At 37.8% G+C, this 144,179-nt stretch overlaps 2 protein-coding genes and 1 pseudogene across 4 annotated transcripts; all 3 read left to right on the forward strand.

Annotated features, from left to right (window-relative positions):
• The first annotated feature begins 52,262 nt into the window (after positions 1–52,262).
• Positions 52,263–95,038, forward strand: HIF1A (hypoxia inducible factor 1 subunit alpha). Of its 2 annotated transcripts, XM_081228352.1 has the most exons (16): positions 52,263–52,610; positions 69,699–69,777; positions 72,239–72,429; positions 72,943–73,088; positions 73,174–73,258; positions 77,628–77,740; positions 79,135–79,337; positions 83,725–83,831; positions 84,981–85,128; positions 86,908–87,128; positions 87,706–87,992; positions 89,459–89,581; positions 89,694–90,118; positions 92,438–92,546; positions 93,104–93,230; positions 93,715–95,038. In XM_081228352.1, the coding sequence occupies exons 3-16, from the start codon at positions 72,381–72,383 to the stop codon at positions 93,864–93,866; spliced, it is 2,295 nt and encodes a 764-aa protein (XP_081084478.1). In that variant the 5' UTR covers positions 52,263–52,610; positions 69,699–69,777; positions 72,239–72,380; the 3' UTR covers positions 93,867–95,038. The 2 variants fall into 2 exon arrangements, with proteins under 2 accessions (XP_081084478.1, XP_081084477.1); XM_081228351.1 differs by lacking the exon at positions 69,699–69,777.
• A 14,136-nt stretch (positions 95,039–109,174) lies between these two features.
• Positions 109,175–133,386, forward strand: SNAPC1 (small nuclear RNA activating complex polypeptide 1). The gene is made up of 10 exons (XM_081227828.1): positions 109,175–109,368; positions 111,778–111,937; positions 112,101–112,241; positions 112,663–112,767; positions 117,354–117,512; positions 119,051–119,119; positions 119,826–119,888; positions 122,532–122,682; positions 130,150–130,248; positions 133,081–133,386. The coding sequence occupies exons 1-10, from the start codon at positions 109,241–109,243 to the stop codon at positions 133,131–133,133; spliced, it is 1,128 nt and encodes a 375-aa protein (XP_081083954.1). The 5' UTR covers positions 109,175–109,240; the 3' UTR covers positions 133,134–133,386.
• A 4,222-nt stretch (positions 133,387–137,608) lies between these two features.
• LOC308614094 (von Hippel-Lindau disease tumor suppressor-like) lies at positions 137,609–139,340 on the forward strand (annotated as a pseudogene). The gene is made up of 3 exons: positions 137,609–137,680; positions 138,551–138,842; positions 138,966–139,340. The product of its transcript is annotated as a von Hippel-Lindau disease tumor suppressor-like (transcript).
• The last annotated feature ends 4,839 nt before the right edge of the window (positions 139,341–144,179 follow it).

Raw genomic sequence — 144,179 nt, forward strand, 5'->3', positions numbered from 1 at the left:
TGACTCTCGTTTCTGAGAAATACGGGTACATAGTAGACATACATCACCATTTATGATTCTATAGAAATAGGTATGTGCATACCTCAACCAACCCAACTTTCCATCATTTGCAAACATTCATTTTGCACTCTACTTCTTCCAAAAAGTATTTGAGTTTGCTTTCATCTCCTCACTGATAACTACAATATTGTTAGTTATTTATTAATTTTCTTTATGATCCAATAATTTCTACTTAATTACTAAGGGCAACTGCCAGGTCGGAGGTGAAGAATAAAGTCAGTATCTTGGCAAGACAAATTCACACACAAGATGAAGTTTTGGGATGGGATATGAAGGAAGAATCAAGAAAAAACAGAGAAGGATGCTCTATAGAGAAAATGGAACAGATGACAGAGACAAGAAACTACAAAAGTCAAGAAATAGAGTCTTTCTAGTTCTCAAAGGGGATGATTTGACTTTGTCTTACATCCTTTGTTTTTCAGTTCTCCTGTATCCTTTCAATCAGGCCTCTTTACATTTAAAGTCTGAGTGAGTCTCTGCTCCTCGAAACCAAATAATTCCTCGAGACCACAAAAATCCCCGTTCATTAGACCTTTTAGTCTAACTCCAGTCTAGGTGAGTGTATCAGTAAGAGTCCCAACAGCAAACAGATGGCACACTCAACTTGAAGATTTACAAAGGTGCAGGGGATTAGTAGAGCCACAGGGGATAGTGCGGAAACCCAAGGTTAGTAACTGCACAGCATTTACCATGCCTGCGCCTGAAAGCACAAAGGAAGGCAACAGTTACTGGAACTCGGAGAGAGTCCTATGCAGAGAAACACCTTGAGAGGAACAGTGACTTGGTCAAGGAGCATAGCTAGCCTGAGGCAACCTCTCAGAAAGAGAATCAGGGCAAATGGATGCTGACCTCACTTTTCTGCCTCCAGATCCTGCTGGGGCTCCCTGTTGGCCAAGCTCCAGCTGAAGCCAGAGTGCAAGGAAACCTATCCCTGTTGTCCGCATAGCTCACCATCCCAGGGTAGAGATGTCTGCTTCAGCTACATTTATCTGGATGAACTTCTGACTGCAACTTCCTAGGAAAGTAGTTAAACTTCCTGCTCTTACAGCTTTGGGGGAGAAAGCACAGTCTATCTGGAAGGTGAGATTCAGGTCCTACCTAGCCAAAACACAAATACACCAGACCTCCCAGAGCATCCTTCTTGTCCCAGCAAGACAGGGGCAGCGCCCCACCCATCTGCAGTCCGCCTCCCGTGTGCGTGTGTCTGCCTGGGAGGAGAAGCCTTCCCAAGAAAGGGAGCTGTGGGCAATAATGAGAAGTGGCAGCCGAGTGTGAAATCCTGCCACTGGCCAGCGGCAACTGGAAACAAGGCTGAAAATAGCTCAGGCAGGATCCTGGCTTCAGGACAGGGGTAGAAACAGTGCTTTTACCAAGAGATGTCCTTTTAAGCCATTTAGAGAACTCGTGGAAATGGTATTGTTGTGTTATTTTTATTCCAAACATCCATTCCCAAAGGAACCCTGAGCCACAATGCCCTTCTGTGTCTCTGGGGAAAACAGGACTGTACTGGTAGGGTGGAGAAAGGTCCGTGGAGGGACACAGCAGATGACAGTTTACAAAGACCAGGGTCCAGGGCAAATCTGCCTGTGAAACACAAGAAACATAAGAGAAAATGCTGTCTCACTCTCAGAACTCCTTCTGTTTCCTTTTGTGGAGTATAAAACTATCTCAATTTTATCACCAGGTCTTCGTAAAGTAGATCATCATGTTTTCAGTTCTCAAATTCATTCTGTGAAATCCAGTGTGGCTGCCTAAGGAATAAATGCATTTTCCTCACTATCTTTACCAACCTCTCACAACTGCTCCCTGAAAATAATGAAAAATTCCATTAAATATTGATATTTGTTCTATTTTCGTCACGAAAGAAATATCACAAGCCTCAAACATGATCACCAATTCCGGAGTGTAAATTCTGAACCAAAATAATTCAGTAGACTGGTTTTGAGCTTCTTCTGTGCATTAGACGCTCAGAATACTAACGTGAGTTTTAAATGGCTTGACCTTCAAGGAAATGGACACATAAATGATTATAGTATAGTATAATAAGTAAACTAAGACTTTGTATTTTATAAAAAGTGAGATCATTGCATAAGAGAGGGAATGATCAAAACTTATATGGACAAAGAGCCTTCATGGATTAAATGTATGAATCTGGTTTCAAAAGATGAATAGGTGTTAGGAGGTAGCTAAGTATGGAAGGGCATTCCAAGTAAAGGGAAGAGGTTTTGCGAAGGCTAAGAGGTCTGAACGAGCAAGGTGTGTCTTCAGAACTAGAAGCAAGTTGGCACTGTTGAACCTAAACTGCTCAGGGGAGAAGCTGAGGAGGATGGCAGACAGACACCAGGCAGTCGTCAAAGTATGATCAGCGGGGTGCGTGTCAAGTAATCTAACGGCATGAGGCAGTTTGCAAATGGTTTCTTTTCTGTTTTTATTATGTTTAATAATTAAATCAGGGTGTCTATCCCTATAAAAGTTTCATCTCAGTTCCATTCTGATCTGAATTCTTGAGGGGATGGAAAGTGGCACTAATTTCATCATGTTGTGAGTTGACCATCACCTGTGTGCCCCCAGGGGACTGTGTCACTCAGGAGAACACTGTCTTTCCTAGACTCATGACAAGGAAAGGAAGTGCTGCTACCAGGCTGCACAGAGACAGCAAAGGTTTATGTAAAGCTGGGATGTGAGATGGTCACATTTGCATTTAGCAAGATCCCCCTGACAGTATTGTGGAGAATTGGTTGTTTTGGCTGCTGGGAGGCACAAAGTATTAGATTCCTAAGGCTGCTGTAACAAATACCACAAATAGTAAATTATTTTCTCAAAGTTCTGGAGGCTGGAAGTCTGAAATCAAGTTGTCAGCAGGGCTGCACTCCCTCTGGAGGCTGTCTGGGAGAATCCTTCTTGGCCTCTTCCAGCCTCCTGTGGCTGTTGGTAACCCTTGGCTTCCTTGGCTTGTGGCTATATGACTTCAATCTCTGCTTCCATCTTCACATCACCTTCTCCCCTCTCTGTCTTTTCCTCTTCTGTCTCTTCTAAGGACACTTGTCATTGCATTTAGGCCCCACCTGGGGAATTCAGGCTGATCTCATCTGAAGATCCTTAACTCAGTTATGTCTGCAAAGACACTTTTTTCCAAATAAGATAACATTCACAGGTTCCAGGGATTTGGACATAGACATATCTTTGGGGGAGCCACCATTCAACCCACTACATAGAAGAATTCTATTTCTCAAACTATGATCAGCAGACAAGCTGCGTTAGGATGTCCAGGAATGCTGCCCTCTGTCTTTTGCACACTGCTGGACTGGAGAAGTGGGCCCAGTTAGGAGATGTCAGAAACCATAAGGATGACCTTGTGGTATGGGTGTGGGAACTAGAATTAGCATGGTCAAGAGTGGACGGGAGGGGCTTCCCTGGTGGCACAGTGGTTGAGAGTCTGCCTGCCGATGCAGGGGACACGGGTTTATGCCCCAGTCTGGGAAGATCCCACATGCCGTGGAGTGGCTGAGCCCGTGAGCCATGGCCGCTGGGCCTGTGCGTCCGGAGCCTGTGCTCTGCAACGGGAGAGGCCACAACAGTGAGAGGCCTGCGTACCACAAAAAAAAAAAAAAAAGTGGAGTGGAGGAAGATGAAGGTGAACATAATGACTCCCAGGTGTCATCACGGGGTCCCTAAAATATGGGAATACAGACAGAAAATGTAGAATCCCAGCAATCTCCAGGTTTCTAAGGACTAGTAAGATCATTTGTCCAGCCCTTACATGTTATTCAGAATTTCCCTTTTTGTTTCCTTTAACAAACAATCATGCAGCTTCTGTGTGAGCAATTTAATTTGCAATGTCTGATTTCATTGTTGAGTGTTTCCTTCACTAGCTCATAAACTGAATGTGTGAAGAGGCCATGACTGTTGAGCTCACTGTTGTTTCCCCAGCACCTAATCGAGTGTCTGGCATATTGAAGATGCTCAGTACATGTTTTTGAAGGAACAGATGAATGAATGAACAACTCCAGTGACAGGAAGATGTGGGGACTAACTAAGAATTAGCATGGGCAAGACTAATGAAGGGTTATTACAGTGGCTACTCTTCAATTTGGGGCAGCTGTACTTGTAAATTCCTCTGTATATAGTCACTTATTTTGTTCCCCAAATTGAGCCTAAGACTTCTTCTACGTGAAGATTTCTTTCAAATACTTCGAAGAGAACTTTTGTGTCCCCTGAGACTCTCATCGGCTAAATGTGTTCATCTTCTTTGGCCACATGGCCTGTTTAGGCCTGTTTTAGAACTCTACCACATTCTGGTTGTTCTCCTTTCATTTACGTGACTATTTATGAGTGTCCACCGCGTGCTCTGTACCAGGAATGTATAGTCAGTGCGGAACCCAGCAGTCATGCACTCACATTCCAGTTCATAAGTGTCTCTCTGAAGTTGTTAAAGATAGCAATCCCCAGAGCTAAGAGGAATAGATACTGCTTCCTTTGCACTGGATATGTGCTTTTTACTACTTTATCTAAATAAGAGGTTGTTATTTTCTTTCATTTACTTTTTTTGCAGCACTAGACATGATGTTCCCTATTGTCTGTACAACCGTGGGCCATGAATTAAGTGATTTTTCTTTTTGGTATGAGGATGTCTTAGTCTGCAGGGGCTACTATAACAAAATACCATAGACTGAGTCACTTAAACAGCAATGTAGTTCTGTTAGTTTTGGATGCTGTGAAGTTTGTGAACAGCATGTCAGCATGGTTGGTTTCTGGTAGGTTCCACTTCCTGATCTACCTTCTTGCCCTTCCTTGCGTGGCAGAGACAGAGATCATTCTCCTCATGTCTATTCTTATCATGGCACTAATCCCACTCACAAGGGCTCTAACCTCATGACTTAATTACCTCCTCAAGGCCCCACCTCCAAATATCATCATATTTGAGATTAAGAGTTCAACATATGAATTTTGGGGAGATCCAAACATTCATTCATACATAGAATTTGAAGTACACTAAACATTCAACACTAGAGCCTTCATCTCTTACATACAGAATATATGACTACACTCTGTGTTATGGTAGTGCAATGAATGGAAATGAACTCCAGCAATCCAGAGGGGCTGGGTATCTTTTCAGTCATTTGTGAGAAACAGATGCTGTGTCAAGCCAGGGAGAAGAACCAGCTTCTTGGGAGCTCAGGTTACATCTTGTGCTCAGTGAAGCACATCAGAGTCATTTACACAGTGGAGCCAAAGTTGATTTTTTTTCTTATTCTTCTATAGTCTTATGTGTTTTTTCTATTTTTATAATAATGAAATAAACCTGCAGTAAAACAAAAAGAATTCAACCAAACTAATGGGACATTTGTAATGAAAGAAAGTTCCCATTACTTTGGTTGAATTCTTTTTATTTTATTGCAGGTTTATTTCTAATTTGTTCACTAATGAAGCTCCCAAGCTTCAGAAAGAATATTCTCCTTTAAGGGAACACAGATGTTTGACTTAAAACTCCCTATTTGTGACATTCCAATATTGGTATCCTCATTTTTTACTAATGAAATTGTAAGAAAACAAAACCTGCCTGTCCTACAGCAATTTGGCTGCAGTTCAAAAACTTCTTCATTAAAATGAAATAATATGTTCTGCAAATCTAATTGCAGGGGAATTAAGCACACTTACCAAATTGTCATCTGTGATCCAAAATGAAGGAATAAACTATGGGAAAACAGTGCCAGCAAATGGACAGTAGAAAGAGGTTCTAAGGAATGATCACCCACCTCTGTTGTGGTCATTTCTGGGTCCATTTTGATGTTTTTAAGTAAAAATTTAAAACCTTATACCTCATTTTTTTGGTATGAAATGACACCTATATTTGACTCTCATTGTACTTTGAGTAGTTGAAATGAATAAATGAAGATTATTTACATTTATAAGCCATTAAATTTGTCAGTGATAGCCAATATATCTGTTGGAGTTATAGCCAATAGGCCATGATTAGAAAGCATGCAAGGATACCAAAAAAGATTTAGTGAAAGGTTGGTGTGGGCATATTAGGTGTGCACGGTAAAACTAGTCAAAACTTTCTGGTTGTTTTAATTTGCCTGAGTCTTCAACTGTGAATTAAAACATTTAGTCAGTCAAAGCACTTGGCTCTATAACGGTTTCAATTCCCCAAACACCATTGGATTGTCTGTTTGCCAGTGTCAAGTCCAATGCCAGGTACATAGTGAATGCTGAAGATTTGTAGAATGAATAAACTAAGTGAAGTAATGAACAAAAAATTCTACACTTCCTGCTTTTCCCAATAGGAGTATACAGGTCAGTAAACACTTCTAAGTTCGGACACCAATATTCCAGGGACAAACATTTGGCCCACCCGACAGAAAGCTATCCTTCACATTATAATTATAAACAGAACACTGGATGATATGATCATTATTCTCCCTTGCTAATGACACTATGATGTAATTAACATTTAGTTGAAATATTTATATCATTTTAAAAATACCTGCATATTTAAATTTTTTTTGTTGTGTGTAGAATGTGATTTTATTTATAAATGGTTTCCAAACTAGACTGTGACACTGGTCAACTGGATAATTAAAGCATTTTTAACTGATATCAATCATTGCAAGTGATTTGGAAATTTGATGATACTCTTTGATAATTCTAGTCACGTCCCACACATACACCTAGTCCAAGCCAAACAGATTGCAGCAAAGGTATGTTTGTGCATGTGTGTGTGTGTGTGTGAAAGCACTTGTAGATTTTTTTGTGTTTGCTTATTTTGCTAACACAGTATTAATCTCTGCCTGTCAGTCCTAGAGGAATTTTGTACATTCATTGTTTATATAAGCAAACAAATAATCATAGAAAGTCAACCTGGCCATATAGAAGAGACCCTGGTGTATCTTGAAATAGCATTCTTCTTCAAATTTTCTTGGTAACTCCCATCATGCTCAGGGATTGCCAGGGTATGATTAACCTTCTTAGCTCAGTTCTCACCATTGTGCAATGCATTTTAAAATACAAGAGCAAATAAATGATGTCACAGAGACAAAAACTCTGCAGGTAAAAACTAGCATAAAGCAGATAAGCATTCTCTGGCTGGGATACAGAGCTCTAAAACCTCTTGTAATAATTAAACCTTACTCTTAAAACACTATGTATCATATGTGAACTGCCCAAACTTGTTTCTGAACAGATCTGTTTTATGTTCATAGAGGGTTGCTTTTTAAGACTTTCTTTTTTTGGTTTGTTCATAGCGTTTTAATGCACTAATTCATGTTCATACAGTTAAATTCATGGATCATTAAACTACTTCAGTGCTTAGTACATTCATTGATCTGAGAGCTTATACCTTAAAATGTTCTTTTTCTTTCATTTAAAGATGAGAAAAGACTATTTCTGCTGATGGCTATTGGGTCATCCCATTTAACTAAAAACAGATCCCTTGCCTACCATGCATATACACAAAATTTACCAAGGGCTTTCCTAAATTGACTAGGTTAGATCAATGGCTTTGGTGTCAATGAGGTCCACATATTGGCTAGGTAGCAGGAGAATGAAGTTGGGGGTGTTAACTCATCTCTAGTGGAAGAAGCATGGAAATAGGAATCAACAGATTTGCATCTAATCTTGGCTGAGCCTTCAGATAGCAGCATAACTTGGTCAAAGAAGGCCACTACTCTAAGCACTCATTAAATTCTCACAGCATGTTGAGGTAGGTTTAGATAAGCACTACTAGTATCCCCTATTACGGGTGAAAGGATTTAGACTTTCCCAGAGTCAGGTTGTAGGTTAGGGGCAGAGTCAGAATTCTCCCTTGAACAGGTTGGCTGCTATACTGATACTGTAATCATGTACATAAAAAGACTGTGAAAAATATAAAAAATGATTATTCTGACATAGGAGGGAAGCCCAGTAACCATATTCATGTGCTGAAAATTGGAATGGGTATAGAAGGAGTAGATAGCTGATGGTGACGGCTATGGATGATTTTAGGGGTAGTCACCACTTGATTTTGAGGGGTGGCACATGTTAGTTAAATACGGCAGCTAAGCTAAACATAAACTTACCATATAATTCAACAATTGCACTCCTAGGTATTCGCTCAACTGATCTGAGAATTTATGTCCAAGGAAAAACATGTGCAAGAATATTTATAGTGACTTTATTTATAATTACTAAAAATTGGAAGCAAAACAATGCCTTGCAATAGGTGAATGGATAAACAAACTGTGGTATGTCCATGCAATGCAATATTATTCAGAGATAACATGAAATGAGCTATCAAGTCACCAATGCACGGATAAATTTTAAATGTATAGTGCTAAGTGAAAAGAGCCAGTCTGAAGAGGCTATACCCTATGTGATTCCAATTTTCTGACATTCTGGAAAAGGCAAAACTATAGAGATAGAAAAAAAAGATCAGTGATTTCCAAAGACTCAGGGAGAGGGGAGGAAGAGTTAAGTAGATTAAGCACAGGAGATTTCTTGAGGTGGTGAAACTATTCTGTATGATACTGAATTATATATACGTGACACTATGCATATGTCAAAATCCAAAGATCTTCACAACACAAAGGCTGAACCTTAATGTATGCAAACTTAAAAACTGATTTAGGAAGCTGAGGGATCCTGGGAAGGCATTCAGGAAGTGACAGAAAAATCTAACTAGATTAAAAATATATGAAACACAAATGAAGCAACTGACAAAGTATTAATCTCCAAAATTTACAAGCAGCTCATGCAGCTCAATATCAAAAAAAACAAACAACCCAATTAAAAAATGGGCAGAAGACCTAAATAGACATTTCTCCAAAAAAGATATACAGATAGCCAACAAACACATGAAAGAATGCTCAACATCACTAATCATTAGAGAAATGCAAATCAAAACTACAATGATGTATCACCTCACACCAGTGAGAATGGCCATCATCAAAAAATCTACAAACAATAAATGCTGGAGAGGGTGTGGAGAAAAGGGAACCCTCTTGTACTGTTGGTGAGAATGTAAATTGATACAGCCACTATGGAGAACAGTATGTTTTAAGGAACAGAAGTTCCTTAAAAAACTAAGAATAGAACTAACATATGACCCAGCAATCCCCTGAGAAAACCATAATTCAAAAAGAGTAATGTACCACAATGTTCATTGTAGCTCTATTTACAATAGCCAGGACATGGAAGCAACCTAAGTGTCCATCAACAGATGAATGGATAAAGAAGATGTGGCACATATATACAATGGAATATTACTCAGCCATAAAAAGAAATGAAATTGAGTTATTTGTAGTGAGGTGGATGGACCTAGAATCTGTCATACAGAGTGAAGTAAGTCAGAAAGAGAAAAACAAATACCATATGCTAACACATATATATGGAATCTAAAAGAAAAATGGTTATAAGAGTCTAGGGGCAGGAAAGGAATAAAGATGCACATGTAGAGAACGGACTTGAGAACACGACGGGGGGAAGGGTAAGTTGGGACGAAGTGAGAGAGTGGCATGGACTTATATATACTACCAAGTGTAAAATAGATAGCTAGTGGGAAGCAGCCGCATAGCACAGGGAGATCAGCTACGTGCTTTGTGACCACCTAGAGGGGTGGGATGGGGGGGGAGGGAGGGAGATGCAAGAGGGAGGAGATATGGGGATATATGTATATGTATATCTGATTCACTTTGTTATAAAGCAGAAACTAACACACCATTGTAAAGCAATTATACTCCAATAAAGATGTTTTTAAAAAATATATGAAACAACTTCACTGAAGGAGATAGGGAGATAAGTGCTCACTTAAGTATTTTTGGAAATGGGTGGAGTCTGCAGACTAAAGGCAAAAGAAAATGTATATCAAACTGTACTCTAGTTGGATAAAGTTGTTTCCCATGGCATTTCAGGTTAATAATCCTGATACTGTTATACATGTACACTGGAAATGAACAGTTAAGTAGATGGATGGTGGATAACGGGAAAGCCAGATTTCTCACTGTTAGAGTGGGAATTCACAGATAAACAATGAGTAGGCTAGAATGGTCAATGTGGTAATGGATTAGATTTGGCGCTATCAGAATGAACTCATGTTTACTTTAACATAGATCCATATGATTACATGCAGAAATATTTATAAGTACTTGTATATACAGGGGTTAGTATACACAAATATATCTCCTTGTTTTCAGCTGAGAGAGCCTAGAAGTAATGACATCTCCAGCAAGGAGCACTCCTAGTGCCCAGATCTTGGTTTCTAATACCATGCACCAAGAAAAGGAACCAGAGCTCTTTGGAGAAATGGCTGACTCTAGGACTAGGTCAAGAAATACACAAGATGGTCCTGGAGCAACTTGTAGTTCCAGAAAGTTAGGAAGTATTAACATACACACCAACACACACACACACACACACACACAATGATAGGGAGATGTCAAAGGGATACAAGAGCCAACTGAAAGAGCTCCCAATGGCCAAACCTGGAACGATTTGAGCAACAAAATGAAAACATAGTCTTGGACTATAACCCAAAGTATAAACACCTATGAGTCCATACTAATATAAATAAATAATTGAATAAATAAATAAATGAGGGCAAAGAGACAAATCTTCCATGCATAAGAATTGCAAATAATTTACGTAGATACCACACCCTCAAGGAGGTGGAACCTATCTCCCCACCCCTTTAGCGTTGGCTGTACATAATGACTTCCTTACAAAGAGTACAGTATGGAAGGGGCTTACAAACTAGTCAAACAAATCAGGTGATCAAGGTCGAGATCAACAGTAATAGGTCATGTTAATAGAATGGACCCTTGCTACAATGTGATGAAAATGATTCATTATCTTTGCGGTCTTCCTCAAAAATCAATAACCCAGTCTAATCATTAGGAAAACATCAAATGAATCCAAATTAAGGTACATTCTACAAAATACTTGACCAGTACTTTTCAAGAAAAAATTAACTCTGAGAAATTGTCACAACCAAAAGAAATCTGAGAAGACCCAACAAGTAAATGTAATGTGGTATCCTGGATGAGAATAGAATAAAGACGTTATTCTATAGAAAATAGAATAGAAAAAAGACATTAGGTAAATACCAAGGAAATCTGAGTAAATTAGGGACTTTAGTTAATAATAATATATCTATATTGATCCATTAATTATAACAAATGTACCATACTAAATAAGATGATAATAATATGAGAAACTGGGTATGGAGTATATGAGAACTCTCTGTACTATCTTTGTGTTTTTTATGTAAATATAAAACTGCTCTAAAATATTCAGTATTTTTTTTAAAAGGGCAGACTTTGGTTTTACCTAGAAGACCACATTACTGAAAAATATTGATTCTCACCAACTCCATAAATAATATTCCAATGTGAGGATAAAAGGAGTAATCAGACACAATCTAGTAAAAAAAATCAATTTATCTCCTTGGATGTAATGATATTAGTCACAACTACTTCTTACAGACGGATATAGATAATGGCAAGGGATTTTTTAAATGCAGAAGTATATTTAATTTATTAGCTAAATAAACAATAATCATTTTCAGATAGCTGCAAAGGGCAAGGTACTACATCTAGTTGTGTAACTGGCCATCCTCAGAATTGCTACCATTAGAAGTTCAGTGCCTGACTGGAGTATCCTTTTCCTAGAGATGGTTTATTAGATGATTTATTTTACAATGAAACCTAACACAGCCAGGGCATTACTGTTCCTCGGCCCCTCCAAAAACCTGGTGAAATGCCTAGTCTGATGGAAGGATGCAGCAGAAGTTATGGAACAGAGTGTTTGAGCTTCTGTATTGTTCTTGGCCCTACAATATGATCAGTGAAGAATCCTGAGTCTTCACCCTTTCCCAGCCCAGTAAAGGAAGATCAGATGGATAAGTGTGAGTTGGAGAGAAGGTATATGCAGTTATCACTGTTTTACCCTACCTTTGCCTGGAGGTAGGTCTGAGAGGAGGACAAGATAAGAGCAACAACTAACACATATTGGGTATACATCCTGTGCGAGGCACGGTGCCAGGCACTTCACCGTTGATCAGTTCTCCCAACAACACTGTGGGCAGTAGAGTCTTATCTTTAAGGTTCTGAGGGGGCCCAATAAATACCACCCCTCTTTACTACCTTAATTCTCAACAAATTGAGATATAAGACAAAGGAAGAGATGGAGATAAAATCACTCCTATGACCAATAAAGTTTCTCTTACAGTGATGGTGAGAGTGTAAATTGGTACAACCATTATGGAAAATTAAAGCTGAACATATGTATACTTTATACCCTAGCAATTCCACTCATAGAAATATAACCAATAAAATATTTACACACGTGTTCACCAAACGACATATGCTAGAATGTACATAACGGCACCATTTGTAAAACTGGAAAATATCCAATTGCCCAGCAGTAGTAGAATAGATCACACAATGAATAATTATACAGTAATAAGAATGATTAAGCCATAACTACAGCCAAATACAAAAGAGTATGATTGGTGTTGTTCCATTTATGGGCAGTAAAAAAGCAGGCAAAACAAGTCTGTGGTTCCAAGAAGTCAGGATAGTTGTTATTCTTGAGTGGGGTGGGGACAGTGACTGGGAGGGAAAGGCATGAGGCTTCCAGGGGACTGGCAAATGGTAATGGACTGCTCAGTGTGTTTGGCTGTGATAATGATAGAGCTATACACTCAGGCAATATGTATTTTATCATGTACAATATGCTTTAATAAAACGGTTTTTTTTTCTAATCCTCTCTTGATTCCACCTCCCTATCCAGCTACCACTTCATTCCTCTCCTCTTTAAAGCAAAGCAAATGTTTTTTGTTCGATTGTTTGTTTGGTTAACATCTTTATTGGAGGATAATTGCTTTACAATGGTATGTTAGTTTCTGCTTTATAACAAAGTGAATCAGCTATACATATACATATGTTCCCATATCTCTTCCCTCTTGCGTCTCCCTCCCTCCCACCCTCCCTATCCCACACCTCCTGGTGGTCACAGAGCACCGAGCTGATCTCCCTGTGCTATGCGGCTGCTTCCCACTAGCTATCTACCTTACGTTTGGTAGTGTATATATGTCCATACCACTCTCTCACTTTGTCCCATCTTACCTTTCCCCCTCCCCATATCCTCAAGTCCATGCTGTAGTAGGTCTGTGTCTTTATTCCCATCTTACCCCTAGGTACTTCATGACCCTTTTTTTTTTCCTTAGATTCTGTATATATGTGTTAGCATACGGTATTTGTTTTTCTCTTTCTGATTTACTTCACTCTGTATGACAGACTCTAGCTCCATCCACCTCGCTACAAATAACTCAATTTCGTTTCTTTTTATGGCTGAGTAATATTCCATTGTATATATGTGCCACATCTTCTTTATCCATTCATCTGTTGATGGACACTTAGGTTGCTTCCATGTCCTGGCTATCATTGCAGCTCTATTTACAAAAGCAAATGTTTTTGAAAGACTTGTCTTTCTTCAATGTCTCCATCCTCTCTTGGACCCGCTGCAACGAGGGTTTTGCCCTAGACTCTCTAGAGCTCCTCTTATGAAGATTAACGTTGACTTGTAAATGGCTAAATCCATTGCCGACTTGCCTCATGTTACTAATCAGCAGCATTCCATACAAAGATTACTCTCCATATTCACCTGGCTCTATACTCACTCTCACTCTCTAGGTAAACTCATCAAGGCACGTAGCTTTAAATACTATGTACATCTTTATGACTCCCAAATTTATATCTCTTTCGCCCAAATCTCTCCTTGGCACACCCCACTCGTATATCCCACTGCTTACTCAACATCTCCGTTTGGATGTCCACTAGGTGTCTTGAACTGAACTCCTGATGTCCCCCACATCGGCTCTGCCCACATTCTTCTCCTTTTCAATAAGCTTCTCTGCTCTACTCCATCCTTCCGAGGACACAGCCCCCAAATCCTGGAATGATCCTAGACTCTTCCCATTTTCTTATACAATACACCTAATCCTTAAATCAGAACTGTTAGTTTTACCTTAAAAATACAGCCAGAATTTGCCCACTTCTTATCACTTCCGCTGCTGCCATCCTGGTTCATATCATCATTATGTCTTACTTCATTCTCTCTCAATAACCCCCTAAGTTCTTCCCTTTTGCCCCACCCCTTGCCTCTGCACTTACTGCCCTACAGTTGATGTCCTACACAAAGGATCCTGATAAATAATAATTCAAATCATGTCCTTTGTCAGCTCCAAACCCTCCTAATGATTTCCACCTCACCCAGAATAAAAGACAAATTCCAAAGTATGATCTACACAACTCTGTATAATCTGACCGCACATCCTTTCTCTCACACACCCCTCCCCTGGTATACTCTGCTTCAGCCACCCTGGATTTTTTGTAGTTCTTTAGTCAGTCAGCTATTCCCCTGACTCTGGGCATTTGCACTAGCTGTTTCCTCTCTCTAGAATGCTCTTGCCCCAATGCACACGATATGCATTTTTATTTTCTTCAGTTCTTTACTCCAGTGTCATCTGTTTTAAAAGAGGACTTCTGTGCCATCCTGTCTAAAACTCCATACACGTCTCTTCTTTTTTTTTTTTTTTTTTGCGGTACACGGGCCTCTCACTGTTGTGGCCTCTCCCGTTGCGGAGCACAGGCTCTGGATGTGCAGGCTCAGGGGCCATGGCTCACGGGCCCAGCCGCTCCGTGGCATGTGGGATCTTCCCAGACCGGGGTACTAACCTGTGTCCCCTGCATCGGCAGGCGGACTCTCAACCACTGCGCCACCAGGGAAGCCCTACACATCTCTTCTTATCCCTCTTCTCTGCATGATTTTTCTTCCTCCCTGGCCCTTATCACCCTCATATTGTATGTTTGTTTGTCCATTTGTTTATGGATTGACTGATTGTCCTTCTCCCCCACTAAATTACAAGCTCTGTGAAGTCAGGCATTTTTATCTGTTTTGTCCCTTTGTGCTCCAAGGCCCAAGGCACAATTAGAATGCATCCTTTCAATGCCCAACTGCCTATGACACTGCAACTCTTACCATAAACTAAATCACTCTTCTGGTATAGCATTCCCTGAGAGACTGTTTTCTCCCACAGGAGAGATTTGTTTATTTTTATGATTCAACCAAATTTACCACTAGTTTCTCTAGGACTATTGGTACCTCTTTGAGGATCTTGAGGAATTTGCTTCTGAGTCACGAACATGGGAAGCTGAGCCAGAGCGCAGTTCTTAACCTGATCCCATGGTCATGCATGTCTGTTTGCTCACGGGATCTTCCTGCTTGTCCACGGGGAGGCTCTAGGAGCTTCTTCAGCATGTCCTAGGATTGCAGCCTGACATGGCAAAGCCATGCGACTGCCATCTGTTCAGGTTACGTAACTTGAGATCCGGAACAATTTTCAATGTAGGATTTGCTGCATTTCAGCAAATAGAATCATTTTCAGAAAGAAGATTAAGGTTTCTTTGCTGCGAAAAGGAGAAATTACCAGAAAAGCAATTATTTCACTGAGTATAAATAAACCTTGCTCCAAAATACAATAAATGAGGAAGACAAATTTGCTTCACTAATATTTTCTTGCTTTAAAAATAAACACAAGGCTATAGTTCAATTTAGTAAGTGAAAAATAAATTCTTAATGGGAAAATGGAATTATTAATTTAACAGATCTTAATTTTGTTTGGAGCGTTAGCCTGCCCTATAATGCTCTAAGCAGAATTGGTGGGTGGGGAAAGCGTTAATTCCTGAGGGCTTGATAAGTTTATTGGCATTACAGAATACGCTCTTTCTTCCTGGGAGAGAAAGGTATCTCATCCACCATTAGTGGGACAGAAGCCCTGACTTGTTTTTCTAACATCACCCATGTGACCCACAGTCACTTTATATGACCAAAGGAAACCATTTATGAAATGACTTCCTGGAGTTAAGGATTAAAACTGTAGCTCTGTAGACTAGAATTTCTCTCACTAAATTTACTCACCTAAACAAGGCTTGATTCGGCACCCTCACTGTTATGGCTCCCTACTTTTACGTGCTGAGGGTTCATGTTAAACACCACTCATTTTTCCACATGGAACTAGCACTATTGTTCTGTGTGATTACAAAAACAGAGTTTTGTAATCACTGACTGGATTTACTGGAAATAAAATCAGTCAGCAAATTAAAGTATAACAAAGGAAGTGAAAATCACCATGACTTCCATAACCTGCATGTTAAGTGGTTAATATGTTCTGCAGATTCTGTATTTTTTGCATATGCACATCTCTTTTTATACAAAAATCAATCCAACCGTGCACACCAAACATTATTTAGCTAATAACATGAGAATAAATTACATTTTCGGGGTTGGTTGTATATCAAAGAGAACCCAGCCATTCAGAGAGGAATAGAGTCAGATAAGAAAGGAAGCAAGATAGACTGCAGTGGACATTAACTCAGACCAACTGAATGACTGATTGACGGAATGAATGGATGAATGGATGGATGGATGGATGGATGGATGGATGGATGAATGGAAGGGGAGCTACAAGCATGCCTCGGAGATATTGCAGGTTCACTTCCAGACCACTGCAATAAAGTGAATATCTTAATTAAGCAACTCACAAGAATTTTTTGGTTTCCCAGTGTATATAAAAGTTATGTTTATACTGTACTGTAGTCTATTAAGTTTGCAATAACATTATATCTAAAATAATGTATATGCCTTAACTAAAAAATACTTTGTTGCTAAAAAAAATGCTAACCATCATCTGAGCCTTCTGCAAGTCCTAATCTTTCTGCTGGTGGAGGATCTTACCTCCATGTTGACGGCTGCTGACTGATCAGGGTGGTGGTTGCTGAAGGCTGGAGTGGCCGTGACAACTTCTTAAAATAAGACAGCAATGAGTTTGCCCCATCAATTGACTCTTCCCTTCATAAATGATTGCTCTGTAGTGTGCAGTACTATTTGAGAGCATTTTACCAACAGTAGAACTTCTATTAAAATTGGAGTCAATCCTCTCAAACCCTGCCTCTGCTTTATCAACCAAGTTCATGTAATATTCTAAATCCTTTGTTGTCATTTCAACAATTAAGTTCACCATCTTGTATGGGCACAGTTTATGGTGCCCCAAAACAATTACAATAGTGACATCAAAGATTATTGGTCACAGATCACCATAACAAATATAATAATAACGAAAAAGTTTGGAATATTTTGAGAATTAACAAAATGTGACACAGAGACACTAAGTGAGCAAATCCTGTTAGAAAAATGGTGCCAAGAGACTTCTTGATGCAGGGGTGCCACAACCTTCAGTTTGTAAGAAAATAAAAAAGGCAAGGGACTTTCCCTCGTGGCGCAGTGGTTAAGAATCCACCTGCCAGTGCAGGGGACATGGGTTTGAGCCTTGGTCCGGGAGGATCCCACAGGCCATGGAGCAACTAAGCCCGTGCGCCACAACTACTGAGCCTGCACTCTAGAGCCCATGAGCCACAACTACTGAGCTCACGTGCTGCAACTACTGAAGCCCGCACACCTAGAGCCCGTACTCCGCAGCAAGAGAAGCCACCACAATGGGAAGCCCACGCACCGCAACGAAGAGTAGCTCCCGTTCACTGCAACCAGAGAAAGCCCGCACGCAGCAACGAAGACCCAACTCAGCAAAAAATCAAAATAATTAATTAATTAACTTTTAGAAAAGAAAATAAAAAAGGCAATATCTGTGATGCCCAATAAAGCAAAGTGCAATAAAATGAGATATGCCTGTATTTTACTGACTGGAGTCAGTCAAGAGAGACCTCTCAGATAAAGCAGATTTGAGTAGAAGCCAGTGAGAGAGAGAGAGAGAGAGAGAGAGAGAGAGAGAGAGAGAGAGCTCTGTAAGGTTCTGGGGGGAAATCCACCCAGCAGAAGGAACTAGCAAGTGTGAAGGTGCTGAGGCAGGTGTGGACTCTGTGCATTGGCAGAACAGCTCAGGGGCCCCCAGAATCACGGTGTGGGTTAATCTTGGGGGAGATGATGTTGCAGAAGCAGGTTTTTCCCTTTCCCAAGTTTCTTTCAATCTTTCTGATTACTGCAAGGAAAAGGTCTCAGTTTGATGCAAGGTCGTACTCTACACTCCTCTCATGCAAAATTTGTTACTCTAACTTTTAACAAAAAGATGACAGATTAAGGGATCACAGCCTTCTGCTGGGACAATATTTAACTAAAATATAATAATAGTGTTTGTATTTTATTTACTTTTACATTTATTATCTATTATGGCAAGTGCCCTGGTTTCCCATTTATGAGTGATAAAATTGTCTTTTTAAATAAACATATTTAAGTTTTCAATTAACTCAACTTCAAGAAAATATATGACATAAGATATGGATAAGGGGTATGTAGTCAGAAAGGGCAAAAATCGTAAATATGATTGGCAAATGACTAAAGTCTGGGAAACACGGTTCTAGTCCATCCCACCTGCACCTGAACTCCCTAAAGATGTATCCAAATCCACTGAACTCTGCTTCTGCTAAGACGATTACGATGTAGTGAATCTAGGTATAAATTAATCCAGATGCTCTAGTCAGTGATATTCCCACCCCTGAGTTAAAATAACGCTTTTTGAGAACTTTAATTCAAATATTCTCTTTGGAAGAAATATCAAGGTATCATGACTAGTGCAAAAATTGGGCAGAGAGTTCTGAAAGTGATTTCCCATTTATATTACCTAGATGATTTTATTGACTGTTCTCCCTAGTTGTTTCTGGATTTATGTGCTAGTTTATTTTTAGATTGATACTAATTTTTTAAATTTTATTTATTTATTTATTATTTATTTATTTTTGGCTGTGTTGGGTCTTTGTTGCTGCACACGGGCTTTCTCTAGTTGCGGCGAACGGGGGCTACTGTTCGTTGTGGTGGGCGGGCTTTAGGCATGCAGGCTCAGTAGTTGTGGCTCGCAGGCTCCAGAGTGCAGGCTCAGTAATTGTGGCGCAAGGGCTTAGTTTTTCCGCAGCATGTGGGATCTTCCCGGACCAGGGCTCGAACTCATGTCCCCTGCATTGGCAGGCGGATTCTTAACCACTGTGTCATCAGGGAAGTCCCGATACTAATTTAGATGGAAGTTTTTCTTAAATGAAGTACTTTCACAAACAAAAAGATACTTCGGGGGAACTATGGTTTAGAAGGCTGTGTTCTACCTACTTAATGATGCAGTTTGAATGCCTCAGTACTGTATATTTGAATGTTTTTTTCTGAAATTCTTTCCAGTGAGATTTAAGCAAGAAGATAGGTGGGAGTTGCTTTGTATTCTTGGCACTCTCTGGAAGGAGAAAATAAAACGTGAACTGAGCTGTTCCACGTAGAGGTCCAGGTTGATCACCAGTGAGTTAAATGGTACAACACCATATCCATCTAAATGTAAATATTTTGCTCCATTTTTTAGTGACTCTGGAAGACAAGAGTTGGGAAATTATGTATCCACTTTCACAGAGAAGAAAGCCCCACTTGCACCACATTTTAAATCATTAAAGAACTATTGATATAATCTAAATAATCAGAGGAGAAACTAGTCACTCATTTAAATTATCTGTAGGATTTTTGAAATCCCTATGACAAAACACATATAGTGATAAAAAAGACTCCTCCCCCACCCTGAAAAAAACCCTGGGCTAGAAACCAGAAGGCTCTAGGTGCTAGTCTCAGCTCAGTCAACTATCCCAGTGTCTATTGACCTTGAAGAGCTCACTTGGTTTCTCTGGGCTCAGTTTTTTAACCCTGAAATGAGAGAAATAGATTAGATATATTCCCCTTAGGGTAAAAATGCAGTGCTTTTTATGATAACAACAACAAATATTACCAGAGTGAATAAATTGTATATCCTAAATAAGATATCTGGCTAAAAGAGTTTCTGAATGAGCAAGCAATGAAATTACAGAAAATAACAAGTGCAAAAGATATGTTTTTTACAAAAGTATAATTGTTGGGAAGTACTAAATTACATTTGGACGTTGAAAAGCCATGAAAGAACTCAAGCAGACAAAAAAAAAACTATATAAGATAAGAAGCACACACAGTTGTGTTGTAGCCATAATACTGCCCAACTCATTGGACCAGAGAAGGAACAAATTTTTGCTATATATTTCCATTTCTAAAACACACACACCAGCTGGGTCATTGTGACATGGATCGAAGGTCAGTTTACTTCTCAACTGGAATCAATGCATAGCTGTCAGAAGGGAGTTGTAAAAGCTCCATTCTGAGCAGGTGGAAAGGGAGCAACAGCCAGGCTGGAACCATTAGAAAGTATTTTTAGGGCCACACATATCATTTCATAATAATGTGCATGTCAACGTCTACTTGTATACTGTGTGGTCTGAGAACAATTTCCAAATTAAAATATAGTGATTGCTCCCATTAAGTTTTTCCTGGCAAATTTTTCTCTTTTCTACTCCTTTAGATGGGACCAGACATTGACTCAATACTCTGAAGCAGGTATATTCAACTGAGAGAGAAAAAAAGCCACATATAAAGCAAAACTGTTAAGGGCCACAAGGAGCCTTGGCCACCTTTGTGGAAGACTAAGATAATGCTAGCTAGTCTGTCCAGATGTCTGGGAATTGATTAGATTACATTCTGGGGCTCCTTTTAGGATCAAGATGCCATACAAAATTTCAGTAATTGACACATTTAGAGGGTGAAAAGACTGTGTTTACTTATTTTTAAATACTATATACCTTTGTACTTTGGTAAATATTTGTGAGTATATTTTACATTGGTTTCCTTATAACTATTTTCAGAGACACAATTTACTTAGAAATCAACTGGGTAGTATAGCAAACTGCCATGGGTGGAGATACAATGTCATAACTTACAGGAAGTAATTTATCTGCCTGGTGGGTTATCAGGATATGGTGATGATTAGACTTGTTACTCAAATTATTTCCTAACAACTTCAAAGGAAATGGTGTTGACTTTGAAACCATCTAGCATTTGAAAGCCTGTGTGAGTTTCAACTCTGCTTCTCAAGGACCACATTTTCCAAGGGGTCAGAAATAGAGTTTCAGATATTATCTACCATAGTGGCTATACTCTGAGGCCTAAACATGTCACAGGATGAGCTGCTAGTAGAAAGAAGCAAATCTCTCTGCTACATGGTAGTGTGAGTTTTTGCAGAGGATGTTCCAAAACATCCATCAAGTTAACTGAAAAAAAAAAAAGGGCAGAAATATAAATGTAGAGTCTGATGGATACCTAAAGTCCAAGGGAGCAGATATTTGTCATCTGTGAGCAGAATTCAAAAATTCCAAGAAGCAAAAGCAAAAAAAAAATTTACCAAGCGGCATCCTTCCTAAATCCAAAACTAGACGCTGCGTGAGTTGATACCATGCTGAGTTTGAAGCTCTTACACAAAACCAGCAAACAAAATTATACACCAGAATTGCTGGATCAGTTGCAGATATGTTTGTTTTTTTTAATTGGAGTCCCTAACATCTCTGAAACACACAGCTGAGCCACAAAAAGTACAGTTGACCACATATGTTAGTTTTCTTCACTTTTAGAACTAGCCAATTTTAAAACTCCAGAATGAAGAAACTGCATCGACATTAAAAATGTCTTTCTAACTTGTACTGTAGCAGTTAAACAATACACCATATTTTTTAAAAAACATATAAAAATAAAACCAAAAAGTAAACAGAATTGTGGACTTGCCTGACATTGTGTTCAAGTATTTCAGCAGCAGCCTCTGTGTTAGACTGGAACACCAGAACTCCTTAAATGTGCACTGTATTTACCTTTTTTTCCAGGAGAATAAAGAAGTAGATTTTTTGCAGTAACTAAGTTGGCATTGCATTAATCAAACAAAAAAGCAAACAGGATGTCTGAACCACATGCATTAAAGATTTCAGAATGACACGGCAAGCAAATTATACATGCAGTGCTTACGCTTCCAGAAAACGAGGATGCTCAGAAAGAACTAAACTACATGTGGGTACTATGAAAAAATGATGAGGTGGACTGTAGCTGGTTGAGGGTGAGATTCGGAGCTTTTTTTCCCTTAAAATACTTTGGGCTCATTCATGTGTGCAATGCCTCAACCCCAATGGAACAAAGAAAAGCCACAAATATGAACAGAACAAAAGTTCTCTCCAAATGGAAGCTACACATCAGGATCTTTGAGGAGGTTTGCCTCCACCCCCTCTGTAGAGATGGTTGGCACACACTTAGCTGGACACAAAGTAACTTGATAGAGAAATGTTGTGCTGAGGATCCACAGTGGTCTGTGCTGCCCTTGCTCTGCCCTACTCCGTGGTCACTCAGTAACAGGACGGACTTGAGTGAGCAGTTCTGCTAAATCAGTCTGGTTTGGTGCCCCCTGCGCTCCAAGGTCATATGACTAGACATGTTCCGATACTCCAGAGGTGGGATGGTGTGACTAACCTTGCTGAGTCAGGCTATACTTGTGGGGCAAGTAGCATCAGTGTTTTAATTAAAGTACCCTTACAAGCATTGGGAAACAATGACCACCCTTTCCCTTTGCTTGGGGTGTGTCAGTGACACAGGACACAGTTCCACACACGATGTAATTCATATGAGCCAGTCACGGGTAGATTTTTTTTTCCAGTTAAAAAAAATGTAAACCTGACCACTCCTTACAGATGTGACAAAGGAAAAGTCATTTTCTTAATTTTTCTGTCCATGCAGATGATCATACTGGGGGAAAATGCAGAGCAAGGCTATTTGTGGATCTATTCCCTCATTCCAACCCCTGCGTGTGGGAAAGAAGCAGAAATTTCTGTCTTTGAGAAGATTCTGCAGATAGCAGAATATAATAAAGCTCCAATAATTTAGAATATTTTGTACTTGTACAGACCTTTGGAGTTTGCCAAACACTTTCACGTAAATAATTTCATTTGTGTCTCACAGCTTCCCATGAGATGTCAGGATTGTTCTCTTTATATAAGTTGATTTTTTAAAAACTTTGAATGCACTGTAATATGTATACAAGTGATGTTCATTATACAGGTGCTTTTTCAACTTTCTCTACAAGCATATGTGGAAAGTTTCACAATAGAGGCCATCCTCCAGCCTCCACAAATACACACCCCACCCTACCCTAAAACATACTGTAGAATGATTTTCAAGAGAAAGTGTTCACATCTTATTTTATTTTTTCTAAAACAGGAAGTAGGCACCACAGTAGGAGAAAAGGGAAGCTAACCTTCCTCTTTCACTCTTTCTGGGGCTGTGAGGCAAAGCAGTGATGCAAAATATTTTAACCCCAGTTAATCACCATAAGAGAAAACATAATTAAAAGTATCAGAGTTGAAATAAGCAAGAGTCAAAGAAAGTTTTTTTTTTAATGACAATCTTCAACTTGTCATGTACATGTGGGTTAGTGAATTAAGTGAAATAGAATGAGAATTTTTAATTATTATTTATCTTTGTTTCAGAGTTTAAAATTTTTTTATTGAAGTATAGTTGATTTACAAGGTTGTGTTAATTTCTGTTGCACAGGAAAGTGATTCAGTTATACATATATATACATTCTTTTTTGTATTCTTTTCCATTATGGTTTATCACAAGATATTGAAAATAGTTTCTTGTGCTATACAGTAGTACCTTGTTGGTTATCCATTCTATATATAATAGTTTGCACCTCCTACTATTTTTAGTTTTTAAAAGGTTACTGTGTATCTACTCTGATAACCAAATAAAGTTCTCCACAATTTTTTAGCAATTTGGTCCCCTTTTCATTCATTCAATAATACATGATTTTAGAGAAATGCAAATCAAAACTACAATGAGGTGTCACCTCACACCGGTCAGAATGACCATCATCAAAAAATCTACAAACAATAAATGCTGGAGAGGGTGTGGAGAAAAGGGAACCCTCTTGCACTGTTGGTGGGAATGTAAATTGATACAGCCACTATGGAGAACAGTATGTTTTAAGGAACAGAAGTTCCTTAAAAAACTAAGAATAGAACTACCATATGACCCAGCAATCCCCTGAGAAAACCATAATTCAAAAAGAGTAATGTACCACAATGTTCATTGTAGCTCTATTTACAATAGCCAGGACATGGAAGCAACCTAAGTGTCCATCGACAGATGAATGGATAAAGAAGATGTGGCACATATATACAATGGAATATTACTCAGCCATAAAAAGGAACGAAATTCAGTTATTTGTAGTGAGGTGGATGGACCTAGAACCTGTCATACAGAGTGAAGTAAGTCAGAAAGAGAAAAACAAATACTGTATGCTAACACATATATATGGAATCTAAAAAAAAATGGTTCTGAAGAACCTAGGGGCTGGACAGAAATAAAGATGCAGACGTAGAGAATGGACCTGAGGACATGGGACGGGGGGGAAGGGTAAGCTGGGACGAAGTGAGAGAGTGGCATGGACATATATACACTACCAAATGTAAAATAGATAGCTAGTGGGCAGCAGCCGCATAGCACAGGGAGATCAGCTCAGTGCTTTGTGACCACTGAGAGGGGTGGGATAGGGAGGGTGGGAGGGAGACGCAAGAGGGAGGAGATATGGGTATATATGTATATGTATATCTCGTTCACTTTGTTATAAAGCAGAAACTAACACACCATTGTAGAGCAATTATACTCCAATAAAGATGTTAAAAAATAATAATAATACATGATTACCTGAATGGTGTAAATGCCACTGTCCTTTTTGCAATCATCACAAAACTTTTTTGCAGACTTGATAATTATTTCATCCTTTCTACTTGTTCTAGTAGCATTTTTTCTTTCCCTTTGTCCATCTATCTATCTCTCAATCTGTTTTCTGACTCTGTGTTTCTCTCTCTCTCTCTCTCTGCATACCTGTCGTTTCACTCTCTTTTACTTTCTCCCCCACACACACTATCCTCCTCTACCCCACTCCTGTTAACTGATGTCTCTTACATATCAAGAACAACATCAATTCATAAACACCTCCCTGCCCCCTCCCATGAGCCCCTTTTTCTTCCTACTCCACTTTCTCGCAATCTACCCCAAAATATCTTATTACAGGTGCTTGAAGATTCACCTTAAAAATCTGTTGCTGATGGCTCATCTTAGGTATGCAATAGTGAAAAGTTGGAGGTTAGCCAACTATCTCTCAGGGGGCTATTGGTTAAATAAATTATGATGAATTTATGAAATGGAATATCATACAACCATCAAAAGTGAAACCAGATACTGGCATGGAAGACTGTTCACATATTTTTGCGTGGAAAAAGTGGACTGCAGAGCAGTATGTATAATACGAAGACACTTTTAAATATACATAATCATGTCTTACTCTGTTCAGGCTGCTATAACAAAATACCACAGACTGGGTGGCTTATAAACAACATTTATTTCTCACAAATCTGAAAGCTGGGAAATCCAAGATCAAGGTGCCAGCAGATTCGGTGTCTGGTGAGAGGTGGCCTCTTGGTTCATAGATGGCTGTCTTCCTGCTGTGCCCTTACAAGGGAGAAAGAGCAAGGGAGCAATCTGGAGTCTCTTTTATAACAGCATAACTATCCTTAAGGACTCCACCTTCATGACCCAAAGGCCCCACTTCCAAATACCATCACACTGGGGATTAGGTTTCAACAAATGAATTCTGAAGGAAACAGTCTGTAGCAATTTGCATGGCAATGGATTTAGAAGAATTTATTCTGAATTGTAAGGAAAGATAGCCCCTATGTAGTGAATTAGGCATGACTTAATTTCTTTTTTTTTCTTATTTTTATTTTTTATTTTTGTGATAAACCCATGTTGTTGTTTTTCTACAAAATTAAAATGATTCTAAAATACAAGTTTCATACTCAAAGTATGAGATCAAGGACTCACTTTCTCTAGCTTCTCACTGCTGCTTCTGTTTTTGATGTAGAAAGCAGGAGGAAATATTTCTGATGGGTTCTCTACCACCAGAAGACAGGGGACAAACTGAAGCTGTCACTGGCCTCATTCCTTTCGTCCCAACCACAGATCGCGCAGCATGCAAAGCCCCTGGAGCCCAGCGTGGTCCCTCCCACTGGTGACAGAAGCAAAGCCCACGAACCATAGCTCTCAAAGACAGACTTGACTCTCCTCTGAATAAGAGAATCCTTGCTCTTAAAAGAAATTATCAGGGCTTCCCTGGTGGCGCAGTGGTTTGAGAGTCCGCCTGCTGTTGCAGGGGACATGGGTTCGTGCCCCGGTCCGGGAATATCCCATGTGCCGCAGAGCGGCTGGGCCCGTGAGCCATGGCCGCTGAGCCTGCGCGTCCGGAGCCTGTGCTCCGCAACGGGAGAGGCCACAACAGTGAGAGACACACATACCGCAAAAAAAAAAAAAAAAAAAAGAAATTATCATATATAGGCATCAATAACTTTAAATGGGAACATTCCTACTATGAAAACAATCTGTCTTTTTGAATTATGTACTGCTGCCAAAATTCCCTTTCTTTACTTGAAAATTTTACTAAGCTCTGAGCATTAGTGTTCCTTGATTTGACTTGTCTTGCCATTCAAGTGGCTGCTCTGATACCCTTATTCGCATGTTCTAAAATAATGAAATAAAAACTCTCAAAGGCCTCAAACAACTGATTTCCCATGTGTGTGTGTGTGTGTGTGTGTGTGTGTGTGTTTGTGTGTGTGTGTAAGAAGATATAGTCGTAGAACCGGTAAATTGAACAATATGTGATTTAAATCAATGTAACTGGCTCTTATTTTACTGAATTATGAAATGTCCTATCTTAATAGCATTTATTTGCTCTTACTGTCAAAACCACTAATGCCATATCAACATTTACACTTTGTAATGCCCTGTTTGTAACTTCCGATATATTCAGCCATGGCTCAGGTTGGTAATACGAACCCTGGCTGAGGTTACCTCTGCAGATCATTTTCTGGGAAACCAATTGTGTATCCAAGGTTTGAGGATTCAGAGAAATGTTTAATGCATTTAAACAAACCTGCTATCTTCAGTTTATTTAGCAATACGCTTTATACACACAGTTGTATGCACAACTGCAGTGATTTTTAACTATTCTTATCTACTCAATAAATGACTTTAACAACTGGGGCAACTTATTGCCGTTCATTCATTTGTATCATGACAATCCTGAGGGCAATAAAACTGCCTATGATAACAATACTCAATGATTCAGATTTCTTATTAATTCAGATTGGGGCACTCTTCCAGTTGACTTGTTCAGTTTTACTGTAAAAATGGATCCACCAATTAATCACTCAACAATAGTGTGTAGGCGTTATGCATTCATTTCTTCATTCAATAAACCTACATTACTGAGTGCCTATTCTTTACCAGGCATTGAGTTGGCCCTGGGAATATGGAGAAAAAAAGCTGGGCTTTCTACACTTAAGGGTCTCTCAGGCTGGTGGAGGACACAGGCAGGTAAGGAGACAATGGCCCTCCAAGGAAGTAAGTGCTATGATAAAAACTCCAGTTTTCTGTGTGTTGGTGACTCTGGGCCCATATCTTTCTTCTACGTCCTCAGCTGTTTTTTGCATATCTCCACTTGGATCTTCCTCAGAAAAATAGAACCCATTCTGAGTACTTAAAACAGAGAGTTGAATGCTACATGGAAGTGAAGAGCTGAGAGGCCAAACAGGAGACTCTGAGGGAACCCTGAGTGTGGCAGCAACGGGAAGCCACTGCCACCCTAGATTGGAGGGACAAAGGAGGCAATGTGTCACTAGAACACAAGGTGTGGGGTTATTGGAGGAAAGTAGAACAAGACTGTCTGGAGAGAGCTGGGGCCACAGAGCAGACGCAGCCATGGCTAGAGACACGCCGGAGGTTGGAAGGGAAGAGAAACAATATCTATCCTGGTTTTTCCCCTCCTCTTGTTCTCTAATCCCTTGCCAGTGCCTCCCATGCCCAAACCAAACCAGAAACCAGCTAACATGAGAGCCCAGGGATCGTAGCCAGCAAGTCAGCTCCTGGTGACACACCACAGAGCAGGGAAAGAGCAAGGAAAATGATCTGTGGGCAAACACGCCCAGGACCAACGCATGCCTCCAACTCCCTCAAACCTTCAAAATGAAAGTTTTCATTTCCCTCACAGCCCAACACTCTCCCCAGAACCTCTTCATCCTCCTCTGTTTTCCTGCCTTCATGGCTGCCAATTATTGCCCAAACCAACAATTTGGATATCATCCTTGATTGCTTTCTCATCCTCATTCTGACAATCAATCGCCAAGTCCGTTGATCTCTTGTCTGCTCCATCTCTCAAAAGAGTCATTCTTCTCCATCCCCACTGCACATCCTTCTTTCAGGTCACCACCATCTAACATCAATGACCACACCAGCCTCCTAACGGACCTCCTGCTGCTAGACTTTCCTTTTGCTCTCCTTCCATCTCATTTCACCCAAACTAATCTTTACAGTATAAATCTGATTATGTCAACCTCTTGCCTAAACCCTTTCTTCTGTGGAGTCCCAATGGGGTGTCCTCAGAATAAAATCTAAATTCCTTTTCATATGAGGTCCTTCTAATCTGGTTCCTTCTGTTTTCAGCACCATGTGTTCATTCATTCATTCATTCACACCTGCATGCATTCACTCAAGCAATAAATGTTCATTGAGTTGCCTATTCTCTGTCAGGCACTGGGCTAAGTCCTGGGGACACTCCCTACAGTGAATGATCCAGGATCTCACTAACCAGCACCCTGAAATCACGTTCCCTCTCTCCTTCCTCTTCTTCAGGCACTCCCTCCTTCACCCATTCCCTTTCCCTCATTCATATTCCTCCTTCATATCTTAGATGAATCTTCCTCTAAGCAGCCACCCCTCATTCTCCAAGTCCAACCTGTGTCCCTTCTAAGTAACCGCAGAGTGCCTTGTGCCTACTTCTTTCATTACCTAATCACACTTTATCGTGATTGTCCCTTTACTGATCTAAATTCTCAAATTGTGTTAAATTCTTTGTGCACAGGAGCTCTATTTTATTCACTGTTTTACTCCTATTGCCTAACACGGTGAACACTACATTGTAGGCCTTCGAATCTTTATTGAAAGAATCATCTAATTAACTAATAAGCACAAGGTGCTCTGGGAAGGTGCCCTGTAAGGGGGTGCCCCATAAGGGGGTGATAGAATGGTAGGAAGGGAAGGATGGGGAAGTTTTCCTAAAGAAGGTATTATCTAAACTGAATTTTGAAGGACAACTTGGAAGATTGTTGGAAGTTGGAAGGAAAACAAGTAGGTGAGAAAGAAAGGGAAAGTGTGAGAAAAGTTAACATGATATGAACACAGAGGCACACTCCAGAACTTCAGGGAGCTTTATATAGCCCAGTTCATAAAGTTTGAGAGGAAAGATAGTGAAAGATGAGGCTAACGAGGATAAGGAGAGACTTGCTAAAGCGTTAAGAGCTTAAACTGAAACTTCTGCAAGATGTTAAACAAGAAATGAGATGATCACACTTGCATTTCGAATGTACTGGCAGCTATGTGGGGAGTGAATTGGAGACAGCAAGGCTGGCTGCAGGAAGAGCAGTTGAGACAAGAAATGGCTAGAGCTGGAACTTGGACAGAGTAAAGAGATTTTAAGGAAATAAAATTAACAGGACTTGGCTTGATTGATAAGGAAAAAGAAAAAATAAAGGGTGAATCTAGAATGACGAGTTGAATTTCACCATGTTGGGGTTGAGATGCCTCTGGGCCATTGAGGTAGAAATGTCTATTTGGACCAGACAGGTCTGAACTCAGAAATGGTCTAAAGTGGACATATGAGACAGGAATGGCTGTGAGTGTGAGAAGGTAAGTGAGAAAGGGATAGGTATATGGGTGTTCCCTGAACAATTCTTCCAACTTTTTCCAATTTGAAATTTTTCATTCAAAAGCATTGAGAGGGGCTTCCCTGGTGGCACAGTGGTTGAGAGTCTGCCTGCCGATGCAGGGGACACGGGTTAGTGCCCCGATCCGGGAAGATCCCACATGCCGTGGAGCGGCTGGGCCCATGAGCCATGGCCACTGAGCCTGCGTGTCCGGAGCCTGTGCTCCGTAACGGGAGAGGCCCCAACAGTGAGAGGCCCGCGTACCGCAAAAAAAAAAAAAAAAAAGAAAAAAAAAAGCATTGAGAGAAAATGAGAAGAGGCTGAAGGAAACAAAGAAAACTAGAATAGAACAGAATAAAAATGAAATAAATTAATTAAAGAAGCTGCAACTCAAGAAGCAGATGGCAAACCAGCAAAGGGTGGTATTCTAGAAATCAAGGGAAGTGTTTCAAGGAGGAAGTAACTAACAGTCAAATTCTGCAGATCAGTAAAGTGAGATAAGAATTCTAAATCATTTATTGAACTAAGCAATTTGAAACCTAGGGAAAGGCAGTTTCTTAGAGTGATGGGAGTAGAAGTCAATGGGAATAAGCAGTGATCAGGAAGTAAAAAGGGGAGACAATGACTGTAAACTACTTTCTTTAGAAAATTTGGCTGTGAAGGGAAAGCAGTGTCAGGTGCCAGGTAGAGGGGGCAATGGCAAGAGTCGTTTTTTGAGATGGGAGGCATTTGACCTTGTTTGTACCATGAGGGGAAAGAGTCAGTACTCTGAGGAGAAAGAATCAGGGTGGAGGGTGAAGATATTGGGTCGGCCAAGAAGTTCATTCGGGTTTTTCTGTAACATCCTATGGAAAAACCTGAACGAAGTTTTTGGCCAACCCAATACAAGTGAGAGAGGAGATAAAGGGGGTTCCAGATCCCTGAAGAAAGGACAAGTGATGAAATCCAAACGCAAGAACAGAAATTAGCTGCTCACAGCAGGAGAGGTATCTCTTCCCAAAGACAAAGAGATAAGGATGGGAATAGATGCAGGTAATTTTGTCAAGGGGATGCAGGAAGTTGCGTGAGTTCTTGTTCAACCACCTCTAGCTTCTCTGAACCCAACAATTTTGACCACCTGGTTGCAGTTGGGTATAACTGCTACGGTTAATATGTTGGGAAACTTTCGGTTGCATGCCCAGATGGTTGTATGAGATTGGGTTTCCTGGAAATGTACTTTGAAACCAAAAGTTGCATTCAGGAGGCTTACTGGGGAAACCTCTTAAGGAAATATACTTACAAAGAAGAGAGGAAAATAGAACTGGGGAGAGGAAGAAGCCAGTCCACAATGCATGTGCAACTGAGACTTTAGTTAATCCAATAGTGAGCCCTGGAGCTGAGATGGCCTTCCAGAGTTGTCTCAGACTAAGGCAGTTGGGATGTGCCTTTGTGCCCATACATCAACCAAGCTTTGGCTACAGACCACTCCATAGGAAGTGATACAGCACATGACAAGGCTGTTCTCTGTGGCTGAGGGCAATGCCCTGGGAGAGACACAGCTGCAAGCTGTCAGTTGATATTCACAGCAGTGTGGGTTGGATGAGTCAGCCCTGAAGAGGGGATCTGGGTGGAGACCATGGAATCCATTAGAGCCCACCATCACACAGAGCAATCCATTTGTTTCTTACAAGTTTGTTCCATCTCGGAGTAGCTTCTTCAGGAGTTTGGTTGGAAAACCTCATGTTTTCTGAGCAACTTAGAGAGGTTAGTGGGAAGAAGTACAGCTCCCGAAGCTGCATTTGATCTTAGGGCCATAACTGATACTCATTATCCTCCTCCACTATCCACCCTCATTTAGCACCTCTGTGATCCAGGTAGCCTGAGAAATCTGAGCCTGTAGTTACTATTGCTCTCCTCAGGTGGTGGCTGCTGATGGTATCCATTTACTCTTAACAAGAGGGCATGAGAAAACCAAGAGAGGCTCCAGTGGATCACCTGCATGCCAAACATCGTCTTTCCTGCCCCTACTGTGGAGCATTAACCCTGCCTCCTCCTGATGATTAGGGACTATTACTCTTGCCAGGATGGTGATTCCTTTTCTTGCCTGGATAGTGATTCCTTTTCTTGCCTGCTAGTCTTTTGGCACATGGAGCCCAAAGTGACCAAGTGAATGCTGAAGCTTAAAATGCAATGGGACTCATTATGTCCTCTAATAACTGGGCCTCCAGGCCCATGGTGCCCAAAGCAGGGATGAGACGTACAGATTTCTCAAATGGGTCTCTGAGATGATGATATAAAGGGACAGTTCCATTCCATTCCTTGGTTTCCAAACTTGCAGCTTACCTATTAGGAATACAGGAGTACCATATAATCTTTGTTATTTAGGATGTACACAACATCCTGGGAGATGGTGGCAACCTCACAGGGTAACATCTCCAAGATGGAGCCTCAGATGCATCTTTAAGAGGCTGTTTTACTGCTCTAGCTGGCTGATGGCCTCTGTGGGATACAGCAAGAAAGGACCAATGGACCCCATGGCCATGTTCCACTGCTACACTCCTTTGCTATAAAGTGGGTCCCTAGGTAAGTCATAATGGGCAGCACTAGCTGAATGGCTACTTGATGTCTCATGGTCATAAGCTGTGTCTCTTTTGTGACCCAATAGCCCACCAAGTAGTTTTTGAATGGTTTATAGTTCTTTGTAGCAGAAGGCATGGCCTCGTGCCAGAACACCAGAGGCATACATTATGATTTTCCTTTTGAGACTTCCCATGAACTACAAATGATCTCATTTCCCACCACAAATACCTCTAGTACATGCAGTTTGAACAAGGGTAAAAATTGATTATTGGATGGAAAAAAATTCTTAGACAATTGCAATGGTTGGTAGTTCTCCAAAGCTCAACTCTACCTGACCAAAATCATTATTCTTTAATGTTTCATTTCTTATTGAATTTTCGTGAGCATCACATGAACAGCATTGACATTGACTTCATGGAAATATACAAAAGGTATATAAGGTAAGTGCTACAAAACTATGGTGAACAATGGCTGTGATTGGCAGGTTTTCTCTTGATGGATTCTCTATCTTAAAGTCATATAGCGAGACTGGACTGCATGTTCCTTGGGTTGCATTGACTACCTTGTGGATGTTGTCTATGTTTGATCCTCAGTGTTTATGTGTGTGACTTGGACTTTGAGAATTAAGTAAAAATAGTTTACATTTTATTATCTAATTCTACAAAAGTCCTTCAACCCATCATTAATTATGTCAAGTGCTAAAAAGAAAAGATGGTCAGCAATATCTTACTGAATACCGGCCTATGGTTCTATTGAAAACCAATTCAACTCAAGACAGTCTCTATGTCATATATTGTGATAGTTCTTTTGCAACTGAGGCTATGAAACCAATAAGACTCTTGGATCACTTGAAAAGAAAACATCTTAATAAAGCAGGTAAGAGTTTAGAATATTTCAGAATTTTGAAAGAGAATTTTGAGTTATATAACAGATAATTTCTAGTTAAGAAGAACACACATTTGGTAATGATCACTTTGTAATGAGCACAGACATGGCATCATAATGTATAACTGAAACTTATATAATGTTATATACCAATTCCACCTCAATAAAAAAATTAATATGTGAACTTCTGTTGAACACGGTACATTGAAAATATAAGTTTTTCTGTTACCTCTCAAAACTCAATTTTAAAATGTAAAGAAAAAAAGAACACACAAATAACGATGGAATCATTGGGTCTTATAAAGTTGCAGAAATCACTGAAAAATCTGGTAGTTCTCATACACTTGTTGAGAGTATATGGATGTAGAGTCTGCAATTTCAATTGTGATGCAGCAAAATACAGTATTTAAAAAGAACTGTCATTGACTAATGATTCAATTCAAAGATGTATCTATGAATTGTCTGTTAACATTGAAAAGCAATTAATTGGTACATTAAAAACAATAAAAATTTTTATTTAGGTTGATGAAACACAGTTACTGAAAATAGGACCCTTCTATTTGTTGCATCTATGATTATTTTAAATTGTAAGAAGTGATGTTTGTAAATTTTTTAGAAACTGACTATACTAGGGTATGTATTTTTGCTGCTCTAAAATTTTGGTTTGATGAAATACCTATACCATAGGAGAATTAGGTGCCCTGTGCTTCTGATGGAGCAAATTGCAGGGTTGGAAGACACAAAGGTTTAGAGCCCACCTAGAGGAAATACGTCCTGAAGTTCTCGCAATAAACTGCATTGTGCATTGACATCAACTAGTTGGAACAAATGTTGGTGCAGTTCTTTTTCTCACTATTATAATTCGAACCACCCATAATATCATAGCAAATATGATTACCTTTTCAGAAAATGTAATGTTGATAAGGAACAGTATGTGAGCCTTCTAGATGGCTTTGTGAAATATACTAACAAGATTTGTACACCTTTTCTTACATAATTCATTTTTCAGAAAGCAAAGGAGACAAATTTAGCAAAGAAGATCAGCAAACACAAAAAACAGCTTATGTACTATGGTTTGAATTTTTCAGTAACTTTATGAAGCCTCATTTCAACTTCAAGTGAAATTGTGATAAATATGTAAATTTAGCAACCTTTACTAAAAAACTGGAAATATTTTATTTTATTTTTATTTTTAAAAATTTTTGGCTGCACCATGTGGCTTGCGTGATCTTAGTCCTCCGACCAGGGATGGAACCTGTGCCCCCCTGCAGTGGAAGCACAGAGCCCTAACCACTGGACCTCCAGGGAATTCCCAAAACTGGAAGTACTTTTAGTTGGTTGAATGAGGAAATGATTCCAAGGTAGGCAGGAGTTGATTGAAATAGATGGATTACTCACTGAGAATAAGCTTAGTGTTTTTCAGATAATTTAAGAAGTCAAACTTCTTACCAGAAAGCAACCTAGAGCAGCACGACTCAAGGGCCAAAATCCAGAAAAAAAAATCCATTGTTTTGGGCTTCCCTGGTGGCGCAGTGGTTGAGAGTCCACCTGCCGATGCAGGGGGCACGGGCTCATGCCCCGGTCCGGGAGGATCCCACATGCCGCAGAGCAGCTGGGTCCGTGAGCCATGGCTGCTGAGCCTGTGCGTCCGGAGCCTGTGCTCCGCAATGGGAGAGGCCACAACAGTGAGAGGCCCGCGTGCCGCAGAAGAAAAGAAAAAAAAATCCATTGTTTTATAATCCCACATGACATTTTGTTAGTAAAATTCTCCACTTGTTTAGGTAGGAACTCCAATTCTCCAAAGTATTTCTGAGAATCCCAGAGGAATATCTCACATGCATTAACTAATTAGTTCAGGTCGTTCACTTTCCATACTATGGCTATCCTCAGCCATGCTGGAGCTCTGCTGTGGTTAAGTGCCAGCTGGAGATCTGCTTAAATGCTGTTGCTTAAATCTGCTACGTTGATGTTCTTTACCAGATCCATGCCAACACTCCAGCTATACCAGTGCCCTCAACCCTTGCTGAGTGTGATAGTACAGCAGCAGTGAGCAGCAAAGTGAGAAGGAAAACAATTTTCTCTCTGTATTATGCTGTTTGAGGGTCTCAAAGAAACATTCTTAAACTCTAATGTGTTTTCTAAAAATCTAGAAAAGCTCTCTTCAATCCCTTAGCTTATATTGCTAAATCCAACCCACACCAGACCTTTCTCCCTATAGGGTAAATTGTATTTGAGATTCAGGTGTCCCTTTATTGTAATTTGCTCCCATTGCTTCATAATCTATAGGTGCGTATATATGCCTGAAATCCAATATTAACACTCATCCAAAATTTTTTTCCAAAAGGTTTATTAGCATCTGTTTAAATCAAATCAAACAAAATAGACACAAATAGATGCAGGTGGAAAGGAAGTTGCCTATCTCTGCCCATAGCTATATTCGAATTTCAGTTTTGGCCCAGCTAGGATGCCCTATTACCTTCTCAAAGGAAATGTAAAAGATTTTTCTGGACAACGTTTTACATATATATGTGGAAAAAACTAAAACTAGGATTCAGGATATCTGGATTATAATCTTATCTCTGTCACTAATTTTCTTTGTGATCTCATGCCGTGAACCTATTTCTTAGTGAATTAAATTAGTTTCGTAAGGTGGCTTTGATTATCAAATAGGATGATGGATGTGAAAGTGCTTTGAAAATATTAAATGTACTAGTGAAAGATGAAGGATTCTTATTCTTATTAATTAAAATTTTGGTCTCCGACTTTAATTGTCCACCTACTAAGTTATGACATTCACTCTGTGTTTCTCAGTTTTATTCCTTTGAAGATGCGAGATAAATTATTTTAGATGAGCTTTGTCATAATATGTTAGTGCTGGAAGGAGGGACTTTGGAGATTCTATAGCTCAAATCCCTCATTTTCCAGATGAGGAAATTGAGTCCAAAGAAGGGCAGATTATCTAGATAGCAGACGGGGTAAAATGTCAGGCACCCAAGATACTGATGCATGTAGTACTGATTTCATCACATCAAAGAGTGCTCTCCAGACATTATGTCTTCCTTTTCAGAAATTATTCAATGAACAGTTGTCCACCGTGTTTATTGCCCAGGCCTCCAAGTAAGATATATGATATTTATTCACACCAATCCTTATTCCCAGAGTTTTTACAGACTAGTGCTCATGGAGCCCAGTTTTTAGGAGGCCAACAAATTGGTATTTATTGACTTCCTTTTCTATTCTGGGCACTAGTCAAGACACTGAAGATTTAGCATTTAACAAGACAGTAAACACTTCCAGAGATTATATTCCACTGAAATACTAGGCATAAAAACGATACATGTGTTAAAAGTAACCTGTTCTCTCAAGCTTGTGGGAGACACAGTTAATACTCTTTTTGGCAGTGTATTCCTTTAGTTGGAAGACTCTGTTGAAGCACTGCTTCTCCATATTGGATTAATACTCAAGTTTCAATCTTCCTAGAGTTAGTTTCCAAGTCCTTAAGACTGTTAAGAATATGTCTATGCCCATTTATGATAAAAACCCTCCAGAAAGTAGGCATAGAGGGAAATTACCTCAACATAATAAAGGCCATATATGACAAACCCACAGCCAACATTGTTCTCAATGGTGAAAAACTGAAACCATTTCCTCTAAGATCAGGAAAAAGACAATGTTGTCTACTCTCACCATTATTATTTGGCATAGTTTTGGAAGTTTTAATCATGGCAATCAGAGAAGAAAAGGAAATAAAAGGAATCCAAATCAGAAAAGAAGAAGTAAAACTGTCACTGTTTGCAGATGACATGATACTATACACAGAGAATCCTAAAAATGCTACCAGAAAACTACTAGAGCTAATCAATGAATTTGGTAAAGTAGCAGGATACAAAATTAATGCACAGAAATCTCTTGCATTCCTATACACTAACAATGAAAGATCAGAAAGAGAAATTAACGAAACAATCCCATTCACCATTGCAACAAAAAGAATAAAATACCTAGGAATAAACCTACTTAAGGAGACAAAAGACCTGTATGCAGAAAACTATAAGACACTGATGAAAGACATTAAACATGATACAAACAGATGAAGAGATATACCATGGTCTTGGATGGGAAGAATCAACATTGTGAAAATGACTATACTACCCAAAGCAAGCTGCAGATTTAATGCAATCCCTATCAACCAATGGCATTTTTCACAGAACTAGAACAAAAGTCTTAAAATTTGTATGGAAACACAAAAGACCCCGAATAGACAAAGCAATCTTGAGAAAGAAAAATGGAGCTGGAGGAACCAGGCTCCTGGACTTCAGACTATACTACAAAGCTACAGTAATCAAGACAGTATGATACTGATACAAAAACAGAAATATAAATCAATGGAACAGGATAGAAAGCCCAGAGATAAACCCATGCACATACGGTCACCTTATTGTTGATAAAGGAGGCAAGAATATACAACGGAGAAAAGACAACCTCTTCAATAAGTGGTGCTGGGAAAACTGGACAGCTACATGTAAAAGAATGAAATTAGAACACTCCCTAACACCATACACAAAAATAAACTCAAAATGGATTAAAGACCTAAATGTAAGGCCAGACAGTATAAAACTCTTAGAGCAAAACATAGGCAGGACACTCTATGACATAAATCACAGCAAAATCCTTTTTGACCCACCTTCTAGAGAAATGGAAATAAAAACAAAAATAAACAAATGGGACCTAATGAAACTTCAAAGCTTTTGCACAGCAAAGGAAACCATAAACAAGACGAAAAGACAACCCTCAGAATGGGAGAAAATATTTGCAAATGAAGCAACTGACAAAGGATTCATCTCCAAAATATACAAACAGCTCATGGAGCTCAATATCAAAAACACAAACAACCCAATTAAAACATGGGCCGAAGACCTAAATAGACATTTCACCAAGGAAGACATACAGATGGCCAAGAGGCACATGAAAAGATGCTCAACATCACTAATTACTAGAGAAATGCAAATCAAAACTACAATGAGGTATCACCTCTTGCCAGTCAGAATGGCCATTATCAAAAAAGCTAGAAATAATAAATGCTGGAAAGGGTGTGGAGAAAAGGGAACCCTCCTACACTGTTGATGGGAATGTAAATTGATACAACCACTATGGAGGTTCCTTAAAAAACTAAAAATAGAACTACCATATTACCCAGCAATCCCACTACTGGGCATATACCCCGAGAAAACCGTAATTCAAAAATAGACGTGTAGGGGCTTCCCTGGTGGCTCAGTGGTTGAGAGTCCGCCTGCCGATGCAGGGGACACGGGTTCATGTCCTGGTCCAGGAAGATCCCACATGCCGCGGAGCGGCTAACCCATGAGCCATGGCCACTGAGCCTGCACGTCCGGAGCCTGTGCTCCGCAACAGGAGAGGCCACAACAGTGAGAGGCCCGCATACTGCAAAAAAAAAAAAAAAGAGAGAGAGACATGTACCACAATGCTCATTGCAGCACTATTTACAATACCCAGGACATGGAACCAACCTAAATGTTCATCAACAGGTGAATGGATAAAGAAGATGTGGCACATATATACAATGGAATGTTACTCAGCCATAAAAGAGAAGCGAAATTGAGTTATTTGTTGTAGTGAGGTGGATGGACTTAGAGTCTGTCATACAGAGTGAAGTAAGTCAGAAAGAGATAAACAAATACCATATGCTAACGCATATATGTGGAATCTAAAAAAAAAATGGTACTGATGAACCTAGTGGCAGGACAGGAATAAAGACATAGACATAGAGAATGGACTTGAGGACGCGAGGGTGGGGGGGAAGCTGGGGCAAAGTGAGAGTAGCATAGACATATCCACTACCAAATGTAAAATAGATAGCTAGTGGGAAGCAGCAGCATAGCACAGGGACATCAGCTCGGTGCTTTTCGATGACCTAGAGGGGTGCGATAGTGAGGGTGGTAGGGAGGCTCAAGAGGGAGGGGATATGGGGATATATGTATACATATAGCTGATTTACTTTGTTATACAGCAGAAACTAACACAACACTGTAAAGCAATTATACTCCAATAAAGATGTTAAAAAAGAAGAATACGTCTATGGAAGCCCACATGCAATATGAGAACCACCTTTATGTTTCACATCTACCTTGTATTGAATGAAACACATATTTTGCTTATACCCTTGGTGGCATTCATCTCCTAAACATGCAGCAGCACTTGGTTGAGTAGAAGGAGAAAAGAGCCAGCTTTTAACATCTGTGTCTGGCCACTTTATTTTCCCTCCACATTTTGGAGCAGACGGAATTCATTCAGCTATTTTATCCTCTGTATTCTTCTCCTTTGCGCCAGCTGACCATTTGCTGCTATATATATTCTTTTGGTTGGAATAGTGAAAGCAGGGTGTGTAAAGCTCTGAGAAATGGAGCTGGGACCCAGGAGCCAATGGGCCATAGACAGAGCTGAGATGAACAACCAAAGGCTAGGGTGTAGACAACATTCTGGTGATCAACTAATTGATAGGTGAAATATAGTCTGGTGAGAATGATACCAAGTAAAGGGTCAGAAGTTAGAAGAGTGGATCAGTGGACGGGTGGTGAGCCTCATTATGACAGTATAAATTTTAATCAACTTTACTGAGATATAATTTACAAACAGTAATATAAATCCATTTTATGTGAGTTTGATGTGTTTTGAAATATGGATCTAGTTGTGTATCCACCATGACACCAATATAATAGTTTTCAGTATGGACTCCTGTTTTCCCACCACATAATCTTCTCAGTTATGTCCTCCTGCGGGTCGTAGGATAGCCAAGCTCTGGGATTGTCTTTGCTCCAACAGAAAGTATCAAGGAAGTACCAGGTCAACAAGACCTTGAGATAAACTCTTGTCCCTGAAGCTAGTTGCCACAGATATTGCTAACAGGATTGGGAAAGGGCTTGGAGAACATCCATGAAGCAAATATCATAGATGTTCTGCTGCTTGGTCACATGGGGAGTGTGGAGGGAACAGTCAGGTCATAGATCCAGATGCTTATCTGTCCAAATACAAACAATTTTAACAACTAATTGGATTGTTTTCCTGTTGTCCCTCACAATCCTAGAAGAGTGGACAGGAAACGAGAATGGAAGTGAAGGTCAGGACTAGAAGGTGTTGGTTGAAATAATGAGAGACAATGTCTGTAATTCTCAAGATCCACCCCAAACCTTGGCACATAGTAAATGTTCAGTATCCTGAACCCTGATAATAAGACAACGCTGTGAAGCTTTGTCTTCCTTGGTATTGCCTTGTAATTCAAACTCATACAGGAGAGTAGATAACCTGTCTTTGCAAGTCCATGCATTATATAAAAACCAATTTCTTGTGACTGCCTCTGCTTCTTCATAGGCAAGTTCTGACACACTTAACCAAAGAACCTTTATAAGTTTTCCAATATGAGAGCCAAACAGCTAATGTTTCTGCATTACCCACAAAAAATCAAAGGGAAAACATCATCCACCCAGAGTTTGGAAAATATGAGTTGCCAGTGTCTTAGCGCACATGGAAAGAAAATCAAGCTAGAATAAATATTAGTCAATGTAAGATCCTTCTTTTCTTTCTGCTTTAATTTTTCTGTCACAGTTTTTCAATTAAAAATGCCTATTCTATCTTAAAAAAAAAAAAGGTTCTGAAGAACCTAGGGGCAGGACAGGAATAAAGACGCAGACGTAGAGAATGGACTCGAGGACACGGGGAGGGGGAAGGGTAAGCTGGGATGAAGTGAGAGAGTGGCATGGACATATATACACTACCAAATGTAAAATAGATAGCTAGCGGGAAGCAGCCTCATGGCTCAGGGACATCAGCTCGGTGCTTTGTGACCACCTACAGGGGTGGGATAGGGAGGGTGGGAGGGAGATGCAAGAGGGAGGAGATATGGAGATATATGTATACGTATAGCTGATCCACTTTGTTATAAAGCAGAAGCTAACGCACCACTGTAAAGCAATTATACTCCAATAAAGATGTTAAAAAATGCCTATTCTAAAATACATAAATTAATAAATTAAAATGCCTATTTTTAAAAATCCCTGTATAAAAAAAGATACAACTTGTAGTGGAAAATATGATCTAGAAGGAAAATACCTTTTAAATGGCGTGTTCACTGGCATCTTTAATGTTCTGGTAGTGTTTTCCTCCTGACAGAAACCACAGTTGTTTTGGAGAGGATGACTATATTGCACAGTTTATAAAAGTAAGCACTTCTGTCATAAGACTTATTTTGGGATTCTCTCACCTACCTTCAGTCATCTGACTGCCTGAATTACTATATAAAAAAAAAAAGTTTTCCTTGTAGCATTGAAACAGAGTTGGATGGAGTTGCACAGAAATTCTGGAACGTTACAGTCTAGCAGGAGCTATCGTTTAGCAGGGTTTTGGCAGAACTTCAGCAGACTGTATATAGAACTTGAAGATTTTCTTCTCTAGAGATGTGTGAGCAAATCTGAATTTTGGCCCCAAATAAGGAATAATTATATAATATTAATTCATATCACAACTATAAATGCTCAAAATCTAGTAATCGAATTCTTAAAACTCCTACTTTAGAATGCTTAGATTCATAGAGTACTTTTCACTCTTCATTTTCATAAAAATCAGATGGAGCTAAGCTGGTTTGAACCAGATTTTGAAATTGTTAGTTATTTACAATGAAGAGGTTTCATATCCTTGCAGCTGAAAAATAGAATGTATGATATGCAAAATCAGAGTAGTTGCTGTAGAGATAGTAAGGACAAAGGAAAGAAAAAATACTTTTTTAACTGGTTAGAATAGTGAGTATAGGTAGAAAGCAATTTTCTCTATTTGTAACTCATTTAAGGTTGATAGCTTTCACAAACAGAAATTGACATGGTAGCGTTTTCCCAAAGCAAACTATAATATAAAAGTTTGTCTTTCTAGCTGTTGAATGTCTCTGCTAACCTAGAGAAACCCAATTTTATTTGTAATCAAATGTAAAAGATCTTTTTCATAGATATTAACGTTACATTAGTTTTACTTTAAAATTCTTGTGATTTTGCATTCTGCTTTGTTGTACATCTGTTTATTATAAATATTGAAATTATTAGATCTATACAAACAGATAAAAAATAACCTACAAACAATTTTGTCACATGGAGTAAATTAGATGGGTGGACAAAGTCTATACTAGTCTATCATTTGTACAAAAAGGAAAGGACACAAGACAGAATATTTGGTATATTAATTGAATATCTCTGGGTAGAAACAAATAATTGGTAACAGCAGTTCCCTCTATAGAGAAAGGAGAGGGAAGAGAAGTCAGGAGAACTTTTTTATATTTGCTCATTTGCTGTATTTGTTTTTTTTCTAGCCAAATGCATAACATATCCACAAACACACACGTTGTTATATTATTCCACTTTTCCTCATTCTAAAATTGACACTATGTTTTTGTCCTCCCCACCACTGACTTCTACAGCTTTGAGTATTCTTTGCCACATGGGTATCACAGTTTGAATAGCATAAAGGAGTGGCATGGTTCCACTGATTCTTAGCTTTGTGACTTTGTATTTTTAGCTCTTTGACAGTAAGCTTACTGAGCCATAATAGGACCACCACAATTTCTATCTCATAGGGCTGTCCTAGTGCTTAAATGAAAGAGCACACCTAAAAATCCTAAGCACAGTGCTTAGAATACGGCCGCTGTTCAAGAGATGATTGTTCTTGTGTACTGGTTAACATCCTACATTCTGGGGCTGCCAAGATGAAAGTTCCTGTCCATCAAAACCTCTCTACACTCTATAATGGCACACAAACCTGAATATTAAGCAAAAAGTATATGTCTGGCCCATAATAGAATGGCTACAATGTATATTGAATCAATGAATGAAACAATGATATATTTTAACTATGCTAACATATTGGTGTGGTCTGGGATGGGGGCTAGGAAGTGGGCAAGACAGGTTCTTAATAAACATCTTTCTTCAGTTTATTAAGGTACCAATTTATATACAGATGAAAAAAAGTTGAAATCCTGTAAGTAGTTATTTGGATCAGGAAGTAGTAGTACCATTAATTTTCAAAGAGAAGACTGTTCTTTTTTCTCTTATGTCTTTCCTTTCTAGAAATGAAAAACCTTATGAAGCTGTGGCTTTTCAGAATCTTTCAACTAACTTTGATGTTGGAAAAATATCCAAATATCACTTTCCTTTCTATTCAGAGGGATGCTTCATCAAGGTTCATTGCTACAAATTAAAGCCTTTTGCTTTGTTCAGGAATATATGAAAACTTGACTTTGGAAGAGTATTCCCTTTTTCTCTTATAATTAATAGGCTATTTCTTATAGTGGTTTTAGGTTTACAGAAAAATTAAACAGAAAGTTCCCATATACTCCCTCTTCCTCCACCTACAAACCCAGCTTCCTCCATTATTGACATCTTGTATTGGTGTGGTACATACCATGAAACTATGTGGTACATAGTTTCACTGCCCTAAAAATCCTCTGTGCTGCACCTATGCATCCCTCCTCTCCTCCCTCTAATCACTGGAAACCACTGATATTTTTTCTATCTCCATAGTTTTGCCTTTTCCAGAATGTCATATATCAATACCTAGAATCATACAGAATGAAGCTGTTCCAGACTGGCTTCTTTCACTTAGCAATATGCATTTAAGGTCTTCCTTAAACATGCATTTAATGTCTTTCGGTGGCTTGATAGCTCATTTCTTTTTAGCACTGAATAATATTCCATTGTCTGGATGTGGCCTAGTTTGTTTATCCATTCACTTATTGGCAAGTTTTAGTTGCTTCCAATTCTTGGCAATTTTGAATAAAGTTGCTATAAATATTCATGTGCAGGTTTTAGTGTGAACATAAGTTTTCAACTCATTTGGGTAAATATCTAGGAGCATGATTGCTGGATTGTATGGTAAGACTATGTGTGCTTTGTAATAAACAAACAAACTGTATTCCAGCATGGCTCTACCATTGTGCATTCCTAGCTGCAATGAATGAGAGTTCCTAGTGCTCCATGCGCTCAACAGCATTTGGTGTTGTCAGTATTCTGGATCTTGGCCATTTTAAGTGTGTAGTGGTATGTCATTGCTATTTAATGTGAAATTCCCTAATGATATATGATGTTGAGCACCTTTTTATTGGCTTGTTTGCCATTTGTCTATATTCTTTGGTGAAGTATCTGTTCAGAACTTTTTTTGCAGTTTTTAATTGAGTTATATATTTTCTTATTGTTGATTTTTAAGAGTTCTTTGTATATCTTGGATAGAAGTCCTCTATGAGATAGATGTTTTGCAAATATTTTCTCCTGGTATGTGGCTTGACTTTTCATTCTCCTAGCAGTGTCTTTTGCAGAGTAGAAGTTTTTAACTTAATCGAGTCCAATTTAGCTATTTTTCTTTCAAGGATCACACTATTGGTACTGAAGCAAAAGTCACCTAGATTTTCTCCTATGTTATCATCAAGAAATTTTATGGTTTTCATATTACATCCAGGTCTAGGATCCATCTTTTAAAAAAATATTTATTTATTTATTTGGCTGCGGTAGGTCTTAGTTGCAGCACGTGGGATCTTCATGGAGGCACGCGGGCTCTTTTGTTGAGGCGTGCCAGCTTCTCTCTAGTTGTGGCGTGAGGGCTTTTCTCTCTCTAGTAGTGTCACACAGGCTCCAGAGCATGTGGGCTCTGTAGTTTGCAGCAGTCTGGCTTTCTCATTGAGGCACATGAGCTCAGTAGCTGTGGCGCGTGGGTGTAGTTGCCCTGCAGTATGTGGGATCTTAGTTCCCTGACCAGGGATCAAACCTGCGTCCCCTGCATTGTAAGGCGGATTCTTTACCACTGGACCACCAGGGAAGTCTCTCTAGGATCCATCTTGAGTTAATTTTTATGAAAGGTGTAATAAGGTTGGAGTCTAGATTCATTTTTTTGAAAGTGGATATCCAGTTATTCCAGCACCATTTGTTGAAATGGCTATTCTTTCTCCATTGGATCGCCTTTGCTCCTTTGTGAAAGATCATTTGGTTATTTTTGTGTGGGTTTATTTCTGAGGTCTCTATTCTATTTCATTATTCTATTTGTCTACTCTTTTGACAATACCACTCTGTCTTGATTACTGTAGCTCTATAGTAAATCTTGAATTTTGGTAGTGTCAGTCCTCCTACTTTTTTCTTCTTCAATATTGTGTTTGCTGTTCTGATCTTTTGCTTTCCTGTATAAACTTTAGAATCAGCCCATTGATGTTGCAAAGTAACTTGCTGGGGATTTGGATTGCATTGGGTTTATAGATCAATTACGGGAAGAACTGACATCTTAACAGTATTGAGTTTTCCTATCCATGAACGTGAAACGTCTATTTATTTAGACCTTTGATCTCTTTCGTTAGAGTTTTATAGTTTTCCTCACATAGGTCTTGTACATATTAAGTTAGATTTGTACCTAAGTATTTCTTTTTTTTTCTTTTTCTTTCTTTTTTTTTTTGGAGCTAATGTAAACAGTCTTGTGTCCCCCCAGCCCCCCTGCCCCATTTTATTGAGATATAATTGACTTACAATATTATGTAAGTTTAAGGTGTACAATGTAATGATTTGATACATGTATATACTGCAAAATTCTTACAACAGTAAGGTTGGTTAACACATCCTTTACCTCCCATAATTACAATTTTGTTGTTGTTGTTATTCTTATGGTGAGAACATTAAAGCTCTACTCTCATAGCAACATTCAAGTATACAATACAGTATTATTAACTATAGTTCATAGTGTTGTGTGTTTTTTTTCTTTTTTTTTTCTTTTTTATTTTTATTTTTTTTATTTTTTATTTTTTTCTTTTTTTTCTTTTTTTTTTTTACTTGTGTTGTGTGTTTTTAATTCAAATTCCAATTGCTCATTTCTTTATTTAGGAAAGCAATTGACTTTTATATATTAACCTTATATCCCACAATCTTGCTATCATTACTTATTCATTCTAGGAGTTTTCCTGTTTGTGTTGTTGTTGATTCTGTGGAATTCTATTTATTGCCCTTGTTTTTTGTTTCTTTTTTGTCTTCCACTCTCTTTCTGCCTTCTTTGGTTTTAAAAAGAGGCTTTCCATATGATTCATTCTATATGATTACATTTTCTCTCCTCTCTTGGCATATCAATTATACTTTAAAAAATTTTAGTCGTTGCTCTAGAGTTTGCAATATACTTTTATGACTAATCCAAGTCCACTTTCAAGTAACATTATACTGCTTCACCAGTAGTGCAAATGTCTTTTAATAGGGTTTTCCCAATTCTTCCCCCCATCCATTTTAATAGTGCTGTCATTCATCTCACTTATCTATAAAGTATAATCATCAACTATACTTTTACTTTTATCTTTCTGAACGAACTGTTATTTGTTATCTGCTAACAAACTGTTATTTGTTATCTGTTAAACCAAAAATAAGAAAAATTTTTAAAAAATTTATTTTACTTTCATTTATTTGTTCCATAACACTCTTCTGGTTTTTATGCAAATTTGAGTCTCTAACCTATATTACTTTCCTTCTCTCTGAAAAACTTCTTTTAACATTTCTCGTAAGGCAGATCTACTGGCAACAAATTTTCTCAATTTTATTTCTCTTTCATTTTTGAAGGATAATTTCACTGGCTACAGAATTCTAGATTGGTGGTTTTTTTCTTTTGACAGTTTAAATATTTCACCCATCTTTTCTTGCTTGCATGGTCTCTGAAGAGAAATCCAATGTAATTCTTTTTTTTTTTTTTTTTTTTTTTTTTTTTAAACCTAGGCATGAAGTCCCATAGCACCACCCAGGTTCCTACTGGTCAAAGGCAGCCCAGAATCAAGGGTTGGGGGAATTAAACTTCACCTTTTTTTTTTTTTTTTTTTTTTTGGTACGCGGGCCTCTCACTGCTGCGGCCTCTCCCGTTGCGGAGCACAGGCTCCGGACGCGCAGGCTCAGCGGCCATGGCTCACAGGCCCAGCCGCTCCGCGGCACGTGGGATCCTCCCGGACCGGGGCACGAACCCATGTCCCCTGCATCGGCAGGCGGACTCTCAACCACTGCGCCACCAGGGAAGCCCCCCAATGTAATTCTTATCCTTCCTCCTCTATAGGTAAGGTATTTCCACTACAGCCCTCTGCCCCATGACTTCTTTCAAGATTTTCTCTTTGATTTTCTGCAGTTTGAACAGACTTTTTGATATTTTTCCTACTTGGTATTCTCTAAGCTTCCTGGATCTGTGGTTTCGTGTCTGTCATTAATTTTGGGTAACTTTCAGCCATTATTTCTTCAAATATTTCTTTGTGCCTCTCTCTCTCTTCCCTCTCCAGTATTCCCATTACAGTTAGATTACATGTTTTGTAATTGTCCCACAGATCTTATTCTGTTCCATCTTTTTCATTAATTTGTTTTCTTTGCATTTCAGTTTTAGAAATTTGTATTGACATATCTTCAAGCTCATTCATTCTTTCCTCAGCTATGTCCAGTCTATTGATGAGCCCATCAAAAGCATTCTTTATTTCTGTTACATTGTTTTCAGTTTCTAGTATTTTCTTTTGATTCTTCCTTAGAGTTTCCATACCTCTGTTTACTTTACTCATCTGTTCTTTCATGCTGTTCTTTTTCCATTAGCACCCATAGCATATTAATCACGGTTATTTTAAACTCCTGGTCTGATAATTACAAAATCTCTGCTATATCTGAGTCTGCTTCTAATGTTTGGTTTATCTCTTCAGATTATGTTTTTTGTCTCTTAGCATGTCTTATACTTTTGTTGTTGAAAAACAGACATGGTATATTAGGTAAAAGGAACTTAGGTAGATAGGCTTTTACAATGAAGTTTTATGTTTGTCTGGCAAGGAGATAGGCTATGTTACTTTTTGCTGTAGTTGTGGTGTCTGAAGCTAAAAATTTCTCTAGTGTCCTTGTTTTTGTTTCTCTTACTGTTTTTGGATATCCCTAGTGATTCTTTAAATAGGGTCTGAGGCTTGCAGTTCTTTTAGCTCTAATCCCCTGTTATTACCCAGGAGCCCTACTGATGTGGTGGTATGGTATGGTAAGGTGTGGATGGAGGGAAAGCATTCTATAATCCTATGATTAGGGCTCAGCCTTTTGGTGAGCCTGAGTTGAGGATTTCCCTTCTCTCATGTTGAAGGCTAGAAGGGGCTGGAGTTGAGTGTTCCCCACCCCTAAGGTAGGTTAGGCTCTGGTAAAATAGCTTCCCTTGAGGACAGATCTTGTTAAGAACAGAGTGCTCTGAAAGTGTTTCAAAAAGGTAATTTCTTCTCTAGCTGTGCAAAAAGCAAGAGATTTTCCTCAGATCTTCACAGTGATTATCTGTTAGGCTCCTGGAGTTGAAACTCAAGAAAGTTGTGGGGCCCCTCTAAGGCTGAACCCCCTATGTAGTTTTTAATTCTCAAGCTGGTCCACACAGAGCCTCCAGCAGTTCCTCACTTGCAGTTTAAAGTGTTCCTACTGATATTGGCTCCAACTGTGATGTTGACTTCAGCTTCTGGCTTCCGCCCCTGGTAAACTGTAATCCTCTGGTAAGCTATGATTCTCTATATCTGTCTATCTGTCCCTCCAGGTTTCAGGGCAGCAGTTTGCCCTGTGACCTCATTTCCCTGGTGGATCTAAGAAGAGTTGTTGGTTTTCAGTTTGTTAAGTTGTTTTTTCTTATTGCAAGGATGGATTCTTCCAAGCTCTTTAAATGTTGGACCAGAAACTGAAAATCCTTTGGCATTCCTTTGTAAATTTATGTTTAAAATGTCTATCATAACTGAAAAGTGCTAGTGTCAAAATTTCAGTCTATTCTTTTTCGCCAGAAAGTCAGACAAATATACATATTTATTTTCTGTTTTGATCCTTGAAAGAAAAAAAAAGACTTTTAATGTCTATTATCTGCTAAGCACTTCCTTCCAAATGATATGCTTTTTCGTTGTTCTTATAATAGAATAGATCAAGGTGGAGGAGAGGAGGAGCACTAAGGACAGTAATGAGTCAAGAATCACTTATTGACCAGTAGGTCTTCTTATATAGTTTGATACATTCTAACTTACCTGAATCTGATGTGTTTCACTCTTTAAAAGGCTCAAAGCTGTATGTTATTTAGTACTAATCTAGATTTCAAGTTTTACCCTGCCTCTTCCTGAGTCACTGCCTAACTTACTACTATAGATATGGGTTAAGGGTCAATTGAGTCATTTGCAAGTAATCTTTCAGCCTACTTAGAAAGTTCTGCAAAGTGGCTTGGAATGAAATTTGGACACTTACAAAGATTAGAAAATAATTAAGATTGTTTGTTAAGGTTTATTCACATTATAATAACTTAAATGCATTTATTAATGGGTGTTTATAAAGAAGATAATTTAAAATTTTACCCCATAGAAAGTTTTGCTTTTTAGAATTCTGTTATTTAACAGGATTGATTGAATTAGGGAACACTATTTAGCTACTTTGTAATTATGTGAAAACAAGTTGAATATTACTGCTTTCCATGTTCATATGTGTGAGTATACACATATATATGTCTACATACACACATAAAATACCATATTTTATACATTTTTCTGAAAGGAAAATTGAACTTTGAGGCAAATGTAATGACTATTCAAAAATATCTTTTGCTGATCGGATTATCATTCTGTTTTAAACTTTTAAAAATGACTTAGATTTGGTATTACAAAAGGCTCACTTTTTGTTGTTGTTGTAATAAACACTATACATGTTAGCTATAATCACTGGCCAGAGAGAATTTCTCACCAGCATAATGAGAGAGGAAATGATTGAAGATCTCTGCAATCATGCTCATATACAAGGGTGGGAACACTATGGGCAGTTCCACAGTTGAAAACAGAGGATATATGTGAATTTATATTAACATAATTGGCATTCTTAGGAAGTTAAAACTGGCTGAACTGCGGTAGAAGCCCAAGTAATTATCACTAGCAGAGGCACAAATTTGGGGGTAATAATAATGATAAGAATAATGAAAACAAGACCACCAACAATACTAATGGCTAACATTTATTGATAGTTTACTACGTGTCAGGTATTATTCTAAGTACTTTACATGTATTATCTCATTTAATCATGCCCGGATTCTATGGCATAGACATAAATTAGTAAACTGAGGCACAGAGAGGTTAAATGACTTGTTAGAAAGTGTCAGAGCCTGTACTCAAGCTCACTCTTTTACGCGGGCCTCTCACTGCGTGGCATCTCCCGTTGCGGAGCACAGGCTCCGGACGCACAGGCTCCGGACGCGCAGACTCAGTGGCCATGGCCCACGGGCCCAACCGCTCTGCGGCATGTGGTATCCTCCCGGACCGGGGCACGAGCCCATGTCTCCTGCATCGGCAGGCGGACTCTCAACCACTGCGCCACCAGGGAAGCCCTCAAGCTCACTTTTGACTCTGGCATCAGTGTTCTTAACACTGAGTTTTCAGAATTTTAAATTAAAAGGTTTTTAATTTACAGAATTATTCTTTCCACAATTAAAAAAAGAAAAACATGAATAATTACTTTTGGTCCTTTCCTCTTTTCAGGCATTTTCCATGTTACTTTTCAAGAAGACTTATCATTCAGTGTTGTAGATTTGGGAAAAAAAAAGTAGCATTAAGATCAATCTTTAACCATATTTCTGGATCTGCTGACCAGTTAAGAAGAGGTGCTATGTGAATTGATTTTTGTCTTACCAGAGTTTAATGCTTATGCTACGTGGACCATTGTTTTTACATGACAATATAATTGAAATCTACTACAGATATCCACATTAATTTATAACCCAAAGCTAGATTGTAACAATATAACTAATAAGGCAAAGGTGAGAAGTAAAATAATCTAGTGCCAGCTGGACATATGCGTGCAGTGCTTCTTTGTTTGGCTCAAAACACATTTCTTTTTCATTTAAAAGACTGACAGTCTTGAAATGTACGCTTCAAAAGCCAAAAAGTGATTAAGTCTTATCCAGGAGCTTGGCAAACAGGCAATAGTGGCTGCCACCATTGAGGTCCCCTGCTAAGGTCTCGGTGCGGGTTTTGGAGTCTCCTTCCTCTTTCCTGTCTACACAGTGAACTCAGTTCAGGTGGTAAGTCTCGAACTAAGGGTCGTCTTCCTCTTTTTCTAAATCCATCTAAGATTATTTTCCACTCTTTGAAAAGTAACAAGAAAATAAATGTCAACCTAAAACCATTTTTCCTACTTTTTTCTGAAATTCGGGTTTATGCTTTTTTATTAAAGTCACGTATCTATTTGTAATGCTTATAAAAATTTCAGATTTTAAGAGTTCCTGCTACCTTAACTACTTCCTTTGAGAGGTTTACAGCAAGAGGAGTTTATTTTATATTTTTATTCGTATTTACTCAGTAATCAAACTTCATCACTGAGAAACTTAGGGGACAAAAAGAGTACCCTAGTGTTCTATGGCAAAGGCTGCGGTCGGTGACATGGCCCATGGTTGGGTAACCTGGCAAGAAAGACCCCACCGTAACACAGCTGAGCAAAGGGACCAAGGGTTTGCTGCCACGAAGCGAAAAGTCTGCTTTTTTAAACTGAGACTTGGCAGAGCGCGCGGCAACCCTGCACAGCACAGCTGCCGGAGAAAAAGACAGCGGAAGACTTGCTGCTCCGAGAGCAGGAAGTGTGATGCAGGCTTGGGACCCAAAAACCGAAATCCCTTCTCAGCAGCGCCTCCCAAAGCCAGCCAGTGCTTTCCCTAGGAGAAGGCGCAGAGTCCCCAGACCCAGGCTGGCCGCACCCCATCTCCTTTCTCTTTCCTCCGCAGCGGCACACAGACGAGCACGTGAGCTCGGCAGCGCGTCCCAGCTGTGCCTCAGCTGACCGCCTCCTGATTGGCTGAGACAGACGTGGGCTGGGGTGGGGACTGGCCGCCTGCGTCGCTCGCCATTGGCTCTCAGGGAACCCACCTCCCCCTCAGGTGAGGCGGGCTTGCGTGTGCGCGCCCTGTGCTCAGCGGGCGGGCGCGCCCCCGACACTCCCCCCCACCCCCCGCGCGCCTCCGCCTTTGCCCGCCCCCTGCCGCTGCCTCAGCTCCTCAGTGCACAGAGCCGCCTCGTCTGAGGGGACGCGAGGATTGCCCTCGCTGCCGCTTTCGCCAGTGCGTTGGGCCGGGCCCTGACAAACTGCCCCAGGGGAGGCTCTTCGGAGCCGGACCTGGACCCCTGCGATAGCCATCTGATCTCCCGCCTCTGGTCTCACGAGGGGTTTCCCGCCTCGCACCCCCCACCTCTGGACGTGCCTTTCCTCCCCTCCCCGCGTGTGGAGGGAGCCAGCGCTTAGGCCGGAGCGAGCCTGGGGGCCGCGGGCAGTGAAGGCATCGCGGGGACCGATTCGCCATGGAGGGCGCCGGCGGCGCGAACGACAAGAAAAAGTAAGCCCACTCCCCCAGCCGGCCGCGTTCTCCGCCAGACCTCCCGCCTACCCGCCCGCCGCCGGGGGCTCGCGGGCCGGCCTCCGCGTTCCGGGGGGCCGCCTTTTTGTTTCTGCCTCTCTCCCCTCCCCTCTCTCTCCCCCCAGCCTCGCCGGCCGGGCTCCCCCACTGTCCACGTCGCCATCTTGTCGTGGGGGGTGGGAGACGCGTCGAAAGTGCTTTCAGGGGCCGGGGGCCGGGGGCTGGGTCCTGCTCGCCTCCCCTCCCGGCCGCCCGGGCCTCGCACCGCCCTCCTTACCCGCCTCAAACCCCCAGCCTGCCCCGTGCCCCACTCCGTGTGGACTTCCCCGAGCCTGAAAACCCCGGGAAGAGAAATGAGCCGCAGCTCGGTCGCCGCCGCTTGCACCCGAGCTTCCGCTCCTTCCCGCCCCCATCCTCTCAGGTTCCATTGAAAACTCGGCCCCGGGGCGGCCCCTGCACGCAGGTCCTGGCTTCCCTGTGGGCTCTGGGCCCTGGGTTTCCGACCCAGGGACTCGCGGGGTTGGATGCGATCTTGCCCCGCGGTTGTCCGGCCAGGCGTGTGTCTTTGCCTTTGTGCATTAGGGATTTGCCGCGATGGCCTGGGATGCTAACTTTTTAGTTTGCACGTGCAGGTTTGGTTTGGTTTGGTTTTAATCGCCTTGAAAAACTTGCCTAGAGCGAGAGTCGGAGTAACGGGAATTTAGGGGAATGGCAACATTTTAATGAGAACATAAGAATTGGATACTTTCTATCATCTGTCAAGAGAGCCCAGACTTTATAAGTGAATTATATGCTTCATTCATTCTTGGAAATATTTTAGTGAAAACGTAGCGGCTGGCTAAATTCAGGCAAACAGTTTTAATGAGATTGAAAGAAAAGTATATGATCAGAGCAAATGAAATGCAGCAGTAAAATGTTGCAAAGTTTTTGGACAGACCTGCCTCATTTTCCTGAAATTGAAGTATATTAAAATATACCCGAAGTAAATAATCATCCTGTTAGAACTTAATGCAAGTTTTAAAAACACCTTGAATTTTGAGTCTTAAGTGGTACATTATAGGATTTAGGATTAAGAATTGTGAGTCCAACCAGTGGAATTAAGTGACCCACCTCCACTCCCACCTTTTGGTCCACTCTGGTATTTTAACCTTTGAGGAAATTATTTTAAGGAATTGAAGATTTATGGTAAGAGTTCTGGTTAGTAGGCTGGCTTTACTGTTAAGTCCTCCCCCTCGTCTGGGAGAGATTAACTGCCCTAATCAGTATCAGCAGAAGATAAACTTGTTTATGTTCTTGCTATTTTGTGGATTCCTTTTTGGTCTTTATCTAATGGAATGATAAGTTTGCAGTTTGTATACACCAGAGAAAGCACGTATAAAATTCAAAAAGTGAGTAAACAGGTCTAGATTTCCATTCCAAGGGTTGCCAGGAATTAATTGCAATTAATTTTGCAGAAGTGATTACAAGGTTTTTGATGAAATGATGAGGCTGCTATATTGTAAACCTAAGGCACACCATCTCTATGTATTGCCAATATTCTGTCCTTATATGCTGAATCATATTTAATATTGTGCATGAAGTTATGCACCGGTCACTCCCTTTTTGTATGCAGTGTTCTACTTATTTCTCCTTTGTAGTTCATCAGTTGAGAGGAGCATAAGCAGCTTTAATATAAATGAGTTAATTAGCTACTGTGCTTCACTCCCAAGTCTAAACTAGTTATTAGATTTTCCTCAGTCACATTTGTTATTTTCAAAATATTCTCATTTGAAAATTTAGCAAACTTGGATCAGATTTAATGTTTCTTAATACAGAGGTTCTTAAAACTGAAAAATTAAGTTAAACAATAAATGGTAGCTACACAACTTTTAGATGTTGTTTGTTAAAGATGTCTGTTTTTTTATCCTTTTCTAACTAATAATTTTAAAACTTTTTGAAAAGGTAACTGAAAGATTGAGGGGCAGAGATTTTTCTCCTTAGAATTTTTCCATTTTAAGTGAGCCTGTAGAGTGCAGGTGGGGAGACAAATTTGTCATTTTTAAAGGAGGGTTAGGAAATTCAAAACCTGAAGGATTGGAAAAAATCAGAACAGAGGTTGGGTATAGTTATAATAGATTTAACATAGGGAATTTCGTGTTGATTCCTTAATAGTGGGGATGGACTTAATAGCACATTAATGTTGATTTTTAGATTTCAGTGGAATGTCAAGAGGTTCATTGTTCGCTTTCAGGTTTCAGGCCAGACTCCTTCAGTGTTTTCCAAAACATAGTTATTGGATCATTAAAGTAAAATCTCAGAGAATGGACTTTTCTTAACTTCCTTCTTTAACTTTGGTCATTAAAAATCAAGAAGCTCTCATTTACTAGTAAACTTTTTTCTTGTTACAATTTTACTTTGATTTCCTCTTGAAACTCTTGAAGAGGTTGCCTGGTGGTTAAGAGCGTAAGATTTGAACCTGACACTTCTGAGTCTAGCCTTTTCACTTGTTAGCTTTGTGAGCTTGGGCAAGTTACTGAATGCTTGTGAGCCGATTTCCTCCTTTTGAAATGATGATAATAATAGCAACCATCTTAGTGGTTATTATGAAGATTAAATGTGATAATGCCTAGTGCTTGGTTTAAGGAGTCTTGGTAACATTATACACTTGAAAATAGGTGTTACCTGTTAAAGTTTTAGTTTAAACTTCCACAACACTTTAAAATTCTTTTTTGCAAGTCCTTCCAAATATTTCTTTGTGTTAGTTCCCCTTCTCCCCACTTTCTTTTCTATATCTCCTAAAAATGAAAAGACTGTCATTGGATCCACAACTTTAAAGGGGATTCTCTTCAGTTAAAACAGTACATCCCTGGATTATGTTGGCATCTAGCATCAATTATTCTTGAGCATCTGATCTACTGTCTACCTTAGGCCCCCTTTTTCACATTTCCTTACCCCCTTGTTTCCTCCCCAAACAGGCTACTAAAAATTTACTCTGGACTTTAGAGACTAGAGTCATAAACACATATACTAGTCAGACAGTTCATTTTAGCAGGGTATGTGCAAGGCACTGCAGTCTTAGGAATGGCAGTAACTTAAAACATTTTTTTTTGTCTTGATGCCACAGTTTGGAGTAGACAATTTTATAAATATTAATCTTTGCTAAATATGATGACTTGATAAAATACTTGTGGTAAAACATATGAGCCTACATAGTAGAAAAACTGTCCTTTACTTATGAATTTCTCCAGAGGTAAGATCTTAGGCTTTTATCTCAAGGCAAGGCTTCAAGCCTGTACTGTTTGTCTGATTTTTGTAGCTCGATTTGTATAAAATTTATATTAGTGCACTCTTCCATGTGTATGTGTTTACTGAATTGTCATGTTATTTTAGATTATGTGTGGTAGTTCATTCCTGCGGTCCACTGCAAAGCATTTTGTGCAGTTTAGATAACATCCAGTCTTTCTACCTATTGACTTCTATTGTCTTTGCAGCTCTAATGGTGTTTGGGCTCAAGGTAAAGATTTTGTGGTTACATTCTATTGTTTTATGTTAAGAATGGTGTATAGGAGGCTGAGGGGGATTAGTCTCGACTGATTTTTTTCAGAAGAACTCATAATAGTTTATTGTGTTTGGTGGTGAAATAAAAAACTTACCACACATGGATGTTAAAGATTTGGGTTAGATTACTGTGCTTATTTATAGACATGTCCTCTTAAAATATAATTTTTTTAAATTTACATATTTAAAATACTATATTCTTTTCTTGTCTGAGATTGTTAACATAGGTCTGTTTTTCAAGTAGGAGAAAATAATCTGCCTTAAATGTGTTGTTGGATTAGTTTTCTATTAGGATATTGACTTTAATTCATAAGAAGAATGCTCTCTTTTTTTCTTGTTTCTTTCTCTCTTTTTTTTTTTAAACACTGGGACTAATTATCCAGTTGGTGGATTTTACCCAGCCTTCTGCTATTTGTGATGTATGTATGTATGTATGATATATGTGTTGTGTATGTTTTCTGCTTAACTAGAGGGTTAGAAAAAGAATTTGAAACTAGAATTTGAAACTAAGATAAGCCAATCTTTTTGTTGCTCAGTATTTTCGGTGAAAGTATAGTGATAATTTTTAAATCTACTATAGGCCTTGGAATTTTAAAGATAATTGTATCTGTGTCTCTTGGCGCATCAAAAATTAACTATTTTGTATGTGCATTGAGTTTTATGTTAAAACTTGTATTTTCTGCAGTAAAAAGTAATAAACCCATATCTGTTTGCCAGACATGACCCTTTTAGGAAAATATAATGTATAAAATCTAAATCTATAAAAACAAACTTTAATGATTACCTCATGACTTTTTTTTCCTCCATAGCTCTTGAAGTGATTGTGGGGTTTTTTTAAATTGTGGTTTTAAAAAACAACATAAAATTACCCACCTTAACTATTAATAACTGTACGGTTCAGTAGTGTTACGTATATCCACATTGTTGTGTAACCAATCTCCAGAGCTTTTTCACCTTGTAAATTTGAAACTCTGTAACTATGAAACAACTACCTCCAATTTACCCTTCTCCCTACCCCCTGGCAACCATCATTCTACTTTGTTTCTATGCGTTTGACTACTAAATACCTCATATAAATAGAATGATACAATTTTTGTCTTTCTGTGACTGGTTTATGTCACTTAGTATAATATCCTCAAGATTCACCCATGTTGTAGCATATGTGAAAATTTTCATCGTTTTTAAGGCTCAATAATGTATATTAGATTTTATTTATCCATTCATCTTTCGATGGACACTTAGATTGTGTTGACAAAAATAATCAATAGACGATCTATAATAGAAATAGGAAAGGGTTTTCTTTAAACCGAACTGAGGACTATAGCCCAGAAGACAGCCTCCCAGATTACTCTGAGAAACTGCTCTGGAGAAGCATGGTTTTAGCATAGTTTTATGTCTTGTCAGAACAAAAAAACATCAAAAACAAGTCAGAGATACATTCCTTCCAGGTTTCAAAAAAAAAAAAGCAGATCAGCAAGCACACAGCTAGTATGGCCTTGGCACCTGGGATGGGAGTCTTATCATTGAAGGAGTACCAGCTTTGGCGTCCCAGAAAGGGAGGCATTTAATCTTTATTTTTAACATGGACATTCTTTACTTCTGGTCAGTGTGCCCTTTTCTGTAATAATTAAAGCAGATGTACAGTGTGTATTTGATAGGCCACAGTCTGTTCTAGTTAGCATAAAATTCAAGTTAACTTATGTATAAGCCAGAATGATTTCCCCACACCTCAACATGTGAACATTTCTTTTGTCAGTCGCTTCCACTTGTTGACTATTGTGAATAGTGATTCTGTGAACATGGGTATGCAAATATCTCATTGAGATCTTGCTTTCAGTTATTTTGGATGTATACCCAGAAGTAGATTGCTGAATAATATGATAACTTAATTTTTTAAGGAACTGCCCGTACTGTTTTCTATAGTGGCTGCACCATTTTACGTTTCACCAACGGTGCACACGGGTTCCTATTTCACCACATCCTTCCCAACACTTGTTATTTTCTGTTTTTATGGTAGTAGGCATCATAATAGATTTGTTGAAGTGGTTGTGTTTTTAAGGGTTAGTTTGTGAATAATTAACCAACTTAAAACTAACAGCAGAGAACAGTTGCCACTGGAAGCTTTATCAGAAGCGAGGTTAAGCAACTCTAAAATGAGAATTAAGTTTTTCTAGTGACTTAGAAAGATTTGATGTGCCAGTACTTCTTCAGAAAAATACTTACTGTTTAAAATGGTCTCTACCTGTTCTATTGTTGATAAAGTCCCATTTCATTAGTAACTTGGTTTTAAAGAACTTAAAACTATAATTGAAATGACTTATTTTTATAAAATAACCGTTCCCAAGATGTTATCTTTTAGTCGTTCTGGTGATCTCACCTGTTATTTATGCGTGTCTTCATTTAAAAATTTCACTTGGTTATAATATTCAACATAAAGATTATTTCCAAGTATGATTTTCAAAATTTATTGTTTTGTAAATGGGACAAAAATTAGTGATGGAACATAACTTACTGTAGTTTTTGTAGTTCCACCAGTTGTTTTGAAAGTCACAATATATTTAAAGTGTCTACTAGCTAATATTGCAGTTTTCACTCATTAGCGACAGTTCTCTGTGCTTCTCCACTTTTCCTAATAGTTTGTGAGAATTTCTTTTTCCAACTGAATAATAGTATGGTAAAAAATAAACAGAAGGTTTAAAGGCAGAACGTTTAAGTCTTTGAGTTGGAATATATTTCTGTTCTTATATATAGATCTTTTCTCGTGAATTCAGATGCTAAGCAAATTTATTTGAAGTGACCCCTTCCCCTTTTTTCAGTTATAAAATTGAAACATGTTTCAATGAGCAAGATCACAAATAGACTGAATTTGAAACTTGTGATGTAAAAGAGATTACTGGCATACAGTGACCTCTTAAGTATTTAAATGAATAAATGAACAAAATGAAAGGATAACTGAATGAACAAAGAAAGCAGAGGAAGATTTTAAGATTTTTTAAAGGATTTTTTGGAAGTCATTATTGCTCTTCTATGTTGCACTTTTGATAGGAATTTTTCTTATGCTGGGGCATCTCTTGTGCTACTTTAGAACTTTCTTGAATCTTGAATTTTAATTTTTCATCACTTAAAAACATTTATAGTATCTATTAAAACCAGGTCAGAAAACACTTTTGTTAATAAATATAGCTAGGTAACATGTACTGGCCTTGAAAAGATCTCAGTACCCTATTTTAAGGTATGTTAAGGGTTAGTGCCTGCCAATTCTATGTATTTAGAACACCGAGTAAAAAGTTTACTAAGAGGCATGTATGGCTGGGAAAAATAAGCTAGGCAAATGTGGAAAATATCTTAACCCTTGTTTCATCTTTAGCAAACATTTCTTAAATCTACTCTAAACTTCCAGAAAGTTTAGACCAGTTTATATTCTCTAGCAGTATTTGAGAGTGCCCTTTTCTTGTACTTCATCATCATTAAAGTTTGTTTTTAATATGAAACACTGGGTTTGTAAGTGTATTAGGATTCTTTTTATTGCAAGTGATGAAACACAGCTCAAACTAGTTTGGGGGGTGCGGGCTGGGAGGCTGTTACTAGCTCACACAATCTAGCTTTGGTTTAAGGGACAGTTAGACCCAGAGTCTTAAGTGATGTCCTTAAAGTGTAATCTCAGGCTTTCTCTTGAACATTACTTGGTTTATATTTTGGTTGATTTGCATGTTGGCCTCATTCTGCCATTGACAAGCTATTAATATGGTATGAATTATGGCCACTAAGCATTCCCATGTCTGCATCCATAGAGTTTGTGATGATAAAAAAAAAAAAGAAAACTCCCTCTGTCTTCTAGTATCCACATATCAGTCTCTTGGATGAATGCCAGTTTCCCTGCTTGGACTATTCATTTCTAAATGTCAGTGGGGTTCCCTTATTACACGAGTCAAATGTCTTTTTGTAGATTATTTGATTGTCTTGATGTAGATTATTATTTATCTCCTTATACAGGACTCTTGATCAATACTGGGCTATAGGTTTTTGTTGCAAATCACCAGAATTCATATTCTGCAGAGTTCTCTATCAAGCCTAGTTGGTCTACAACTGTTCTTGCTGTGCCTTTGGGAAAGCTTAAAATCTCTTCTCTGGACTAAGGCTTTCATTTCTTTAAGAAAGTTGTAGTAATGAATGATTAATGGCTAAGAGGTTTGGCTGTAGAGGCTGGCTGCTTACTTTTTCACTTAAGCTGTGTAATCTTGCACAAGTTGCTTTACCTCTCTAGGTCTCACTTCGTTTATCCGTAAATTAGGGTAAGAGTAATTGCCTTATAGTATTGTTGTGAGGATAAAAGAGATATTAACCCATGTGGAACACTCATAACAGTTCTTGGCACAAAGTAAGGGCTTAATAAACTAGAAACCAATTGTATCCGTATTATTATTATATTTATTAAGTTGTTTTCAGAAGAGTTTCACTCCCTTGAAGTCTCATGGTATTATTTAGAATCCTTCAAACCTTCTTTAGGACAGTCTGACAAAGGCTGATGTCCTTTTGAGCCAAACCATCAGTGAACTTATAATAGTAGTAGAATAGTTGGTGGTGCTTTTCCTCTACATTGTTATTTTTCCATGAATGTCTGGCCTTTGAAAATTAAGTGAAGATACTTGTTTTTTTGTGTAGACAGGTTATTCTAAAATAATCATTTTCTACAGTGATAAGAGTAAAGGAAGAAGAATATTCTCAAGGATATTTGTTTGGCTGTTACAGGATGGGAAATTAAGAAAGCCTACTTTTCCATGCTCTTTTGATGTCAGAACTTCATTAAATGTCTATTTAGTCTGTTTGCAGAGGAGAGTTGGAAATTGCCTACCTTTGCAGGTAACATAGCTAAAATGTTTAAATGAGTTATGTGTCAAATCAGTAGAACCTTCATTGTGAGTGGAGGAAGGGATATTTTCTTGGATAATATGAAGAAGTTGATTTATCTCAATGATTCAAAAAATTTTTTCAACCCTAGACCACTACTCTAGCACCTAACCACCATGGCCTGTAACATATTATTGCACATTCATTTATTCAGCAGATATTTGTGCATCTAATTTGTCAAGCAGAGCAGTGAATTGTTGATGGCTCAGGCCATAGTTGAACATTCAGTTTTTGGTGTTAATTGATTCATCCATTATGTGTTCCATCTTCTATTTTTTAGTACAGTGGGATTTTAAGTTTGAGGTTCTTGCAAAATAATTGACTTTAGGATTGAAGTTTTTTTATTTATTTGTTTTATTATTTATTTTAATATCAACCATCACAGGAGTATCTTCTATAATTGTGTTTACAAATTTGCCAGTCTGCTGTGAGAATTTTCTTAGACACACACAAAAAGCACTCTCACAAAACAGTCTATTCATTTTTGCAGCTTTAAATGTTAGAAAGTTCTTTATCCCAGTATTTCTCAACCCTGACTGATGTTTAGATCTCTTCTGGAGCAAAGTAATCCTTGTGAACCTTTGAGATGTGCCCAGTGACCTCAATCTGTGTGTACCACGTTTAAAAATGTAACCCTGTTCCTTTTAGTGATCATTTGGTACCAATTTGATCATAAACAAATGCAACTTCAAACACAGAACGTTTCTAACAATGATAGAGATCTACATAGAGATCTTCTAGATGATCCATAACATGCTTTTTTCCTTTTCTTTTTCTTACATTGCCACCAAAATGAGAATAAGATTTAAAAATTCTTATAGCTTACGTTCAGCACTGCTTAACTCTATTGAGTAAACCCTGCCATGTTGTAACTCCCACTTATTACTCTCTGGAATTGCGTAAATTATGAAATCTGCCTTCTGTGTGACATCCTTTTCAAATATCTGAAGGTAGTTATCATGTCTCTTCCTTCTATTCCCAAGTAAAAACATCCTTAAATTTCTTTAATCTTTTAATTTAAATTTAAAAATTATATGTTAAGCATCTGATGTGTGGAAAGGCATCGGCCGTATTAAATACAGAGGCATCATTCCTAGGTGGAATCTGAGAGCTGCCACTTAATAATAGTATTACTTATCCTCTTTTTATAGACAAAGAAATGGGATCAGAGGGTTACTTGAGATTTTATTTGGTAACATTGGATGGATTGGTGTAGGTGGAAAATCAAGACATTTGCTTCAGAAGAACTTCTCTTTTGTCATCGTTTCCAGAAACTTCATCATGGTCAGGGCTTAGAACTAAACAGGAAAAATCTTCAGGGTGTGATTTCTGTGTGTATACCTTCATTCCATGTGATTTTTTTCCTACTATATAAGAAAACTTGATGATTATAACTTACGTATCTTGTTATATTTAAGCAAATAATTAAGGATACATTTTTCTGAGTATACACATGCATAAAGTTTAATGTCACTGACCTTGATTTCCAGTCTCAGTTCTACTACTATCGGAAAGCATATGATAAGGGAAACAGAAAGGCATTTACAAGCTGAGAGGGAGGTAATGCTAAGGGAGAAGAGTAGTAGAGTAGGTGATGTGATTTCGGGAAAGCCATTAACACACAGCTGTTACAGACAGTGAGTCTCAATCCTTTGATGTTTGTGGCATTCATAAGGAGTTTAAAAGGTGATTTATAAAAAATTATTTCAGAGAATTGAAAAAACGTCACACCATTATCACATTTTTCATTTGGTCATCTTTAAAGCCTAATTATGCTCTGATCTTTTTGAGGAAAATACTGGTTTTTACTAAGCACATACTTTATTACTGGCTTGTCATTGAGTGGTACCTCTAGCTTTTTATTCCCAGCAGTTGTACTTCGTTCTACATAGTATTGCCCAATCCACTCAGTTCAGTGTTCTGCCTGACAAACACAGTTATCATGGTATGTGTAGGTAGCTGCAGCTACAAATAAATTTTTCTCAGTTTTCAAATTTGCTGGCTAACCTGTTAAACTTCTGCTATAAGATCTGCTGATGGTTCTCAAACTTCTGTGGCTTAAGAATCACCTGGGTGTTTAATTAATATAAGGATTCCCAGGTACCCATCCGCAGAGGTTCTGATTTGGTAAATTTAGGATGGGACTCAGGAATCTGTAAACTTTACAAGCACCTATAAATGAAACACAAACCTTGAACAGCTAGGATTGCTCATCAGAATCATCTGGAAAATTCTTTTTTATTATTTTTTTTAATTGGACTTCGTCTATTTTTTCTTCCAGTTTTCTTGAGATATAATTCACGTAAAGCACTGTGTAAGTATAAGGTGGACAGCATAATGATTTGACTTATATACATCATGTAACGATTACCACAATAAGTTTTTCGAACATCCATCATTTCACATACATACAAAAATTTTTAAAAAGAAAAAAAGGTTTTTCTTGTGATGAGAACTCTTAGGATTTACTCTCTTACAAACTTTCATATATAACATACAGCAGTGCCAATTTATTAATCATGTTGTACACAGAAGAGTGTATTTTAAACTGACATGCCAAGCCTACAAGTTGAATTTCCAGGATTGGGATCTAGGTACAAAGATCTGGGGGGAAAAGTTTTATTGGTGATGGTGATGCAGACCACAGGTCAACCATTGATTAATTTTGTGTAAGTCCATATTGTATTTTATAGTTACTGAGTTCTAAGTATGTGGCTATGTTAATGTCTTAGAATCTGGATATGTTTTCTCTGTAAAGCATTTGGGCAGATTTTTAAAGAGAAGGTATTTAGTAGACAATTTTTGAGTGTTGATGAACAGTCTTTTACTTCTCTGGGCATTTTTGAAGGACACATAATGAAGTATTTTCTTAGAGCAGAGGGGTAATGCTAACTTATTAGCATTGCAGATTCTCAGGCCCCATCTAGCCCTTCAAATTGGAAACTCCGATTGTGAGGGAAGCTAAAGTTTGAGAACCTCCATCTTAGAGTAATAGCTTCACATTTTTAAAATGTATCTAGTACTTTATATATTGTAGGGGATCAAAGATTTTTTGAGAGGCTCGATACCAATTCTGAACTGAGAGAGTTGATTTTTAAATCACTAGTTAAGGATAATCTAAAAACAAAAGCATATTCTTTTTCCAAACAGAACTTCAATATACACAATCATTAAACAGATGTAAATCTATTAGCTAATTAATTTAATTAGTGCATAGATAGAACATTTACGTATTAATGCTATCTCAGATGTGATACAGATTTCATTTTCAGAATGTACTCTCTAATTTAAAAGTGATTCTTTTTTCCCCCTATTTATTTTACTGCAACATTAGAAAATCGAGTGTTAAAACTAAGCATTTTTGTGAGGTTGTTGGAAAGTGAATAATCCATCTTTCTCTAATTGTGGACATTTAAGAGATCTTAAGTTAGTAAGTTAGTAAGATAATTATCATCTAAACCAAGAAATTTTTAAGCTGCTTTCAAAAATAATACAAGTATATGTATTCTTTTTTTTTTTTTTTGCGGTACGCGGGCCTCTCACTGTTGTGGCCCCTCCCGTTGCGGAGCACAGGCTCCGGACGCGCAGGCTCAGCGGCCATGGCTCACGGGCCCAGCCGCTCCGCGGCATGTGGGATCTTCCCAGACCGGGGCACAAACCCGTGTCCCCTGCATCGGCAGGCGGACTCTCAACCACTGTGCCACCAGGGAAGCCCAGTATATGTATTCTTAATATTTTTTGTTATAAACCATTTCACCTGGCTTTTGGAATTTCAAATTAATTATGAAATGATGAATTTTCAAAATCTGAAAATTAGATTACAATGAGAAACTGAAAATACTGAATTATATTGCTTACTCAGTTTTACTTTCCATTCCCTGGAAAAAAATATGATTGCTCTTGCTTTATTCCAAAATGAAGAAAAAATTTAACTTGTTTTCAGTTAGTCTTTTTGGAAAACAAGTTTAAAAGGTGACTACTTCTTTCAGATTTTTCTGACAAGTGCAGGTGCACTGATAGTGTCAGTGGTAGTTCAGTGGTGGATTTTCTTAAGGAACAAAGTAATCTGTGATCCTGCCATCTTGAAACTGCTATTGTTAACGTGTAAACTTTGCTAACCCTTTATATATTGTATCTTTCTGGTTTTATCTGTGCATTCATAAGTTATACATTTATTTATATAATAAATATGCATTACATAGACACAGAGAGAAATGGATTCATACTCAAATTTTGTTGTAGAGCCTGCTGTTTTTGCATACTACTGTATTGTAACATCTTATATAAGTACAGATTAATTTTTGTAGACGTCGCCTTGTCTCCTAAAATTTTATGTTACTTGGTTTTGTGGGAAGATTATTTCTATGGCTAATGTTCTGTCAGTTAGGGGTTGACCCAGGTAACGACTATTGAATAAAGACAAGAAACAAAGACATATTTGTCCTAGAATATAAGCTCCATGGGGGTAGGAACTTGGTCTGTTTTGTTTATTGTACTATGTCCCATGCTGAGAACAGCATCTGTCTCATAGGAGATGACCAAGAAACATTTGTGGAATAAATGAATACATTCTCTAACATGAGTATCCTAAAGGTTCATTTTTAAATTTATTGATTAGAATTCAAAGACATTTTTCTGGAGAAATTAATTATAAATAATAGCTAGCTAACTGTCCTGAAAATTGAATTTGAAATGTCAAATTTTTGTTGATTTGTCCATTAAGAGGGATTTTTAAAAATTAAACATTATCTGAAGTATTCTGGTTTTGCAGCAATTACCAGATGGAAAATATAACAACAGATCCTATTTATGATGAGAATACTCCTAATAATAAATACAAAATACTTGTCTAAGGCTAACCCCCCTTGGGAAAAAAAGCCAGTAAGATTAGAAATCAACTTACTGAAAACTTTTGTGTCTTATGATAATAATTACAACACTTTCTAGGAAAAGATTATAGAAAATAAAAGGAATCAACTGTCATGTTTCCAGCTGGACTAGGAAGACATAAATGCGATAAAGGTATTGATTTAATTGGTTAACAACATTAACTATAACTCATGCATTTTCCTGACATAGATTGCAGTGATAGGGGAAGTAATCTTAAACTTCAAGCTTCTTTTTAGCAGATAGGTATTCTAGTTTCTCAGCTCTCTCCCTATGCTCTAAATCGCTTCTCTGTCAAGATCACTTACTCTCCTTGGTGATGGTATCGGTGCTATTCACTGTTAACACCGCTTGGTGAATTTTTTTTATTTTTAGCTTTTTTTTTTTTTCCATCCTAACATCTAGTATGGTTACTTATATTTGAAAGTGCATATCCAGATAATCGCAGTAAATCCAAATAGTATGCCTTGTTCCCAGTACTGACATTGTTATGCTGTTTAACTATGATTGTAATCTATAGGATCACAGGAATGCTGGTGAATCACAAATTCAGTGATACCAAAAAAGAATGTTGAAGGGGCAGTTAACCTTCCATGGACCGAAGTTAAAGTCAAATAGCAGATTTGGGCCAAATACTTGAAGCCACTTATGCACATGCCTACTAAAAACACAAAAATGAACGAGGCAGTCTCCTGCCTCCAGGAAGCTTTAAGGACTGTAGAGGAACATAAATATAGCAAAATAACCAGAGTGGTCGGATCTAGGGGAGAGGAGCAGTTTTTGGAAGACAAAACAGAGACAAAGTGATGATGGAATGGAATCTTGAAAGTTTCTCACATAAATTTACCAAGTTACATATTGAGAAAGATACCCCAGCAGAGAGAGTGGAGTGAGTGAGCCATAAATGAATAAAATACTATGCTTTTGCGTAACTACAATGTGGCCGAAGAAATGTGGGAAATGATGAGGATGAAGAGATGGGCAGGAAACTAGCTAAAGGAGGGTTTCATCTGAAAATAATTAGACTTTGTTCTATGTACCTTTGATGGGATTTTAAGCAGGACATAATATCAGAGTTCTTAGTTTGGAAGTATCATTGTGGTAGTAATTTGAGGGCGAAATTGAATGAAAATGATGGTGCAGATTAGTTCAGTCAGTGGTTCCTAAATCTCACTGTGTATCATATACATTTTGGGAGTTTTAAAAAACCCAGATTTGGGGGCCCTACTTCAGATCTACTGAATCAGATTTACAAGGTAAGGCCCAGAAGTCTGAAATATTGACTGTCCCCAAGTAATTACAATGCAGCTAGATCAGCATTTGGGAATATCTCGTTAGGTAACTATTTCAGTAGACTAAGTGGGAGGCTGGTTATGCTCCATGAGGGCTGTTCTGCTTATCACTATATTCCTAGTACTTACACAGTGCATGGTACTTGATAAATGCTCAATAAATATTTATTGAATGAATAGTTCTTGAATGAAGATGGTTATTCTGAGGTTCAGGAAGGCCACTTCCCATCTAGTGTTTTGGTTCTCTAAAGAGTTATGATAATTAAATGAGCTAATACATTAAAGCATTATATTTATGTGAAAGCAATACACAGTGCCTAGCACATAATAAGTGCTCAATAAATGTTAGAAGGGGGGAAAATTCTCTTCATCTTTTCTCTCATGGTACTTTGTGTAAATAGGTATCTTGGCAATTGGTTTATGCCTGACCAGAGCTCCTGAAGTAAGTATGCAGATTGGTTTTACTTTGGGGAACTGGATGTTAAGCAAATAAAAAAACAGCAACAATAGTGAGCTTAATATGTTCAAGTTAAGTACAGAGATGCTCCTCTGCACAAATTAAAAATAAAGTCTAGTGGGAGTATATGAGTTGATTAGATTACTGATTCTCTCCCCTTAGTGGCTGGCAGTACCCATTAAAGGGTGCTTTGCCTTGAACAGGTAGTCGGTGGGGCACAAAGGATTGCCATTGTTAGATGCCTTTCAGTTAGAATTTTGGATTTATAAGCAGACTCCAGGAAAGAGCCTGGCCATGAGTTCCTCTGAATAGCTTAGGGTCAGGTCCTAAATTCCAAAGCCAACCCCTATACCTCTCTTTTATGTCTTTGGAGATGTAAAGTAGACAAATTTTCAACTTTATAATAATGGCCTGGACTTACAAATACTTAACTTGGTTATTAAAATGAGTTTCTGAGAGGCAGCATAGTCTAGTGTTAATAGCATGGTTTCTAGAGCCAGACTGCTTAAGTTTGAATATAGGCTTACCATTTATTAACTGTGTAAACGGGTAAACTATTTATCCAGGTTCCATTATCTGTAATATGGTGATGATATAATGATTTAAATAAGTTAATAGGTGAAAAACATTTAGAATACCACTGTGTACATAGTACGCACCATGTATAGATGTTTAGATTTAAAGCTGCAGGCCAAAATGCCAACTAAAGAATGAAAATTTCCTTGGAATTTCCTCTGACCTGAGACATTAAGAAGTACAGAGCAGTTAAAACAATGAGATATACAAATTTCATCTCTCAGCTTGGCAAAAATTAAAACAATAAAAAAGACCCATAATATATATTACCACAGAACACATGGGCAAATAAATACACATTCATGGGTTGGCAGAGACAAAAATGGAAACAGATCTTTTTGGAAAGGATAACTTAAATGCCACATCCTTTAGATCATGGAATTTCACTTCAGAATGTCTATCTTACAGAAATACACAAGAAGTGCAAAACAACAACAACTTGTACCTTCAGGGCCAGAAAGAATTTTTAAAGCTGCAAATAATAGAGCTGAGAGATTTTTTAAAAATTTATACCTTAACTTTATTAGAAATGTCTGATCATCTGTTAACATTTCGAATGATTATGATCTAACTTCAGTTCTTAAAGTCGCCAATATTTACAATTAGGAATGCCAACAGGCTTTTCTTGTGCAATTAGTAGACAACACAGATGAATTAACATATATGCAATTATTTTTTGTTCTTATTAATCTGAAGAATAATAGGCTTTCTCTGTAAAATGGCTATTGCTTATTCATGAACTCTGTACACAAGAAGCTTAATAAGACAGCAGCTCTAAATGTATTTCCTATACAAAATCATATGAAGATATAACTACTAGCTTCTTGTCCAGTATTGTATGCTAAATAATGAAATAGTAAGTATGTGAAAACTATAGTACCACAAAGATTAAGCTATACTGCTAGTTTACTCAAACATTGATTCTAAAATGGTCATGGAAATGGGTAAGCAAACTATTCAAAAGACAGAATTTTTACTGTACTCTTGACTGATTTCTAGTGTGACTATCTTTACTTGATCTGTACTTAATAAAAACAACATAGATGGAATTGGTAATTTAGAGAATAACAGTGCCCTTATTTGCATGCTAAAAATCTGCCTGTTCTGGTCTACAAAACTTTTATTGTGCCATCTAAATAGTAAGTAATAAATAGTACAGGATTCATCTTTGTGGGACCTAGATTCCATGCTCTACCAGAAATAATTCGTGGTCAATAGTACTGTAATTCTGTGGGGTATGAACTGATAAAAAGAGCCTTCCTGTGAGTTGACAAGAAGCTGGGCAGTTTAGATGCTAAAACTGTTAAGAATTTTGGAAGTTTTAGCTTTAAGCTGAGAAATGTTTTAAGAGCTCCTGTAGTCACATGTGAAGAACATCAGATAAATTTCTTCATTAAATCTTTATTACAGGTCTCCTGATTGCTTTATGTCTAGATTGATTATGAATAGAAGACATACTGATTTTCATCACCTTCTTCATCTAATTTAGGTTTGTCAACTCTTGAGATATCATATTACTTGTTTTATTGAGGCTTACTTTTTTTTCCAAAATCCTGGCTCATGCTCAAATTCTTATTCTCACAGTCTTCACTAGCTTAAATATATTATCCTTTAAATGTTCTATCCAAGCTCACATTTCTAATGGATTTGTCTTATAAAACGTGGTTGCCATATCTTGGACATTCATTATCTTCAAAGTTCTGAACAATACAACTATTTCTAAAGATATAGAGATAATCCATCAGCATGGTTAGCTTGATCAGATGCCCTTTAAAAGCATATAGCATGTAATATAAGGATTTAAGTTTTTCACCAGGTGTTTCAGTTGGGTAGTAATTTGTTGGTAGCTTAGATTTGGTTGAGTAATTAAAAGAAAGAGGGCTTAGTAAATCTGGTGAAAGTTGCTGATTAAATTCTGATCACCTGCACTAATTGTGGCATTTGAACCAATATTCAGGTTTATCATGAGATCATTGATCATCACTGTTTTTTTGGTGATTTTACTTGAACCAGATAGAAATCTGTTTCCCACTCCACTGCTGCCTCTTACCTGCCAATTCAAAAGGGAAAAGAAGTGAGAGAAACAGTATCTGAGATGCTAGGGCCAATAGGGACACACTAGATGTCTCCCCCACCCCCAGGAACTTCAGGATATGTATAAGATAGGTTTTTTAAACTTTTATTATTGTACATTTTAAAGTTCAAATTTAATACATTTACTTAAAATCAATGAGAACAATGAAGTTCTAATGCAAATAAAAAATGAAGTTGTAGACTGAGGACACTTGGATTTTCATGTTAGACTTATAGCATCGAATATATTTTTGTGTTTTTTAAAAATTCTACAGCATTGAGAAAATCCTGATTCACATAGATCAGTAGTTATAAGTAGTAATAATTTTTAATAGCTCACCTTCAATCTCAAGGTATTCAAGTTAAATTGATCTAGTTGCTTGAATTGAAATTTTTGTATCAAAGTTCACTAATAATAGCAAATGTTCACATTCCTTATTAAAGTATAAAAGTCAGATGAGCACACAAACTTGAGCAGGTGCTAAAACTATATCATCACTATTGTCACAACACCGCTGCTGGAATTTCACTTTGTAATTATACAGCATAACAGGAGCATACTCTGAGAATGAAGAGCCTTGCTTGTTTTTGAGAATGTTACTTTTATGATTGAACCTCATAACTTTGTAGATCATTGGAGGGAGGAGAGATTTAAGGTGGAGACAATCATGTGCTTAATTCACAGAATATAAGGAAGATTAAGTGAAATAATGCTGGCAAGGTTCTTAGCACAGTGCTAAGTGCTCAATAAATGGTAATGGCTATTTTCAACATTTAATAAATAATTGATTTAATTGGATTAGGTTGAGGGTCATAGGAGAGCAGCTGAGTATTTGAGGTAGAAGCAGCATTCTCCATTAAGAAGATAAAGCCTTGTGGAAGAGCAAAGACTTAAGTAAAAAAAAAAAAAAAAACACCTGTGTTGAAATCCTGTCTGCTACAGCATGGCTACTTTTAACCTACTGAATCCCAGTTTCCTCATCCGTAAAATAGGGATAATATTTAACCTGTTTACAGGTTGTTATGAGAGAACTAGTACAGGATAGTGTTTGACACATAGTAGGTTTTAATAAACAATAGCTATTAAAGAAGAAGCTAAGGATAGAACCAGGTTAGCCTTGTTTACCTTCAGCTGGGTCAGGAGGCATAGGTAGTGCTACACAGTAAAGCAAAGGAAGATGGCTCTGCTTGGATGACTTATGAAAATCTTTCTGACTGATTTTATTCTTGGAAGAGTTCCCTAAAGACATATGATTACATTGACACCCTTATTAGTTTTTCTTAAACTGTTCTCTTAAATTCTTAGTATTATGCCACATCATTTTTTTCTTCCATACGCCTGCATTTATTTGGTACCTTTTGTGCCAGTAATACTGAATAGATAAGGGGTTGATGAAGGAGTAAGCAAGCTGAAAACAGTAGCTGATTATAGATGCTGATATAAATTCCTGTAGCTCATAGTCAGTATTGCTCATGTGGTAGCATAGAGGGTAAAAAGTCTCTAAGTTGAGACCACTTTTGAATGGCTATGAAAGTGCAGCCTTAGATGTACAGGCTACTTTTAAGATTTTGGCCAGTCAAAAACATCGTCTCCAATTTGATGTGCCAGGGAGGAAACACTTGCTTTGGACAGGTGTGAAGCTTCACCTTGGACTTCTTGTGAGAGTTCCTTTTGTCTGCAGTAATCCAAAAATTTGTGTAGCTGTCTTTAAAAAAATACATTTATGTAGTAGGATAAATCGCTATATAATTTAACTACATGGCATCTTCTTATCCTTTCATGGTAAGCAGAAAAATATAAAATGAGTTTTATTCAAGCAAACGCAAACTAACGTATTGTCTTTTTTCTCTCCTCCTCCTCCTCTTTTGTTAAATAGGATAAGTTCTGAACGTCGAAAAGAGAAGTCTAGAGATGCAGCCAGATCTCGACGAAGTAAAGAGTCTGAAGTTTTTTATGAGCTTGCTCATCAGTTGCCACTTCCCCATAATGTGAGCTCACATCTTGATAAGGCTTCTGTTATGAGGCTTACCATCAGCTATTTGCGTGTGAGGAAACTTCTGGATGCTGGTGAGTTGTTTTACAAGGACATGATAGGTCTAAAAATTAGAAATCAGAAGTAATTGGAAATTACTTTTAGAAGGTGGTCATACTCTCACTTCTTTTGTAACATGATATCCTTTTTATTGCCTGCTTTTAAAGCTTCATTCAGGAATTTTAAGATATTGGCCTCCCTCCCCCTTTTTCTCTTGCTGCACTTACCTACCTACCTACCTACCTACCTGTATCTATCTTACTTTTAATGACATGACCCTTCTCTTTTCAGTGGTTTGCCTTGCTTCATTAGTTTAAATAATCATTAAAAGCCCCTGGCAAATCTAATTTTAGTCTTCCTGTCCTGTGGCCTTGACTGTTTTGTGTTAAAAGAATGACAGGAGAAAAAATTTAAATATATAGAAAAAATATATGCTGCATGTATTAAATAAAGTATCTGGGGAAAACTTTATAAAAACATCTGAATATTACTATCATTTAAGTATAACTTTTTAACTAATTATTTTTTTCTTCTTGTGCTTTTTTTAGGTGATTTGGATATTGAAGATGAAATGAAGGCACAGATGAATTGCTTTTATTTGAAAGCCTTGGATGGTTTTGTTATGGTTCTCACAGATGATGGTGACATGATTTACATTTCTGATAATGTGAACAAATACATGGGATTAACTCAGGTAAAATACCCACATATTAAGAGCCCTTCTATATGTATTTATGATTTTATGTTATAGGTCTAATTTTTTTTTAATGTTTTTACAGTTTGAACTAACCGGACACAGTGTGTTTGATTTTACTCATCCGTGTGACCACGAGGAAATGAGAGAAATGCTTACACACAGAAATGGTGAGAAGAAAAGTTTATTGTTTGATTTATTGTGACAGGTGGTTTTACCTAATTGGATACTGTCACTAATTTAAAAATTTTGCTGTTGTAACCTAAGGCCAAACCTCATTTCATGCTTAATAAAATGTTACTCTATTCTTTGTTAAGTCCATGTTATTCTATTTTTTAGGAATTTCATAAAAATACCTAAATTTTTTAAAAAGCCCACCTAATCCATAAATAATTATACAAATATAAGAATTGATAAAATGGAAAAATAAATAAAAATCAGGACCAAGGAAGTTAATTTAGAATGTAACTTTAAGGCAAGGGCAAGTCATAATACAAATAATAGGATTTTAGACAGTTATTAAAGTTGAGGTGCCAGTTTGGGTTCAAGCTTCTAAATGCCCAAGAAAAAGAAAAAGTTTCCCCAATTTTAAAGAGCATAACTGCTGTCTGACCCCTCAGGTTGTTCACAATAATTTGAGACTATGCAGTTCAGTTAGAAAGTATTACATTATGGATGCCTCCACATTAGCAGTAACAAAAAAGACCTGCTCGGACCTTTAACTCAGGAATGAATTGTTAAAAATAATCAAATGTTTGGGAGCTTCCCTGGTGGCGCAGTGGTTGAGAGTCCGCCTGCCGATTCAGGGGACGCGCGGTTCGTGCCCCAGTCCGGGAGGATCCCCCGTGCCGCGGAGCGGCTGGGCCCGTGAGCCATGGCTGCTGAGCCTGCGCGTCCGGAGCCTGTGCTCCGCAGCGGGAGAGGCCACAACAGTGAGAGGACCGCATGTCGCAAAAAAAAAAAAAAAAAAAAAATCAAATGTTTCACGATTTGGGAGAAAAGTACCTTGTGAACTACCAAAAACTGAATTAAAGTCTTTTCACACCTGTGACTTTTTTTTTTTTTTTTTTGCGGTACGCGGGCCTCTCACTGTTGTGGCCTCTCCCGTTGCGGGGCACAGGCTCGCGACGCGCAGGCTCAGCGGCCATGGCTCACGGGCCCAGCCGCTCCGTGGCATGTGGGATCTTCCCGGACTGGGGCACAAACCTGTGTCCCCTGCGTCGGCAAACGGACTCTCAACCACTGCACCACCAGGGAAACCCACACTTGTGCCTTCTTAAACAGAGTATATGGATCATAATTTGATCTTTCTTTCATGACTCAAAAGTTACCACACTGAAAATTTGTCATTTTGCTCTGTGGTTGTTCTTTGCAGCTCTCCCATTTAAGTGTAAGTTTGTTTGCTTCTACATTAAACAACCTCATTTATATTTCTTTGTTAATCATTTTTTATGGTTTTCTGTTTAATCTCACCTCATTTATACTAATAGTTAACATTTATTGAGAGATTACTCTGTGCCAGGACACTGTTTTCTGAATTTTATGTGCTTTAACTCCTTTAAAAACCCTGTGAGGTTAACTATTTCTATTTTACTGAGGAAACTGAGTTACAGAGTTATTGAATAACTGGCTGAAGATTACTTGGTTAATAAACAGCAGAGTAAGGGTTAAACTAAGGTAGACTGGCTCAAGTCCACACTCCGTAGTACTTTAGAGCTCTTTTCATGTTCACCAACTCTCACTACATTCTACTGCCATTTCTCACCTTGGAGCCCTCTTCAGTTATTTAATTTCATGCCGTGTTCTTACTGTGAACTTGGAAAGCAAATGAATACTTTTTAGAATTCTGTGTAAAGGAGGAGTAAATATACTCTAAGCAAGGACCTAAGTGGGCTGTTGATGAGTTTAATATACTGTTTACACTTTGAGGTTTGTATTGGCAGCTCAGTGCTTCCCTTGGGCTAGACTATAAATGCATGGATATATGGAAGTCTTGATTTGGTAATGATGCTAATGCATTATTCTAAATCAGATATAGTCTACTTATTATAGCTTAAATGTATGTTTTTAACCAAATTTTTTTTTTTTTTTTTTTTTTTTTGCGGTACACGGGCCTCTCACTGTTGTGGCCTCTCCCGTCGCGGAGCACAGGCTCCGGACGCACAGACTCAGCGTCCATGGCTCACGGGCCCAGCCGCTCCGCGGCATGTGGGATCTTCCCAGACCGGGGCACGAACCCGTGTCCCCTGCATCGGCAGGCCGACTCTCAACCACTGCGCCAGCAGGGAAGCCCAAGCAAATGTTTTTTTAAAGCACATGAACATTCAAAGCACACGTGCTCTCTTATTATAATAAATCTGTCATTTAGTTATGAACATTTAAAAAAAATCATTCCTAATGTTAATGAATTTTTGATATTTTGTTGGGAAAGAAAAATGCAGATTTTCACTTTTAGCAAAGTGGGGCTGCTGCAATGCATCACACTAAGAGCCTGTGGTATTGTTTATACAGCATAGTCCTATTTCATTTAAATTCTAAAAATAAAATTTAGAGTTCATTAAATTATTATAAAATATTTATTTTTATAGGGCTAAAATCTTAGTTGTTTAAAAACTTTTTTTCATTAGGAAAATGCTAGTACTTTTCACTTACCATAGTTTTTAAATTTATTAATATCTTCATGTCCCAGTTCAAAGGCTTTGGGTTCCCAAAGGTCAGTCCAATTCAAGTTTAGATTTTGAAGGACTGAAAATACCCCAAAGAATTTACATGTGGATCTCTGCTGCTACCACAACGCCCACCCCCGACACACACACATCCCTAATACCATCACCAAGACCATTATGGTTCTTGTGGTGTCTTTTTAAAATCCACTTTCAAATGCTTCTAGGGAGGGCAAATTCAGTCCTATTTAAGTAAACTCAAATAACTTGTATCAGCACCAAGACTGCCCCAACTTGCCTATATTCCGTAATTGTGAGTATGAACTAGAACTCTTCTTTCTCAAGAGTCCAGTATTTCTAGCTAAGCAGCCTAAATTTAAACATATTATCTTGTTTCTTTTCCACATGTTACTTTTCTTTCAATATACTAGCCTTAAAATCTCTAGGTCTTTTTAAAAAAGTTCTCTTCTCCCTTATTTCCATTAATCTTTGAGTTTTTATAGATTCTACCTCTTCATTTGTCTTTTGTCACCCCTTCTTTTCACTTCTACTGCGTGCTGCTCAGCCCCTCATTACCATCATTGTATTCTAATTCTAACATATCATATATATTGCTGCTAGATTAATGTTCCTGAAGTTCCTATTGTGCTTCCCAACTCAAAATTTTTAGAAGCTGCATTTTGTATATTTAAGGCTGGACTCCTCATTGTGGCATCCATGGCCCTCTGTAGTTATAGCCCTAACCATCCCTTCTAAGTTTGTCTCATTACTCCTCTGCATGTACTTTATATTATAGTCAAACTGGACTATGCACTGTTTCCCAAATATGTGCTGTTTTTTCTCACCTCTGTTTTTCATTCTCTTCCTTCTGTCTGGAATACTCTTCTTATTCATCTCTACTTACTGAAATTCTAATCTCTATTTTTCTAAGAAGGACTTTTTGGTTTCCCCTTGACTAGAAGTTATCTTCTAATCTCTCTCTGTACTCCTTTAAAGAGTTCTTGTAAGCCTTGGGCGCTTACTCTACATCGTATTGTTGTCATTGTTGGCCTCACTACGTATACTCAATCTTTAACTTCTTCAGGACAGGCATTGTGTCTTGTTCATCTTTATATTGCCTGAAGTATCTAGTCCAGATCCTGAATAATGAATATTTTTGTATTTGTTGTGAATCAGACTGATCAGCGAAGAGGAGAAATCAAGTTGCTGTTTGTTTAGTCACCTGAGTCTAATCTCATTTTTTTAGTTATCTGAGGCTTGGAATGGGAGTAAATAGACTTGAGTTTATTTAAATCTAACTTTGCTTTGAAAAGTCATTCAACATGTTTTTTTTTTTTTTTTCCTAGTAACAAAGTACAGATAATTTCCTTTTTGCTTTACAGGAAGATTTAAGAAAAATCAGATATGTAAAAATGTTACTTGCTATTGAAAAGAAATTTTCTGTTTTAAAAGTTAATATACAGAATATTTATTATAAATTGAGCTAGCACATCTAGTAAAAGTTTGGAGGAGTTTGCTGAAGTTCATTTTTTGGGTGTGCTTTGTACACTGATAACACAGTTATAGGGCAAATTCATACCATGTTTATATTTCTTTGTAATTTGACCAACCTTACTGGCTTGAATGTGAAATGATTAGCTGCTATCCCAAATATGGATTCTCATCCCACCAACTCAGGGAATCACTACTACTGTGAACCCATTACTTACTAGAAGTGTGTTAAATCCCTTGGGTGTGTTAGAATGCGCAAAGCAGTTGTGCTCATGTTGACACTTTTCATTGAATAGCACCTAGGTGCTGGGGACTATGCTACACTTACTGTAATAAATTTATGTGTTTAATTATGTTTTTTAACTTTATTTCATGTTTTCATTAGGCCTTGTGAAGAAGGGTAAAGAGCAAAATACACAGCGGAGCTTTTTTCTCAGAATGAAGTGTACCCTAACTAGCCGGGGAAGAACTATGAACATAAAGTCTGCAACATGGAAAGTAAGTAAAAATGATCTGTGAATGCACTTGATTTATAGATAAATTAATACATCTTGACATTTCTAGTATTAAGACAGCATTGGAGGAGTTCCCTGATGGCGCAGTGGTTAAGAATCCACCCGCCGGGCTTCCCTGGTGGTGCAGTGGTTGAGAGTCCGCCTGCCGACGCAGGGGACACGGGTTCGTGCCCCAGTCCGGGAAGATCCCACATGCCGCGGAGCGGCTGGGCCCGTGAGCCATGGCCGCTGAGCCTGCGCGTCCTGAGCCTGTGCTCCGCGGGAGAGGCCACAACAGTGAGAGGCCCATGTACCACAAAAAAAAAAAAAAAAAAAAAAAAGAATCCACCTGCCAATGCAGGGGACACGGGTTCGAGCCCTGGTCCGGGAAGATCCCACATGCCGCGGAGCAACTAAGCCCGTGTGCCACAACTACTGAGCCTGTGCTCTAGAGCCTGTGAGCTGCAACTACTGAGCCCATGTGCCACAACTACTGAAGCCCGCATGCCTAGAGCCTGTGCTCCGCAACAAGAGAAGCCACTGCAATGAGAAGCTCGTGCACCGCAACGAAGAGTAGCCCCCAATCGCCACAACTAGAGAAAGCCCATGCGCAGCAACGAAGACCCACTGCAGCCAAAAATAAATAAATAAATAAATAAAATTAAGACAGTATTAGAACTATGAGGGAAAAACTTACTGTTCCTTGGCATTTATAGATTTAACATCCAAACAGTGTAGTGATTCACCAGTTTGAGGCATGAACTTAAGTTATGTGCATTGTGACACTACTGGCTTTGCCAACCACCCAGTGTTTGAATCTTGATAGAGATTAATTTTCTATTCATTGTTGTATCATTTCTTTGCTCAGTGTTGAAACACAGTCATCAGATCAAAAAATAACCATCAGGGCTTCCCTGGTGGCGCAGCGGTTGAGAGTCCGCCTGCCGATGCAGGGGACACGGGTTCGTACCCTGGTCTGGGAAGATCCCACATGCCGCGGAGCGGCTGGGCCCGTGAGCCATGGCCGTTGAGCCTGCGCGTCCGGAGCCTGTGCTCCGCAATGGGAGAGGCCACAACAGTGAGAGGCCCACATACCGCAAAAAAAAATAAATAAATAAATAAATAAATAACCATCAAACAGTGACCAGATAAGTGAAAAATCAGCTCAGATTTGTATGAAGGCAAATTTTTTAAAGAGTAATCTTACGGTGCCTGAGGAGTAGGTCATGGGTGGTGTTGTAGGGAAAACATTTATTGATTTTCAAAAATGTAGTAATCTACTAATGACAATAAATTTTATCAAAGCTTACTTGCCATGTCAGACTCAACTGTCTCTGCATTTTGTTTTTTACTAGGATAAATTTTTTAAAAAACTGCTTTGTTTTTCTTCATACGTAGGTACTTCACTGCACAGGCCATATTCATGTATATGATACCAATAGTAACCAATCTCAATGTGGGTATAAGAAACCACCTATGACGTGCTTGGTGCTGATTTGTGAACCCATTCCTCATCCATCAAATATTGAAATTCCTTTAGACAGCAAGACTTTTCTCAGTCGTCACAGTCTGGATATGAAGTTTTCGTATTGTGATGAAAGGTAAATGAAATATAAAATATAACTTGAAATTTTTAATTAGTCCACAGAACGGTTTTTAACTATTAACTGTAATAAAGACTATGTATGCTTTCTTCCACTTAAGGTGAATACAACCATACATCCTAGAATTTAGTTAAATTAACTTTATAGATTAATTCAGCCACATTTATTGCACATTTACTATGTACCATACATACTTACTCTAGCAGGTGCTATCCAGAGATTATTAAGATGAGGTCTTTTTCCTTTAGGGGTTCTAATTTATTTAAAGAAAAAATAAATATATTTCAGAGATATACAGTGCATAATTTGAGGAAGGATTACTTCTGTTTGTGGATTAGAAAGGAAAGTCTTTGGTCATCTCCTCATCCTACATATTTTTCCTGAGCAGCTTCATCCTTGCCCATGGTTTCTATTGCTGTTTCTCAAATTTCTACTCATAACTATTTCCATTTAATTGCCAATTTGATATTTTTATCTGGATATTCTTCTGTATTATAAACTAAATATTTCTGTACTTGACTGAAACACTCCTACCCCTAAACAACAACTTCAAAAACAGCTTTTCCTCTTTTAATGCCTGTCACGATTAATATACCACTGTAGACACATGACTCCAGCAAACATTGGGAAGTCGTCCTTAACTTTTCTTTTGCTTTCATTATCTACACTCCGTTGGTTCCTAAATCTTAATAGATTTACTATCTACATATACCTCCTGATCCATTCCCTCCTTCCACTCTTTGCTTTCCTGCCATTGAGTTCTTCAGCTTATTATTACCTTTGGCTTGAACTGTTGCCATAGTCTCCTAACTGCATCTCTGCCAACAGAGTTGTGCCCTTTTAATCTCATCCAGGTTTCCAAGAAGTGGACTTCCTCATGTGAAAATCATATCATGTCATGTGAAAATGCCTCAGTTGCTTCCCTTCATCTTCACACACAAAAAAACTTTTGTTTATAAAAAATATTGTAAGAGCAGGAGATTTTTATTTATCAAAGGAAGACATACATTTTGAAAAGCTGAAAGAAAAACAGACCTATACAATAAATCTCAACTTCTTAGTATGGCAAGCAGAGATATTTATGATCTGGCCCCTGCTGACTTCTCCATATTAATCAGGAGGAGGGGAAGACCCCTTCTGATGTGGCCCCCAACACCCTACAGCCAGAGAACTCCACATGCTGTTTTTATTGTCTTAGTGCAATGATGGTTTCCTCAACTCCAAACACGTACTTAGCTTCCAAGAGCCACCTACTGCATCTACTTGTAGAGCTTTCCTTGTTTCTTTAAAAAACTACCGTTCCTTGTACATATTCTGTCATAACCTTTTCTCAGCTTTTGTAATTATTTGCTTGGTTGTCCCATTTTTTACTATAAGACTGTGTAACACAGTGGCTGAAGGCATAGGTTCTGTACCCAGACTACTAAATTCTGACTTTGCTGCCTATATCCAGATGATCTTAGACACATTACTACTTTTCTTTGAGCATCAGTTTGTTTAGAGTATAATACATGTATCTGTATTATCTTCAACTTGAACATTATGTGAGAAAACCAATTTAAAGCCCTTAGCTCTAACATGAAGTGGATAAGAAGCCCCGGCCCTACTGGACAAGAAAATGTGACAGAGCACTGGCTTTGGAATCACATAATTCTTGATTCATCCTGGTTTGTAGTCCTGGTACTTATAGTGTGGCCTGGGTGTTAGAACTTAACTGTTCTAAAATCTCATGTTCCTTATCTGTTAAGTAAGGGTCATGCTTCAAAAGGCTGTTGTAAGGAGTTTGTTGAGTGCCTAGTACACATAGTGACTGCTTCACCACTGGGGTTAGCTTTAAGAAAAATGAAGACAGAGAGCTAAGAAGTATTTTATGGTGTTTACTGCCTGTATTTATGTCAATGTATGATAGAACAGAGATGGCCCATCGTTTTTTTAGGAATTATTTTTTATTTTTTGAACTCAGTATGAAGTATAGGGGTGGGCTGGGGAGAAAGAAAAGTGATGGAGCTACAATGAGAAAACAAGAAAGGGAGTGACATTCCCCTCTGGTTATATTAGAAAATAAGCAAAATGGTCGTGACAGAGGGGTAAAGGCAGCCTGCTTAGAGACCAACCAAGTAAGGTTTTTGAGTCTGACCAGGAGATTGTTGTTTTCTGGTTAGAGCTCTTTCTAGGAACTTCTCACAGCTATAACCCCTAAGAACCAAGATACAGAAAAAATTTTACTCAATTTTGAGAAAATCTAACATATCAAACTTCTTATATCCAAAATGTCCCCCAAATGGCTATTATTTATTATACTAATTTCCACTTTTAATCATTCAGACATTTGAGCATCTACTATGTTTGTGGCACTAAAGTAGAAATGAAGTTTAATTCCCGCCCCATGATACTTAGAATGAATGAATCCTGTACTGCATAGTTGCTTTAGATTACAGGTTTCCTAGTCCATTAAAAACACTTTTTGATTAAACTTTCTGGATCACTCCTCCCCTTTTTGGTACAAAAAGCTATGTATTTCTCTAACATTAAATTATCTTGACCTTTCTCCCTCAAATATGAATACAATTGACCTTCTAGGCAAATAATGCTGTTTATATTTTGATGTTTATATTTTAGTGATAGACATACCTCAGCTCAGATTGAGAAGCACTGATTGACATCTGATTAAATCAGAGCTCCTTAACGTGATACACAAAAGCTCTCATTAATCTGATCCTCCTGCCTACTTCTCCAGCCTCACCTCCCCACTTCCCCCTGCTAACCACGTCAGAGTCTTTGTTGCCTGTACAGTGTCGACCATTTTCTCATCTCTGGCTTTGCTTGTAGTGTACCTTCTTTCTGAAATGGTTTTGCTCTCTCTTTGACTCTCTTTTATACTCAACTCATAAGTCTGCTTTAAGAAGCTGTCCCTCACCACCACCATTCCTTATCATGGATAGGGCTGGTTCCTCTGATTCCTGCACGATTCCCATCACTGCACTTGCCACATAATTTCATAAGTACTGTGGTAAGTGCACCAGAAAATTCACCATACTTTGAGGTTTGCCTTTGCATTTTCACATCCAGAACAACGGCAGGCACATATGGGAATATAAAGGTTTAAATAATGAAAAAAATTTAATTCTATGAGAGTTTTATTCAAACATATAACCTATATGAGACCAATTAAAATCATTTTTAAAGCATAATTTAAAGAAATAGGATTTTTTTTTTTAACAGTAGTTTCCTTTGTAATGCTGCCACCTAGTGTAGATGTGTTTAGAGATATCCCTTAGTAAAGAATTCTGGATTTTGGCTTAGTTTAGTTTAGTTTTTGGTTTTTTTGCAAATCAGCTATTTATCTGTTTATTTATTTTGGAATAAACTATGGCAGATCTTGCCTTAAGGTGTGACAACACAAAGAGTATTACTTTTATACATTTTTTAGGAGAAGGATATCTCCCCTGTGTGTTTTCTGGAGTTAGCTGGTTTTTTGGATACAGTGCATTATATAACTTTTGCTTGTGCCTCAGTTAGAAAGTCCTTTGAATCCTAAAGTCTGAGAAATCAAAGAACTTAACTCATGTTTTGCTCCCTGAAAAGGAGAGAATATTTCTGTTTAGCATGGTGCTAAGAAGACAGCTTTCTCTTTCTCATGAAATGGGCTCCATTTCAGACTGTGGTTAGAGAAAGTCATAGATCTAGTCTCTGTTCTAAAGGAACTGCCAGGGAACCAGAATGGGTAAATGGATTATTTTCCAGTTCATTTTCAGTTTGATATCACAGTTTCATCTGAAATGAATTCCTATAATTTTATGTAATTTCAAAAACTAAGTACAAGAGTATCTCCCCAAACCAACATAATATGAATTTATTTAGTTCCTATGTTAAAATTTTGTAGTAGATATTGATCCCCCGAAGTGTGACGCCTTGCCTAGAGGAACTGTTATATAAAGAATCTGATTTTGTATACACACACACAAAAAGAATCTGGTTTTATGGTAGAATAATGTTATGGGTTTAGTCTATAATTTAAATTAAATGTCATTAACTACTTTTAAAGCTTTTATCATTTAATTTAGCAGTCCTTCATATCTATCTATTACATTAATTAACTGTCTTATTACCAAAAGTATGTACAATAAAATAGGTAACAGAGATAAAAGGGTTAAATAGCAGGATGAACCCTTAGGCTTAAAGAAATGCATGGTGCTGCATTTAGTAACTGTAGAGTTACTATAGGTGAGATATAAGTTTATCTAAACAAAGAAGAATGCTCTTTATTTTTGAAAATTCAATTGTCCATAAGATTAAGGCATATCAGTTACTCTGGAGAAGCAAAATGTTCTTCATTAGTTAGTTTCTGTCATTTTTATTCTTACTTACATTTTTTATTTAACAGAATTACAGAATTGATGGGATACGAGCCAGAAGAACTTTTGGGCCGCTCAATTTATGAATATTATCATGCTTTGGACTCTGATCATCTGACCAAAACTCATCATGATAGTAAGTATAGATATTCTAATTATTTAACTCTTGCAATTTCTACTGTTTGGTTATATATCTAACTTTTTGGTTAAAATTAACCAGTCTTCCTAGACCACACATTTTAATAAGCCACTTCATAAGTGATCTGGGTCATTAAATCTTTGTTTTGTATTTATTATAACCAATACCAGTTAAAGCAGAATCATTTAATGATATATAAAACTACCCTGGCATTTTAAAAAATCTAAAAAATATGTATCATAGAATATAGCATCATTTTCAGAATCCATACCTAAGTATTCAGAACAGTTAGCACAAAGAACGCACTGAGAAAATAACTGTTCAGTGAGTCAATGAATGCGAATATGATCAACATCATGCACTAGTCAGTGGAAACAGGTACACTTGATGTAAGACATAATGCTCAGTTTTACTCATATGAATGTTATTTGAGGATCCCATGATAAGTAAAACTTGGGAATTTCTCAATTGTCTGTTTAATCTGTACCTAAACATGACTTCCCAGTGTGATTGGGGAATGCCTGAATGTCACTGAGTTAGCATGATTAGCCTTGAACTGAAAAATGGGCCTAAGTCCACAGTCAGGGTCCCAGTACTCATGATGATATCATCATTACTATTTATCTAGTACTTTCTCCCAAATCAATAATTAAGACGGCCTAAATTGCCAGAAGATTTCAGAGTGATATCGACTGAGATTCAAATATGCTAGCACACCTATCGGAAGCATCTTTGGTTCTCTGGAAACTACAGCAGGAATCTAAGGAAATGATAGCAGTGCCACCTTGTTGAATGTTCTCTGTGGAGTCAGGGCTGTGCATTCTCTAATATTGCTGATACTTTCAACCTGTAAGTAGTTAAAGGCATGTTAGTCACTGCTGTCCCTCATCCCTGGCTTTCATCTTATTTAAAGTGAAGGTCGGCAGGAAAGGAGTTTATTTGGGGGATTAGAAGAATGAAATAGGTACATTTTCAGCTATCCTGTGGTGTTTTCTCTGTCTCTCAATTTAAACAGTTAAAACTGATTCTATTAAAATAAACATTTCTCCTTTTTTCTAAAACAATGATCAACATTCAGCATCTATTCATTCGATTAAAAATTCAAAGTTATTTTCCCTACATGACTCTTTTCCTTTTCACTCCTAGTGTTTACTAAAGGACAAGTCACCACAGGACAGTACAGGATGCTTGCCAAAAGAGGTGGCTATGTCTGGGTTGAAACTCAAGCAACTGTCATATATAACACTAAGAACTCTCAACCGCAGTGCATTGTATGTGTAAATTATGTTGTGAGGTAAGCTTGGAAAATAAATATTTGGGGGGAGCAAGTAGTAAGTCTTTGAATGCTCTTTTCTTTTATAGACAGATTATAAATGTTCACTGAATTTTATTTTATTTTCACATTTCTACCTAATTATGGTTTTCAGTACTCTGACCTGAGTTTCTAGGCTAGCTATTTTAGTGATTCCACTAATTACCATCAGTAGCTATTCATCCCCATCCTTTTTTATTCCCATTTTTTAAAAGACCTTGAAAAAAATACCAGATCTCCTATGGATTAGTTTGTTCTAGTCATACAGCTACCAGCATAAACTATCTCAAGGCAGCTATGTTATTTTTATAAGAAGAATTCTGGCCCTGGAATAGATAGGTTTGTATCATACCTCTGTCCCTCATTAGCTCCATGACTTGGGGAAGTCTCCTCATTTCTCTGAATTTCATCCATTTAGGAATACTTGCCTCAAAAGGTTAAAATGAGGATTAAGTGAAATTCTACGTGAAATTACTGTAAAAGGCTGTGTATGTGTGACACATGGCTCATGTGTATTCATGAACTCTTCTCTTAGTTGATTGGCTTGTGAATATTACGGATATCATAAACTAATCTTTCATTTGATCTATTTCAGTAAGCAATTGCCCACTTCTAGTCCATCTTCTACATTACCACCAGGCTGAGTTTTCTTGCATGGCTATCTGATCATCTCATTTTCCTTAGAGTTGTTTTAAAGATCCCTTTATCATCCCCAAGATAAACCCTTGCCTACTTGTGTAGCATCATTTGTCATTATTTTCTGTACTCCCATGCTTTTGTAGATTTAGCCTTCTTTCTAAAATCTGTGGCCACCTCTCTTAGGAAGACTTTCATCATTTGGTTTTTATTTTTGCCACTTCTGACACCATCCTTTAATGTTTTAAAATTAGGCAAAAGAGTTCTTTTGTGACCTTCCCATTATATAAGAATCACCCACTTGGAATGTCCTTCTTTTCCCCTATCCCAGTCTGCCTAACAGATCCTACTTGAGTCCAAGTTTCACCTTACTGGCCTCTGTGACACAAACCTTCTCCATTTTAGCAACTATCACTTTGTATTTCAGTTGTTTGCACACATACTTTCACAATGGGTTTTTAAACTTCCCGAGGGCAAGGGTTAGATATTTTAAACTTTGTATCCTCAGTTCATTTCACATGGTAAACACTTAATGTTTGTTGATTAAAGGGAGCAATAAAATTAAGCCAAACATGAAGGTGGAGCTGTTGTTCATCATCTCTCTTCAACTCTATCCTGTAGGTGGTATCACCAGATCATTTTCTTACCACCAAGGAAAAAACAGTTCCCCTCTTAGAAGGACCTTCGTCATTTATATATCTTTATATTCTAGAGCCATCCTTAGGTCTGCTTCATATATGAATGTCAAAGAGTTCTTCTGTGCCAATATCCTTACATGTGGGCACAAAAGATGTGTTTATTGTCCTACATGTACTTGACTGTTACATTTCTTTGTCACTACCAATCTTCTCAAAGGAATAGCTGAAGTTTCTTAAATGAAATTAGTCAAATACTTAAATTATCTTGTATTGTGAATTTTAATAGGTCTTTATTTCATATTGGTATTTTAAACCCTGAATGTGACCAGGTAGGCATGAGAGCTGTTTTAAGGCATCTTAAAATGTTCCTTTCCATAAAACAGAATTTTGAATTTTTTTTGAGAGACAAGGCCATTTCAGAGTCCTTCTTCCCCCCACATTGTGCCAAGTGCTCATTTAAGAATTACTAATCTCTCTTTTTTGACAGTGGTATTATTCAGCACGACTTGATTTTCTCCCTTCAACAAACAGAATGTGTCCTCAAACCAGTTGAATCTTCAGACATGAAAATGACTCAGCTATTCACCAAAGTTGAATCAGAAGATACAAGTAGTCTCTTTGATAAACTTAAGAAGGAACCTGATGCTTTAACTTTGCTGGCCCCAGCTGCTGGAGACACAATCATATCTTTAGATTTTGGCAGCAATGGTGGGTCTTTAGTTATTTTGTTAATTGCCTAAACTATGTTAATTGTCTAAACTTTAACATTTTTTGTTGGTAATCATTTGGACATTGTGGTCTTTGCCCCTGTAATTTCTCAAAGTGTTTTTAAGGTATTTCTTCTTCCCACTTTCAATTGTTCACTTTTAATAAGCTCTGCTATTTCTATAGCCTACTGTCATATTTTTTCACAAGTTAGCAGTTATACTGCAGTAGACATAAGTTGCATTAAAGGATAAACAGTCATACCAGAAATCAAACATTGAAAAAAGAAAAATGTAATTTCAAACTAGGTTAAATTTTAATGAATAAAAGGTTTGAAAAAGTTGGAACTGAAGGGGTTTTTATGCTATATAGATTATAGAAGTTGTCAGTAGTAGATTGGAAAGATAATTTAGACTTACGGTTATACCATAATATCTGCAGACTTTCGGATTAAGTAAAATTTGGTAACATTTTTGTTACTTGAGTGAACTAGATAAACCTTTTGTAAAAGGGAGCATACATTTCTATATATGTTGAAATCTAGATAGTCTTTAAATTGACGAATTTTTTTCCCCTACAGACACAGAAACTGATGACCAGCAACTTGAGGAAGTTCCATTGTATAATGATGTAATGCTCCCCTCATCCAATGAGAAATTACAGAATATAAATTTGGCAATGTCTCCATTACCTGCCTCTGAAACTCCAAAGCCACTTAGAAGTAGTGCTGACCCTGCACTCAATCAGGAAGTTGCATTAAAGTTAGAACCAAATCCAGAGTCACTGGAACTTTCTTTCACCATGCCCCAGATTCAAGATCAGCCAGCTAGTCCTTCTGATGGAAGCACCAGACAAAGTTCACCTGAGGTAGGTGTCATGATATAACAAGAAAAGGATAACTTACAGATTTTAATGTTTAGGGATATATATGTAAATTTGAACCGCATGTCATAGTTTTGTTTCTATGAATTTTAGCACTTTTAAAATTACTACAAAAGCTATGCCTGACTTAGACCTCAAACCATGTTTTAGGCTCAAAGACAGTCAGGAACATGGGAATGAGCTGCCTTAACATAAGGCAAAAGGTAAAACATATGTTGCTCCTCTGTGTATTTATATCAGTAGGACAAAAAAAGTCTTGAACTTAGATATCCACAGAGAACAATACTGTGTGCCTATGATTGATCTAAGCCCATTCATATTACCCTTTGAGTTGGAGAATTATCCAGTGGAAAAGGGCTTATTATTAGCAAGGCTTAAAAGGGAAAGGACTCTAAGCTCTTTGCCCAATTTAGTACAATTTCCATCACTATTTTGACGTTCTGGATAAGAGTAACATGAAAATACCAAGTCTTACCCAGAAAAAATATTTAGTAACTTTTTAATTCAAGTTCTGTCTCGATATTAGTTTTCCTATAAACAGAATAAAAATAGTCTTTAAGGGCTAGGCTGGGCCAAGACTGAAGGTATCATATAGGGCTCTATTTCTCAATCTAGAATGATTTGATTTCAGAGCTTCCTATGTCTAAAAACATGCTCATGAGTACGGCAGCTCAGATTCGAATATTATGACTTGATAAGTGAGGCTCAAATAAGCCTAAAAAAAAGTGGTATATTATTTTACATTAAATATTTACTGACTCAAACTGGCAAGCTAAAAGTAGGAGATTTGACATCTCATAGCCTTCTAGAGAATATATCCTACTCTCTGGTTGCTCAGTTTGCCTAGCACAAAAATGTTCGAGTCATTTTGTTTTTAATCCATAAAAAGTAAATCTAACAAAAATGTTAAGATGAGGGAAGCAAAATTTTATGCTTAGAATACATAGCTATAGTTTTTTGGTTAGAATTCTTCCTGAAAACTAAACTAGTACTGCATTCATTAAGGTGAATACAAGTAAAGAACTTAAGTCTCCAGCCCTATCCTCGCCTGCCCCCCAGAGTAGCTGTGAGATTTTTAGGTAGATCACCACAGCAGTATGGCCTCTCAGTACACAGCTAGATTCCAGTGAGTATATCATCTGGTTATTGGCCAGTTAGGTACCATATGGGAGTTGAATTATTAGGTGAGTTTTATTCTTTAGAATAAGCAGATAAATGCATCTTTTAATCTTATAAATGCTGTTATATTACATACACTTAGAAATGGGTGTACTGACAGAATTATAAGTGTAAGCTCAAAAATCTCATTTCTCACTAGTTAGATAAAATTTGATAGAAGAGACAGACTTTGTTGTGTATTCTCTGAGGTTAGGTTTGCACATTCTAACAACTAGCAAAACATTTATGTAAGCTTCTTCAGGGAAAAGTAAATATATTAATTCTTTTTACAGCCTAACAGTCCCAGTGAATATTGTTTTGATGTGGATAGTGATATGGTCAATGAATTCAAGTTGGAATTGGTAGAGAAACTTTTTGCTGAAGACACGGAAGCAAAGAATCCATTTTCCACTCAGGTATATGAACTTGTTTATTATATATATTATTCAAAACTGGCTTTGGGTTTAACTTGTTTTTCTTTTATATGGTGTGGCCATTGTAAAAACTCATGTATTTGTTGTTTTAAAGGACACTGATTTAGACTTGGAGATGTTAGCTCCTTATATCCCAATGGATGATGACTTCCAGTTACGTTCCTTCGACCAGTTGTCACCATTGGAAAGCAGTTCTACTACTCCTCAAAGTGCGAGCACAATTACAGTATTCCAGCCGACTCAAATGCAGGAACCTCCTATAACCACCAACACTACCACAGCCACCACTGATGAATTAAAAACAGTGACAAAAGATGGTATGGAAGACATTAAAATATTGATTGCATTTCCATCTCCTCCCCACGTACCTAAAGAAACTGCTTGTGCCACAACATCACCATATAGTGACACTGGAAGTCGGACAGCCTCACCAAACAGAGCAGGAAAAGGAGTCATAGAACAGACAGAAAAATCTCATCCAAGAAGCCCTAATGTGTTATCTGTCGCTTTGAGTCAAAGGTATTTATATGTAACATTAAAGTTATAGTTTGTTATTTTTGAGGAAACATGTATGATGGTAAATTATTTCTAAATGTAGCAAACTTTCTGATATATATGCTTTAAGGAACATAAAATTGACATACAAATTCTGAACTTGAAACAAGCACTCAAAAAACCATTTCTAAATTAGCTTGTGTATTACTTTATAGTCATATCACTTATCTAAATGTAGGAGTAAAAGGGTCTTCTAATACCTCTAAAAATAAAATCCAGCCAGTAAGTTCTGTAAATGTTCAAAAATTGGCCCAGTTTCTTGTAATTGCTTAAATCAGACTCGTTAACTATCCTTACTTGCCTCCATAGCTTGGAGCTCTTTTTAAGCTTACCTGAAAAAGAGCCTTTCCAACTTAAGGGTATTTCCAGTTCTCCAATCCAAATTGAACTTGATGGTCTTCAGACCTCAGTATTCAATATAGATATTTATAAGCATTTTTAAAAATTTATGTATAGTTATAAATTCCTTTTTTTTTAATTTATAGAACAGTATATCATAGGTTAAATATTTTTTAAAAGCTATAACAGGAATCTAAGCATGTGTCATGGCATTGCTTCTATGGAGCTAGTTTGAGCAAACATATGGACACTATCCAAATTTTAAGTTACAATTTTTGTGTATAATTTGTAATAGGATTTGACACATTTAAAATTTGAGGCTGTAGTCAGAGGAAACAAGTCAGTGGAGCAGTGTGTGGAGGAGAGGAATGATTCCTCTACAGTGCCTAGACTGAGTCAGATATCAATAGCAATAGGAAAAAGCACTGCCATAGCTAGAGCTTATGGCTTTATTCTCCTGCCCTGCATCACTGCTTTGACCTAGAATGCTAGGAGAGGCCTTTTCCCAGAGCTAGGAAAAGATCTTAGGGCTTTAGATTAACAAAGAAGTATTTAACATTATTGTTTTACTATTATCACCAACCGACTTTAGAGCTCCTCTGGGCAGTGACAGTTCCTCAGACATTTCTGTGTTACTAATACTTAACTCAGTACCTAACATGTAGCACTTTCTTCAATAAATGGTTATTGGATGGAGAGAAGAATGAACATAGCAATAGAATTGGCAGTGATCTGTAATTTTCAGTTACAGCTACAGAGAACCATGGGCTATTTGGTTTTCTGAATAACCATTTACTTGTCAAAACCAAAGTCCAACAAACATCTAGTCATTTTAGCAATTTTTTTTACGTTAGTTCCAATATAGTATACACTAAACACTTTATGAACTTAACCATTCAGAACTATATGGAGGCTTTTTCTTTACTACCTCTCTAGGTAATTTGCAAAATCAAAGTGCTACGGTAAACCAGACAATTTGCAGCTTTTAGAGCAAAGATTAAAAATAAACCATTAAAAGTACTACTACTAAGATGATATTTACATGATAGACTGAGTTACGCTTAATAAAGGTAACATTTATATAAAAATTTAAAAATCTGCCTGTCTATATATTGATGGTTTCATAGAATTTTTTAAAAATACAAAACAAGACTGTGTGTCGGAGAGCTGTTAGAGTAGTACATCCCTTACCCATATGCCATTCTCAACTAGATGGGACAGCAAGGAGCTATTGTGATTATGTTGGGGGTGGGCAGACGGTTCTTGAAAAGGCAAAACAGATGTAACAAAATCGATGTACTTGACACATAAAACAGTTCTTCACTATTTACTATTAATTTTAGATGCAGATAGTTCAAGTTTGATAACCAGATCAATACTGAGGGCAAAATGGCTTAGTGGGAGGATCACTGGGAAGGAGACTGGGTATCAGGAGACCTGCAGTGTATTTCCATATCTGTAACTAATTAGCAACAGAGCAAGTTACCTAACAGGCCTCAGGTTTCTCATTTACAGAATGTGTATTATATTACCTGTATTATCTTGGGGATTGGAGTGAAGCTACAGTGATCTAATGAACATGCAATGTTTTATAAACTGAAAGCGTAACACAAATGTGAAATTAATCTTTTATTACAGTAGTCCCAAGAATATCTGTGTATTAGGTGGGATGAAAGGCCAATATTTAACTCTGTGACATCAATTTAGTTCTGTTCAGTTCTATTTTCTAAATAGGGAAATGCATATTTTAGGAAATTTTGTTTTAAAAAATGAACTTCGGCTTTCAAGGTAATAAACTTTAGTCATCAGGACGGTTCTCTTATGTATAACATTATATTCCTTAATGTTGGAAAATAGGCATTATATATTTCATTTTTAAAAAGCTAACTGGATATTTTTTAAATAAATAAAACAACCATATTTTTATTAAAAAATATTTTTCAGAACTACTGTTCCTGAGGAAGAACTAAGTCCAAAGATACTAGCTTTGCAGAATGCTCAGAGAAAGCGAAAAATAGAACATGATGGTTCACTTTTTCAAGCAGTAGGAATTGTAAGTGTGACAGTATGTTTGCTTTTCTATTCTAGCTAATGTGCTATTTCTAAGTTAGATATATAGGTAACTCCTTGTATCTTCCAAATACTAATGTTACATTTTCAGAAGTTATACATTGTTTTTTTTTCACTTGTACACACTCTTTCTTAAAAATACAAACATTTAATGAATCCAGTCTTGGTGTAAAAATTCCAAACACTAGAGATGTATTTTGAATAAGTATAGTTCTCCCCTCATTCCACACCCAGTATCACCACCAAGTCTCTTTGTCTTCCCTTTAGGTTACTTTCCCTTCTTACCCACAGAACAGTCAGTGCTGGTGTAATCCATACTGATATTTTCAGTCCAAATTAACAGGAAAGCATTTACACACGTAGCTGTCATATTGAGCGGCAAATGAATTCACCATAGTATGAAGAAAAAGAATTTAAAATAACTGAGGGCAGTATTTAAGAATCTTGCCCACATATTGTTAGCAAACTTACACTGATTTCAAAGTTTTGACTTAAAAAAAATTCAACATAGTAAAATTGAAATAACTTTCCTGTTTTTAGGGAACATTATTACAGCAACCAGATGATCGTGCAACTACTACATCACTTTCTTGGAAACGCGTAAAAGGATGCAAATCTAGTGAACAGAATGGAATGGAGCAAAAGACAATTATTTTAATACCCTCTGGTTAGTTTATTCTTTCTGCCCTTGAACATCACAAAGAGAATTAAAATATATGAAACTTTTATTTAGGAGCTTTACTCCAAGTGAGTGATTTTCACTCCTTAGCAGGATTAAAAAGTAAGGTTGCATTTTATTTGATCAGTAATAGCTATTTCAAGATGGAACTATGAATTTTTAGTAATTATCTTGGATCTGTGTCTGTGTGCTATCAATATTGAATAGAAGCTGAAACTTGCACATTTTAATGCCTTTTTCTAAATTGGTTTATCACGCCTTTGTGCCTTCAAGGTATCCTTTAAACATTTGTGACATAGCACCAGTAACAATTTTTTGCACTTTCTTGTTTACACGATTGTGGTTTTGCCTAATAGACTAAAACCCTTCTAGCGCTTATTTGCCTTATTTTCCCCAATACCTAGTGCATAGTGGCTATTTAATAATATTCATGGATTAGATGAATAAATACTTACGTATCTTTGTTTTTCAGATTTAGCGTGTAGACTGCTGGGGCAATCAATGGATGAGAGTGGATTACCACAGCTGACCAGTTATGATTGTGAAGTTAATGCTCCTATACAAGGCAGCAGAAACCTACTGCAGGGTGAAGAATTACTCAGAGCTTTGGATCAAGTTAACTGAGCTTTTTCATAATCTCATTCCTTTTTTTGGACACTGGTGGCTCATTACCTAAAGCAGTCTATTTATATTTTCTATATCTAATTTTAGAAGCCTGGCTACAAATACTGCACAAACTTGGTTAGTTCAATTTTGATCCCCTTTCTACTTAATTTACATTAATGCTCTTTTTTAGTATGTTCCTTAATGCCAGATCACACACAGCACATTTTCACAGTTCTTTGGTATTTAAACCATTGCATTGCAGTAGCATCATTTTTAAAATGCACCTTTTTATTTATTTATTTTGGGCTAGGGAGTTTGTCCCTTATCGAATTATTTTTAATAAGATGCCAATGTAATTTTTTTTAAGAAGGCAAGTAACCTTTCATCATGATGAGTTTGAAAAATTTTTACTCAGTTTTTTCACATTTTACATAAACAGTAATGATTTGCCAGCAGTACATGGTAGCCACAATTGCACAATATATTTTCTTAAAAAAATACCAGCAGTTACTCATGCAATATATTCTGCATTTATAAAACTAGTTTTTAAGAAGAAATTTTTTTTGGCCTATGAAATTATTAAACCTGGAACATGACATTGTTAATCATATAATAATGATTCTTAAATGCTTGTATGGTTTATTATTTAAATGGGTAAAGCCATTTACATGATATAGAAAGATATGCATATATCTGGAAGGTATGTGGCATTTATTTGGATAAAATTCTCAATTCAGAGAAATGATCTGATGTTTCTGTAGTCACTTTGCCAGCTCAAAAGAAAACAATACCCTATCTGTAGTTGTGGAAGTTTATGCTAATATTGTGTAATTGATATTAAACCTAAATGTTCTGCCCACCCTGTTGGTATAAAGGTATTTTGAGCAGATTGTGAACAAGAAAAAAATCATGCTTTGTTAGCAAAATTGCCTAGTATGTTAATTTGCTCAAAATTTGATGTTTGGTTTTATGCACTTTGTCGCTATTAACATCATTCTGTTTTCATATAGATTTCAATAATTGAGTAATTTTAGAAAAGCATTATTTTAGAAATATATAGTTGTCACAGTAAACATCTTGTTTTTCTATGTGCATTGTACAAATTTTTCATTCCTTTTGCTCTTTGTGGTTGGATCTAACACTAACTGTATTGTTTTGTTACATCAAATAAACATCTTATGTGGACCAGGCCCCCTTTGATCAGCTTTTATGTTAAAATAATATTTGCTTTAATACCTCCAACTCATAATATTGTTTACCAACAGTTTAAGTATTTTATGAATATTACATTACTCTAGTTTATTTCTACATTTATCTTATGGCCATCACCTTAAGTTATACTGTGTCCCTAAATGTAATGTTAAATAATAACCGTAATGTTCCACTGTGAAAAGTATGCTTTTAGAAAAGAAACTTGTCATTTATAAACCTTTAATTTATTAAAGTAAAACAAAATTTTAATGTTCTAATATGAATGGGATGAATGAAGCAAATCCTGAACATTATAGTTACATAATGTTGTAAGGGCTAGAAAGTTCCTCTAAAGCAGCGGTCCCCAACCTTTTTGGCACCAGGGAACGGTTTCGTGGAAGACAGTTATTCCACGGATGGGGGGTGGGGGATGGTTTCAGATGATTCAAGCGCATTACATTTATTGTGCCCTTTATTTCTATTATTATTACATTGTAATATATAGTGAAATAATTATGCAACTCGCCATAATGCTGACAGGCAGAGGAGCTCAGGCGGTAATGCGAGTGATGGGGCACGGATGTAAATACAGATGAAGCTTCGTTCGCTCACCTACCGCTCACCTCCTGTTGTGGGCCCGGTTCCTAACAGGCCACGGACTGGTACCGGTTTGTGGCCCGAGGGTTGGGGACCCCTGCTCTAAAGATTTCCAGTCTATTGTCACTCACAGATAAAGAAATTTAGACCTCAAATGATAAAGGATTTGTCCAAGCCTTAAAGGTAATAAATGACAGACCAAAGATTTAAACTTAGGTCTTCTGACTCTAATATGAAACTAGAAAAACGCTGCTTTGTTTTTGTCTTAAAGATACTGTATATTTTAAATTTTTTAAATAGCTTTATTTTTTTCCTATATTTTAAAAATGAAATAGCGTTATTTCTTTTATGATTGTAAAAGTAATACATTCCCACTTAAAATTTAAAAAATCAGCACAAAAAGATATAATAAGAGACAGTGAATCCCTGCTCCTAGAAGTAACAGCAAATTATTTTTATGGACAAATTACATAGGCAGTGCCAGAGCCTTAGGCCCTGTATCCTGAGGTTACAGGAACAAAATATCCTTCACAAAATTAAGCCACAGATCTTAGGAGGCTGTTTTTATCTTAGAATGAAGAAAATCTGATTACAATTACATGAAAATATGGGAACAAAAGTTTACAATATTAAGAATCTAAGTTTTTAGGGGCATATGCATATTTCCCTGCAAATATTATGATTCAGAGTGCTTCTGCATTTAATTACAGATAGTACTAGAGGTGGTGTTTTAGAATAAAGTAGTTGCTTAATATTCCCGGGTTGAAATGTAAAATTCTGCTCATTTTGTCAGCAAATTAACTTAAGCTGAAATCTAGAAGTTTATCGTTTTCAATTATTAGTTAATGGTCAGAGTAGGAAAATGACTTGTGGAGCAATGACTTAGATGAGAAAGCCACTTTAAAGGCTGGGAGAAAACAAGTATCCACCCCTTGGTCATTCAGAAAATAAGTCACCTGGAGTGCTTGAAGCTGTTTTAAATAGCAGAACCAGCCTTTCCTCCCAGCATTGTGCCAGCCTCTTTGAGACCGTAACAAATGTCTTTATAATGCCTTTAGCCAAGTATAGCTCTACCCCAGCAGCTACAGTCCTGTATTGTCTCCCTTCCTGATGAATGCCTATACTTCTTCCTCTGGCGGTGCTGTGAGTGAATGACCACGGTATTATTTTTACATCTGAAAAAAGTATGGCAAAGGAGCTTAGTGTATTTTGTTCTAAGCCTCACTACTAACTCTGGAACTGAAAAAGAGTTCCCCAGGGAGCCTACCATTGCTAGGTACCACTTCTTTTAGATTAGGAGTTAAAATGAATCTAATGTCTTTAAGTGCTATATGCTAGACTTTGTGCTAAGCATTTTGCATGTTATCTCACAATCTTCAAAAAAACACTATGAAGTAGTACCTGTATCTCATTTTGTAGATGAGAAAACAGTCTTGGAGAGATGGCCTATGATTCAGAGTGTCTGAGCTGGTGAGGTGCTAGCCAGTCCAGTAGGACCTTACCCCTTTTCCCATTAACTGTTTAAATGGCAAATAGAAAGCAATGGGGGTGTAGGGAACTGAGGGTGGGTGTCCCTTGATGATAATGAAATCACAGAGGACACTGAGGGGATGTTCTATGAGAGGAATGGCAAGGCAAATGGAAATGAATAAAAGTGGTGTTCTGGTGCTATTTAGTGGGTTTTGAGTTTGAGCTAGAGATTTCGGTGTCTGGTTATGGAGACATTAACTCAGGTAAATGAGGTGGTATATGAAATGCACGTTGATAAACTATAAAAGGCCAGATGAATATATGGTATGGTTCTGTCAGCGCTATTTGATTTAATAGCACGCTAGACACGTTTATTTTCTTTTAAGTTTGTATTAACCTCACAACTACCATTCTAAAGTTTGATTTCCCCCTACAACCTCTAAAATGCAAAAATGATGAACTTAAAATTACTGGCTTTGCAGAAACCTCAACATTCCAAAAGTTCAAATTTCCAATGTAGCAACGTCAAAAACAAGTTGCAAATAATACAAAATCTTTTTCTTTAACGGTGTTTGGTTAAATAAAACTTTTGCAAACATGTTGCTATGTGGAACCAACAAAAATGTAAAAAAAAATTTTACTGGGATGTTTTTTAAGTCTGCCACTAACCACTTTGCTCATATTTCCTCCCTTTAAATAGCGCTGAGCCTGTTGTCCCAGATCATTTTACAGAGAATTAGTTCAATCTGTAGGATGTGAAATGAAATAGTCTCCCTGTAAGACAAAAACTACACCTTACCTCTACCCTCCTATGAACACCTTCCGGAGCTTTGTTGTGTTCACATCTTTCAGAGGTTTGGACATAATTTTTTATGCTTACCTGTAGTGGACGGTATTATCCAAGACGCTGCTCAGACACCCGATCTCCTGGTACTATTTAATTTCTTTTATTCCTTTGTCTTGGCTCCATTCCGGCACGGAGAGGAAAGACAGGTGCCTGAGAGCGGCAGTGATCAGACCCTCAGTGGGGAGAACAGCAAGGATGCGGAAGGGACCGGCACCACTTCTGTCCCTGGCGCCCTGGTGCCTACATGATGACGATGTGAAATGTGAGCCGCCCGGAGAAACTTCTCCAAACCCCGCCCGCCGCGCTGCAGGCCACGCCCCAGTACGTGCTGGGGCTCAGCACCGCAGCCCCGGCCCCGCCCGCGGCCGGGGACTGGGAGCCGGCGCCAGGCGGCAGGAATGGCGCGTGTGGCTGCTGCTCCGGGCTCCCGCCTACGTGTGGGAGCGCATGTGGAGGCACCGCCCCGCGCGGCCTTAGGATGCGCGCGCGCGCGCGCGGGCGGAAGGGCCGGCGGGGGTTCGTGGGCTCCGCGCTCCCCTTTGTCTTCCGTGACTTGCTCGCTTGGGCTGCCAGCCCTTCCTGAAACTTGGCCGTTTTGGATGTTGGGAGTTTGGGGGCAGGGGGGAGATTTGAGGGAAGGAGAAGTGAAGTGTTGCTGTAGGTAGAGCTGTCTTCCGAACTCCCAAGCAGATGCTTTGGAGTGTTAAGCTGTGCTCTGTAGAACAGAGAAATGCCGAGGGGTCGCCTAACAGATTGCGTAGCTATGCAACAGTTTAAAAAGATTAGTCCTAGCCACTAATCTTATAAAAAACAGAGAAGTACATTTCAACATATTACCCCTAAGGCACTCAAAGGCTTCGTTTATTTTAAATAAAGCACTTTGAGATATGCTTGATTAAGTAATTAAATGGAAACTTTAGCTGCCCCGGGTGGGTTTTTATTGTTGTTGTTTTGTTTTGTTTTTGCTTGTCGTGTTTTTTGAATTTATTGTGTGTCTGCACCCTGAGAATCCTTTGGGAGAAGATAATCTTTTTGGAAAGAAGGGAGGTGAGTGTGGAAAACAGAAAAGCCTGGAGCATTAAATTTAGTCTCCTGTAATTAGGTCATGATCGCGCAGTTTGTTGTAAAGTACGGAGCCAGGTATTGTTTAGAATAAATAAACTCGCTTTTGTATATACACAGCTGACTACATTTTATATTTTATTTTAAATTGTTTTTTTCAGGAAAATTCATTGTTGATGTTTTCTCAAATAGAATTTCCTAAAAAGTAGGACATTAAAAATTCTCTTTTAATTTTAACATTTAAAACAAGTGGCCGAAAAAACAAAAAAAAGCAAGTGGCCGAGGTATTCTAAATATTTTTTTCCTAATAAAAACTGAAATGTAGCCTCAGTCACCATGTTTGTGCTTAATTAGAGGTGTCATTTAGGGAGAATACTACAACTCTTTTGGTCTTACGGATGCTTAATAAATCATTGTAAACTGGTGATTCTTCACGGAGGAGAGCAGGCCAGGGGATTGGAGGAGTGGGGTTCTTTAATGTTTATCACAAAAGCATTTTTTAAAATTGAGAAACATCATATATAGCCTGACAAGTAGGCTAGGACGCTAAGTCAAATATTTTTTAGAGATCTTTGAAATATTAAAACATTAAGAAACACTTTTATGTAGAAATCCTTTCCATATATTTCTGGATAATATTACTGGCTCTTTAAAACGGCTTTTTTTTTTTTTTTTTTTTTTTAATGGTTCCACACACAACTGCTTATGACATACTCTAATAGGAGTACTGGACAAGCTTTGGGGTAAGCCATTATAAGCTGTTGCCTAATTCTCCAGCCTACTGGTAGAGTATTTAAAGCAAAAACCTAACTGAAGTAAGCTACGAACATTGCAAATTACAGAGGAGCCAGCACAGCCTGGGTAGGTGCTTTTCCTCTTTGTAGGCAAATTCAACTGCAAGTATTTGCCATCCCTGTGAACTTCACCTTTAGTCCTTCTGCTTTCTTACTTCTCTTTCTTTTTTTCAACGTTCTGTGCTCATTTATGCATGTCTTATCTCCCCTACCAAACTCTTAGTTCCTTCAGAGCAAGGTTCCCATCTGATTCATCTTTGATTGTTCCTAAAACCTTGCACTCTGCTTGCACAAGGACAACTCACATGATTGAAGGTAGGAGAGGATCTTGTGTGACAGAGACCAGAGAAGAAATGATCAGAGGAATGGAATGGGGAAAACAGGACCATTTTCTAGCTCTTCCAATGAAATCCATTTATTCAAAGAACAATTACCGAGGGTTGACTGAGTCTAAGATCTTTGTGATGTTTTGAATGTTTGTGGTCCCTCAGAATTCATATGTAGAAATCTTACCTCCAAGATGATACAGTATTCGGAGGTGGGGACTTTGGGAGGTGATTAGGTCATGAGGGTGGAGCCTTCATGAATGGGATTTGTGCCCTCGTTGAAGAGGCTTCAGAGAGCTCCATCACCCCTTTGGCCAAGTGAGTATACAATGAGAAGTTAGGAATCTGCAACCAGGAATAGGGCTCTCAACAGCTAGCACTAACCGTGATAGTATTCTGGTCTTGGACTTCCAGACTCTAGAACCATGAGGAGTAAACTACCCAGTTTATGGTGTTTTGTTTTAGCAGCTTGAACAGACTAAGACAGGGTTATTCTGAGACCTGTAGGTGATAGAAATATTCTAGAATGTGGTGCCTGCTATCAGTGGGTTAATTCCCATTCTACGAGGTTCTAACACATTCAGCTATAATTGGGCAAACACAAGTGAAGTTTGTATTGGTCATTAAAGATGTGCTAAGTCATCATTACCTTACCTAGAGTTATTACCAAGGTAATAACTCATTATCATCATCATTACCTAGAGTTATCTCTAGCTTGATAGTCCATGTCCAGGCCAGACTGCTCCCCACAGGCACGTCAAGTTTGGCCTCTCAAAAACTAACTCCTCATATTACTTAGCCATAAAAAGAAATGAAATTGAGTTATTTGTAGTGAGGTGGATGGACCTAGAGTCTGTCATATGGAGTGAAGTAAGTCAGAAAGAGAAAAACAAATACAATATGCTAACACATATATATGGAATCTAAAAAAAAAAAAAAAAGGTTCTGAAGAACCTAGGGGCAGGACAGGAATAAAGATGCAGATGTAGAGAATGGACTTGACATGGGGAGGGGGAAGGGTAAGCTGGGACGAAGTGAGAGAGTGGCATGGACATATATACACTACCAAATGTAGAATAGATAGCTAGTGGGAAGCAGCCGCATAGCACAGGGAGATCAGCTTGGTACTTTGTGGCCACCTAGAGGAGTGGGATAGGGAGGGTGGGAGGAAGACGCAAGAGGGAGGAGATGTGCGGATATATGTATATGTATAGCTGATTCACTTTGTTATAAAGCAGAAACTAACATGCCACTGTAAAGCAATTATACTCCAATAAAGATGTTAAAAAATAAAAATGATGAAAAAAAGTAAAATCCTAAAAAAAACAAAAACAAAAACTAACTCCTCATATGCCCTCCAAATGGCTCTTCCTCCTGCATCACCTGCTCAGTGAATGGCACCACCCAGTCTCCAAAATCAGAGCCCTAGACAACTTGTCACTTTTACCCTTATCCACCACATCCAGTCTGATGCTGTCCTTTTCTTAAATGTTCATTATGGAAACTTTTGATCATGTACAAAAGTAAAGAGAATAGTATAATGATGTCAAAGTGTCTCTGCAGTTTGGGTTCTTGGGGAAGTAGACTCCAAGATGGAGATTGCAGGACATTTATCAGGGAGTGTTTTAAGGGAAAATACGCGGACAGGAAAAAGCAGAAGTGGGCAGAGGGAGAAAACTGAGCTGAGATGCAGTCCCAGCAGAGGCTTTCAGCAGCCACATGGGAGGTGTGGACCTGGGATAGCCCTTGAGAGGGGTACCAAGTTACAGAGAGGGCTGAGGCCCCTACAGTGACCAGTCATTAAATGTGGGCTGCCCTCTGAAGAAATGACCTTTAATGAAGGCGCTCTTCTTCCGCTGAGACAATCCCCAAGGAGGACTGACAACTGAGGACCACCTGCTGCTGCACTCCCAGCAGCCAGAAGAGTAAGCCATTCCTGAGACATCTGGGTGCCTTATCCAGCATCAGCCACAGTACCAGCTTCAAAAATCTCAACTCGTGGCTTTTTTCATCAGTACCTTTACGCATCTCTCCCTACCCCACCCATTATTTTGAAGCAAATTCTAGACATCATATAATTTCATTTGTAAATAATTCAGTATGTATCTCTAAAAATTATATTCTTTTTTGACATACCGCAATACTATTATTACACCTAAAACTTTAACAGTAATGCTTTAGTGTTATCAAATCGTCAAAGTCAGTGACACAGTCTTTTTTTTTTTTTCTAGGTATTTAATTTACACCATTCTCTACATGTCCACTAATAGAGCCTCATCCTTTCTTGCCTGGGTTTCCTATACCTCCCCTGTTATCTGCCCCATCCCTGCTGCACGGCACTGTTGCTAAACCAATCTTCCTAAAGCAAAACTATGGTTATGTTATTTCCATACTTAAAAATTCTGAATGTAAAATAGTAATTGTCCTTGAGGGGTGGAGTATCAGAAGACTTTTACTAATAATACATTTCTGTATCTTTATAATATTGTATAGGAAATATGATTACTTCTGTTAACAGAAAAAACATTTTTAAAAATATTCATAGCTATTGATTGTCTTTAGCTGATAGTTCAAATGCTTTTATATTTGGTGTTAAGTCCAAAACTGTGAGGATCTGATACACACACACACACAGAAACACCAGACCTCTAGACCAGAGAACAGACCATTTATTATTCATAGAGCATGTTAATTCTGGTTCCCTGGTGCCCCAATTCCCCACAGGCTACACAGTGAGGGCCAGGTATTCACCTGTATGTGCAGCAGGGTTTGTACCACAAGAGAGGAACCCTCAAATTATGAGACTTGGAGCTTACATGCAGCAGCTGGCACATCTGCCCATCTAAGGAATGTAAACAAATTTCTCTGTGGGGAGGGGAGAGAGGGTCTCCGTCTTTCCTTTACAGCCTTGGAATGCAAGCAAATGGCTCCAGGGGAGATAAGTCTCTAAACCTCTTCAGAGTTTTCTGTCTTTAGGATGTATATTCAAGCATCTTCACTCAGAAGGCTCAGAATGTACAAGAACACTAAGAATTTCGGGGGGTTGTGGGGGGAATCTCCCAGCACAAACCATTCCAGACCTTGGGATCTCCTGCCTATTTTTCCAAATATTACAACTTCTTTCTTTTGCATCCAGTGCTGCAGTGATAAAACGTCCTAATATTCTCTCTTCCTCTTTGCTCATTTGCACTTGCTTTTTTTCTGCATCAGCAGCACTCTTCCTATTTTCATCTTCATCTTCTTAATTCTTTCCCTGATTTTTCACAATTCAGTTCTACTTTAGAAAGCTTATCCTCTCAGGGACTGGTTAGGAGTTTCTCCTAGGTGTTCCCATGTTGTGCTGTGCTCACCTCTTTCATATTTATCCCACTAAAATTTTAATTACCTTCTTGAGGTGAGTTGTTCTACATTAGATGGTTGAAAACCTGAGTTGCCTTTAAATGCATCCCCAGGAAAACGGCAGTATGAGGAGCGCTATGGACTTACTACCCTGTGAAACAACTATAACTGGTGAAAATTTTAGACAACAACAGTTTAAAGTTTCTTGAAATTGTTTGAAGGGAATACAGCAGATGAAGAAACATTTATTCAAGGAAACCTACTAAATCTTGGTCGGAACAGCAAGAGTCAGTGGCACCTGAGCCATGACCTGCTGCCTCCCCCACCCTGCTCCGTATGACAAAAGCTCCACTCTGGGCGGGCATGGCCAAGAAGGTGGGGCTCACTCTTCCCCCAGATCTCAGTTAAAAATGCTATGGATCTCCCTGGGAGAGCCAAGCTGCCAGCATTTCTCATCCTCCTTAGCTTCATGTTGCAAACGTTAAATTCCAGATAAGTATGTCCTATAGATTGGAGAGATTAGGAACTCCTTTCTTCCTTTCAGACACTATTCATAGGACAGAGGCCCTATCCCAGATTCAGGAGGCTATGAGTGCTGGGACCCAGTCACCCTCACCCCAGCTCACACAGCTCACATGGGGGTTCCATGCCAGGAGAGGCAGCTTGAGAGGCAGAAGGATCACTCTGAAAGACATGGCACACAGTCCCCATTCCCAGCTTGAGCATTGGCTCAGAGATTTTGCCCGGGGGGAGAGAAAAGTCCACTAGAACAGAGAACTCTGAAGTTCTCCCCAGAGGAACTGATTTTATTTGGAAGAGTGTGAGAAAATTCAAACTTCAAAGTGCTCTTGAAAACAATGCATATTTTGGTGGCAAGTAATTAAGAGGAGGCTGGTAGCTCCATGCAGCAAGAAGATAAACTGAAGACCAGCTAGTTTACCAGAGAGAGCCCGAGAAAGAGACAACTAAGAAGAGCCCTCTGGGATCAGAACAAACCTCAAGACTGCATTCAATGGCTATCTCTGCAAAGGAACCTAAATATAATTGGACTATGAAGCAGTTCATGCCCCAGGACATTGTCAAAAGCAGTAGAATAATCAGCTGGCATTTAGTGGAGTCTACTAGCTGGGTGTGATACCAAAAGAGGCAGACAGCTTAACGGAAAGACCAGGGAAAGAGACAGTCAAAGAGAGCCCTGCTAAAACCACTATCATCACACTGTGGCTGTATGCATAGGCTTAGGGAATTGATCCACATGCAGGAAAAATTATAAAGCTTTATTGATGATGCTAAAGATTACTTAAATACTTATAGGATAGGGAGACTCAATATGATAAAAATGTTATCCTTCTCAAAGTGACATGGATTTAATGCAATTCAATCAAAATCCCAATGGTACTATTAGAGAAATCTGACAAGTTCAATTTAAAATTTATATGAAAAAGCAAAGGTCCAAGAACAGTCAAGATACTCTGGAAGAAATATAGCAGAGGGAGGAACACTCCCAAACTCATTCTACGAGGCTACCATCACCCTGACACAAAAACCAGACAAAGATGTCACAAAGAAAGGAAACTACAGGCCAATACCACTGCTGAACATAGATGCAAAAATCCTCAACAAAATACTAGCAAACAGAATCCAACAGCACATTAAAAGGATCATACACCATGATCAGGTGGGGTTTATGCCAGGAATACAAGGATTCTTCAGTATACACAATTCAATCAATGTGATAAACCATATTAACAAATTGAAGGGGAAAAACCATATGATCATCTCAATAGATGCAGAAAAAGCTTTTGACAAAATTCAATACCCATTTATGATAAAAACCCTCCAGAAAGTAGGTGTAGAGGGAACTTACCTCAACATAATAAAGGCCATATATGACAAACCCACAGCCAACATCGTTCTCAATGGTGAGAAACTGAAACCATTTCCTCTAAGGTCAGGAACAAAACAAGGCTGTCCACTCTCACCATTATTATTCAACATAGTTTTGGAATTTTTAGCCACAGCAATCAGAGAAGAAAAAGAAATAAAAGGAATCCAAATTGGAAAAGAAGTAAAGCTGTCACTGTTTGCAGATGACATGATACTATACATAGAGAATTCTAAAGACGCTACCAGAACAATTCTAGAGCTAATCAATGAATTTGGTAAAGTAGCAGGATACAAAATTAATGCACAGAAATCTCTTGCATTCCTATACACTAATGATGAAAAATCTGAAAGAGAAATTAACGAAACACTCCCATTTACCACTGCAACAAAAAGAATAAAATACCTAGGAATAAACCTACCTAAGGAGACAAAAGACCTGTATGCAGAAAACTATAAGACACTGATGAAAGAAATTAAAGATGATAAAAACAGATGGAGAGATATACCATGTTCTTGGATTGGAAGAATCAATATTGTGAAAATGACTATACTACCCAAAGCAATCTACAGATTCAATGCAATCACTATCAAACTACCAATGGCATTTTTCACAGAACTAGAACAAAAAATTTCACAAATTGTATCGAGACACAAAAGACCCCAAATAGCCAAAGCAATCTTGAGAAAGAAAAATGGAGCTGGAGGAATCAGGCTCCAGGACTTCAGACTATACTACAAATCTACACTAATCAAGACAGTATGGTACTGGCACAAAAACAGAAAGATAGATCAATGGAACAGGATAGAAAGCCCAGAGATAAACCCACGCACATATGGTCACCTTAGTTTAGATAAAGGAGGCAAGAATATACAATGGAGAAAAGACAACCTCTTCAATAAGTGGTGCTGGGAAAACTGGACAGCTACATGTAAAAGAATGAAATTAGAACACTCCTTAACACCATACACAAAAATAAACTCAAAATGGATTAAAGACCTAAATGTAAGGCCAGACACTATAAAACTCTTAGACGAATACATAGGCAGAACACTCTATGACATACATCACAGCAAGATCCTTTTTGAACCACCTCCTAGAGAAATGGAAATAAAAATAAACAAATGGGACCTAATGAACTTAGAAGCTTTTATACAGCAAAGGAAACCATAAACAAGATGAAAAGACAACCCTCAGAATGGGAGAAAATATTTGCAAATGAAGCAACTGACAAAGGGTTAATCTCCAAAATTTACAAGCAGCTCATGCAGCTCAATATCAAAAAAACAAACAACCCAATCCAAAAATGGTCAGAAGACCCAAGTAGACATTTCTCCAAGGAAGATGTACAGATAGCCAACAAACACATGAAAGGATGCTCAACATCACTATTCGTTAGAGAAATGCAAATCAAAACTACAACGAGGTATCACCTCACACCAGTCAGAATGGCCACATCAAAAAATCTAGAAACAATAAATGCTGGAGAGGGTGTGGAGAAAAGGGTATCCTCTTGCACTGTTGGTGGGAATGTAAATTGATACAGCCACTATGGAGAACAGTATGGAGGTTCCTTAAAAAACTAAAAATACAACTACCATACGACCCAGCAATCCTACTACTGGGCATATACCCTGAGTAAAACATAATTCAAAAAGAGTCAAGTACCACAATGTTTGTTGCAGCTCTATTTACAATAGCCAGGACATGGAAGCAACCTAAGTGTCCATCGACAGATGAATGGATAAAGAAGATGTGGCACATGTATACAATGGAATATTACTCAGCCATAAAAAGAAATGAAATTGAGTTATTTGTAGTGAGGTGGATGGACCTAGAGTCTGTCTTACAGAGTGAAGTAAGTCAGAAAGAGAAAAGCAAGTACTGTATGCTAACACATATATATGGAATCTAAAAAAAAAAAAAATTCTGAGGAACCTAGGGGCAGGACAGGAATAAAGACACAGACGTAGAGAATCGACTTGAGGACATGGGGAGGGGAAGGGTAAGCTGGGACGAAGTGAGAAAGTGGCATGGACATATATACACTACCAATTGTAAAATAGGTAGCTAGCAGGAAGCAGCTGCATAGCACAAGGAGATCAGCTTGGTGCTTTTTGACCACCTAGAGGGGGATAGGGAGGATGGGAGGGAGATGCAAGAGGGAGGAGATATGGGGATGTATGTATACATATAGCTGATTCACTTTGTTATACAGCAGAAACTAACACAACATTCTAAAGCAATTATACTCCAATAAAGATGTTAAAAGAAAAGAAAAGCAGACCAAAAAAAAAAAAAGATACTCCTGAAGAATAATAAGATGAAAGGATTTTCCTTCCTAGATAAGATTTTGGAAAAGAAAAAAAAAGCTGTAGTAATTAGGGTATGGTATTAGTGTATCAAAATCTAAATTGACCTTTGGAAGTAAATAGTAACCCCAGAAGCAGTCTGAAATTCAATTTAATTTGGTCTCATTTATTTTATCTGGCAATCCTACACACCAGAGGATACAGGTACAAAAGTGTTCATCGTAACATTGTTTATAACAGCAATATCTGGAACCCACCTAAATTTGCATTGAGGAAATAATGGATAAACTGTTTATTCACACAATGGAATATTAAGCAGCAGTGAAAATAAATGAATTAAAGCTACGAGAAATAACATAAATGAATCTTAGAAATATTATTACACTTAAAAAGCAATTCAAAGACTTTATGTTAGAAATTGCAATACCATTACCATTTTAATAAAGTTCAAAATCAACCACAACTAAACAATATATTGTTTAGAGATCCGTACACGTGTGATAAAATATTTACAAGAGAATGAGAAACAAAATAAGGTGGTCATTACCAAACTAATGGCAGAGGCAGGAGAATAGGTTAGAGGAGGAATTCAGAGATTGATGTGATGGGTGTTGGTCATGTTCTGGTTCCTATATAGGTAGAAGGTACATACGTGTTTGTATTCTTGCTATGCTTTTTACTCATACATGTTACGTACGTTTTCCTGTAATGCATATTACATAAAAAATTTTTTAAAAGATCAATATCAGGAAAGTTAAGTGAGTTGAACCTCATCTACAGACAGAAAGCCCTTGTGCTTTTTGGATATCTCTCCTAAAGAATAAGAATAGCATGACATGCAATCAGAGAAATAGTGAAAGGTACAAAATACTACTTGATAGCTAGCTCCTGAGAGAAGCTAGGCGATGGTGTGTACACACAAGACCAATTCAACCAAATAATCAATTAAGTATATATAAAGCCGATACAGTACTTTCTGCTAAGTACTGTTCTAGATTGTGGTGGTGCTGGGGAGATGTTTACAAGAGCTTCTCAAGAGTGGCTGCAGAAGACTGTCAGCGCTACAACGAGAGAGCCACACATTAAGCACCGTATTATGTGGGTACAGACTGTAAGAGAATTAGTCCAGCCTGCTTCTCAGTAAACCCTCTTTAGATCCTCTTTCCCCGTGAGGGTGGTTTGAGGTTAGGAATTTTTCCTCCTTAGCCTTCTGTCACTCTAGGATTACTTTAAAGGAGAGGGACAGTAAGGGTAATATCGATTTGTATAAGCTAGCCTCATGTTACCCTAAAATCCTTCTTGGGCTCACAGGCCACTTGAGATGTAAACTCTAACTCCTCTAAGACAGCTGAGCTGCTAAAAGCAAATGCGACAACGCATGCGCAGTAAACATCGCGCTGTCTTGGGCGGACCCGGCTGGAGGTGGAGCTGCCGGAGCCGGATGTAACGTCACGGGGCCGGATATCACGGAGGGTGTGTGCGTCCTGTCGTAGGGGGCGGGGCTCAGAGCCTGGTTTCCCCGGCCACCATCGGCTGCTGGACCGCGCGTGGCGTCCCAGCTTTGCAGCTATGGGGGCTCCTGCAGGTTTGAAGGCAGACTGCGAGGCGCTGCTCAGCCGCTTCCAGGAGATGGACAGTGTGCGCTTCGAGGACTTCACCGACCTCTGGAGGAGTATGAAGTTCGGGACCATCTTCTGGTGGGTGTTTCTTGTCCACTACCCGCCTGCCTCCCCGCTCAGAGGCGGCGTGACAGGTTTCTTCCTTCCCCTTCGCTTCGCCGCATCTGGGAAGGGCTGAGAAAAGTGGCAGTCTCTGAACGCTGCCTCCATCTCCCCTGAGCTCTCACCTGTACTTGGCCGCGCGCTTCCCCTGGGCGATTTCGTTGGCATGGGTTCCTTCTATTTGCGGCCTCCTCCCGAATACGTATATCTCTACTTGGCCGCCCTGCTAAACTCTTCTACTTCCAGTGCTTCACCCGGACCTAGGTCACCATCTTTTGCCCTCCTCTAGTCTCGTTTTCTTAGAACTCCATGTTTAAAAACAAAACAAACACACAAGCAAAGACAAAACCCTGCACGATTGAATCCATTTTTCACACAACCGCCGAAGTTCTAAAGTGCAAATTTGCTCACGTCACATCCTTGCTTCCCACTCTTCAGTGGTTTCCATTGCCTTTGGGGTGCAGCTCAAATTCCCTAACATGGCTGGCAAGACGTTTCGTGACTGGCCTCTGCCCATCGCTGCACCTTCATCGACCAGTCCACTCCATGCACTCGCTTTCTTGCTGCAGCGTCTGCTCGCGGCCCTCTACAGGCGTTTCCTCAGCCTAGAGCTTTACCCCCAGCTCCCTTTGCCTGGCTACCTTATTCTTCACTCAGGTTTAAGCTTACATGACAGTTCCTCAGGGAAGGCTTCCTTTGCCCTTCAAGACTAAATAAGGTGTTCATGCTCTCTTTCTCCTGTAGTACTTTGTGCTTATTTTATCTCTTGACTTTTTTTTTTTTGCGGTACGCGGGCCTCTCACTGTTGTGGCCTCTCCCGTTGCGGAGCACAGGCTCCGGACGCTCAGGCTCCGGACGCGCAGGCTCAGCGACCATGGCTTACGGGCCTAGCCGCTCCGCTGCATGTGGGATCTGGGATCTTCCCGGACCGGGGCACGAACCCGCGTTCCCTGCATCGGCAAGCGGACTCTCAACCACTGCGCCACCAGGGAAGCCCTGTCTCTTGACTTAACCACATTTTATTATAAGTGTGTAGTTCAGAAGGCAGTATAGTTTAATGGTTAAGAGCATAGATTATGGAGTCCAACTGCCTAAATTTGATCAGAGTCCACTAACTGTGATTATATGGTAAGTGTACTCTAAGTGCTCAATAAATATTCACTGTTATTATTATTACTTTTAAATTTACCTTCCACTAGATTGAGCTCTGTGAGGACAGTAACTGGATGAATCTGGTATTCCATTAGCGTAATACTTACAATATTGAAAAGGCTAAATAATTGACTGAATGAATGAGTCCTTGTGATTAAAACTCTGTGTTTTGCTGAATAAAATGTAAACGTTCTCTCTTTTCTCTTAGTTGATGTAAAATAACTACCTGTGTAGTTTGTATATTGTAGTGGATGGAGAATGGAGAACCGTTTGTTGTACAGTTAATGAAAGGAGAGGAACTAATTTTTTTTATTGGTAGTAAATGTAATGCATTTATAGCTGTATTTAATCCATAGAACAACTCTGAGATCAGTAATTATCCTTGTTTTATAGATGAGGAAATTGAGGTTTAAGAAGGTTAAGTAATTTCTCCATGATCACGCAACTAGGTGGTAGAGTAGATATTGAAACCAGTGTGTCTTACTGTTTCTGAAACCCATGATCTTTCACTGTATCCCTCTTGGGAAAAGTGGTAGTTTAGAAAAAATTTTCTGGGGTCACCCCAATTCTTTCTCTCTTTTTTTTCTTTTTTAATATATATATTTATTTATTTATTTTTGACTGCATTGGGTCTTCATTACTATGTGCGGGCTTTAGTTGCGGTGAGCGGGGGCTAATCTTCGTTGTGGTGCGCGGGCTTTTCATTGTGTTGGCGTCTCTTGTTGCGGAGCACGGGCTCTAGGCGTGCGGGCTTCAGTAGCTGTGGCACGTGGGCTCAGTAGTTGTGGCTCATGGGCTCTAGAGTGCGGGCTCAGTAGTTGTGGCGCACGGGCTTAGTCGCTCCACGGCATGTGGGATCTTCCCGGACCAGGGATCGAACCCATGTCCCCTGCATTGGCAGACGGATTCTTAACCACTACGCTACCAGAGAAGCCCCCTACCATGGTTATTTTATATATTAAATATTTTAAATTATTAACCAGTGATAATTTATAACCCCACTCCTTTTGCTCCCAATTCAGCAATAAATTTGATGCTTTAGGAAGATGCATCATATTTACCTAGTGTCTCAATGTAAGAAGCACAGCAGAAAATTAGGTCTTCTTGCTTAAATCATGAAAGGATCAGATGTGGAATGCCCATCCACTTTCTAGCAGCTGCTATTTAAACAAGTATATACCTCTTCTGTTATTTTTTTTCACAGCCATAATATATTTTCTCTTTGTTTTCTAGTGGTAGAATGAGAAATTTAGAAAAGAACACGTTTACAAAGGAAGCTTTGGCTTTGGCTTGGCGATATTTTTTACCTCCATACACCTTCCAAATCAGAGTTTGTGCTTTGTATCTGCTGTATGGATTATATAACACCCAACTGTGTCAACCAAAACAAAAGGTAATATTCGGTGAGTTGTTTTCTTCCAAAAGAAATATGAAACAGGTACAATATTTTCACAACCAACTGATTTAAATAGAAATGCCATTGCTTCAAAATTATAATACATTTGTGAAAAAAGATTTACATTTACTAATGACTTTTTTATTCCTCTTGTTTGCAGATTAGAGTTGCCGTGAAAGATTGGGATGAAATTTTAAATTTTCAGCAAGATTTGATAAATGCACAACATTTTGATGCAGCTTATATTTTTAGGAAGCTACGACTAGACAGAGCATTTCACTTTACAGCAATGCCTACATTGGTATGTTATCTAAAATAGATTGTTTCTCAAAATGAGAAATTATGCTTTATTGTCCATAAAGTACCTAAGTCTCCAGAAAGTGGAAAGACTATTATATAGTTTCCAATACTCGAAGAAAGGCTTCTTAAAATAGGAAACAGTGTTGGGGATTCCTGTCAGTCTATTGGTTAGGACCCGGCGCTCTCACTGCCGAGGGCTCGGGTTCATTCCCTGGTCGGTGAACTAAAATCCCACAAGTTGCGTTATTTCAAAAGTCTAACAGTCTTTGAAACATGGATTATTTAATAAATATATACTTAGAGCTGCTTTTTTTTTTCATCCATGTTTACTGATAGATAGTTTTTGCTGCTGGCTTACTTATTTCAGTACTTAAAATATATCTTATAAAAGACATCTTTTAAAGACTTTCATTATTATTTAGCTGTTGTACAGAATGAAGAAAAGAATTCAACGACCTGAAGTTACTGAAGACTTTAAGGACCCAAGTGATCATGTAATGAAACTTATCACTTCTGATGTATTAGAGGTAAATTTGTTCTTATGTTCCTGAATTTTAAAAAAAAAATGTTTTATTAACTACGTATTGAGGTTATACCTTCATCTACTGGATACTGAAATTTTTTCTAATGCTTTTAACCAATCATAGAATGCTATTACATTCTCTAAAGTGTCAGGAATATTACATCCTAAATATATCAAAATTTCTGGAATAAATCTTGAAACACAGTGAGAAACAGAAAGATGTAGAAGACTTGTCTTGGACTAAGGATATTTAGATTCAAATACTGAAACCACCATTTGTATTTGACTTTAGATAGGTCATAAAACAAGAATATAGTGACATTATTTTTTTAACAATATATGTTCATTTCCTAAGTTCCTTTTTACAATGCTTGTGTAAAAACCCACCACTGAAAACAGTGAAGCTATTTCGATGAAACGAAAATTTGAAGTCAAGAATAATGGATAAGGGGTACGGTCTTAAAACAGCTTTTCCATCTAATATATTTTGGTATTTTATCTGAGTTGTGCAGTGTTGAGAAAAATCTTTTGCATTGATAAGTAGTGATACAGAGTTTTACCTGAGTGGAAATGTTGCCCTGAGGTTAAAACAAAACCTCACTAAATGGCTGCAGCCTTCTAATCAGTGATCCATTCTCTTTTCAAAAGAATGGATTCATACGTACACAGAGTGCGCAGAGCGAGCATGAGCAGGTGGGGGCCTTAGTCATGTGTTTTTCATTTCTTTGAGCCTTAGTTTCCCCCTCTTTAATATTAGGATTGCAACCCTTATTTCATCCAGTTGTAAGAATCGAGACAAACTTGTACCTGAAGAGTGCTGAGTGTGGGCTACAGCACATAGTAGACTCTTCTTAGTAAATGTTACTGCTTTTCCCCCGAACCCTGTTCAGTCTTTTCCTATATCAAGAATGAAAGAGGGATCAGATCTTTGATTTGCTCAAATGTTTCTCTGTGTTCTGGGTGCTGCCATGTTCTAATAACTTTAGCAGTTAAGTTGCATATATGATTTTCTAATTCAGATAGCAAATTGATTTTTGAAAGTGCTCTGGGTCTGCTCTGTATACTGACTTTATTTTTGAGCAAGAATTGCTAATCTGGGGTCCATGGATGGCCTTGAAAGGTTCATGGATCCCTTTCCCCCCTAAATTGTATTGGAAATTATTATACGTATGGACGCTTGGTTAAGGTGAGGTACTCTATCCTCAGATTCGCAAAGGTATTCATGCCCCCCAAAATGTTAAGAATTACTCAGTTAGAGGGAAATTGTTTGCTAAATATCTAAAGACATGGTGTAGTGCAGGAGCTCTACAAGATGTTTTGTGTATATTATTTTACTTTTTAACAACATCCCTGCAAATTAGGTGTTTTAAACAATTTTAAATTTTTTGTTAATTTTTTTTAAAGTAGGTGTTTTTATCCCTGATGTAAAGTTGAGGAAACTGAGGCATAGAGAAATTAAGTTAGGAAGTGATGGAGCTAAGGTTCTGTATGGCTGCAGTGCCTATTTGTTGGATAGCAAAGGCCTTCTCTGAGCTGGGACTGGGGTAGGAAATATATCATTTGCAGACATCTCGTGAAGTATAACAAGAATTAGGATCTTTGCCCTCTAGCAGCTGAGCAAGAAAGAGGTGGGAGAAGATTATGTAGAAAAATAAATGTGAGAAAAGAACTTTGTATAATAGAGAGAATTTGTGTTTTGTCTTTTTGGCAGAGGGGAATCATTTAGAAGTTTTAGAGATTGGAGAGACTTAGAGTATATATTTAGGTTTGGGGTAAGGAGCCAGTTAGAAGGAGGGTTTGTGTAGAAGAGAAGTAGCACAGTCCCTGCTGTGAGGTGGTGGGTCTGTGACCAAGAGCCTGGTGGAGAGATTAGCCTTGAGCAGGAGAAGGCACTTCTTCCTTTGAAACCTTAGGGAAGGAGGTGAAAAAATGGATTCCTATAATTGGTTGTGAAGAAGAGAAGCAGAAGGCAAACAGACCCGATAGCCTGAACTTTAAGAGGCCTCCTGCGAGAATCAAGAATTGAGATTTGGAATAGCCGTTGCAGAGAGTGAAAGATGTTGGGATACCAGAAAGGATTTGCCAAGAAGTACTGATGTGAATTATAAAGAGAGAGGCAGAGAATGTTCTATAACAGTAAGATGTTGTTCTTATCAGTATTCTCCCAATGAAAAAAAGATGATTTGAACCCAGTTGGTTGTAATTTTTGATTGTTGACTAATTTAGTGGTAGAGTGTTAATTTTTTTCAACATACATTGCTAAACTTTTTTTTTGTTTTCATTTTAAGCTCTTTTACTACAATGTGTTGAATTAAAGATTCCTCTGTTAGATAAATTGTATATGTCAGCAAGCAGGTATGGGAGATTTTGGAGAACAGCTGGGGTGATGCACAAAGCCACATTCTTTTAGGGTGATTTGAGAGGAGGGTCAGAAGGGCCAGGCTATGAAATGCCTATTCCTAGAAGCTTCTAGGAATGGAATAGTCTGTGTGAAGTCATCCTGACTTTATCTGGCATCTTTATCTTTGGTAGCCTTTTCCTTCAATACCTGTGTTGGCTTTATTTGTCCTGTCCTAGCATAGCCCATGACCCATTTTCATTGATAATCCCTAAATTTAATACTTTTCTATTTTCCTTCTACTGCCTACAAATGCTATCAAGTCTTCATGTCAGCATACTTGAATTCTGGTCATGATTCTGCCGCTCATTAGTTCTCTTTTGTGGTTAAGGAGGTATAATAAAACAAGAGAATAGGATATTGAATCAAATTATCTGATTTTTTAAAAAAATTGAGGTATAATTGATATAACATTATATTAGTTTCAGGTGTATAACATAATGATTTGATATTTGTATATATTGCCAAATGATGACCACAGTAAATCTAGTTAACATCCATCAGCATACATAATTACAAATTTTTTAAGGCATCTGCCTTCTAATTCCAACTCTGCTACTTGAATATGACCTTTAGCAAATAATTTCACTTTTGAATCTGTTTCTTCATTTATATTTACAATTATAATAATGGCATTACCTGTTGAGTATTCACCATGTGCCAGGAACTATGCTGAATGTTTTTTGTATGTTATCTCACCAATCATCATAATAACCCTGCAGAGGAGATAGTATTTTCCCAGTTTTAAAAACAAGGAAACTGGGGGACTTCCCTGGCAGTCCAGTGGTTAAGACTCCCCACTTCCACTGCAGGGGGCGTGAGTTCGATCCCTGGTCGGGGAACTAGGATCCCACATGCTGCGTGGCATGGCCAAAAGAATAAATAAATAAATAAAAATAAAAACAAGGAAACTGAGGATCAAGAAGTTGAGTAATTTGCATAAAGTAAGACACAGACACTGGATTTGAATGTCCAGGTGTGTAAAGCTCCAAAGCCCATACACTGTCTTTTATTTCTTAATCCTTTGATTTTGTATAGTGGTTTACATCATACAGAATACTTCCACTTGTATAAGCTCACTTAATACTTTCATAGTGCATTAGGTGTCGTGCATTAGGTGTCGTTACTTCATTTTGTACAAATGTGGAACGTGATTCTTAGACTGAAGGATTTGCTCAAGGTCACAATCTAGCAAGTGACGGAATTCAGGCTCAAAGCCAGGTCCAGCTAGTGGTCTTTGCCCTGTATTGTAGTGCATGTAAAATAATGGGAATATGGCACATTGTACCGTGTAAAAAGTTAGGGGCTTCCCATGTCTGGACACTCTTCCCCGTTGAAGATCTTGCATATATGAGCACTCACCACTCCTGAGCAGTTTTGAATTCCTTGAACAGATATCTATCGAGTCCGTCAAAATCTCCTAGAAATGCATTGAGTAACCTGTCTTGGGGATGACTCAGAGGTTGTTGACCATCTGTGATGGATAGTTCTCTGCTGGTCTCTGAGCCAAGTCCCAGTGCTGGTTTTATGTGATTCTTAAGTCCGCCTGCCGTATTTATGCTACCTTTCTCTTTACCCTGTATACCTGCCCATTTGTCTGGAGTTTTCTGGGGGAGGAAGGTCTAATAAATGCTGCCTCAAATGGTGTCATAAATCACTATTTTATTTAATCTTGAATCTATCACTGAGGTAATGAGGAAGCTTATGGGGACAGGCACAGAGCTTTGAGATTTGTGAACGTCAGCCTATCTCTGTGGAGGATTGGGAGAGAGTCATTAGATAGGAATTTCCAGCTGAGCATAAAGAACTGTGTAAATATCCTTCATGTGACAATATGAAATAAAAATGTGATCTTAGTTATCAGGAGTAATACTTAAAGGTATGCTATACTATAAATAATTTTTGTTACATCCAGGAATGCAATCTTATGTTAACTAGTCTCTCCCCATCGTTTCTGTATACAGTGTGATTGCCTAATGTTTGTTGAGTTGAACTCAATGATTCCATACTTCTGGAAAGCAGACTCTTAATAATGTTGTACTAGTTTGCATAATTATATCATTTTCAATGTACTGTAGTATGTTATTCCTTCTCAACTCTGTCACTTTGGAAAGTGATTTTATTTTGTTCTGGTTTTGCCTTTAAGTTTCTCCTTGAAAATTGAATTAAAGGACTGATCGTTTCACTTTTAGGAAATGCTGAATGTTCATGACCATTATCAGAGAATGAAACATATGATTTCAGCTGATAGATCCAATCCAGACAAAGCCCTCAGCTTGATAAAGGACGATTTTTTTGACAATATCAAGAACATAGTTTTGGAGCACCAGCAATGGCACAAAGACAGAAAGGTTTGTAACTGTTTGATATGTCACCTTTGCAGTTGCATCATACGTGACTGGCTAGACATGGGTGAGGACGTTGAGAGGCAGCCTTGCTTAGTGGCTACCCCCTGTGAAGCTAAGATCTGGAGTGCTTTACTTTTTTAGTATCAGCTTTGCCAGTTATTAGCCATGTGATCTTATTTAATCTTACAAATGGATTTTATATGTAATTATATAACATACTATTAAATAATTATAATTAATAATTGTAATTATATAATATATAGCTAAATAATATCCATTATACACACACACGTACACTATGTAGTATACATAATTATAGAGGAATAAATAGTCTTGGTGTGCCATGGATTTATTACAATCTTTATAATTTAGCATTCTCCAGAGGTTACACATTGGCAGTCTTTGGGCCAAATCCTGCACATACCTTTTTTTTTTTCTTTGCATAGCATTGTTCCTAATATTAAAAAAATTTGAATTAATTACCAACATTTGAATATTTGTGGACTTAACTTAAAATTCCAGACATCCAACTTCTGTTAAAAGTGAGACGTTTGGTAACACTGGTCCTACTTTGCTGCATGGCAGTGGACAGCTAGACTTGAGTGATGGCTTCTCCCATTGTGACAGAGCATGTGCTTTCTGTTTCTCACGTGCTCTACCTGCCTTCCTTTATCCATTTACAAATCGCATCAACACAAGTCTTCCATTTAGTTTTCTGATCCAAATACTGATGCTAGAACTGCCCATATTCCATATTAGCCTTTTCAGCTAGAGAAACTTTTTTACTCCAGAAACCTGAAGACCAGCCTTGCTAAATTTACTTTTGAAACCACTACTCCATCTAATTTTACTAAATACTTCTAGGAAAAAATAAGTAATTTCTGATTACTTACTATGTGTTTGATAATGTGTTAGTGTTTCCACAAATGCTAGATAGGCATTATTATCTTATATAGCATTTTTCAGAGAGATTCATTGCTACTTTTTGGATTATATAAAGGGAGATGGCTCAAAACTCAATTTTAGAAAAGATTAAACAAGGAAAGTGATGAGGAGATAACAGCCTTGGGAAGAAGGAAATAATTTGCTTCCTCTCCGGACATTTATTTTAATGAGAGCACATTTTAGAATGTTTGAATACTTTAAGTGCTACAAATGGGTTGCACAAATGACCTAGGCGCTTAACATAAACATCTATTGTAGCGCTGTCTTTTAACAACGCTCTTCAATGAGCATTACTAAGACCTTTGAAAACCTGAAGAAAAGGAGAATAAACCAGTTTTCTCACTACCACATAAAGTGCATGTCATCTGTCATTAGTTAGGAGGATTTAGGTATTTTCTTGATAAATTTTGTAACTCTTCTTTAACCTAACCATGATCTTAATGTCAGGTGGTGAACCATGTTTTGATACTGAGAAATATTCTTTTAGTTTTTTAGTAATTAAAGTAAATGATTTTCATTGTTCTGAAATTGATTTTCCGTTAATTTTTAGTTGGTTTGAATTGTAAATGTGTAAATATACTTTTTTGATCTTTCAGAATCTATCCTTAAAATCGAAAGCTAAAGATGGAGAAGAAAAGAGTGAAGGACATTCACAACAATCAGAGGTCAGAAAAATTCACTATGTGATTGCTTATGGGGCAGTAGTTTGGTTAGCTTCTTTTCATTTTATGTGTGGCTGTGATTCTGTATATTAACCATAATGTCCCATGGTCAGTATTCTAATACGTATCTCAGAAAATTCTGTAACATGGCTTCTATGAAGGGCTAGCCTGTTCTCTGCTGGAAACCTTGTGAAAGACCACATCAGTTATAGATTGGGAGTGGGATGTTCACAGTTTTCAGCAGGGAGAGGGAAGGATGGTGGTGGAAGGTGTCCTCAGTCCTGACAGGCAGAGTAGGGCTTTTGTAATACTATGTCTTTTCAGCCTTTCAGTCAGTGTGGAGCATAAGCTACTATTTACTGCTTTCTGTCTCCAGAGTTTTCATCCATCTTAGTGGATGAGGCAAGGAGCCATCTTTGGGCATAGGAAGATGAGGAGGGAATGGCCTGGTCACCAGGAATTTCATTCATATCCTCCTTAAGTCCTGAATGAAAACAGTCCACAGCCATGGGGATGTTATCATGGCACCTGTTAGAAAGTAGTGCATGTTTATATGCCTTTACTTAGTATATGTCCAATAAATGTTAGTTCCTTTTACCCTACCTTCTCAAATCTTATTTCTGATAAAAAAAATACTTGGGAATTCATAATTTCACTCAGTGTTTGTGTGTTTTAACTTTTTCCTTTTCCTGTTTATTTTTACTTCCAGAGAAGCGAAAGGGCAGAAACATTAGCGGAAATAAAATCAAGGGCCTTTTCAGTTTTTGTTCAGGTAAGTTATTTCTTTAATAAGGTAATTTAGAAATTTGTGTGATGCTTTTTTAGTCACATTTTAATTTTTTCATCTAAGTAACACTTGTGCATAGTTTTAACTAATAATACTGTAAAGTTTATATAATCCAGCAGTGTCCTGCTCTACCACTTCCTGCCCCTGTACTTCTGATCTCAGGAGGCAACCATCTTCACCCTTTTCTCTTTTATTTCTTCTGGTATTTACCTGGAATTTTGATGCCACTGTTCTTTATTGCCTTCCAGCTTCTAGTATTCCTGATCATGGAAGGCTTTAGGATTTTCTCTTTATCCCTGGAGCTCTGGAGTTCCATGATAATGCACCTTGGTGTAGGTCTTTTTTCCATCATTGTCCTTGGCCCGCATGGTGGACATCCTTTTGATCTGATAGCCTTCAGTTCTGAGGGATTTTTGTATCGTTTCTTTGATCAAATTCTTTGCTGCATTTTTATTTTCTTATTTTTCTGTTTTTATCTGTTTTCAGAGATAAAAAAGATAAAGATAAACTTTATCTTCTGAACCATTATATTGAATTTTTATTATTTCTGCTGACATTATTTGATTACTAAGCTTTTTTTTCTTGTTCTCTGAATCTTTTCTTACTTAAAAAATGTATTCCTTATCTTTTTGTTTTTCTGGATGCAATATGCTTATCTGCTTGAGGATGTTAATTCGTTTTTTGAAGTTGCCTCCTTTTTCCCCAGAGTTTTTATTTTTGTTGATTCCGTTCTCTGTCATTCATTTTGTTGGCTTTTTTCAAACGTTTGAAGATCCTCAAATCATTAAGAGTGGTCATGTGGAGATACAGCCTTTTAGCCTTCATGCTTTTCTTGGATCTAGTCATTTTTACCAGAGAGCAGGCTTCCATTCCCTTGCCTGGGGGAGGAAAGTGGTAAATAAGCCCAGCTGCCAATGTTTTGGGTGCCTACAGAGAATCTGCCAACAGGCTCACCGTTCCTTCTGGAGGCTTCACTCAACCCGCCTATTTCTAGTAAGAGGCTTTATCCCCTTCCTTAGCTATACTGGTTTCCTCAAGCCTTCAGCTTCTCTGGTTTAGCCTCTCCAGGGAACAAACCTCCTGTTTTCTACAGGAAGAGGTCAGTTGTTCAACTTTGAGGCTGCTAAATGGGATACTATTCCCTATGTAGATTTTTCATATATCTACCCATTTTTTTAGTCCCACTTCTGATGACCCCAATTCCTGATCCACTTGGACCAGCTTTCCTTATAACTTCCTCAATACAGGCAATTAGATTTCAGCTTTCTTCATTCTAAGTCAGCCATCAGTTTTACATTTCCAAAATTTTGTTGTTTTGTTTACAGCTGCATTGTTTCCTATTATCTCCATTTTGTGAGTTTATTCATTTTTATTCTTTTCCTCTCATTTTAGTGGAGTTTCAGAAAGGAGCACCAATAAACTCATATTTTTTTCTTTTTTTTTTTTTTTGTATGAATCTAAAAATGACTATTCTGTGGGAAACTACTATCATTCTCTGGTTGTAGAGATAAAAAGGAATAAATGAAAAAATTAAAAGTGACTATAGATTAGTTAAGTGTTATATATTTGCTGTACTACAGTAAATTGAGTACAAAATATTGTTGAATGAAAGCATCAAGTACAATAAATTAATTATTCCAAATTCTTTTAAACCAGGACTATTTCCATATTATATAGGCTAATTGTTGTTTAATGTATTTCTTAAGACATTATGAAATACTTTAAAAATTATTAAACAATTAAATTATAATCCCCATAAATTGTTATAAGAGTGTGTTATTGCATAGTTGTAGTTTTTTTAATTATTGAGGTATAATTAACATACAGTGCCTGGTAGCTTTTAAACTGTTGTTAATACCTACACCACATATATGACATTCACTGAAAACTCCTGTAGTCAGGGCTCTGCTTAAGCAAATAAGGGAATTTATTGACTGATGTAACTAAAAAGTCCTTGGACTGTCCCTCCATTTCTCACCTCTTATGTTCCTTTCATTGCCTTCAAGTGCAATTCGTGACAGCTCCAGCCTTTCATGTTCCCAGCTTTAGGTTCAGTGGAAAGGGAGAATTTTCCTTTCTAATAGTTAAACAAAATTCTAAAATTGAGTTATGTCAGCTATGATGCAGATCACACACCCACCCCTGAACAAATCATGGTGGCCCTGGGAATGTGAAACTCAATTTGACTAGATCAGGGCCATATGGCCATATGTAGAACCAGGCATAAAGTAGTTCCACTTGAAATACATGGTGCTAACTAAGGAAAATAAAACTTTGTTAGAAGAAAAGGAGAATAGGTATCAGGCGGTAAAAATGGCGGTACTTGTCCTTTACACCTCCATTTCCCAGCCATTGCAACTGTAACAGTTTAACCCAACAAGGACATTTTAACCCCGTTTGAGCAGATGAGGATGACAGCTGCAGGGAACTCTTCCTGTTGTAAAGCTAAAAGAGTATATACATGTAACAGGTATTAACCAAGCGAGTATCATGGTAAAGTACTTTATGACAAGTATTTCTGTGAATCTTTCCTCATCTTTGATTGTCTGTTTTGTTGTTCCCTAAATCACCTGTCAGTTGGGTTCATTTTGCGATTCATTGTAATTAATTGGATTTGCAACTATTTAGGCATCCAAGTCAAGAAGGCATCGTCAGGCCAAACTTGATTCTTCTGACTCTGATTCTGCATCTAGTCAAGGACAAACCAAAGCAACTAGGAAAAGAAGAAACCAAGAGACGCTGAAACCAGCAGGAAGGAAGATGTCTTCCAGAAACAGAGGTAACTTTTTGAGACTTAAAAAGGGAAAACAGGTCTTATTTACAACCTCCTCTCACCATGTTTTCTTTATTAAAAAGGATTACTTGTTTAAAAACCTTGTGAGATTTAATATTAAAAATAAATTATCTTATATTCTTGGAATCTTACTACTGAAAGGGACTCTAGGAGTCATCAAATTCATCATTTCATAGATGATGCAATTTAGGCCCATACAGATTAAATAACTTGTCCAAAGTGTTACAGTTAGATAGTTATAGAATCAATCCAGAATTATCCAGAGCATACTTTATTAGTAATTTTTGTGTGTGAATCAAACTTATATGTAGAATAAGGTACGATAAGTAATACATTCTATAAACCATATTTTCCATTCGCTTCACTAGCTAAGCTGTACCTGCTTTTTTCTTGAAATAGTTTATCTATAAAATTACTTTTGGTATTTAGTTTAAAAAAAAAATGACTATAGGGCTTCCCTGGTGGTGCAGTGGTTGAGAGTCCACCTGCCGATGCAGGGGACACAGGTTCGTGCCCCGATGTGGGAGTATCCCATGCGCCGTGGAGTGGCTGGGCCCATGAGCCATGGCCGCTGGGCCTGCGCATCTGGAGCCTGTGCTCCGCAACGGGAGAGGCCACAAAGTGAGAGGCCCGTGTACTGTAAAACAAAACAAAACAAAGCAAAACAAAACAAAACAAAATGACTATATACTCAAAAAGTTTAATTTTTAAGCATTTCACAAATAGTATATGTTCACCATACATAAGTTGGAATCTGATTAGCAGGCTCAGAGGGAAAAAAAGGAGTATTAGAAACATAGTAAATATTTAGTGCCTAATATAAGAAACACAGAGCCACTGTAGCAGTATATGAAGATATGTTATAGCCTTGTAACATATTTTTTTCCTATATTGAGGCAGCGGAGGGAGAATTGAAGTTAAATACCTTTAATACAGTCCAGATATGATCAGTTCCGTAACTTAACGCTTGAAGTGCATTGAGAATTCAGAGGAGGAGAAACCACATTAGTTAAGGATAATCAAGAAATACTTCAGAAGGAGAATGTTTTTAGTTTTCTTTACAGAGCTAGCAGATATTGTGAAGAGAACTGTTAGACTAATCTCACTTATAAGTATTAATGAAAAAATTCTAAGTTTTATGTATCAAAAGAATCTCAGATACAAACAACTTGACTGCATACATTCATTCTGAGATGCAGGGATGGTGCAGTTAGGAATCTATCAATATAATTTGCCATGTAAATAGGTTGAAGGGGAAAATGTGAATTCATTTTAATAGTTACCCAAGAACACATTTGATAAAATCCAGCATCCATTCTTGATTTAAAAAAATATCCTCCAGATGTAGGGAGTCAGCAAACTTTCTGTAAAGAGCCAGATAGTAAATGTTTTAGGTCCAAGTGGAAACTTCATACATTTCTGGTGGGAATACAGAAAGGTATAGTCACTCTGGAAAACTGGCAGTTTCTAATAAAGTTAAACATATACTTACCAAATAACACAGCAGTCCTACTCCTTGGTATTTACCCAAGAGAGGTGAACACTTATATTCACAGAAAAATTGCTATGCAAAAGCTTATAGCAGTTTTATTCATAATTGTGAAAAATTGCAATCAGCCTAAATATCTTCAACTGGTCATTGTATAACAAACAGTGGTATAACCATACAGTGCAGTACTACTCAGGAATAAAGGCACTACTGATGCATGTAAAAACATGGATGAATCTCAGTGCACTGTGCTAAGTGACAGAAATGAGACACAAAAAAGGCTATATATGATATGATTCCATTTATAAGACATTCTGGAAAAGGTGAATCTACAGAGACGTAAAAAAGATCATCGGTTGCTAGGAACTGGGGGTGGAGGGAGGTGTTGGCTGCAAAAGGGCACAAGGGAAATTTTTGGTGTGATGGAATTGTTCTATATTCAATATTTTAATTACAGTGGTGCTTGCACAACTATGCATTTATCCAAACTCCTAGCTCTGTACTGCATTAAAAATGGTAGTTATATATTAATTCAACCAAAACCAAACCAAAACAGAGGACATGAGGAAAAGATTGATTAGTTTGATCATACTTAAAGAAGTAACTTCTGGTAGATTAGAATGTTTTTTCTAAGGTATCAAAGATACTTAAGTTTAGAAACCTGCACAAGCATTTTTTATTAATTATCCACCTTATTTCTTACAAGTGCAGCGGAGAGGTAAGTTGGTCAAGCTGCTTTCTTAAACATCCGGAAAACAGTTTTTTTATGCGGTTGAAAAGGAGGAGCCGAGTGCAAGCTAGGAAAGAACTTAAATGAAAGTTGCTTTTCATCTGAAATGTTGGACACACATAACTTATGAAATTTCACTAGCCATAATTTTTTACTTAATGTAGTTACCGAAAACATTTTCATAAACTCTGAAGTTAACTTTTAAGGATGGCTGAGGTTTGTTATTGAATTTACCTAGGTGTATTAGGGAGGGTTTAACCCATGAGAAAGAAAGTACACTAAAATATGATCTGAATTAGATCCTTAATTGTAACTCAACTATTCCAGCTAACCAGCTTTGTTGCTCCTCTGAAGCAGAAGTAATTTGTTATTCTGCACCTTAATAAAGATTCAAGTGCTTACTAAAAAGTTTCTCTTTAATTAAAAGTTCATTTCCTCAAAGTAGAAAAGTATTTTTGATTTCATAGTTCTTTCAAAAAGAGGTGTCTTATATTCCATAAAATGCAAAAGATCTTGTAAAACCATTTGCAGCACATAAGATAATGCTAAACTTTTTAATTTTAGGAGAGCTGTTATAAATTAGCAAGAAAAAGACCACCACCCTTTAGAAAAATGGGCTGAGGACATGAACAGGCAATTCATGAACAAAATGGGGTTACCATGCATATGAAGAGATATTTAATTTCATTAATAATGAAAGAAATGTAAATTAAAACATGATTTTCATGTAATTTGTTATATTGGCAAAGATGAAAGGTAACTGAATACCCATTGACAGTGAAAGTGTGAGGAGGTAAAATCTGAATTTAAGTGGGAGAATGAATTAGCACATCCTTTTTAGAGAGCAATTTGAAATCATCTGTCAGTTGATTTTAATCAATTTTAAATGGACATGCCTTCTAACTTAGCAATTCAGTTTCTAGGAATTTATCCTTTACAAGTGACAGAAGCACACAGGACATTCATTGCAGGATTATTGACAAAGGCTGTTAACAACTCAAATGTTTAACATTGAAAAAATGTTTAACGTTGAAAAATCCATATAAAGGAATATTTTACAGTTATTAAAAAGCTCGAGAAAGTTCTATATATACTCACATGAAAATATGTCCAAAATATGTTGATACATTGCTTAGTGAAAATGTTTTTTTAAAGAAGAGTGTGATTCATTTGTTAATAAATATATATGTAGACACAAAACTACTATAATATAAAATAGATAAACCACAAGGTCCTGCTGTATAGCACAGGGAGCTATATTCAGTATCTTGTAGTAAACTGTAATGGAAAAGAATCTGAAAAAGAACAATATGTGTGTATATATATGTATATGTATATATGTGTGAGAGTGTGTGTGTGTATGTATATATATATATAAATAAATAAACTGAATCACTTTGCTGTACACCATAACATTGTAAATCAACTATACTTCAATTAAAAAATGTAGACTGAAGTACAATATATATCATTGAAGAAATCTAGAAGCATATAACAATGATTAATTCTCAGGGATGGGAAATTTCTAAGTCCATAAATTTCTGTGTTTGACTTTTATGTGATAACCGTATATTTTGTAATCAGGAAAAATCCAAAGATTAAAAAACAAACAAATGTAACAAGAATTCCTTAGACTAAGGCAAGTAGAGGGATTGGCATGAAAAGAGGCAAGGTAGTTGGAAGTATAGCATGTGAGGGGCCCATTTTGCCTGGAGCGTAAAGGATGTGCTGAAGAGTTACTGTTAACGTGGAAAGATATGTTGAGGATTATATTGTGGCCAGGCCTTAAATGTGGAACCAAGAAATTTGGACTTCATTCAGTAGGCAGAGGGGAGTCATGTGAGACTTCTGAGCAAGCAAGTGGTACGACCAGTTTTCTTTGAAGAAAATCAATCTGGGAGTAGTTTGGAAGGTAGGTGGGAACAAACTGGAAATAGGAACACTAAATAAAAGGCTATTAAGGAGTAATGAGGATCTGGCCAGGTGGCTGTAGGAATTAGACAAGCAGATTAACAGGAAAGCCCATGGATATCTACAGGTAACCAAATATTTAGGCTGGTGGAGAGGGATGAGACAAGGATGCTTAATGCCTAAGCAACTGGGGGATGTTGTGACTTTAACAGAATAAGGATCACAGAACGAAGATTTCATTTGGGGGAAGAATTTGCCCCAATCTGCATTTTTAGGCTCAATTTCTGTAACAGCTGTCTAGCACGTAAATAGGTGCTCAAGTATATTGATAGGATTTACCCAAGTTTGTATTATTTAAGCTTCAGCTATACCCATTCACCATTCCTAGAACATAACACACATGCTTCTGGAAGAACATCCGTAATAGTAATGGTGATACATGACGGCGAAGATGATACTATTATTTATGTAACGCTTATTATCTGCCAAACTTTTTTCACACGTCCAAGGTCACCTAACTAATAAATAGAGCTGAGACTTGAATGGCAGTCTGTTTGAATACAAGTCTGAATCTTTAACTGCCAAATTTGCTGTCTCTCAGGTAATTGGAAATGTGGATCTGGAGCTCCAGTTAGACACGCACTTAAGTAATTGTATTCTAGCTGCATATCCTATAATTGTATGTATTGAGATTGAGCAGTTGTCTATTACTTATCATTGCATTCCACATGATTAGCTTCGAGCAGAGTAAAACTGTCGACCTGACAGCCTCTGAGGAATTAGTTGTGTGGATAATTGAGGTTAATTATTTAAATGTCAAAATTTACTTTTTAAATGGTTAATTATTCTGGTTGATATCTTTCTAAAACATAGTACATTCTTCTCTGTATGTTTCTTGTTTTCTACAATGTGCATTTATTATTTTTTACATGTATTTTATGCTCTCCTATTTTCTAGAACAATGTATCCTGAACATAATTTGGTTTTCTCTTTATGATTCAAGGTTATCATCATTAGCATGTTATTTTACTGGGTTTTGTAATATAATGATCCTATCAAATAGCTTACGTGGGGGGGGCAGTTGACCTTTATACTTACGGCTTTGTGCTGCAGGACTTCGTCAGTTCTTATGTTTTTCTGTCACATTTGTTGTGGTAGGTGTCTTCATTCTGTTCTCAGTGTGCAGGCTTGTAGCAATTTTTTTCCCTTTTTGCTGCTTCTTAACTGTACTGGTTTTAAGAAACGGGTTTGCCATTATTCATACATAAATAAATGTAATTAGGTTCTGGATAAAGGCCTGAGGAACATATCTGTGACTGAAGTTCATGAGCTTTTATTTAATATGTGGACTTTGAGATAAACATCCTGAAGTTCTGTGTTCACTTCTTGGCTCCTGGCTGCATGATAAGTGGGTGAAGCATTGTATTTTGTTTTTCAGAGCTTTTAGAGAACATTGATTTTCTTTTTTAAACTTACTCATTTAATGTAGAAATAGATCTCAAAATGTAGTTAATCATCATGTGACTAGATGAAGGGTTTTTTTTCACAGCGACAGTTTTTAACTCAGAAATCCTTCCCTTGACATTGTTGGATAGATTCTGTTAGGTTGTAAATGTGGATTTGAAAAAATCATTAATAGTTGATATGGATGGCCGTGATACAAGATTATAAAGAACAATATTAGTAATTTGAGGTAGATTGTACTAATTATAATCTTGTGAACAACTGAAAAATTTTATAGGTTCAAAATCCACCCCCCTCCACTGCCAGAAATGTGATTAGATATGGAAATAGATTTCCTAAAAGATTATCTATCATCTTAAAAATCATGTAAAAAATTATTGTATCTAATACTTAGGACTTCCAAGTAAAGGTAAAATTCTATTTTAATAACTTAATGGGAAATTGGTATTATTTTATTAAGTTTGAATTACGTTTAAAATGGAAGCTTATTGCTACAGTTTACTCAACTGCGTCTAGAGCAATCTATTCATTCCATAAAATCTGCATCCCATTAAGATCCCAGAATACATGTGTTTAGAGCAGAAAGCTTAAACTCATCTTCATTTAATTTCTTGTCTCCTGTGCTGGCAGGTACTTATTAACATATATACTCTGTGAAATACTGTGTTATAAGATAGTTGAATCCATATTTGATGATTTATAGTTTATTGAGGCTCTAGTATATGGCAGGCACTTTTCTAAGTACTGGGGATACATCAACCTAAACAAACCAGAGTCTATCCTTGTGAAGCTTACATTTACTATGTATTATATATTAAGATATGAGGTGGTGTAAGTGTTGTGGAGAAGCATAAGGAACAAAGAGTAACTGTGGGGGGCGGTTGCTACTGGGACAAGGAAGTTATGTGCTCGGTGAGACCTGAGAGGACAATGGTGTTTGATAATTTGATTAGGATATTTCTTCAAGCAACAGAAAGTTGATATAGAAAACCTTTTGGTTTTGGAAAATGGAAAGTTACTGGCAAATTATGACTAAGAGAAATATATCTTGTAGAGCATATGTGGTGATACAGGAAAGTGTCTGCATTCAAAAACAAGGCTATTACATGGCCTCTTCAAGATCAGGAGGCTGTACGTATGTGAAGAAGTACAAATTAAGAACCTGTGTTCATAGACAATCTGAACTGTGTTTCTGAAGTTTGTGCACATTTTCCTTCACTGTAATGTGATTTTACAGCTGTTTGTTAAAATAGTGAATAATTTAATGATCCTAAAAGTAACAGGTTTTGTGTGTGTGTGTGTGTGTGTGCGCACGCACGCTTGTGTATGTGAGAATTGCCTTATTTTCAGGTTGTTTTATTTAATGATGGTTCCTTGGACAGCATTCCGGTGTTCAACCAATATGGAATATTTGTCATTAAATCCATATCAGTCTTTAAAAAAAAAAACCAAGGCTATTAACTTTAGAATTACATTGGTGATTAATTAATAAAATTGAAGTAATACACATGATTATTCCCTGATGTCTGCAAATATAACCTATGCTGTGTGTGATAAAGGTTGAATAATATATCTATGTTTGGCTAATTTTGTTTCTTCCCTTTTCCTCTAATTACTTGGATGGAAGGATTAGAGACTGTTTTCAAAACATAGGTATAAATATATTATAAATTTATTAACACTTTTAAAAAAGATAGGTAGTTTTATGTGCATATTTCTGTTTACCATTACAATTTTAGCTTTTAGTTTAAATATCTAATTTTTGTTATTATAATAATGTCATTATTTGTATAAAATTTTTTCTCAAAGATTAGCATTCTTTGTTTTCATATAAAATCATTTTTTCAACTATTTCCAGGTGACATGCAAAATGTACATAAGGAAGATAAATCTTTAAGTCTGAGTATGCCTGTAATTACAGAAGAGGAAGAGGAGAATGAAAGTTTTAGTGAAACAGGTACAGATGAAATTTTATCAAACTACTTGCAGAGCATCAACGTTTAGAACCCCTGAAAAGCATGATGGTTGGCTGTGTGTTCCTGTGATGCTTTAACTTTGATACATTGGAGAATTTTAGCGTTAATCAGACCGTTAATCATGACACTTAAGAGTAAGTGATAATACAGTAAATGAATGGATATGGAGAGGCAGGGGTCAGTCCAGGTGAGAGGTGAAGGATAGGGGAAATATCGTTAGTAGTAAATGAATATCCATAATCGTGATGGTGTCTGAAGTGTATTTCTAACAAAGGGCAAAGGTCACAAAATGTGAATTACTGTATATAACTTTTTAAAGGTTTTATTGTTAAAAAATACTTAAGTTCAAATTCTAGTAAATGTAAAATTTTCACCTATGAGATGATTGTAACTAAGTGGTAAATTGCACAACGTGAATTAAAATAGCTATATCTTTGGGCTTCCCTGGTAGCGCAGTGGTTGAGAGTCCGCCTGCCGATGCAGGGGACACGGGTTCGTGCCCCGGTCTGGGAAGATCCCACATGCCGCGGAGCGTCTGCGCCCGTGAACCATGGCTGCTGAGCCTGCGCGTCCGGAGCCTGTGCTCCGCAACGGGAGAGGCCACAACAGTGAGAGGCCCGCGTACCGCAAAAAAAAAAACCCAAAATAGCTATATCTTTTTGCATTGCTGTGATCTTAATTTGTTTGTAGTATTTGTTAAACAATAGTTTAAATAATTATTATCTCTAGTAATAATTACAGTAATGTACAGAATAAGTTACATAGCAGGCTAGGCTTGATAATTGGTAATCCATCAATGATAATGAACATAATGTATATTAAGAATCTGCCTAATGACTTTTTTTTCATTTTGGCGCTATATTCATTCAGCAAGCATCTATTGAGTGCCTATTTTGTTTCAAGTGCTTAGGTATGGGAATATAAAGATATATAGTAGAAGAGTTTAAGAACCATTTTATTTTGATCATAGTGAGTGTAGATCTGAGCACAGTGAGTGGCTCATAGTGGACCTAAGTAACTACTGTTTAATGAATCCGATCAGTCTGTGCCCCAGAGGACCTTACAGTTTAGTGTGCAGAAAAACAACACAGTACCTTATAGTAAAGAGAAACAGGGTGCTATGGAAACATACAGAAGACAAAGACAATTAAAAGAGAGTATTTGTTCCTTCAGAAATCTGAGTTGCTTCTGTGATTTGCTTATGTCAGCATAAAACGGTCCTTTATAATCTTGTGAGTTTCGGACTGTAGTTGCTTTCTAGTTTTGTCTGGTAGCTTTTATTGTGAGTAAACAATCAAACACATGCATACCTTTATGGCTGCCTGGCCAGTCCCATTCTAAAATCTATCAGCTTGTGAGTTTTAAAACTTTGGTTTTTATTAAATCATAATTACATAAGCTCATAATTACATAAGCACATAATTTAACAATTAACAGTTTTATAATACTCATTACCACAGACTTCTGACTCCCATTTTTTATTCCCTAGAGACAACTCTTTCATAATTACTTTGGTATTGATCTCCATGTTTCTAAATAACATGTTTATATTGTCACTTATTTATGTTTCAGTTCTATGAATTATCTATTGAGGGAGGCAAGAATTTAGTTCTCCTTAATATATTCTTTTTTTTCTTATTTGAAGTATAGTTCACCTACATCACTATGTTAGTTCCAGGTGCACAACTTAGTGATACGATATTTCTATACATTACAAAAAGATCACCATGACAGGTCTAGTTATATCTGTCACCATACAAAGATGTTACAATATAATAATTTTATGTATTCTTTACCTCCCAATCCAAACACATGATACTTCCTATCACCCACCCTCTCAATACGGTTATTATTTTAGTTATATCAGTATTCAGCATGTTACAAAACATTATTAGCAGCAGGGCCATGTGATATATACTATGATTCTCCCTTAATCGGAACACTTATTGTTTGCCTTAAAGAGTTAATAATTTTTTTGCCTTATTAATTTTTCTTTATGTATTTATCACTAATTTACCCCCCAAACTCTTCCTCAGTGTATAAATCTCCCCTTGAAACACTCGAGCACATTAGGCATTTTATCAGTGTCATCTTCTTAAAAGAAGTCTCCTCCAGGCCTCTGACTTGCTTTACTTTGGACATCATTCTCTTGGCCTGCTGCTGCTTCTTTCCAGAAATCTGTTTTCTTTTTCCTCTTAATTTTTTCTTTGTCTTTTCTCATTCCTTTTCCTGTCACTCTCCTTTCAGTTTTCATTGGAGGGGAATATTCCTTTCTTTTACGTTTTCCATAATTTTCATGTTTTTTGTCTTCTGTTATTTGCTTTGTTTTTAATGATCAGTAACTTTTAGGTTCACAGCTGTTTCTAGATGGACACTTACTTGAGTGTTGGTCATGGCATCTGCCACAGTAGCCGAAAAGATGTATGGTACTGCTGTTTTGGGTTACATTTTCAGGTTTAATCGGAAAGCAATTGAAATCTTAGTCACTTTCTCTTAGCACTGGCCCAGATACCTTTCAGCTCTGGCATACTGGGCCCATGCTAACTACAGGGAGGGCATACCCCTATGAAACAACCTCAGAGTAGCTTATTATCAAGTAGCATTTAGGATGATTAGGATCTCCAGTAGTAAGTTTACAACTGCAGTATCATTTTGAAGGATAAAAGTCATGTATATGTCAGGTTTAAGATTTCTTGTATCTTTGCTGTGAAGGCGTTCTTACTATTATGCCAACCTATATAGTTTAATTGTGTGTTATCAATTAAGTATTATATTTTTTAGACCTGACAGGCTTCTTAATTTTTTGTCTTCAGAGTTCACTGCACCCAAGAGGAGAAGAAAACACAGAACAAAGAGCCTGGTATAGAGTACTTAATTTTGAGCTTTCTGACAGAAGAAAAGATTTATATTTTGTGTATTGAACAGGAAGACTGCCAATATTAAAAATAATTCTTCTGGGAAGCTGTAGGTATTTCTTTGAAATGTCAATACTTTAATATAGTTCTAGAATAAAAGTACAAAATATTATAGTATTACTCTAAAATTTAATTTTAACATCTTTTGTGAAATATGCATAAATGAGAAAATTTGGATTTAGCATGTAATAGAAATAATTCTGTTATTTGCAGATTATTGCTATTTCCTACAACTTTTTTGTGCTATTATACTATCTTAGTACAGTTCTGGAAGAGTTAACTATTCTATTTAAAATCTTTTTTCTTGAAATATTAATGTTTATTATATGTAAATGGCTAATTATTTTATGTCTAGTTTGGTAATGTTTGTTTATGATGTATATTAGCTATTTTATATATTACGTTGTTAAATGCAATAATGTTTTTGCCTTGTTTGCTTTATTTTTTTAATATTTGAAACTTATATGGTCAGTAACTTATGTGATTGATAACTTAGGAAGCTCAGTTTCTACTTCTGTAATCAATTAAGTATTCTTTTGTGCTTGTTTTAAAGCTCTCTTTGGCCTAACATGTCTGTATGTATACATGAATGCTTGTGTAGGTATAGATATATGTATGTATTTGTCCATTTATACATATAATATGATTACTCAATACGTTGTTTAGGTACAATATTTAAATACTGATTATTTCTAATAAAACCTTTAAGAGTGGTAATATAAATTTCAGAATGTGTCTGGTACAGAAAGTTGGTACTTAAAGAAAAGAATTCTATAGCTTCATGACTGTGCCTCTCTGTTAATTTCTCATTTGAGAGATTTAAATGGAGATTGCTTTAGCCATGGTGTTTGAATTGCTGCTGATAGCAGACCATCTCACATCATGTGGCTGGCTCAGCCCGTCTTAAAATGGATTAAACTCCATGTTGTTTTCCAGTGTGGTATATTCAGGAATTCTGCAAATGCCCCGTGAGTGAAAACGTGTGTAATCTTTTAAAATCAAAATACTAACACTAGCCCGGAGAAAACTTTCACTTATTAGAATCTGTGCTGTCATATTAGCCGTGAAACAAAATTATTTCCCTTGACTGTTTCCCTTGTTTTCCTTGACTTCAGATGTTTCTGGTAACAGATAGGGCAGTTTTCATGATGTGGATATTGGGCAGAGCTTCTGGGGTTTAAATACTCTGACATTGGGGTTTAAATATTCTAACGTTGGGATCCATTATTGGCCACTTGTATACCAGGTTATCTGCTAGGATTTGTATAAACATTAAAGTTTACAGACATTGTACATCTAACACAGTGAGTTGCCCTGTTATTTTTTCACAACAGTACTTTTAAAAGGTATCATTTCTCTTGTACAGTGAAGAAACTGTACCTCCGGATGGTAAGTGCCTTGTCCAGATTCACAGAGTTAATAATGCATCTGGGGTACAGATACAGGGCTCTGGCCTATAATTTCAGAGTCGTTTTGTGTAAGCCAACGGAGATGGAAATGCAGACCGACTGCAAGAAGTAAAACCCCACTTCAAAGCGGCTTAAACAGTAAGGAAAGTTTATTTGAAACCAGTTGAACCTCAGGTGCAGGGCAGTCTGGGTTATGTAGTACATCAGTTCCATGATGCCTTCATTTACCCAGGTGTGGGTCTTTAGGGAAAGCTTTATATCAGTGTGGAGAATTGTTTACCTGCCAAGTTCCCAGACTCTTGCCTAGGACCAACCTTGCAAAGAAAGGCTTTTTAGGACAGCAGTCTCAGGCCTGCTCTGTTAACTTCTGCACAGTTTCGTTTCATTTTTCACTATTTCAAACAATGCTGCATTGATCTTTGTCTCACTCAGGTTGGTATTTCTGTTGGATAAACCTAATCGACACATAAATTTGTTTGTTAAACGCTGTGCATATATAAAATTTTGTTAATTACTGCCAAATTGAACTCCAAAAAGCCTGCCAATTTACATTCCTACTAACAGTATTTGCAAGGGACCCTCCATTACACTGGTTATCAATCTTTGTAATTGTTGACAGTTGAATACAGCCAGAATCTTAAGAGCAGAAAATATAGAAAGATTGACAAAAAGTAACAAAATTGGATTAAGCTGATGTGACTTGCTATATGGTTACATATGACAATGTAGTGCTTTAGCTGATAGCAAATTTTTCATGAATATATTTTAAAGATAGGGTGTGAAGCACTTAATTGATTTGCTTTAGATGTGAAATTGAAGCTTACTGGGCAGAGTTCAAATAGAAAATATTTGTGTTTAACAGTGGGTTTTCAGAATTAAAATATGGTGTCCAAAAACTGGTTACCTATTAAAGTAAGCTATTTGTATTGTCAACTTGATTATAATAAAATGGCACCAAGGTGTAAATACATGATTTTAATATTAAATGTTTATGAAATTAATGTTTTGTGGGAGAAGAGGGGTTGTGGCAGTGTTCATAAACACAAGCTACATTTTAAAACCATACCACTTTACTTTCAGAAATCTTAATATATGAAAGTATTGTTCCGAGTAGAAAACTGTCATTATAGTAGTTTTAGTGTTAGATCAGGTTTACTTGGGGTATCTAAAAAAAAAAACAAAAAACAATGAATAAAAGAAGTGTAACCATGAAGAAAATGGAGCTTGTATGGATGCTTATTAGGGGAATATTTTTCACTTGGAAAATAAAATAATTTATTATAGTTTATTTCTTCAGAAGAAAACTACCCCGGAAATGTGCACTTCTCTATAAGAAATCATAATGTGTTGTCTTTGCCTTCTGGTACTGTTATGAGTTTACGTGGTTGTAAGCTCATGTAAGATCCCATCTGGGTTTATAACCCCTTTCTCTTAATGCCTCAAAGGTTTCCTAACTGTGAGTGGACGTATTTAATGTGAGGAAACATTCCCAGTCTCCTTAACAGCCTGTTAAAGTGCTTGTTCCCTGAAACAGATACAGTTGTACCATCTGCAAATTATTTTGTACTGCCAGAGGAGATACTGAACCAACTTTTAGGCAAAGATTTTTGTCTTCTACAGGGATTTCCAGAACAGTGATATGATAGGGAAATGCATTAAAAAACTTTATCCAAATGGTTTGAGTACTTGTAACTTTCTGACCTAGAAGCTAGAAAGTAAAAAATTTCGATCCTAGTTCTGTCGGTGATTCATTGTGTATCCTTGAGAAATTCATCTCTTTTTGTCTAAATCCTTTTGTCAGCTGTAAATTCAAGATAATACAGAACCATTTACTGACTTTTCAAAAATATCAAGAACTGCATATTGCTTTAAAAATGCAAAGATATGAATGCTAAACTTCAAAATAATTACAGCTGGAAAGTGTAAGCTTTTAAAGAGTACTTGGATGTCAAGGAAATGAATGATTATTAGTGGTTAATGTGATTTTTGAGGTGATTTTCTTAAGGAGCAATAATTGAAAGCTTGTGTTTACACAGATCCTCAGATGGATGGGAGACAAAGCTCTCATGGTTTAATTGACAAGGAGCGTCTGTTTTTATCAAGTTGAATTAGGTACACTATATAGCCTCTTCTAATAACCTATTTCAGTTATGACAAGAAGATTCACACATGTATATATAGAGAAAATATATTTAATTGAGGTATCTTTAAAAATGAACTCTATGGGCTGAAAATTACTCTTGCTTTGAGATAAAGAACCTTGGAAAATAAGCAGAGTTATTAATGCCTTCCCAACCTACACTTGATTCTTGAATTAAATTACAGTTTGAAGAATGCTTGCTTTTTAAAATGGCATTGAGAAGACTCTGTGGGTGCTTAACTTCTCACATTTTCATTTATGTTTTGAACAACTATGTAGTAATTTTCATTGCACATTAAAAAATATTTCCTGAGTTAAAGTAAATGCTAAAGTCTCAGGCTATATAACCCCCTTTTATGTGGTGTTTCTTTTTTCAAATAAATTTATTTATTTATTTATTGGCTGTGTTGGGTCTTCCTTGCTGCGTGTGGGCTTTTCTCTAGTTGCAGTGAGCAGGGGCTACTCTTTGTTGCGGGGTGTGGGCTTCTCACTGCGGTGGCTTCTCTTGTTGCAGAGCACGGACTCTAGGTACACAGGCTTCAGTAGTTGCAGCATGTGGGCTCAGTAGTTGTGGTTCACGGGCTTTGTTGCTCCGCGGCATGTGGGATCTTCCCGGACCAGGGCTGGAACCCGTGTCCCCTACATTGGCAGGCGGACTCCCAACCACTGCGCCACCAAGGAAGCCCCTATGTGGTGTTTCTTATGCTTGAATTATTTGGTTTAATATGCTGTATACGGCGGGTCTGGATTTTTTAAGAACAATCTGGACAGGCTCCTATTTAGCTGCAAGGAACAAAGGCACATTCACGTTATCTTAAATGCTGGAGGCTTATTTTAAGATTACAGAGGACAGGAAGGCGACCGCCTCATCGGAGACATGGCTGGTAAAATGGCGCTTTGTCTTGTAGTGGGCACAGCAGCTCTGATAGCTGTGGATGTCCACTGCTCTGTAGTCGTCATGTGCCTACTCTTATGTTTCCCAGCTTCTCCCTTCACATAAAAAGGTGCTTTTCTTACAAGCACTTCAATATGAGGCTTTAAAAAGTCTTATTTAAGATAAATGACAAAAAAGCTTTCATATAATTATCTACAGGTTGATTTCAGATACCTTATCACCATAGTACTTAATGAATTGGGCTATGTTAGCTTCAGTTAACTATTTTAAGTTAACCCACATAATTTGTTGAACTTCATATAGTGTAAATGATTTAACTGAAATGAATTTTGCTCTAGTCTCAAATTTGTTAATTCTGCCTTTGTTAAATGTTTTAAATAGTTGATAATCTCATAGTTTCCTAGTCTCTTGCAGCATAATTGATACATTGTCTATATTATTATATTTGGTTAACTGAAGGTATTCTCTCTGTAAACTTCAACTAGTTGCCTATAAAATTTTCTCAGCAGAAACTAATGGTATTACATTTAAAAATGAAATACCTTGTCCTTTATTTAGAGGCCATATGTCTAGAAAGTCATTCTGTGTATAAAGATTAATCAACCAATCAAAAGACATAGCTTGGGCTTCCCTAGTGGCGCAGTGGTTGAGAGTCCGCCAGCCGATGCAGGGGACACGGGTTCGTGCCCCGGTCCGGGAAGATCCCACATACCGCGGGGCGGCTGGGCCCGTGAGCCATGGCCGCTGAGCCTGCACGTCCGGAGCCTGTGCTCCGTAACGGGAGAGGCCACAGCAGTGAGAGGCCCGCGTACCGCAAAAAAAAAAAAAAAAAAAAAAAAAAAAAGACATAGCTTATTTTCTTTAGTGTTACCATTGACACCCGACAAAATATTGAATTACCGAGTTTTAGGCTCCAGGAGATAGTGCCCCGGAAGGTGGGGAACGCGGAAGAGGCCGAGGCCGGGCGCGGAGGAGGGGGACGAGGAGGAGTCTGGCCCGGACGAGCCCCACCCGGAGGAGCCCGGCTCCCGGCAGGAGATGGAGGCAGGGCGGCCGTGGCCGGTGCTTTGCTCAGTGAACACGCGCGAGCCGTCCCAGGTCATCTACAACCGCAGCACGCGCGTGGTGCTGCCCGGGTGGCTCAGCTTCGACGGCGAGCTTCAGCCCTACCCGACGCTGCCCCCCAGCACGGGCCGCTGCATCCATAGCTACCGGGGTCATCTTTGGCTCTTCCGAGATGCTGGGACATCTGATGGGCTTCTAGTTAACCAAACCGAGCTGTTTGTGCCGCCTCTCAATGTTGATGGACAGCCTATTTTTACAAACATCACACTACCAGTGTACATCCTGAAAGAGCGGTGCCTCCAGGTTGTGCGAAGCCTAGTCAAGCCTGAGGATTACAGGAGACTGGACATTGTGAGATCCCTCTACAAGATTTGGAGGACCACCCAAATGTGTGGAAGGACCTGGAGCGGTTGCCCCAGGAGCATATTGAAAATCAGTGGATGGCAGCGGAGACTGAAGATTTTAATTGAAATTTACACTCCTGGGTCCTGGCTTTTGACAGTCCTGACAAGTCTTGATCTAGATCTAGGGCTGGTCACTTTTCCTCGGCTTCAAAGTGTCTCATTCTTGGAGTAAAAATGCTCCATTGCTTAAAAGAAAGTTAACTGACCTCACTACTGGGCACTGTGATGTTTAAGGGCAAATATCACAAAATGTAATTTAATGCCTGTCCCTCCTAGAAGTATTTATCAAGGGAAAGTAGTTTTTGCCTCCTAGTGAGTCAGGAAAGTTTCTGTGTAAGGACTTTTGTGTAAGTAATTCAATGAGAATTGTAGCTTATTCTTGAATTGTAGGAAAGCAGTGGCATCTGCTTTTCATTCCTGTATCGTGGTTGGTGATGTGCCCGTGTCCCGCTCTGAGAGACCAAGATGTCCTTGGGGCAGGGGCATATCCGTCTGCCCTTTGACACTCCAGTGCCTCACACGTTATGAGCCTTCTCTCAGTGTTTGTTGAATGAACAAACCAGTGGCTACTTTGGTAGAAAGTGTTAGAGGTTTTCACCCTTTTTTTTGAGGGCAGGTGGTAGTGGGGGCCTTAAAGTATATACAGTAAACGAATGTTTTCAAGGGCATCAATTTTATAGAAAGCAGTTTTTATAATTTTCTAAATCGTGGCTTTTCTCTGTCCACTGTTGTCGCAGGGCTGTTTTATTTCTGTTTCTAAGCCAGGATTAGCTTTCCACAGTTCTTATTGATGATAGCTTTTTTGAAACTTGCTATCTGCACAGAAGATAGGAGAAAATAGCTGTCCCCTTGTTTAATCATAGTATTAAAGAGCTACTCCTGTACTGTAAATAGGTTTTTGCCAAATGTGGGTACTTCTGTTCCTTTTTGTACATCCATGACATTTTTGTTTGATTCAGCAGTTTTTCATCAGGCAGGATCTGGTGACACTTTGCACCTGGCTGGAGGAGAGGACAAAGCCCTCCAGCCTCTCGGAAGTTACTGCTAACACCCCGTGGATTCAGAGGGTAGCCTGGAATGTTTTCTAATTTTATACATGTACAGGTCCTTTCTTACAGGCTGGACTTAAATTCATTAACTCAAATTCAGTACTTCTATCAGGCATCCTTTTTTGGTAGCTAATCGTTAAAAAAAGCAAAAAACAAAACTCTCCAGTAGAGAAAGTGTTGGAAGAGACAGAAAAATAAAGGAAGAGAAAAGATCCAATTAAGTACACTACTTAAATACAACCACTAACTTAACATTTTGAACTTTTAGCCTTTTTTTGGCTTGGTTTTACATAGTTGAGATCATACTGAGTATACAGTTTTGTATTCTACTTTCTCATTTAACTTTATAACTTAAATATTTTTCCATGGTATTATAAGCTCTTCATAGGCATGAGTGCAGCCTTCCTTTTATAAATAACGTTGGTATATTTCTTGGCATCTTTATTAGTTCCTTTGAGCACAGTTCCTGTGCTCTGATATCAGAGTGAAGTGAATGAATCAAACGCCTTACAGTTTTCCCACCTAATCTTATTCTCCTCTTTCAATGTTCAACAAATAAGTGGGCCTTTTTTTTTTCTTTAGCCTGTTGTGGTACTCATTCAGTGACACATCTATAATTTTTTAACTAATTTTTTTGTCAAATTGTTGGGTAGGGAAGAAGAAATGCTGGTATAGAAGGCAGCCATATGATTTCAAAAGTGGGATAGGATGGAAGATTTAAGGAAGCCTGCTGGTGCTCGATTAGTTCAGTGTTGGTTTTATTATTTTTTAAACCTGTCTTTGTGTCAAAATGAGATTTCATGTTCCTGTCAAAACTTGCAATTTGAGTACTGTGTTTTTTGTGTTGTCCAAGGAAGATTGAAAACCTATAGCATGTATGTACTCATTTGAAATCTTATGAATGTATTAAATGTATTGCTTTTAAGAGACTGTGATCTTATCTATTTTGAGTTAAAAAAAAAGCTTTTTTGGATACATTACATGGTGCTAAGGGAAAAAAAATTGAATTACCAACAAAATTACCCATATACATACTGTACCAGTAAATAACTCTATTAGCTTTCTTTCTGAAAATCCCTTATATTTACAAGTATAATTCATTCACAAAACTGCGCTCCACATAATTGGGACTTAATGCTTCAGCAAAGAAAATGAAAAATGTAGCCTCTCTCCTCAGGGCTGTATAGTCAGATATCTCTTTGTCCTTTGGTGGACTTACACACTTTCTGACATCAAGTTTTGATCAAATGAAGAGAGTATCTCTAGTGATTTGTACAGTCTGGGTGACTACATGAAATAAAACCAGTGAGGCGTGGCCTTCCAGGCAGGCCTCTTTAGGCTGGAATTCTTGGTGCCAAGGGGAGCTAAGTCCTAGCCAGGCCATGGCTCCATCCACTGAGTTTTAAATTTTCACTTTGTTTTTTCATTTCTGAGTTTTATTTATATCTGCCTAGATATTTTTGATATTTTCTCATTCTTTGATCAGTTTTTTTAAGTTCATCATTTATTTCATGAGATATTTCAAACATAATTATTTTACATTCTGTACTTGATAATTTCAATATCTGAAATTCAACAAATCAGTCTATTATTTGTTGTTTCTGCTAACTCTCTCTCATGGTTGGTTCTATCCTTGCTGTATTTGGTAATTTTCATTTGGAGATCATATTTTTCTTGAATTTAACACGTGGAAGCTGGTGGGCCTAATTTGGGATGCTTCCCTTTAAAGGGGACTTACGTTTGCTGTTTTTTGCTGGCTTTTAGGGTTTGTGCTTTGGGAGAAACAACAGCTACAATGAAGGAACATAAATAGTACCAGAGATGCTGTTTCAAAGAATGACAGTAAAGGTTAGCTGGGAGTAGGTATTTGACAGTTCTTATTTAATATCGTTTATCAGAGTTGCAAACTAGAATGTACCAGCCATTAGCATCAAAAGCTTTAAAGTTGTTGTGACTCTCTTATACATGATTCTTGTAGCTTCAGTTTCCTTTCTGCTGCAAGAGGTGACAAAACATGGGACTCTAGAATGTGTGAGGAAGTGCAGACATTAGGTATAAGGAAAAACATTTGCATGCTGTCTGTCCAGGCTTCTTCCTATTCTGCAAGGGCTGGTGAGTCTTGGGTATGTTTATCTTTATTCTCACATTTGTGTTTTTTAGAAAAGTGAATGATCAATAAATGATTTGAGTTTTATAGTTTTAAAAAACGTCAGGAACATACTGTGAGCCAGGAATAGTAATATTCTGGTACCTCTAAAATCCTTGGAGTCTCAAGTTTGGGTTTGTCTTTTTTTTTTTTTTTTTTTGCTGTACGTGGGCCTCTTACTGTTGCGGCCTCTCCCGTTGCGGAGCACAGGCTCCTGACGTACAGGCTCAGCGGCCATGGTTCACGGGCCCAGCCGCTCCGCAGCATGTGGGATCCTCCCGGACCGGGGCACGAACGCGTATCCACTGCATCAGCAGGCGGACTCTCAACCACTGCGCCACCACGGAAGCCCGAAGTTTGGGTTCTTGATTGCAAGAGTTAGTAGTTCAACTCTGCTTCACTGGTCTCCATCCCACTTGCTTACGACTTACTGCCACTGCTCTAATTTTAGCCCATTGTTTTCATCTTCCCCTTGGAAATTTTCCTCACTTTTTAGTGAGCACAGGAATGCATGAATAATTATTTTTATAGTAATTTATTCGGGAAGAGTTAGAATAGCCTTTGAAAGTAGCTGATCTGTCATACTGCCAGAAGTGGGAGTCCCAGGAGTTATGAATTTATCATCACTTTAGAGAAGAGGAAACAAAGGCACAAAGATGTTAAGTAATTTGCCCAAAATCACAGAGCTGCTGAGTGATAAAGCCATTGTTGGAACCCATGTGGTCTGGCTCCAGAACCTACACTTTTTTTTTTTTTGTGATACGTGGTCCTCTCATTGTTGTGGCCTCTCCCGTTGTGGAGCACAGGCTCTGTATGCGCAGGCTCAGCGGCCATGGCTCACGGGCCCAGCTGCTCCGTGGCACGTGGGATCCTCCCGGACCGGGGCACGAACCCGTGTCCCCTGCATCGGCAGGTGGACTCTCAACCACTGCGCCACCAGGGAAGCCCCCGGACTTTCATTTTTAAACAGAGGTCTTTAGATCTAAATAAGAGCCATTTATTGAACAAGTTTGTTAGCACTGCCTTTGTTTCTTAGTGGCTGATCTCTCAGCATTTAGTAGCTTATCAATACCTCTACTCTCCATTGTCAGAGAAGACCAAAGCGGAAACTCCCGGGTCTGAAGTTCCAGGTCTCCAGGCAGTTTTATTACCCTGTGAAGAAACTCTTACTTGGGGTCAAATGTTCTCCAATTTTAGGTTGTGTTGGAAACACCTGGGGAGCTCATTTAATATGCATGTTCCAGGGTCCCACTGCTACAGCTTCTGATCCAGTAAGTGCTGGTTGGAGTCTGAGAATATGCATTTTTAGCGAGTTCTTGGGGTGATTCTAGACCAGTTGTGCTGAGGCCCATACTTGGTGAACGCTGGCCTACTCCTGCCTTTGGCAAAACTCGAAAACTATTAGGATGCATTCTCTGGCCCCTGCACTCCCCCTCCTCCAGGCATACATGATCCCAGGGTTCATATATGATGCTTGAGCTTTTTAGTATTATTTCTATAACTATGTACTTTTTACTTTTAAAAAAGTGCTAAAATGTACTTTAAACTAATAAGTTGCCCTTCATCACTATTAAGAAAAAGAAATTAATGTTGCATTCATAAAGAGTTTTGAACAGCAAAGCCATCATTTTGACCTATTTTTCTGCCTGGTTCCCCGACTCTCTCTTACTTTTTACTGAGACTGGCTGTTCTCCCTTACCTCTTCTAAATTCCACCTTAGATTTCTTAAACATTTACCTGGCATCATGTATGGACCAGCTAAGAGGCAACTGCAGTGGGAGACAGGCAACCATAAGCGCTGTGATTTTCTAATTTTAAGCCATTGATTCTCTCCAGCGACTGCTGGGAATTTAATCACCAAACTGCAGGGCCAGGACCCAGGCCTTCCC

The sequence above is a fragment of the Mesoplodon bidens genome (assembly GCF_964165515.1).
Source record: "Mesoplodon bidens genome assembly, chromosome: 3".
Classification (NCBI taxonomy): Eukaryota; Metazoa; Chordata; class Mammalia; order Artiodactyla; family Ziphiidae; genus Mesoplodon; species Mesoplodon bidens.

Excerpts from the sequence above, each read along its gene's own strand:
- HIF1A (XM_081228351.1), top strand. The coding sequence starts at position 52,576 with ATGGAGGGCGCCGGCGGCGCGAACGACAAGAAAAA. Across the intron at positions 73,259-77,627 it reads AATGCTTACACACAGAAATG|GCCTTGTGAAGAAGGGTAAA; the intron begins GTGAGAAGAAAA and ends TGTTTTCATTAG. Across the intron at positions 85,129-86,907 it reads TGTGTAAATTATGTTGTGAG|TGGTATTATTCAGCACGACT; the intron begins GTAAGCTTGGAA and ends CTTTTTTGACAG.
- SNAPC1 (XM_081227828.1), top strand. The coding sequence starts at position 109,241 with ATGGGGGCTCCTGCAGGTTTGAAGGCAGACTGCGAGGCGCTGCTCAGC. Across the intron at positions 111,938-112,100 it reads TGTGTCAACCAAAACAAAAG|ATTAGAGTTGCCGTGAAAGA; the intron begins GTAATATTCGGT and ends TCTTGTTTGCAG. Across the intron at positions 112,242-112,662 it reads TTACAGCAATGCCTACATTG|CTGTTGTACAGAATGAAGAA; the intron begins GTATGTTATCTA and ends ATTATTATTTAG.